Source organism: Dipteris shenzhenensis, chromosome 18, assembly GCF_047967505.1.
Source record: "Dipteris shenzhenensis isolate YYH24624 ecotype China chromosome 18, Dip_SZ_1.0, whole genome shotgun sequence".
Classification (NCBI taxonomy): Eukaryota; Viridiplantae; Streptophyta; class Polypodiopsida; order Gleicheniales; family Dipteridaceae; genus Dipteris; species Dipteris shenzhenensis.
Window position 1 is genome coordinate 16870924 of NC_141613.1, and position 144179 is coordinate 17015102.

Here is a 144179-nt window from a genome sequence, read left to right on the forward strand (position 1 = left end):
TTTCTTCTTAAAGAATAGAGTAGGGGGTGCACGTCTATAGCTATTAATAATTCATTATATATTATTAAACGAGTTAAGGGATGAAGTACTGGAATTTGAAGTCATATACAAGCCGACGATTACAACTCTAAATAAAACATTACAACTCCAAAACATTTTACATCACAAATCATTCATGGATAAAACATTGCACAAGGAAATTGAATGCCAAAAAAATAACAGGAGTGGATATGTCACTTTTCTCCTCTTCAATACCCTCGCCTTTTTCCTCCTCATATCCCGAGGAGCCTCTAAATGAGGGACAACATGTATCAATGTATGAAAAATCAAGACAAATTTACAACATTAACATTTTTTAAGTACTTTTAAATACCTGCATGGGCGTTCCACTTGCCTGGCTATACTGCTCCTCAGTAATCAACCCCTCGTCGTAGAAGTGCCTTCAAGTAGATTGCTTGCCATGTCCACGATGATAGGTTGTCCTGACAAGAGCAGGGTATCTACCCATGATATCAAGCTGTAAGATGACACAATTTGCAGAGGGGTTAGAACAAAGGAACAACCTCCTAATAAACTACATCAATATAATTTGAGATCAATACTTACAAATCGGCCTCCCATGATGCAATCCCCCCTGCTCCGAAATGCGAGGATCTATTTTGTTCCATCTGGATCCATCGTGCCTTGACGTGTTGCAAACTGGGGTCCTCTTTCGCTAGCTTCAAGGCTTTCTTCCACTCGTGCTTATGAGTGGTGTGTGGCTGGGCCTTGGTGGTTTTCCTCCCTCTCTAATCCTGGAAATCTCGGCCAGTGCTTGCCTCTTTAGCAAAGACCTCTAATTGGCAAGGATAGTGGTAATCTTTGTCTTTGACCATGTGTGAGTGAGCTCAAGGTGTTCTACATTGGGATGCCTCCAACATAAACTCTTGATGGCATCCATAGACAAACTTTTTTTCTGGTCTTTGAATTTCGTAAAGCAATCTCTGTAGTTCTTTTGAATTACAAAGCGCATGAAGGACATGACTTCCTTTCCCTGTGAATCCTGCAAGATGCCACCCGTCTTAGTGATAGATTATCATAGTATATCCACTACTACACACGGATCCTATTGTGACATTTACGTATCGACGTTTAGTGCCCGCTTAGCATTAATCGTCGGTATGAAAAGCGGGTTTCGTAAATCGTCGCTATATAGCGACTGTTGGTAAAAGTCGCTATATAGCGACACTGATACAAAATATTATAGCGACATTTTTACAGAGAGGTTTTTTTTTTTAATAGGCCTTAAAAGTTAGTTTTTTCCAATGATAAATTTTTTTAAATTTTCATACATGTTTGAGCTCATAGAGAATAAAAAAATGAGAGCATGTACATCAAGCCTTTGAAGCTCATATATTCATGTCCAAGTTTGAGATGAGAAAAATCAAATTATAAGAGCATTTACATCAACTATTTCATCTTGAGCCAAGTCTAAGCGCCAAGCAAGTCTATCTCCAACTCTATACCGAGTTGATCTCCTATATCATCATCGTACTCTAGCATCGTACGTTCACCTAAAAGTATTTGATCATCTTCTTCAATAAAGCTTAAGTGTGGTGATTGATCTTGATGATTGTTGTCTTCTTCATCAATATCATGATCTCCATCCTCCTCCCGTGCGATGTCATTATGCGCATCTTCCTCTTAGCTCATATGGTGATCTACATCTTCTTCGCTAGATTCATCAATTGGATCCGGCATTGGTAGTGGCATCTCCATATCCACATCTCGATCTTCAAAAACTTGCTTACTTCGTGGTGCAACTTGGATCACGTACCACCATCTTGGATCAGAATGATCCGGATGAAAAACCACCTATATTGAAGATAGGTGCCAAATGTCGTTAATTATATATATATCAATGGACTTTAAAAACAAAAGCTTCGACTAATTAAATCATTAGTATGCACCTGCTCAAAGTGCTCGGGAAGAACAAAAGTCACTTTCATCAGTCCAATGTTTGGTGGAGTCTATTGCAAAGAGACCGCTACTATCTTTTCTCACTGTCGCATGGGGACCGTTGTAAGTAGTTCTAAACCATTTTACATCAAGAATGAAAATAGTAAATCGTCTGAAATCAATTTCATAGATGTCGCGTATGGTTCCACAATAATCCAGCTGTGAGGAGAGAAGATTGGTATCCGAAGCACTTGCTCGGCTATCTTGTGTGAAGTTAGCCATGACTCCACAATCATACGTGACTCTCTTTGAATCGATGCGTTCCACGTGAAAATGTCGTCCATATGACCATAATGCACTGTACTTTTTGTACTATAAAAGAGCATCATTAAAACAATGAAGATGCACCTATTTTATAGCATATATTGCCACAAATAATTACTTAATTACGTCAAGAGATAAGAAACTTACATGCACCATACATCCAGATGATAACTCTCGCTCACGCTCGTTTATTGTCTCTCCATCATGTTCGGCTTTACGTAGAGCCAGTTGTAGCCAATCAAGTGACATGTGAGTAGGGAGAAGAGCCAGATCTCGTGGATATGGTTGTGATCACCTGTACATTACTCTGAATCTCGTCCTTGCATTTATTCTTTCTGCTTTGGCCACTTCATATCTCTCAATCCACTTCTACATCTCAGGGCTATTGAGGATACAAAACTTATTGAATTTCTCCATTTGCTCTTCGCTCATCTTTCTTTCAATCCCTTTTCCTTGGGGAACCTCGCCAACGATGTGATCATCATCCTTGTTGTGCCAAGCTTGCGGCATATCAGGATCCGTGGATGCAAGAAACTCCGTGATATATACTAATGACTCTTGCACAAGCCATCCCTCTGCCATGCTTGCTTCCGATCTTGCTCTTTGTCTTACAAACCCCTTTAAAGTTTTCATAAACTACTCGAGAAAAAACATCCATCGACTATGAACGGTACCTGCTATAGCCACCTCATCAACTATGTGCACAAGCAAGTGGACTTGAGTTGTCATAATGCTTGAGGGAAAGTGCTTCTCAAGCAAGCATACGGCTTCGATGGATTCCACCCTAGCCTTCTCGATGCTCGATATAGAGATCTCTTTTTGAGATATCCACCTATTTCACATGTCCATGCATATGTAAGATATTTGAGATATCCACCTATTTCACATGTCCATTAAGAAAATACATAATGCGATTTGATAGTAAGCATACCTCACAATACCACAGATCTTGAATATAGCATTTCTAACATCTTCTTGTAAGCACCCTTTTATTGTAATTGGGAGGATGAACTATCAAAGCAACAATGAAGTCATGTCAACAATATAACATAATAATAATTACGCTAACGCATCACTATTATCGGTACACTAATTCTACTTAGAATACCTATAAGAGCTTGTGCCAATCATGGGACTTGAGGCCACTAAGCTTATTGTCCTTTGAGAATGCTCCTTTCAAGCAACGCATGTACCCTGTCCACGTTGCTTTCGGGAGGACAACTTTTCCCGAAGCATGCACTTGGGGCCACAAACGAGACATCCTATTCATAGCACACAAGTCTTCTCGCACTCCTCTCGAGTCCTTGGAACCAACCAAGTGTGCCCAAATAGTAGCCCCCACATTCTTGAAGATATGCATGGGATCCAAGAGATGATTGATTTGTAACTGACCCCAATAAGGAAGCTCGTGAAAGATCGATAGCCTCTTCATACCAGGAAGAGGTTCCTCTCCATTCACCCTCAAAGCTTGAATCCAATCACTTGCCTTCAAATATGATGGTGGTGGATCAAGCTCACCTCCACGTGCGAGATGGTTGAGCGGAAGGTATCGAGCATGACCTTCATAAACATTTTTCCTCATATGTTTGGAGTAGCGTGCAAGTGATTTCAGAGCCGGTCCACAAACAGGACAAGCATGGTACCCCCTTATAACAAGTCCTACACACATGCATGAATGTCTTAGTACAAGACATGCATGCAAAAGAGAGTAAAAAAAGCATAATCCCTCATTGTACATGTAAAGACACAACCACGTACCTGCGCACTCTCCATATCCTGGGTAGTCATGCATGGTCCACATCAAGATACCCCTAACCAAAATATCATTGGTATGTCTAGGAGCTTTGGAAATATCAAAGACCTGCACTCCATTCCATAATATCTGTAACTCCTCTATCAAAGGTGTCATGTACACGTCCATGTTTTTTGCCTTGTACTTCCCTGGCACAAGTAGTGCAAGCATGAGGTGTCCCTTTTTTATTGTTAGCCATGGTGGGATATTGTAATTCACCACGACTATGGGCCATGTCGACCAAGATGTCGAGCGTAACCCGAAAGGATTCACGCTGTCCATGGCTAGCCCAAGATGTAAGTTGCGTAGCTCCCTCGCAAAGTCCGGCCACTGATTATCTATGTGCTTCCAAGCTGCACAATCTGCGGGAATCCTCAATGTGTGATCAGTGGACCGATGAGATGCATGCCATGTCATCAACTCCGCTATGGATTTGCATCGAAACATGTGTTGTATTCTTGCAATGATGGGAAAGTGTCTTAAGACCTTTACCGGTATCCACTCACCCCCTGCAAGTCATCTCTATATCGTTGTTCCCCACACTTTGGACAACTAGCCAAATCTCCATGCTCACGATGAAAGAGAATACAATCATTACGGCAAGCATGGATGGTATCATAATCCATACCCACCATTGTTAGCATCTTTTTCGCTTCATTTCATTTGGTGCATGCAACATCTTCTGGAGCAACCTAGTATGACAAAGACACTATCCAAATGATGATTCTCAAAACAAACAATATCCAAATAATGAGTCAAATTAACGCAAGGGCTAACCTCATTAAGGCTGAGACACTTGTATCCGACCACCCATACTATACTTGTAGATTCAAGATTGAGAGACAAGCACGTAGTTTAGACATCCTAGCACCCTCATACAATTGTGTTGATTGCAACTCTCGCATTTTGACCTCAGACTCTGACATCACGTGTACGTGGGATGTAGTGTCCCTAAAAATGGAATCCATCATGTCGACCATACCTTCGTCATTATTCGGGAGACTATAGTCTTGTTGAAAGTGAGAAGGTATATGTGTACCATTGTCACCCTCCTCATCCTGTTTTAAGATTTCGTGTAAATATAAGATCTTCTATTTCCTGGTATACAATAAGATTGCGAACTTAAATAGCTTTGACTTACCAATGATCCATCAACATGTGCAACACCAATAGGGGGTACTGGTTCCGGCTCCTCCCCATACATCCACAAGTGGCGTATGATAATACAATGTTGATGTCGTACTTCTCGCTTGCAATGAGTGCAATGATAGTATAACCTCTACGTAAGCCACTTCGTGCTCCCGGGCGTTGGCGCATCATCGGATGAGCTTCCACTCATCCCTTCCATCTACACTTATAAAATCACAACGTAAGCATGAAGAGGAGATATTGACAATTATAAAATAGCATGTTTGAGCTTCTCTTAAGGCCACATCAGAAAAGTGACAATAAGCATCGCTATATAGCGACGCTTTCCTCTGTTCCATCACTATATAGTGACGTTTTTAATTTAGCGACGAATAAGCATCGCTATATAGCGACGTTGTGGGATAAAACCCGAAACGCTAAACGCGCAGCGTTTTGTTCATACTATTCCCTAATCTCTCAAGTAAGCAACCCAAAATCTCCTCCTACCTATTCCAAGCAACCTCCCACTCTATTTTCCACTCCTCACCCTTCTCCTACCTCTTGTACTCCCTCTCTATCCTTTTCCCTCTTTGGCGTCTTGAAAGGAAGTTCTTCAAGAGGTGAGTTTGTTTCAACAATGTAGGTTGTTTGTTTGTTAGCTTTAGTTTTGTGAGTGTTTCTTCTTGTATTGCTAAACCTGTAAACTAGTTTTCATGCTTGTTTTGAAAGGATTGAAACAAAAAACGAGATTTCAAGAAAGAAAGAAAACTCACCTGTTTTTTTAGTATTTCTCTTCCTTCTCTTTCTCCTTGTCTCCTCAATCTCCTCCTTTCCTTGTCTCCTCAATCATCTCCTTCAAGAAGTTGCTTTTGTAATCTCCTCCTTCCACTAACATCTTATTTGAAGAAATGGGTTGTTTTCTCTCTTTTGTAGGGCCAGTCCACTACACCGAGCGGGACATACTATTTCAAGTAAGTGCTTCCTCTTTTTTTCATTTATTATTTTTGTTATTTGCATTGGCCTGCAGCTAGCGCCTTAAGCGTTAGCTGCAGTGATGGGCGTAGGAACCCTCTCTTCCCCTCCCACTCTTTCCTTCTTCCCCCTTCTCTTATTCTCTTTTTTTCCCCTTCTCCTTTTTCCCCCTTCTCTTTTTTCCCTCTTCTCTTATTCTCTCTTTCCCCCTTCTCTCTTTCCCCCCTCATCTCTTTTCCCTTCTCTCTTTCCTTTCCCTCTTATTCTCTATTTCCTTTCCCTCTTATTCTCTTATGCTTATGCTTCTCTCATTCCCCCTTCTCTCTTTCCCCCTTCTTGTGGGGTTAAAGGTCACTGTGCCTTAACCCCAGTTATGTACAATACTCAAACACATATATAAATGAATGAAAAAGAAGATTAGGGTGGTTCTACACCCAACCAAACTTGTGTGGCTCTCTGTCTCTCTCTCTCGCTCTCTCTCCTTCTTCCGTTCTTGCTTCCGTTGAGAGCAGTGGATGATTTATAGGCCATTTGGATGCATTGCGGTCCTTGTTGGATGCGCTGATAGGCCCAAATTGCCTTGTGGGATGCTATTTTTTACGGACGCTTGCACATGGATGCTATTTTAAGCTGAGGGACAGCTTTGACACATTGCAAGTGATGCACTGATAGTGCTATGCTCTCTTGGATGAGACATTATTGATGCATATGCCAGTGGATAGTGTTTATGCTTGAGTCATTTGGCACTTATTGGCATTTTCTTTTGGGCCAGATTTGCTCATATGGATGCATAGTATATGCACATGAGTCAGATGCATCTTTTGATGCTTTGAGCTTTGAGTTTTGGTGATATTTCACTCTATTGTGGCATACACATTTGGGTGCACCTGGTATTTGGTGTGATTCTCTCTTGTATGCACTAGCATTTGGGATTTTGTTTCATTTGCATCATGGCATCCTCTTCCATGTCTGAAAAGGAGTTTTTCAGCATTAAAAAGTTTGATGGGACAAACTTTTCTTTGTGGAAATAACAAATAAGGGATGTGCTTATTCAAAAGAAGCAGATTAAACCCTTGGTAGGGATTGAAGCTAAGCCTGCAAATATGTCTGAGGATGATTGGAATGAGTTGGATGCATTAGCAAAGTCTACTATTAGACTTCATCTTGCAGAGTCAGTTTATTTCACAGTAGTAAATGAGCAGACTACGGAAGATTTGTGGAAGAAACTGTGTGCCACTTATGAGAAGGAAACTGCCTCTAATAAAGTTTACCTCATGAAGAGGTTGTTTGAGCTGCAGATGAAGGAAGGGGTCTCCATTGCTTCTCACTTGAATGAATTCAATATTATTTTCAGCCAGCTTCAGGCTCAGAAGATGAATTTTGATGCGGAGACTAAGGCAATATTTCTCTTATGTTCATTGCCATCCTCATGGGATACCTTCCGTACAGCTGTCAGTAACTCTGCACCTGGTGGAGTACTGAAATTTGATGATGTTGTGGGTAGCTTGTTGGCCGAGGAGATTAGACGGAAGTCTATGGATGGCAACAAGCAGGATGCAGCCTTAAATGTGCAAAGGGGCAAATCACAGTTCAGGGGGAAGTCCCAAGAAAGAGTGAAGTCACGTAGCAAATCCAGGGCACGGAACATTGAGTGTTACCATTGTGGCAAGAAGGGCCATATGAAAAAGGATTGCTACAAGCTGAAAAGAGAGCAAAAGGATAAGAAAAAGAATGCAAATTGGGGTGCAAATCAAAAGGAAGAGAGTCCAAGGGAGGACAAAGGAAAAGTGAAGATCGAGGAGATCAATGCAGTCACACGTGATAGTGACAATGATGTTCTCTTCATGTCTAGTTTATCTGCAGAGTTGCTTACCACTTCAGATGATGCATATTCCCAGGATTGGATTTTGGATTCTGGTGCTTCATTCCATGTTACTCCCCATAGGGAATGGTTCTCCACTTATGATAGTGGAAAGACAGGTTGTGTGCATCTTGGAAATGACTATGCATGTGACATAGTGGGAGCAGGTGACATAAAGTTTTCTTTTGCAAATGGGTCTGCATTTGTTTTGAAACATGTGAGACATGTGCCTAAGTTGACCAAGAGTCTTATTTCAGTGGGTCAGCTAGATGATGCTGGTTTTCACACCACTTTTGGCTTTCAAAGTTGGAAAATTCAAAAGGGCTCTATGCTTTTGGCTAGGGGTGCCAAGTGTGGGACTTTGTATCCCTTACATGTATCAGGGGTATTTGATCATGTTGTTGCAATAACCGAGCAGCCAAGCACTTCTTTGTGGCATTGCAGGTTGGGGCACATGAGCCAGAATGGAATGAAACTCTTATGCCGTTTGGGTTATGTACCGCATTTGAGTTTCTCTGATTTTGAATTTTGTGAGCATTGTCTCTATGGGAAGCAGACTAAATCAGCCCATAAAAGAAGGGGAAAGAAAGAGTTTGAAATGCTTGATTTGGTGCATTCAGACGTATGTGGTCCCATGCCTACACGGTCATTAGGCGGGGCTGAATACTATGTGACATTCATTGATGATGCAACTAGGAAAGTGTGGGCTTATGCTATAGCTCGGAAGAGTGATGTATTCCAGGTATTTCAGAAATGGCTGGCCTTGGTTGAGAATCAGTCAGGTAGAACGCTTAAATGCCTACGGACTGACAATGGTGGAGAGTATCTCTCTCATGACTTTCAGCATTTCTGTGATACTCGTGGCATTAAGAGGGAGCTTACATCCCCTCGTACTCCAGAGCAAAATCCAGTTGCAGAAAAGATGAACCGTACCATTCAAGAAAGGTTGCAATGCATGCTTTCCAATGCAAGTCTTTCTGGTGGTTTTTGGGCTGAGGCAATGAAGACTGCAGTGCATGTGATCAATAGATCACCTAGTAAGAGTTTGGATGGTGGTATTCCTGAAGAGGCATGGAGTGGAAAGAAGCCCTCTTACTCTCATTTGCGTATATTTGGGTGTGAGGCATATGCACATGTGCCAAAAGAGCTTCGAAAGAAGCTAGATCCTAAGTCTAGGAAATGCATCTTTCTGGGTTATGGTGAAAGTGGAGAGATGGGCTATCGTCTCTGGGATCCAGAAGCAAAGAAGATCATACGCAGCCATGATGTGGTCTTCAATGAGAAGAAGATGCATAAGGCACCCATGAGGGATGTGGAAATGAGGAGAATCACTTTCCAGGATGTGAATCCACCTACATATGTTGATAGATAGCAAGCTGTCCATGCACCAAATGTGCAAGAAATGGTGCCACCAAGTACTCCCACAGGTATACAATCAAGGGTAGATGATGGATCATCTATTGGTGGAAATGATGAGCCAAATGTGGCTGATATGCAAGTGGGACAGCAAGCTGAAATGCCCTTGAGAAGATCATCTAGAGTGTCTAGACCGCCTGATAGGTTTGTTCCAGGGGTAGACTATGTGATGCTTACTGATTGCGGGGAGCCTTCTTGCTACAGAGAGGTTATGATGCATGAGGATCAACGCAAGTGGGAGTATGCTATGCAATCAGAGATGAGTTCACTTATGAAGAATAAGACTTGGGACTTGGTTTCTTTGCCACATGGAAAGAAAGCATTGCCATGTAAATGGGTCTACAAAATGAAGGTCACAGGTGATGATGTGCCTAGGTACAAGGCCCGTTTGGTTGCTAAAGGGTTCAAGCAAGAGAAGGGTGTGGACTTTGATGAGATATTCTCTCCGGTTGTGAAGATGACCACACTTAGATGCATCCTTGGACTAGTGGCAGTAGAGGATATGGAGCTTATGCAAATGGATGTCAAGACAGCTTTCTTGCATGGGGATTTGCATGAAGAAATTTACATGGTGCAGCCGGAAGGCTTTGAAGAAAAGGGCAAAGAGCATTTAGTTTGCAAGCTGAAGAAGAGTCTCTATGGTCTTAAGCAAGCGCCTAGAGAATGGTATCAGAAGTTTGATGCTTTCATTCGGTCCCAGGGTTTCAGAAGGAGTGAAATTGATCACTGCCTCTACACTAAAAGGGCTAAGGATAATAGCCTGATAATCTTGGCACTATATGTGGATGATATGCTATTGGCTAGCAAGAATACTTATGAGCTAGATGCATTAAAGGCCAAGTTGCATGAGGCCTTTGATATGAAGGATTTGGGACTTGCAGGTCATATTCTTGGTATGCGCATCACGTGTGATCGGAGTAGGAAACTCCTTTGGCTTTCACAAAAAGAGTATGTTACAAAAGTATTGCAGCGTTTCAATATGGAGGGGGGGAAGGCAGAGAGTACTCCATTGCCTCCATATGTGAAACTGAGTCATACAGATAGTCCCAAATCAGATGAGGAGAGGGCCATGATGGCCAAGGTTCCTTATGCATCAGCAGTTGGGAGTCTTATGTATGCTATGATAGCTACTAGACCAGACATTGCATTTGCAGTGGGAGTTGTTAGTCGGTATATGGCTAATCCAGGAAAGAGGCATTGGGAGGCAGTTAAGTGCATCATGAGGTACATGAAGGGTACCAAGGAGATGTGCATCTGCTTTGGTAAAGGAGACATGCGTGTACTTGGGTACACAGATTCAGACTATGCAGGGCATGTGGATAGTAGGAGATCCACTTCTGGTTATGTGTTCACCTTTGCAGGTGGTGCAGTGTCGTGGATGTCTCGCGCACAGAAGTGCGTTGCTTTGTCTACCACAGAGGCTGAGTATGTTGCAGCCATAGAGGGTTGCAAGGAAGCTATATGGCTTGATCGGCTAGTGGGAGATTTGGGGATTCATACAGGTGTACCGACATTGCATAGTGATTCCATGAGTGCTATTCAGCTAGCACGGAATCCGGTCTTTCATGCAAAGACCAAACACATTGAGGTTAGGTACCATTTCATCAGGGAGGTACTTGAGGGCAAGCGCATAGAGCTTGTCAAGGTTCATACAGATGATAACCCTGCAGATATGCTGACGAAGAGTCTACCTAGTCAGCGGTTTGAGTATTGTCGTGTATTGATGGGCATTGGATAGTATGCTCACTGGTTGTTCTCCCTTAAAGGCACATTGTCCTTTAAGTGGGAGGTTGTGGGGTTAAAGGTCACTGTGCCTTAACCCCAGTTATGTACAATACTCAAACACATATATAAATAAATGAAAAAGAAGATTAGGGTGGTTCTGCACCCAACCAAACTTGTGTGGCTCTCTGTCTCTCTCTCTCGCTCTCTCTCCTTCTTCCGTTCTTGCTTTCGTTGAGAGCACTCTCACTTCTCTATTTCCCCCTTCTCTCATTCGCATAAGCTCATGCTCATGCATGAGCATAAGCATGAGCTTATGCTTATGCTCATGCTTAAGCATAAGCATAAGCATAAGCTCATGCTTATGCTCATGCATGAGCATGAGCTTATGCTTAAGTTTCCCCCTTCTTTATGCTTCTATTTCCGCATAAGCTTATGCTTATGCATGAGCTTATGCGGAAATAGAGAATGAGAGAAGCTTATGCGGAAACTCATTCTCTATTTCCGCATAAGCTCCTTCTCTTTTTCCACATGAGCATAAGCTCTTGCTTATGCTCATGCATGAGCATGAGCTTATGCTTAAGTTTCCCCCTTCTCTGTTTTCCCTTTCTCTATTTCCCCCTTCTCTCATTCCCCCTTCTCTATTTCCCCCTTCTCTCATTCGCATAAGCATGCTCATGCATGAGCATAAGCTCATGCTTATGCTCATGCATGAGCATGAGCTTATGCTTAAGTTTCCCCCTTCTTTATGCTTCTATTTCCGCATAAGCTTATGTTTATGCATGAGCTTATGCGGAAATAGAGAATGAGAGAAGCATAAGCTCATGCTTATGCGGAAACTCATTCTCTATTTCCGCATAAGCTCATGCTTATGCATGAGCTTATGCGGAAATAGAGAATGAGAGAAGCTTATGCGGAAACTCATTCTCTATTTCCGCATAAGCTCCTTCTCTTTTTCCGCATGAGCTTATGCTTATGCTCATGCATGAGCATGAGCTTATGCTTAAGTTTCCGCATAAGCTCATGCTTATGCATGAGCTTATGCAGAAATAGAGAATGAGAGAAGCTTATGCGGAAACTCATTCTCTATTTCCGCATAAGCTCCTTCTCTTTTTCCGCATGAGCATAAGCATGAGCTTATGCTTATGCTTATGCTTAAGCATAAGCATGCTTAAGTTTCCGCATAAGCTCATGCTTATGCATGAGCTTATGCGGAAATGGAGAATGAGAGAAGCTTATGCGGAAATTCATTCTCTATTTCCGCATAAGCTCCTTCTCTTTTTCCACATGAGCATAAGCTCATGCTTATGCTCATGCATGAGCACGAGCTTATGCTTAAGTTTCCGCATAAGCTCATGCTTATGCATGACCTTATGCGGAAATAGAGAATGAGAGAAGCTTATGCGGAAACTCATTCTCTATTTTCGCATAAGCTCCTTCTCTTTTTCTCCTCTTTTTCCGCATGAGCATAAGCTTATGCTTATGCTCATGCATGAGCATGAGCTTATGCTTAAGTTTCCGCATAAGCTCATGCTTATGCATGAGCTTATGCGAAAATAGAGAATTAGAGAAGCTTATGCGGAAACTGATTCTCTATTTCCGCATAAGCTCCTTCTCTTTTTCCGCATGAGCTTATGCTTATGCTTATGCTTATGCTCATGCATGAGCATGAGCTTATGCTTAAGTTTCCGCATAAGCTCATGCTTATGCATGAGCTTATGCGGAAATAGAGAATGAGAGAAGCTTATGCGGAAACTCATTCTCTATTTTCGCATAAGCTCCTTCTCTTTTTCCGCATGAGCATAAGTATGAGCTTATGCTTATGCTTATGCTTAAGCATAAGCTCATGCTTATGCTCATGCATGAGCATGAGCTTATGCTTAAGTTTTCGCATAAGCTTATGCTTATGCATGAGCTTATGCGGAAACTGATTCTCTATTTCCGCATAAGCTCCTTCTCTTTTTCTGCATGAGCATAAGCTCATGCTTATGCTCATGCATGAGCATGAGCTTATTCTTAAGTTTCCGCATAAGCTCATGCTTATGCATGAGCTTATGCGGAAATAGAGAATGAGAGAAGCTTATGCGGAAACTCATTCTCTATTTCTGCATAAGCTCCTTCTCTATTTCTGATGCTTATGCTTAAGCATAAGCATAAGCTCATGCTTATGCTCATGCATGAGCTTATGCGGAAATAGAGAATGAGAGAAGCTTATGTGGAAACTCATTCTCTATTTTCGCATAAGCTCCTTCTCTTTTTCCACATGAGCATAAGCTCATGCTTATGCTCATGCATGAGCATGAGCTTATGGTTAAGTTTCCGCATAAGCTCATGCTTATGCATGAGCTTATGCGGAAATATAGAGAATGAGAGAAGCTTATGCGGAAACTCATTCTCTATTTCCGCATAAGCTCCTTCTCTATTTCCGATGCTTATGCTTAAGCATAAGCATAAGCATAAGCTCATGCTTATGCTCATGCATGAGCATGAGCTTAGGCTTAAGTTTCTACATAAGCTTATGCTTATGCATGAGCTTATGCGGAAATAGAGAATGAGAGAAGCATAAGCTCATTCTCTATTTCCGCATAAGTTCCTTCTCTATTTCCGCATGAGCATAAGCATGAGCTTATGCTTATGCTTATGCTCATGCATGAGCATGAGTTTATGCTTAAGTTTCCGCATAAGCTTATGCTTATGCATGAGCTTATGTGGAAATAGAGAATGAGAGAAGCTTATGCTTCTCTCATTCTCTATTTCCGCATAAGCTCATTCTCTATTTCCCACTCTATTTCCCCCTTCTCTCATTTCCCCCTTCTCTCCTTCTCTATTTCCGCATAAGCTCATGCTTATGCTTATGCGGAAATAGAGAAGGAGAGAAGCATAATAGAGAATGAGAGAAGCATAAGCATAAGCTTATGCTTCTCTCCTTCTCTATCTCCGCATAAGCTCATTCTCTATTTCCGCATAAGCTTATGCTTATGCTTCTCTCATTCCCCCTCATCTCTTTCCCCTTCTCTATTTCCCCCTTCTCTCATTCTCTATTTCCTCATTCTCATTCTCTTCTTTCCTTTCCATCTTCTTTCCCTCTTTCCTTTCCCTCTTCTTTCCTTTGCCTCTTCTTTCTTCTTGCCTATGCCTATGCTTATGTTTGTTTTTTTTGTTTTCTGTTTTCGTGTTTGTGTCTATGTTAGACATGGGATCACGTCGCTCATCCGACGAGTACGCACAGCCTCGCAGGGGGAGAGCTCACGATCTATATGCTCCAGAGGACTTTGATTCCTCTCAGGCGACTACCCCGAGGACTACCCCTGGTTTGACTCCTCTCGGACCTAGCACTACGACTACCCCTGGTCCGACTCCTCTTCCACGTAGCACTATGACTACCCCTCCAGAAACTCCTTTTCTAGTCGCGCATGGCTTTGTCGGGAGTCCCGACGAGTTTGTAGCGCAGATGAGCGATGAGGAGGCAGCGAGATTCTTCTCTCTACTCTCTCAGAGGACCTCAGCAATTCCTTCCCCTACACCGACGGGTGGACGTATTGCCCAACCATCCCCTCGCGCCCCTTCGACCGCGGGATCATCACCTGCGCATGCCTCTCGCAAGGGAAGGAAGAGTAGGATGGGCGGGTCATGTTGTGCTGACTCGGGAGATGTAGACGAGTCAGCACACTCACGCTCCTTTAGGTCTCCACTTGGTCCGGAGACACAGTATCAGTCTGGTCCCTTTCCCTCTCCTACTCCCACTACTACTCCTCGCTCCGGAAGCGCTCACGCAGCTTCCACTCCTTCAGACTCTGCTATTATCAGTCCCCCTTACTCATCAGGGGATCTCTCCTATCAAATCACATCTGCCGGAGAGATAATAGAAGATAAAAAGGGCAAAGCAGTGATGGCCGCCATGAGGAGGTTGATGAGTCATCACTTCAAGAGCGGCATAAATACCGATTGGCAGTATCAAGATGCCCAAAAGAAGCAGGCGGTGATCGATGAGTTGAAACAAAGATACCCTAATCTGCCAAATATGGAGTTTAATGACGATTATATGCGAGAGCGCATGGGTTTGGTCCTGAAGCATCGTAGATCAACCTTGCGTACTTCCATTACAAAGGGGTTGGCTAAACCCAGCTAGGCAGACAAAGCTGATTGGAAGTACTTCAAGAAGCAACATAGGGACCATCCCGAAATGTTCGAGGGTCAGAGGAGGGCTGCGAAGAGATGGCTGGACATCGTAGGTACTTCGCACTTTGGTGTAGGCAGACGGTATGCATTCGAGGCAACCGTGGTAAGTCTACTTCTTCTCATTTAATGTATTGTTCTATTTGTTTTACTTACATATTACATGCACTTTAGCTAACTCTAACTCTCGTAAATTGGATCCACAGCAAGCTATGATGGGTCGTCTTCCTACAGATGCAGAGACGTGATGCGCATTTCGGATAGGAACAAAGCCGTGGTTCATTGAGCAAGAGGCAATTGGAGCGACGGTCGATTGGACTGAGGTGGCTACTCGCATGGTATAAGTTTACTCCTACTTGTAATCTCACTTTTTAATTTAAGTTCCAATCTAATTTTCGATTTATATGGTTCACTCTTAGGGTCAAAGCTCAAGCGTCCCATCATCGGAGGCGAGCGATCAACAGGGCCAAGGATCGGGCGCAGGTGGCGAGGACGAGGGAGAAGATGCAGGTGTCGAGGACCAAGGAACAGGCCAACAAGATGAAGATGATTCGGATTCGAATGAGTAGTAGTAGTAGCATTTTGTATATCTGCTCGCTTGAGCAATTTTGTATCGCCCTTTCGACAAGGTAATTTTGTTACAAACATTGTTGTATATGTCCGACATGTATATGCATTTGTTACTCATCATTTCACAAGAACAATTTTGTATCACCCTGCAAGCAAGGGAAATTTTGTTATAAAAAACTTTCTTTTGTAATTACAAAAAAAAAAAAAGGATTAGTGGGGCTAAACAAGGCCAAAAGGAAGCCCTGTTTAGCCCCACTAACCCTTTTTTTTTACTTCTGTTAATCGTCGCTATATAGCGACATTTACCAGTGTCGCTATATAGCGACGATTAACAGTGTCGCTATATAGTGACGTTTTTAGTGTCGCTATATAGTGATGTTTGCCAGTGTCGCTATATAGCGATGCTTTATAGCGACGCTCCTTTTTCGATGCTTTTAGTGACACTTATAGCGACGTTTGCGCCCGTGAAAAAAAAAATTTAATGTAAAAAGCGTCGGTATTTCCGTCGGAAAATGGCCTATGCCTTGTAGTGATCCTACCATCACCCTCTGGCATGTATGCATTTGAATCATCCCTGTCACCAAAGCACTGTGCCATGCATCCTATGTGGCCACTCTCACTGCTACTACGCTAGCTGCTACGTCATGATGAGCTACTACGCTGGACACTCGCCTCTAGAGAAGGAGCTCTCGAATGCACGGAAGTAGGCATACGATCTGGAAGAGGCTCCTGACTGCACGGGAGTAGGCCTATGGCTCTGTGATCTAGAAGGGGCTCCCTGACTTCACAAGAGTAGGCTGGCAGCTTTACCTTCTACTAATTTGTCTCGACTCCACAAGGGTGACCACAGGTGGTGTGGGTATAGGGTGGTTTGGAGTCTGTACTCTCAACTCTTGCGGGGTGTTTTTAGTGCTGCTTCTCATGTAGGTATATAACTCCTATGGAGTGGTAAGGTGCCCCAAAATGTTATATAATTGCTGCAAGAAGGCATCTTGAGGATCAGGCGAACCTCTTGAAGAGCTTCTTGGCCACATAATGAGCTACAAATACACAAAGACACAAATGCATATACACAAGTAATGAGTATAGCATTCAGACTAGGAGTAATAAGAGAAAGAAGAAGAGAAAATAAGAGAAAAGAGAAGAGAATAAGAGTAATAAGAGAAAGAAAAAGAAGAGAAAATAATAGAAGAGGAGAAAGAAGAAAATAAAGGAAGAGAAGGGGAGAAGAAGAGAGAAAAGATGAGAAGAGAAGAGAAGAAGAGAAGAAGATAAGAAGGGCATAGAAGAAAAGAGAAGAAAAAAAGAAGAGAAGAAAAAAAGGGAGAAAGAGAATAAGAGGAAGAAGCATGCTTTATCCCAATTTCCCTCATGCTTCCCCTATTTCCCTCATGCAATCCCTTATTTCCATCATGCATGCTCTCTTTCCATAAGCATAAAAAATCATGCTCTACCCCTATACATATACATAAAGCTTTAAAGAGTTATGCATATACATATGCATTAAAGAGTTATGAATATGCATAAAGCTTTAAAGAGTTATGCATATAAAGATTTATGGATATGCATAAAGCTTTATGGATATGCTTCAAGCCTATATCCAAAAAACATATGTATAGAGATTTAAAATGGTATGCATATGCATAGAGGATATGCATAAATTTTTAAAGCTTGGAGCATATGAAACATATGCATCAAATCTTTATTCAAATGAATCAAGCATATGCTTATTTCCTTAGATTTTTAAAGCTCATGCATGAAGATTCAATGCATGCATGACAATCAACTAGAAGGAAAGAACAATGCATACAACCTACCCCATATCATTTGTGAATGCTTAAGGCATTGAAAATTCAACTTAAACATGCATTCATTATGCATGCAAGGGAAAGAACAAGGAAAGGATCGAGAAAGAGAAGCGAAAGAGAAGGAGAAGAAGAAGGAATGAGTATGGGAAAATGAAGAAATGAGAAGTGGGATGAGAGTGAGGAGAAGGAAAAGGGAATGGGAAGGGGAAGGAGAAGGAAAAGGGGGAAACGTAGAAGGGAAAATGGAATGGGAAGGAGAAGGAGAAGACAAAGGGGAAGAGGATAAGGAAAAGAAAATGTTCAAGCTATCTCAATGCGTCTATACACACAGCTAACAGCTCGTCTATATGCACGGGTACACAGTTTAGAAACACTTTGACGCGCTATTAGATGTGCTTCAACACCCAAATCTCGACAAAAATTTGACAGGGATAGACCAACCAAACCTCCAATTAAAACAATGGTTCCTAAAACATTCTTTCTTGCATGAGAAAGAGGACGAATCTAAAGAAAACATCTTTTTACTATAGCATCGACACAAGTCTTTGAGGGGTGTACATTCTTTGTTCTACGTGCCTCCCTTGAGTTAACAAAATTGCACACCATTTTATGGATGTAGCAATGCAAGTTTGAATGCATTACTCAAGTAAGGTTTTTGTTTTGCAAACATGGTGAATTATGCTCATGGATCAACTAGAATACTTTTTCTCATTTATGATCTTCACATGCAGGCTATCGTCTAACATGCTTCCAATGGAGAATAAATTACTGACCTCAAGAGATATGGTGAGACACTATGTGACATCTCTTGGATGGTTGGATTATAAGTGCATCCATGCATGTGTCAATGATTATGTTCTATTTTGTGGAGCACATAAAGAGGTGCAAGAGTGTCCTACTTGTGTCGAGGCAAGATATAGAGCAGATCTCAAAACATTGGATGTGCCTCATTAGGTTTTGTGACATTTCCCCATAATCCTCACATCCAACATATGTTCAAGTGCAGATCCATTGCGGAGCTCATGTCATGGCATTCCTCCCATCGATCAACCGATGGCAACTAGAGAACTCCCACAAACACTCCTACGTGGAAGCATATTGAAGCACATGGTCAAGCTTCAAGGAAGAACCCACGAACTTGAGAATTGGATTGAGTATAGATGGTGTGAACCCATTTGGTCTCAAAAGCACCTCCTTCAGTGTATGGCCAGTGATATTGGTGGTGAATTATAATCTTCCACCCTCTATGGTGATTAAGAAAGCACATGCTATGTTATCCCTTCTAATTCAAGGGAAACATAAAGTCAAAAACGTGGATGTTTATCTGGAGCCTTTGATTGATGAGCTGGAGATACTTTGGAGAGGTATTGAGGTACATGATGTGAGTAGGCCTCCCTCGTTACGAGACTTCATCTGCAAGCTAGGAGTGTTGATGTGGACGATGCATGACTTCCTTGGCTATGGCGAGTGTTCAGGCAAGCATTGAAATTTTAATTATGTTGTTTGTGTGTATGCATGTATATGTACATATGTTTGTATCTTTGTGTGTGTTTGCTCATAAACATAAACATAGACATCCAGAAGTAGAGACACACATGTACAGCAACACCATTTTCACACACATGTACACATACATACTCACAAATGCCTACTAAATCAACATTTCCTCATATATACTCAAATGGAAATTTCCCATTGCACAATTTCACCAAAAAGCAACATGCTAGTTCTTCAGGATTTTATATGACAACGTACTACATTTCCTTGGTTACATACATGTGGATATTTTCATTTGCTCATTTTCATTGAGATCACTACAGTTGAAAGTGGTATTCAAAAGTTTTCTCCTATTCTAGCAATACACCATCCCCTCATTGAAGCTAGAACACCTAGTTGTCAACTATATTTGTTTATTTTAAAAGAAAAGAGCATGAATGAATGGAAGTTAATTTAGATCAAATGTGTATATGTTGAGCAAGACTTGTTCAAAAGTTCAGGTGAAAAATCATGACAAAACCCTTGTTTTCAACTTTATATGTTTCTTAAAGGAAGAGAAAAAGTCATGAATATAGGACCTATTGTCAACATCACTGGGTCATTGTTTTCTTGGGTGTAGCGACTCGTGAAACTATTTTTGGAGCCATTTTGGGGCCATGAAGCATAATCACTCAATAGCCATTGCTTGTTCCAGTAAGCTATCAATGCCTTTCCCCATTGCTCCTACTGCATTGTTATAGTTTCTACTTCGTTGTAATCCTATGCTACTCCCATCTGTGCTTGTATAACCGTCCATTGAGCCTTGATACCACCCCTTGTCCTTATCTCCATGTCCATCTCCCTTCCCTTACCCTTTGATGTCTTTGTCTCTCTCTCTTCCCTCCTATGCTTTGGTAAGCACTAGCAAGGGATTAGATAGGCCAATGATTCCCATGCATGATTAACATACACAAGCTCTCTCTTCCTTTGCACTCTTTTCACATTGATCTGCCAAGGACCTGCAAGGGATTAAATAGGCTAGCTATTCCCACATAGCAGTGACATACACAAGCTCCTTCATATGGAACAACTATGGATTAGAGGTGCCAAAGTCTTGTGCAACTGTTCATACATATTGTAGCCCATAGATGGAAGCTTGAATTGGAAAATAAAAAAATCCTTGATCACAGCGCTATTGATCGCAGAGAGATAAAGGTGAGTTTGATTCTTTTATCACATAATTATCACTCACTCTTTCTTTCAATAACAAATGCATGCTAATAGAGTTGAAAGCCTTTGATGCAATAGGTTGTGCAGATCTTGAAGGTAGAGCTATACATTGAGGTGGGACCTCTTGGAAGTAGCTTTCTCCCCCCTCTCTCTTCTTCCCTCCCTAGTGATGAAGAGGGCAAGGCCAAGGTAGTTTAACTAAAGGAAGGGGGTGCACAACAATGTCACACGTGTGTCTTACAACAAAAGCAAAGTAGACAAATGGTTCATCTTCATTTAAAGAGCTAGTGGGTGAAACCAAGCTATGGTGTATGTAAAAATTACTATATTTGGCAAAAAAAGGTGGAATTCGAGAAACCATTTAGTACTAAATAGTATGGTAGTATTTTGTAAAATGAGGGAACCTTTCCCCGCACATCAACAATTTTATGATATCCAATCAATGTTCCCTTGCACAACGAGGATTTTTGTTTTCTTGATGTCCCTCCAATAGTGCTCTCTCTCTCTCTCTCTCTCTCTCTCTCTCTCTCTCTCTCTCTACCTCCCTCCCCCCGGCCTCTCTCTCTCTCTCTCTCTCTCTCTCTCTCTCTCTCTCAATCTATGTGTGTGTGTGTGTGTGTGTGTGTGTGTGTGTGGGGTGTGTGTGTGTGTGTGTGGTGTGTGTGTGTGTGTAGGTGGAGGGAGAGATGGAACTCGATGTTTCCTCCCCTTCGTTGCCTACGTCCTTTTCATCTTCCTTTGCCTCACGCCAGCCCACCTCCATTCCTTTGCAGCTTTCTGCTTCTACTTCGCAACCTTCAAATGTTCCTTGGCAGCTTTCTGCTTCTACTTTGCAAGCTCCATTTGGTCCCGTAAACCCATCGCCAGCCGTAGCTGCTCCATTTCTTTTTCGGTCAAATCCTGCTTCTGTCGCAAGAAAGAAACGTGTTTCTTTCTCTGTATCGTCTCAACTTGATAAAACTTCTAAGCTTCATAATGGGCACAGTTCTTCTGCTTCCTTGCAATGGGACCTACTTCGACGGCTATGTGAAGACTCAATTTTAGAGACGATCAATTCAGGTCTGTTACTGAATCGGGCTTTATCTCTAGATTCGCTTATTGAGAGTCTCTTTGAAGCGCAGCGATTTGAAATTTGCATCTACTTCATGGGACGTATCCTCTCTCCTTCTCAGTTGCATGCGTGGTCTTCTGCAGCGATTGAATTATTTCTTTTATTTTTTTGGGCAAAGGTTTCTACTTTGCTCGCTATGTTGATGTGGAGACAATGTATAGTTTGGTAAATCAGGCAAGGGTCCATGGTGCAGGCTTTTTTTCTTATGTTATGCCATGGGACCCTCTTTTTGACCCCGCAAAGAACCTCATGCATTACTGCCCAATCTAGGTTACTTTCAAAGCATTGCCGATACCTCTTCTCCCACATATTTCCTCTATCGCAGCCTTGTTGGGGAAGGTTTTGCATCTCCCGAAGTAAGATTTCCTAGTTTTGAGCAGAGATATCCATGTTTGCATACTTTGGGATATGGCGCAACCTATACCTTCCTGCTTGGATATTGATTTTGGTATGGTGCATCCTTTCCGCATTCCTTTGAAGTTTGCCTCTTTCCCAAATGCGTGTTATAAATGTAGGTAGCTCGGTCACTTCGCTCGGTGCTGCCCCTTGCTCTTACCTCAATCTCATAGGAGTTTGCCTTTCCCTCAAGTTTCTCCTCCTCTCCATTGAGTTAAGTTAGACCAACATAAACACAAAAAGGAATGAACCGGGTTGGGGTTTTCGAAAGACTGTCATGGAGGAGGGCGTTCCATTTAGAACCTTTTTGTAAAAAAAGGACCAAATACGACTAAGGAGAAAAAGAAAAAAAAGTTGGAGGATAAGAAGAAGAAGAGAGATGACGGAAGAGAATGTCTTTACAATTTATAAAGTACTCCGAATCTTAGCCTTCAAAAGAGAGGAAAAGAGAGGAGGAAAGAGAGGAAAATAGAGGAGAAAAGAGAGGAGAAGAGAGAGAAAAAGAGAGAAGGAAAGAGAGGAACAGAGAGGAAAAGAGAGAGGGGGAAGAGAGAAGGAAAAGAGAGGGGAAGAGATGATGAAAGAGAGGAAAAGAGAGGAAAAAAGAGAGACTGAAAGAGAGGAAAAGAGAGGGTGAAAGAGAGAAGGAAAAGAGAGGGGAAGAGAGGATGAAAGAGAGGAAAAGAGAGGAAAAAAGAGAGAAGGAAAAGAGAGGGGAAGAGAGGATGAAAGAGAGGAAAAGAGAGGAAAAAAGAAAGGGGAAAAGAAGAGGAAAAGAGAGAATGAAAGAGAGGAAAAGAGAGGGTGAAAGAGAGAAGGAAAAGAGATGGGAAAAGAGAGGAAATGAGAGAAGGAAAGGGAGGAAAAGAGAGAAAAGTAGAGAATGAAAGAGAGAAGGAAAAGAGAGAAGGAAGGAGAGGAGGCAAAGAGAGAAGAAAAGAGAGGAAAAGAGAGAAGGAAAGAGGGGAGGAAAAGAGAGAAGGAAAGAGAGGAAAAGAGAGAAAAAGATAGGAAAAGAGATAAGGAAAGAGAGGAAAAGAGAGGAGAAAAGAGAGGAAAGGAGAGGAGAAAAGAGAGGAAAGGAAAGGAGAAAAGAGAGGAAAAGGGAGAAGGAGAGAGAGGAGGAAACGAGAGGAAAGGAGAGAATGAAAGAGAGAAGGAAAAGAGAGAAGGAAAGAGAGGAAAAGGGAGGAGAAAAGAGAGGAAAAGAGAGGAGGAAAAGAGAGGGAAAGAGAGGGAAAAGAGAGAAGGAAAGAGAGGAGGAAAAGAGAGGAAAAGAGAAGGTAAAGAGAGAAGGAAAGAGAGGAAAATAGACCATGGTGGATCATAAGGGCAAGGGCATTTTTATTAAATCATCAAGCTCGAGTGATCAAGTTGTCATAACATGGGTATCCTCGAGTCATATCATTGTGCGACAAGATTTCATTGCACAAGGCACAAAAGTAGTGATATAGATAGGTAGCTACAATTAGTAAATTGCATACAAAGGATGCCCTAATAGAGATACAAATATTTCAAATTCACTCTCCAATTCTCGAACAAGGAACCTCTCAGATACCTCCTCCTCACTCAACATGTACTCCTACATGAGGGAATTAACCCCTTGTTTTGGCTTGAAGATTTGAGTCCTAGGGCATAATCTCTTCCCAATTGGCAACAATTAAGGGAAACAAGATTAGAAGTAGCACATGGACATTACACCACATTGTTGCACATTGGATTCCTCCTCAAGTTCCAACGTATGAGTTCCAAAAGCACAATAAATATTCCAAGAGCTTAGGGACTTCTTTTATGAGCTGATTAAGCTCTTGGAAGAGCAAGAGAGAAGAACATATACAAAGCTCACTAATTTAAAGCCAATCAATGAGGATATCTAGGCTAAGCATAGATGTACCAAGAGGCTATGGGTCACTTCCAACTACCCATCAAACCCTTTCCTCTCAGTGAAAATTGATGGTGAATCAAGAAGAGAGACTCGGACCTTTTAGTACTATCCATGCCAAGTTATAGCAGAGCAAACAAGAGAATGCCACACTTCACTTGGAGGTGGCAATTTTGAAGTAGACACAAGCACTGATCCATGAGCTTTACTAGCCCTTGGAGCACCCAAGCACCCACTCAAGCTAGAAACACTCTGATGATGATGAGGATGTGAGTAAACAAGGCAGGACAACTCAATTGTTAGAGAAAATGGATCAGTTAAGAATAGTTATGATTTTACTTGTGACAGGTGAAGAGGCCTCAGTTGGAGGAGTAGACACATTAGTTAAAGTGGGAGCTAAACCCCCCACCCCAACACACACACACACACACATAGATCTCACAAGAAACAATCTAATGAGATGAATTAATTATTTATAGATAATTGGTGACTCAGGGTCATTACACCATGTAATAATATATTATTACAACAAAAAACAATATGACTAAATGAAATTAATTCTTTATATATAATTGGTTAAAGGACCATATATTTTATTGCATCAACATTGGCTATTTATGCACTGGTTAAAACAATGGCTCATCTAGTACTTTTATCAGCAAACACTAGTACCATTTAATAGCACCAATACCATGTAAGAACACCAATACATTTATTAGCTCACCATTAATTTTATCAGCAAAGTAACTAGCAAAGTCTGTATTACAAAGTAACTAGTACAAGTTTGTATTTAGAAAGTAACAACATCTGTATTCATCAATGTACAAGTCCTTTACAATCTGGCCTTCAAGGCCTAGTGTATGGTGGGTATTGGTTTACATAAGGATTATGCCTAAGAATCTGTTGGCACATCTCATGTGGAAGGTCTTCTATTCTTTGTTGGATGACAAACCAGTCCATGGGCTTTGGATCTTCAATTAATAGTGAAACGACAGCATCAACACACCCCATGTCAGCATAATCTACAGAAAAGACTTCAACGAATAATTTGGCTGGATCTCACCATGGGCAGCTGCAATGCGCTCAATCACATGGCCTTCATAAGGGTATCTCAGTGTAAAGGTAGGAACACTTTCTCTAGCATTTGCTAAATCCAATAAGTATGGGAGCAATTGATCTGATAGCTCATCAGAAGGATCTCCGTCATAGGTGAAAGGAGTTATGCAAGAACCAGGTGGATTTAATGCTGCTTTCAAAGGAGTGTTGTCAACCAGGAGTGTGTTCATGGGATCATAGTCATTGTCATGCGCAGCCAATGAATGGCATAAGCAGACACATCTCATCCAGCCGTGTTGGGAGGCGGAATTCTTCCCTTGTACAACAATCCTCCTGTGCAAAGTTGAATAGGAACTTGAACTCCCTAAACTCATCATATCCCAATTTGCTTTCTATCAAAGACACTATGGGACTGACATTTCTCCTTGTCATACTACTCCATGTAGCGATCTCAAAATGCTCCCATAAAGATTTCATGAAATTGATCCACTGTGGCCACAAAGAGATGACATGGTTGCCTAATTTGTGAACATCACCACCTTGGGCCATTTCAGTCCGCCACCACCTCTTTAACAATATTCCATTCAAATCAAAGATTAACAACTTTTTTTGAGGCAGAACATCTTCGGAGTCACCTAGAAGCAACAATAACACATATACAAATCCATCATACTTGAGTTGATGAATTACAAAAAGAATTTCATATCAACTTACGAGAAGATAAATTGCAAAAAGAATTTCATTTAAAAAACAAGGAAGATAATTTGCAAAAATAATTTCATTCAAAAAACAAGAAGATAAATTGTAAAAAAAACAAGAAGATAAATTGCAAAAAGAGTTTCATTTAAAACTTGTGAGACTAGCTCTCATACAATGTCATTTCATAGACGATCAGATCCTAACATTTGGGGCTAACATTTGGGGTTGGGCATTTGCTAGGATCAATCAAATATGACTTAGTAACTATTTGACTAAATTTCCTCTTCTTTGTCCCCGCAAGGAGAAGGCTACCTAGTATTGTGTCATCCTCCATTTGCTCTCCATTAGAGCTGTCAAATAGTAGGCTTTATCCTTGATATAATCTCAGTTGCCTCAGTGACCCTCTCACTGCTATCTGTGTCGAGCTTTTCACCACTATCTGTGTGTTCACCCTTGCTGTACTTTTCAGTCAACTCCCCACCGCCACCTATGTCTTCGTCCTTGCTGTGGTTTCCCAACAAGTCCTACATGTCCAATCTTGTTATTGCTTCCTCTATAATCTTGTCCAATTGCTGTAGATTTTCTTCATCCAAGTTCAGTAGATCATCTTCACCCAAGTGTTGATCATCTTTGATGTCTCCAGTTAGATTGTCTACAAAGAAATAAAGTCAGATCAAAAATGTGTTTGAGGTGCTATACATAGAAGATTATAAATGTGCATCTTCACAAAAAAATACATACCCTCCTTTTCCTCTATATTCTTGCTTCTATACAATGACCGCACAGCAGATTTCTTCTTGTGTTGTATGTGGCACTTCATCTTAGTAAGAGCTTCCTTAACTAGCAAACTTTCATCTGCTGAACAATATATAATACATGAATAGATGCAATGTATAAAACAGGAATAAATGGAATAGATAAAACAGGAACTTATAAAAATAAATACCCTCTTTTGGCCACATAGGAAAAAGAAACAGTCCTACCTCTCTCCTCTACAACTTTCAAGTCCCCCTGTGCCACTGCTTGCTGCTTTATTACTTTGTCCAACATTTCATCCTCATCATATTCTTGATCCCCAACATCCTCTAAGGAGTTATCATCTTCCAACCGACTTCCATCGAATAGTTGTTCATTGTCTTCTTTTCCACACGAGGCATGCCCCTCTACCTGTTGTTCTTTCTTGGTGTCTATGAACACATTTGAAATGTTAGGAGTTTTTCATTTCTCATTTTCAATAGCTTCAGCTTGCTTTGTACCAGTCTTCAACTTTTTTGGACATGGTATTTCGGTGTCTTTACCTATTTGTGTAAGGAAAAGAACAATTATTTGAAAGTGATTTCAAAAGGCAAATAGATTATTTAAAGATAGACAATAATCAAAAAAATAGTAGTATTTAAACATGAAGGAAATATGGCCCTTAAGGGGTCCCCTTTAGGGGCAAGGGACATTTTCCAACACAGCCCTTGGCCCTAAAGAGGACCCCTCAAGGGCCATATTTCCATTGGTCATGTTGGAGTCCATATGTGATTGGTACTAAATAGTACTAAGTTCTAAGTGCTATGAAAATGGCCCATGAAGATGTTTTTAAGCAATCTAAGCAGCTTCATACTGAGGGATTCAGATAAAGCTATTGTACAGAGTGAGCAAAAAGTGGAGGAGATGAAGGAGAACATCCGTAGCCTTAGGATGAGGGAGGAAGGAATCAAGAAGCAACTTTGTCATGTATAGAGCAAGACTGTGGTATTGACGGCCGCAATAGTTAAATCAAATGCCTATCTTGCTATGCATTAAAACTAAATAGTACTAAATGCTAGATAGTGCTGAATGGTACTAAATGCTTAGTAGTATTTAGTCTTTTAGGCTATCCATTGAGTACTGAATGATATATAGTACTACATGCTAGGTGGTGCTAATATTACTAAATGTTGAACAGTCCTAAATGCTAAATACTACTAAATACTAAATAGTGTTGAATAGTACTACATGCCAAATACTACTAAATGCCAGATAGTGTTAAATGTTAAATAGTGTTAAAACACACAGTACTAGCAGTGCTAGATATTGCTAAATAGTACTAAATGCTAACTAGTACTAAATGCTTAGTAGTATTTAGCCTTTTTAGCTATCCTTTTAGTACTAAATACACAATACTAGCAATGCTAGATAGTGCTGAAACACAACTGTACTAGTGCTAGATAGTGCCAAATAGTACTAAATGCTTATGCTTTTAGTACTAAATGCTAAATAGTACTAAATGCTAGGTAGTGCTAATATTACTAAATGCTGAACAGTCCTAAATGCTAAATAGTACTTGATGCTAAATAGTGTTGAATATTACTAAATGACAAATACTACTAAATGCCAAATAGTGTTAAATGCTAAATAGTGCTAAAACATACAGTACTAGTAGTGCTAGATAGTGCTAAATAGTACTAACAACTAAATAGTACTACTGAATGCTAAATAGTGCTAAATACTACTAAATGCTAAATAGTGCTAAATAGTACTAAGTTCTAGATAGAGCAAAATGTTAAACATTGCTAGATGCCAAATAGTTCTAAATCCTAAATATTGCTAAATCACATAAATAGTACTATATAGTACTAAATGCCACTAAATACTACTAAACAGTACTATTTAGTGCTAAATACTACTAAATGCTACATAGTACTAAAGTCTAGATAGTGCAAAATGTTAAACATTGCTAAATGCCAAATACTTCTAAATCCTAAATATTGCTAAATCACATCAACAGTACTATTTAGTACTAAATAACTAACTTCAAATGTTCAGCATGCACAATATTATATTACTCTATTGAGTAATAAGTAATAAGAAAAAAAGAGTGAAGAAAATATACCTGCTTTATCAAAGCCCATGGCAGCCAACCACGCATTTAACACCAATACATTGCAGGGCAGATGAATACATTGCAAGTTCTTAGAAAAATGGAATTCTGCACACATGATGTGGTATGTGTGCAAGCATGGTGCAAAAAGCACATCAATAGTTTCTTGAGAAAATCTAAGCCCACAGAAAACACACCTACACATTTATTGAAAGGGTAAGTACACACTACTTGTAAGAGGACCCAACTCTAAAAACTAAAACATCGATTTGTACATGGACGTTAAGAATCTCACCATTCAATATTCACGTTCATAGTCGCTGCTATGTAGAGCCTGTGGGATGGTGAGTTGGTGCTGAAACTCTGGGACTCTGACTTGAGAGCTTCTCAATCAGATGCTACACGTTGCTCAAAAAACTTGAGCTTGCTTTGTAGTGCTCTCCAACACTGATTCGCTGCCTTTTTGCTGATTCAAATATTACTTTTGCTACATCTAGTTCTACCTCAAGTTTTGCTACATCCTTCAAGAACTCGTCTTGCAGTACTCACATTTGTGCTTGATACACATGTTGTCCAAGCTAGCCGAGTGCAGATTCACATATCTATGTTCATTATTCGTGACTATTTTCAAATTGTAAATCCTATAGTAAATCTTCATAAAATCGTTCTGTAATGATTTCTTCAACCGACCTATATGAAAGCCACGTCAGCTCTCTTTGTCGTTGTTTCCCCATATTTCTCGAATCCAAGTGTCCAACTCAAGATATGAGCTCTCAGGAAAAATCTCCATCCAAGACTGACTCCAGTTGGAATTGCTGTTAGTTTGCTGTCCTTAGTCTTTGGCTTCTCTTTGGTTGGTGGAGTTGGAATAGAAGCCGCTTTGCTATCCATAGCCTTTGCCTTCTCTTTGGTTGCAAACTTCCTGGATGGAGTGTTTCTTCTTAGAGAAAGGACATCGGGCTTCTTGGAGGCGGGAGATGTGATGCCTTTGGGCTTCCTTGGAGACATGGCGGTCTTCAGCTACTGCTAAGAGAGTAACATTTTAGTACTAGGACTCACACCAAGGTGAAATGGAGTAAAATAACAAAGAGAGAGAGAGAGAGTGAGAGAGTGAGCAACAACAAAAGCAAAAAGTTTGCATGTCGACAGAAGGAATGGCAAAAGACAATCGCATGCAGGTCCGAATATTGAATTATGGGGGGAAAGCATTTAGAGAATGGAGGAAAAGAAAAGTACGAATAGAGAATGGGGGAAAAGAGAAGAACAAATAGAGAGAGAGAGAGAGAGAGAGAGAGAGAGAGAGAGTACCCACCACAAGAGAGTGACTTGCAACATCCTGCCAGAAAATTCGAGATGGAAATCAGAAGTTCAAAAGTTTGAAAGTGAAAGCTGGAAATCAAAAGTTCAAAAGTTGGAAAGTGGAAGTGTAAGTTCGAAAGTGAAACACCTGAGAGGAGACGCAGTGCATGAAAATGTGTGTATGAGCATGAGAATGCATACGTGAGAATATCTTGTGCATGAGAATCTGTAATCAATAAATATGTTACTGCACATCGATTCAAGAAATCTCTCCATATTGCATACTACTTAGTACTACCTTATTCTTGCTAATAGTACATACATCGTAGCATGCTTTCACCCATCAATCGATGTGTATGATCCATTCCATCGGAGTTTGAGAGTAGTCTTTAGTGGTATTACTTTGCAATGTAAATAGTACCAACATTTCCTTCTTCAATTTCTTTTGAATGATATGTTGATCATGACAAGTCCTCCTTTGTATCACCTTCTATGGCCATGCATCCACCTAGATCATCCAGCCGTTCCAATCATCTCTTGATTGCTTCTAGCTCACCAAGGTGATGATCAGCACAGTGACTCGTAGACTCAAAATGAGAAACTCTACAACAGTGACATCTTCTAATCCAAAATCCATTTGGAATGGAGTAAAATAAATAGTGGCTTTATAAGCTTTTTAGTACGCCAATGATGCGGTAGGATTATTTGTATCCGAGTCCATTTGATGTGTACTCACTATCTTTGTAGGTACTAATTTAAGACTTTTGCTGGTGGACTCGGCTTGCACCCATTGATGGTAATATGTAGTTGCAACTTGGTGTACTACCTAAACTTCTTGGTCTTTAATGCAAATACTTCATTCATAAAATGAGCTCCCTGATCAGTGATAAACTCAATTTGGCAACATAACCATATAATATTTTCAAAGAGAAACGTGGTTGTAGTCTAAGCTGAATTATCCTATAAAGCATTAGAATTGGCACACTTAGTAGCATAATCTATAGCTATTAGGATCATAAATTATTCTCCATATATTTAATTATATTTTTGAATAAACCCATGTAATCTAAATCTCAATGCTAGTACCCTTCCCATGGTTGATTGGACTATAATGGAATATGACCCAAAGGAAGCAGATGACATGTACATTGATAGACATCACACCAAACATTGTGAGCATGGGCATCCTTGAATAGATTACTTCACCACAATCTAGCTTGCAAATTTTTTTGAGCAGTATTTTCACTAGCAAAGTGAGCTCCTATAGGGCATTTGTGCACCTCATTAAGTACCTTTTCTCTCATGTGGCAATATCCGCCTTCTAAGAAGACCATCACCACCTTAGCAATACAGTTGCCCACCAATCAAGATGTACATCCAAGCCTTCAAGAAAACTAGCTATGCTTGTCCTTTGAGAAGTACAAATTTCAAATGCATAAACACGCATCAATATAATCTCTCTACATAAAGTAAGCACCTCACACAAAGATAAAGACAAATTGGACCATCTCATTCCCATAAAGATAAAGACAAGTTGCACTTGCAAAGGAATTGAAAGTGTGTGCATGTGAAATGCATGTCTGTGTGTATGTGTGTTGGTAACCTAAAAACCATGGATATGATGTGATAGGCTCATATACAAGAATTTTAGTGTTCTAATGTTGATGGGACCTTGGTCCCTAGTCTAAATCACTATAGGTGCATTGGGTTTCCACACAAATTATCTTCAAGATGGCATGAAAGATTCATGGCCATCTCAGAGTATAATTCTCATAGGTGGGACCATGCTTTCATTGGCATTTTGAATCCTTAACATATCGTACATGAGCATGTCTCACTGTGCACAAATTTCTTTGCCTTACTGTTGGGTTGACCCTTACCCTAACAAACTAGATATTAGATCAGTCAACCAATTTAGTAACCACCTCTCTCTCTAAGAGCAGTCAACTACCTCACTTCTTTGTGACTCAATTGTGATGCACCTTATCCCAACATGCTACATGTAGGAGCTATGGAATACAATCTTGCCAAATTAAGAGCCCTTATAGCTCTTGTAGGATTTTTATAAGAAACAAATGAGCATGAAATCCAATAAGAAATATCACTGATAAAAGTCCTCATACCATCGATATAATTGCAAGTGCCTTCGGTCCAAGACAATTTACTACTAGTTTTTTTTTTAAATCACCCACATATGGGCTTATACTACGAGTTTCATTGTACTTTTTCCAATCTGTATATGGGCTACTACTACTAGTATATTTATCTCATTCGCTAGTGTATTTCTTAGGTTACCAACATGATCATTATGTTCATAGCTTTTGGGAATTAAATTGATGTTTGTGAATAACGAGCTAAGGCAAATGTGAAAAATGTTAAAAAATCCTTGATCCATACCCACCTTGACCCATAGGTAGTTGAAGGAATTAGCATGATTAATAGATTTGATGAAGATGATGATGATGAACACGTAGAAAATAATCCACATGTCATCAAATTTGTCAAAGTTGATCTCATCCAGATAATGGACAAGTATGTCTTATCTCAAAACAGGGTTGTATTGCAAGAAGGTACCCTTGTTGAGCCGAATTTCAGATCCTTGAAATTGGATGTCCAAGACCTCATCAACATAAAACAAGCCTTTGAAAGGGAACTACATCCCTCTTGGTGTGTTATAGAAGATAAACTGTTTGATCTTCACTTGGGCTTTGAAGATAACCCACAAACTTTTTATGTAAGTTTGAACTTAAAAACACTCAAAATGGTTCTATACAGATTATTGGTATCATTGATCAGCATCGTTGACTAAAGCTCTAGAGTCTACCCACATGAAGGGGATTGACTCCCAATTTTACTAGCATTAGATCAATTTGAAATAGGATGCTATTCAAATTTAACAATAGTGGTATTGGATGAATTTAAACTATTCACTCTAGGTAAAAGAGGAAATCGACAAACTCCTATAAGTCAGAATCATATATCCAAATGACTAGGCGACCTCAATGTCTTTGTTTCCAAGAAGAATAAGAAATTTGGGGTTTTCATTGACTATCACAAGCTTAATGCCACTACTAAAATCAATCCCTTTGCCATTCAATATTCTCTCCTCAATCCAATTGCTGATCACAATATGTATTTTTTAAAAGATAAGCTTAACATATACATTCACGTTTGCATGGCCAAAAAATATGGGGAGAAAACAACCTTCATCACTAAATGGGGCATTTTTTTAGCCAATTTCATGACATTTGGGTTGAATAATGCTCCTGCAACATTTCAGAGAATGGGTCCAAGAAAATATTGAAGAAAACTTGACTTCATTCATGCAAATTTTCCTTGATGATTCTAGTGTTTTTGGTAACCATGACCTACACCTCAACCACATTAGCCTATGCTTGACCAAGTGTTGGGATGCCAGGCTGCCCCTCTGTTAAATTACACAGCGCAACGAAACAGAAATTGAATAAAGAATAGAGAATACACAGCAAACTGGAGATGAACAAAATTTTCCTTCAATACTGATGTAGTCCAGATGATGGCTCCGTCCACCCGTGCACTCCCATAGTGAAGCTTAGATCACAATCTAGACAGATACTAGGTGAAGAGCTACTAGCTAAAAGATCTCTGCTGGAAGATCTGATCTGGTACAATGGATTGGAGAGGTCGCCTCTTTATAGCTATGAGGGCAGTAGTCAGATCAACATAGTTAGTGGAACTGACCAATCAACCTAATCGGTGAAGGTGACCAATCAACCTAGTCGGTGGAACTGACTAGTCGTCCATGGAATATTCAAGGAATATTCCCTATACCGTCGCCTTGGGGACTCTCGCCCCCAAACCCCCACCAAGGGGGCCGCTGGCCCCCCTAGGACCCCCCAGCTGGGGGCTAGCTGGCCCCTAGGCCCCAACAAGAGTAAGGGGCTCCCACACAATCAAGACAATGTGCCTCATTGTGCTACCAGCTTACCTACCCTAGTTAGCCCATAGGCTAGACTCACATAGATCACCTTTCTACCATCAATGATCTCATTGATAGACCTCATCTAACATGCAAGTCAGGATCCATCCAGTGTCCCGGGCTCACACATGGCTTCTCCTCATATGGGGGCCTTACAACTTGAGCACCTTAGACCACTGGTGGTTATCAGGAGGGTGGGGCATTGAACATATCTAACACCCTCAACCCGGCCAATTATGAATTTGTAGTATAAAGTAAAGTGCTCCTAGGACACTTCATCTACAAAGGCAAAATTGCCAAGGATCCAAGCAAGATTGACCTAATCTAGAAATCCAATTGATTGACTACAATAAATAGTTAGCCCAATTTTCAAACTAGGTTTTATGGCACAATCGGATGCTCCAATACATTCCTGATGCAGATACACCACTCAATGAACAACTCGACAAAGTTTCCCTTGTCAGCTCGAAAGCAGGAGAGACCACAGTGTTGGTTCTTGTTGTAATATTGAGACACAATCTATCATTCTAAACACTGCCACAACACAGTCTCTAGCCTGACCACCTGACATTGCACAGCCTTTTGCCACAACTTGGCTACCTATCACTGGGCAACGTGCCCATGCAAATCATAAAAAACCAATGTTGGCTTGGAGAGACCACCACATTGGTTCTTGGCATAATAATGAGACTCAATCTATGATTCTAAACATCACCGCAGTGTAGTCTCTAACCTGACCACCTATCATCGCCCAGAATTCAAGGCTGGCTTGGAGCAAGCACCGCGTTGGTTCTTGGAATTATGGCTCCATTACCTATTTTTATGTATTACAGGAGGAGATCTATGATGAGCACCACACTAGAAAATAGAAGGAGATCTATGACAACCACCATAATAGCTCTTGAAGTTATATATTTATGTACTGATGAAAATTTATTTTCTTATGTAACCAAGGAAAATGCAATTGACGATATGTCCTCTTTCCCCTAGAGGGAACCCCTCAAGGGCCATATTGTTAATTGCATTTTCTAAAAGTTTAATTGCATTTTTCTAGATGTATGGCCATGCAACCATAGCGGTGGGTTTTTTGGAGCTATTTTGGTCCTAAACCAAGGAGATTATAGTCCTACTTTACTAGTATTTTGGTCCTTGTTGTAGTAGATCCTAAATGAGGGGAAAACAAACTAGCAAGGGCAGAGGAGAGCAACGTAGTAAAATGCCAAATGCCACAGATCTTATATATTATAAAGTTTGAACCGCCATGGTGGCTGGAGGCCCAGAGGCTCGGTGTTCCATCCATATTAATTGTAGGCCACTACGATGAAATCTTACGCAGCACCCCAGATGGGCAATGGCAATTAATTACAACATGATTGGTAATCATGAAGCGGATGCCTTATGGTGGTAACTGGAAGGTGAGTGATTGCAAGCCACTACAATGGCTATTAGTTAAATGCCAGCCCAATGGAATCTTAGCCAAGACATACGTGGCCAATGAGAGCCACCACCATTGAGCATTACCATGCACTCTAGTACTCTACTGAGCATGCAAGCGCGGTGACTGGTAAGTTACTACACTCGTAGTAATCAAGCATGCAAGATGAGTGGTGGTAACTAGCATGTGAGTCATTGTGGGCCACTATGGTGGCTAGTAATTAATTGCTTGCTTGGTGGAATCTTAGCCACCACAGACGTGGCTGATGAGAGCCACCACCACTGGGCAGTAATTACCACAAAAGTAAATCATGAAGCCTAATAACCTCTAATCACTCATTACCATGCACTCTAGTACTCTATTGAGCATGCAAGCTCAGTGAGTGCTAATTTATTGCACTCGTAGTAATCATGTATGCATTTTCGGTGGTGGTAATTGGCAGGGTAGTAATTGTGGGCCATTGCGGTGAGTGGTAATTAATTACCAGCCCATTGTGGTGGCTGGCAGGGTAGTAATTAAAAGCCATTGTGATGGCTAGTAATTAAGTGCCAGCCCATTGGAGCCTTAACTACCACCACAGACCTGGCTGGTAATCTTAGATGCCACCACCGATGATTTTATTGCAGCAATAGTAGTGATTCAAAGGAGGAGCGTTAGGTAGCAATAGTAGTGATTTGAAGTAGGAGCGAGTAACCATAGCCATAAGCACTATGGAAGCATCATGCACAGAGAGAGAGAGAGAGACAGAGAGAGAGAGAGAACTTAGGACTTATTTTTTATGTTCTTCAATGTGCAATTTAGCATCAATTCCAATGGAAAGAAAGAAGGCTACTACTAGGAATAAGAACAAGGGTCTAAACCCATAGCGAAATTGCAGCATCAGAAGGACAAGACGCCCATCCAAGAAAAGGAAAGCCAATGCATCTTCTCAAACAAGCAAAAAAAAAAGAGGTTTACATAAAAGGTCAATGTACTAATGGAGATAATAAGGGCTTAGAAAGCTATGGGAATGTGTATTCCCAAGGCTCCTTTTAAAATACTAGTTAAGCAAGTTTGTGACGATATGAACTTTGGGGGCCTTGGATACCGATGGCAAATAATAGCCATTTGGGCATTGCAAGTGAGTGGCAAATAATTTTTCATAGAGTTTTTCTAGGATATATTTCTTCTTGCAGCCCACAGCCAGAGGGTGACAATCATGGTAAAAGATATGACCACTTCAAAGATGGTGAGATGGAGATATGACAAACTCTCAAGGTGATGGATATGACAGACATCAAGATTAGAGACATTTTTCAGTAGCCTTATACATATTGTACTAGTTTCGAACTATATGTACTAATAGTGATGCGCTAGATCTAAATTTGGCACTAATATAGTACTAATATAACTCTATTCTAGTATTGGTATAGTAGACTATAATGCATAAAACATACTAATAACATAGTACTAACAGAGCAAGATTTGTTTCTATTCCAATACTAATATATTAGAGCACTAATGTAGTACTCATATAGAACTATATTAATACTGATATAGTACTATTTGTTTCTATTCAGTACTTATATAGTGGACTATTTGTTTCTATTCTAGTACATATATATTAGAGCAATAATGTAGTACTAATTTAGCACTATTCTAGTATTAATATAGTAAACTACTAATGTCTACTTATATACTACTAACATAGTACTATCATAGTACTAATATCGAACTATTTGGCTCTATTCCAATACTAATATATCATAGCACTAAAGTACTACTCATATCGTACTATATTAATACTAATGTAGTAATATATGTTTCTATTCAATACTAATATAGTAATATTCTATTTCTATATTAGAGTACTAATATAGTACTAATTAATACAGTAATATCTATTTCTCTGTTACAACTAGTCTAACTGTTAGAACTAAGGTGGTATTGTTGGTTTAGTACTACACCATTTCCCTAAAGTACTGAAATGGAATGCAGTCAGGTTTCATGTTACTCAAGCTACGGAGAAGTCTAGGAGTGTACATGTCCAAGATGAAATTTTTGAAACTCCTAGCAATACCACTTTGAATTCCAATGTGAAGAAAGAGCAGCAAGGATCCACACAAGCCTTGTGTGGTAAACCCACCAATGATGTCATGGTAGATGGAAATCTCATGTCTAGTGGGAACCTTATGGAGGACGACCCCATGGAGGATGTAAATATTTCGGGTGCTACCATGGTTGCTACAAGAGGGGTTGAGGAGGACAATGATTATGGGTCTTTAAAAGGGTAAGAAGGAAAAAGGAAGCAATTGAGAGAGATCCTGCAAAGGAGGGTTCGGCCCCAAAAAATGGAGAGGGAGGGGATGAAATTATGATGTGTCTTTGGCATTCTTCCTTTTTTTGTGTTTTTTTTCTATAACATTACATATGGACTAAATGTAATAGAAAATTTTGTAATATGTTATCTATTTCACAAGGTTAAATCACCTTAAAATATGCCACTGCTACTTCAATGAAGCGAGGACTAGAACCAAAAAAAGAAGCGATGTAAGATCACTACTCCACAGGAGGGGCCCAAGGAGCAACCAAGCTTCCCCCCAAAACTACCACAAAATTTGGTGCCCACCTAGTTTGTGAACCGTCCCCTTCACGTGAACAAGCCATAGAGGTCAAGAAGACTCTAAAATGCACCAATGGTGAACTATGGTCTCATTCTTAGGTCAAATTTGACAAGGACAATTTTGGATTTTGTGTGTTAGGTTTACTACGAAGAGTAGGATTGGGTACATTTTGCAAGGTCGTGACCAATTTAAAGTAGGGTTTCTCCACAGTCTTGAGAAGCATGGCAATCGCATCCTCCTCATCAATTCTAGCAAGTTATTGATACCAACTAGGGCATAATCCCTTTGATGCAAGAAATAAAGGTGCCAAGGTCACCTGGAGTAAACTCAAGGCTAAACAACTCAATCTTTAAGGAATTTTAAAATTCTTTCTTTTAGCACCGTACAATTTTTCCATTTCACCTCACTTAAGCTTGTCCTTTGGAATCTCATTAATGTGATGGATGAGACTTTTGCCAATGGTAAGCATGATGATTGATTGTGCTCTCTCATCATCCTTGACCTCATCATCCTTTGTAGCATCATTCTTTCCGTTGACATAAGGCCATAAGCCTTTGCACATAAGAATGAACCCCCTTGCCATTAAACTTCTCAATGGTCAAAATTTCTTTGGTCATTGGGGAATACTCCTTTGTGAAGGAGCCAATAAGTTTATAAAGCCTTGAAAATATAGACCATCCAATGTCAAGGTTGACCAACACAAACAAGAACTTTAAAAAGCAAAATTAAGGCCACAAATCCCTACCATATGTTAGTGAGGCTTTGGGACCCTTAGCAAAACATGACTTTACCCAAATAATCTCATAAACCTTATCACGAATTCTACATCGGCAGCATCGTGGCTTGCTATAAGTAGCTTCAAGTAATCTGTATTTTTCGCTTACTACTAGGAATCCCAATGGTCATCTAGCTTACTACCAAAGAAATATAGAGAGAGATTTTTGTTATTGAGAAATACATCCTTCTTCAATCGAAGTGCCAACATTGTGATATGAGCAGCTTCTAATCCCGCTGTAAAAATGCCAAGACTCTCAAAACTTGAGGGAAGATAAGTGCCCAAAAAGGACTGCAGGTACACGAGATATCAAAACAAGATGCTTCCTTTAGAGACAACAATTAGCAAAAAAAAACGGGTTTATTCTCCCTCTAGCCTTGATGGCGATCAAGTGTCAATAGAACACTAGCTCCAAGCAAGAGATTAAAGACTTAAACACTCACAACAAGAGCCTATGGAAGAATAATTGAGAATGTTGATAACCATTACAACACTTCAAATCAATGCAACGAATACTGACCGGCTTCTTCCTTGGAAAAAGACAATGACTACTACTTGAAAACAAGGTTGTCTCCCCTAGTGACTTGCACAAAAGGTAGTACTACATCATGACTTGTAAAAAAGGTAGTACTATAGCTTATGAGTTGTAGTCGTTGTAAGGAAACTAGTCGATGGCCTGAGCTAGAAACCCACAATGCTTAGTACTTGTTTAACCTCCACGTTGAAAGCTTTAATCTCCACTTACAAAACTGAGGGAAGATTGGCCACAACCTTGCAACAATATCACGAATAACTCTAGAGATATGAAACAACAATACTTCGCAAGAAGAGGCACTCAACAAGGGGATCCAAGAAAAGCAATGAGCTCTAACAAGGCTCTATTGCCATATTCAGATGGAGAAGAAAGAGGAGAAAGACCTAGAACAAGTCATGGGATAAGGAGGCATAAGGAGACCAACACAAACAAGGACAAGCCAAAGCATAAAGGGATTCCATTAGCTATCAACCTTACAACAAATGAAGGCTCCTTGTGCTCCACGCAAACACACAAGGTACCACCTAACGTATAGGCCACCGAGTCATCCAAATCCTATCCAAGGTCCACATCCTCCAATCATTGATATAGATCCACACCCTCCAATCATCCTTATGTACAAGCTCAACAACTTCAACCATGTCAAGTTCACAATTCATTCTTTTGACATGATAATCTCACCAAATATTATGCCTTGTCAAAACACCTCTTGCCCTAATTCAATGTCCAAGCTATGTTTATATTTGCATTACTTGCCATTGTGTGCCTCTTAGTGATCTCAATGGTCCACCACCATTGATCATCATGATGCTTTGTTGCTCCTAAAAAGTTCTATGAATTACTAATGCTTCAATTCTACATAAAAGATGATGGAATATTTTCCTCTACATCCCATCAAACGAATTGGTGTAAAAGTTCTCTCAACTTGCAAACTTGTGTACAAATGCAAACCTTTCAAAACTTCATCTAAATTGTTGGCTCTAATGTAATGCTACTGTTAATATATGGCTCTAATATAGTGCAACTCTTATTAGCTATCTGTAGAAACTCTACCCTTCCTTTGTCTTGTATGTTATTTTGCATTTGATGCCATATGCTATTAAGACATGTTGTGATTGTCCTTGTGGTCATGTTATTATGTTGAGATATGCGCAAGTTGACGAGCATCACTGAATGGGATCACAGCTAACACAATCCATTTACATTATTCTCTACCTTAGCCTCTAGAACTCCTTTTAGCTTATCAATGAGCTTTCACTATTTCTTTATGAAGTATACCAAGAACTCAAGCATGTTGTCACCGATAAGAGTAACAAACCACTTAATGTAAGGCCATGATTGTACACGTGACCATCCACAAGTATTGGCATGTCAAGATTTAGTATTCATACTAATCATTTAACACCATTCTTTTGCTCTTTCACGCATACTTTCATTTGAATCCAAGACATTCATGCCATAAAGTTAATACCATATTCACTAAATACATCTCCCTCGATTCATTGTTGATTCCTTGTCAGATGTGACACTTAAAATGTACTCTTGATTATCATTGTCGAAGTAGGATTTTTTGTATGCTTCAGATTCCACATCAATGAACAAAGTGTCTACTAAACTAGGTAGTTGCCAAAGCTCTCACATACAACTTTGGCTCTTTATTAGCACTGCCTTGCAAGGCAACGCTCTACTGAGAGTTTTGCAAAAAGTGTCCTCCCAATAGATTTTGGACACCCCATGCCTTGGTTAGCCACTTTCTATTCTAGTTTTGCACTCTCTGTCTCTCTGTCTCTCTCTCTCTTCCCCCCTTATCGATGTACTCCAACCGTGCCATAAAAGCCAAAGAGTTTGAAATAATGAAGACAATGTTGTCAAGCACATCATGTGCGCTCTTTTTTCCCCTCAAACACAAATGCGCGTGCACACAGTTTGCAAATCGCTTTGCATTTGCAAGCAATTGCATTGTAGCACTCAAACTTTCAAATGGTTCTAAACACAAGCCTCCATCGCACGAGTTGCAAAGTAATCATACATTTATCTTCACAATCATTTGCATTTAGCAAAACCTAAGGCACTCACACATACTTGTACTCACTTGTTCTAATCGTTTTCCCCATCAAATTACCAAAAAAAAAAATCCAAAAAACATGAATCTTCAAGTTGTAAGCCACAACTTATCTTGAGGAGCTCCTAACGACGACATCCTTGATCATCTTGACCTTCATGAGCTATACCTTCATTTTAGAGTGGCTTACCAAGCCCTTCCTCTAAAAATAGATGCACATTGATCACAGGAAGCATTTTCAAACACAAATTTAATATCTCAACATTCATTGCAAACTTCAATAGAGCCTTTCCTTTTTACATAATTTATCTTCCATTTGAGTCACTTTTATTTTGTGAAATTATATATTACTCTCTCTCTCTCTCTCTCTCACACACACACACACAAAGCTCGATTAAGTCAGTATTCACCACCCCATGTATTTTTTTTATGCTAGTAAATATTACTTCTTGTTGAAGTTATCACAATCCTTGGCATATATTGTGCCATCAAAACCCTTCTCTGAAGTTCTTAGATCTTGATATCAAACTTGTGAGCTTAAAGAGCTTACACATTTCCTCATAACTCTAAGATAGGATTCATAATGTAGTGTAAAAAACGATCCAAAAGGTAGCCAAACTATGGTCTTCTATGGTGTTAAGTACATGCTAATGAGATCAATGTTCAAATCAACAACGAACAATATTTGTATGACCTTAGAAAGTTGTGCGTAAAAATATTTAATGGTTTAATTTTTTTTGTCAAACATGGGTTGACGACAACCTTTTAATCTTTACCTCTTTTTTAAAGTGTCTTACCTCTGCGCTTTGCTTGCCTTGACAGCATCTGGTGATATAATAAGAACTTGCTTCTGATGTGCCTAATTGATCATAGAAGATCTTTCTACTGTCCTCCAAATCATTGAAAACCAACCTTACAGCACACTCATGCTTCACCTTTTTTTGCACGTCTTCCCTTGAAGACTTCTCTTCGGTAATCAAGAAGAACAAAAGAACTAACACCCCCTTCCAAGGAGGACTTTCATCACACAAGCCACTTCACCTCTCAGTAAACACAATATCCCCAAGAACCTACCTCAAGACCGAAAGCAGAGTCCCCCTAAAACAAAATTTTCCAATGAATGGAGATGCACTCAGCCACTAAGCCAAATACTTCTCATTCAATAACCCATGACAGCTATTACCTTGAAATAACAATAAAAGTATCATCACAATCCTATCATAAGTATGAGCATGGGAAACAGCTGGCACTCGTAGAAGATCTTTCTACTGTCCTCCAAATCATTGAAAACCAACCTTACAGCACACTCATGGTTCAACTTTTTTTGCAGGTCTTCCCTTGAAGACTTCTCTTCGGTAATCAAGAAGAACAAAAGAACTAACACCCCCTTCTGAGGAGGACTTTCATCACACAAGTCACTTCACCGAGAAGAACAAAAGAACTAACACCCCCTTCTGAGGAGGACTTTCATCACACAAGTCACTTCACCTCTCGGTAAACACCAATATCCCCAAGAACCTACCTCAAGACCAAAACCCCCTAAAACAAAATTTTCCAATGAATGGAGATGCACTCAGCCACTAAGCCAAATACTTCTCATTCAATAACCCATGACAGCTATTACCTTGAAATAACGATAAAAGTATCATCACAATCCTATCATAAGTATGAGCATGGGAAACAGCTGGCACTCATAGAAGATCTTTCTACTGATCAAGAAGAACAAAAGAACTAACACCCCCTTCCAAGGAGGACTTTCATCACACAAGTCACTTCACCTCTCAGTAAACACCAATATCCCCAAGAACCTACCTCAACACCGAAAGCAGAGTCCCCCTAAAACAAAATTTTCCAATGAATGGAGATGCACTCAGCCACTAAGCCAAATACTTCTCATTCAATAACCCATGACAGCTATTACCTTGAAATAACGATAAAAGTATCATCACAATCCTATCATAAGTATGAGCATGGAAAACAGCTGGCACTCGTGCGTAGCAAGGGAAAGAATGAAACTTCCATTTTTTAACTACCTCTCCCCTCATTATCTTTTTTAACACTTTTTAACTACACACTTTTTAAATGGAAGGGAAAGAATGGAACTTCCAGCTGGTACTCCTGATTGACAACATTGTCTTCATTATTTCACACTTTTCAACTTCATTGTTTAACAGCTGGCCCTCGTGTGTAACAAGGGAAAGAATGTAAGTTGCATGGAAAAAGGAAGAAGAGAAGGATAGTGTGTGTGTGTGTGTGTGTGTGTGTGTGTGTGTGAGAGAGAGAGAGAGAGAGAGAAAGAGAGATCACTTGTGGTGGTGTTACTGTTGGGTTCTTTGGTCATTGTATCGTGCTTGTACCATTCGTATGCATAAGCACTCTTCAATGACTATTCCGAGCTTGTTTGCTTCAGTCTCTTCAGGATGCTCATTCTCTTGGAGACCTTCCTTAGGCCCAGTTGGAAGTCTTCTATTATGTTTTTAGTTTTTAGTAGTAGCTGTCCCACTCTAGGACAGCTAAGAATGTACATTCTTCTTAATGCAAAGCTTCTTTTACACACAAAAAATGTGTGTGTGTGTGTGTGTGTGTGTGTGTGTGTGTGTGTGTAGCTTCAACACACTTTCTTAACAGAGGAACAAGCAACTACTGTCCTATTAGTAAGTGCAACGGCACCTCTATAATACACAACATAGCATGTACACTGTGTGTACTAAATGCATGAATCATCGAGACCATGACGACGACCAACTTGTTTCCAAACCTGCTACTTAAGCTCATCATCATGTCCTTCATACATGTTGCAGTAATTTCTTTCTCGACCAAATGTCTTTCTAAGACACTACTGTCTCAAAATTACTAAGCTTCACCCCCCAGCACAAATCCTCCTGCATACATAACACCTCGTTTTTATCTCAAAGCTAAATCAACTGGGCTACAAGGAATTTTCATGCATTAAATTGTTGGCATATTGGCCCTCGGCCCACATGGCATGGTATTTAGTAGTTGAATATGGTGGAATTGGAGGCTAAATTGCTTCATGCAGGAACTGGCTAACACATGGACTTGGGGGACATTAGTCCCATATACAATGTTGTTAAATGGAGGTCCTTGATTATATTACCTTGAATGAAGACCCTCCTATTTTCGGGGTATGGCGAGGCATAGCACGGTCATAGGGTGAGTTGTGGAAGAGCAGGTGATTCCGGCCTGTGGACTGGACTGTGCTTTGTGGCATGGCAGCTGTTCAGAGCAGGCTGCTGCCTTAAGGCATGGACAGACTACGGATGGGTAGCATGGATCGTGGCTGCACTCGCAGGATGTGACTACCGATGGGTGTCTGGATTTCCGGGCAGTTCAGAGCAGGCTGCTCCAGCAAATTTAAAGGTGTCTCACACAGTTTCGTGGCCCGTGACAGTCTCTGTGTGGTTGTGCTCAATGATTGTCAACCTGGCCCTGTGTCGGTGACTGAATCATGCTTTTGTCAGTCTAGCCCTGTGTGGGTGACTAAATTATCCCTAGGTGCTTGGCCAATGGGAGGAATTATTGGCACATTGGCCTAGTGGTATGGTGTTAACTATTTGATTCGGTGGAGTTGGAGGCTAAATTGCCTCGTGAAAGCACTGCCTTACACATGGACTGGGTCCCATGTACAATGTTGTGACATGGAGGGTCCTTGAATATATGAGGTTGAATGAAGACCCTCCTACTATCCCAGCCTGCTCTTTTGGATATGAACATCGATAGCCTACATAAACTGATAGTAATTGCGTTCAAGACAGCGATTAAGTGAGAAGACTTCTGGTCACACAAATGGTCGACCATTATGGACACTTCTGTCAAGAACGAGTACAACAAGAAGTGGAAGAATGTATAATTTCGCTAAAATGGCACAAAACTTGCGAGGCTTTCTTGAAAATGAACTCGGCTATAACTTTACACTCTGATTACTCATAGTTACAATGCTGCAATGCAGTTCATATACACAGAGTCTATCATATTTACAACAAGAAAGCATACCTACATCGCTTGTACAAATTTAGCAACTTTAAACAACCTTCCAGCAATGGATAGATGCAGTTAGAGGCACTAAGAAAATTTGGCGATGTGCTGCATCAAGTCACCTCTTCAGAGACTCTTCCCCATCAGTTGAGAACATATGTCACAGAGAACAATACCTTGAGTAATTGCTTGCAAACCTGCAAGTTGACAGCAAGAACACAGAACTTTTTAGTTTTATCACGGTGGATGCCAAGGACTACATAAACAATGTCAGGCACACGTAAAAGGCATCTCTGAAAATGAATAATGTGAAAACCGGTTCTGCTGAATATCTATATTTGCAAGCTGAAGAAAAGCTGGCAGCCCTTATAGAGAAGACACTGCAATGGTGCACAAGCAGTCAGCATATAGATCCGAACCTTTGAGATTCTCATTAGCAGCTCTGATGACGTGTGTGTAATTGTGCTGAAGGAAATTCCTCTAACAACTCATAGTTTCACATCAGCCCCATATGACCGTTTCCCGGGTTGTATGAGAGAGAACGAGAGAGTTGTGATCAAGCCCATGTGACACTACCTGCACATGCATGAGACAAAATCAGCTGTGAGCTCAGCCTTACGCCACTATCACCACTTCTTTATCACAAACAATACATCCCTCCAGGTTGCCCTTAAATGGCAAGACTGTGTCTTCTAACTCCATAGATGTTCACAATGTACCAGCAAAATTAACAGAGTATTTGTTTACTAAAAGCGAACATTCAATAAGTAAAAACTGATGGATTGAAATTAGTCTGGGCAAAACCGACTCTTTCTATTCTACATAACAATGACCACAATTTCCCTTGTGAGAAATAAAGCATAGCCTCTCAGTCTCCCCCCCTAGCAGGATGCTAGGGCAGTGTCCACCTATTTCCCACATGATATGGGCAAAAATTTCTGTAGAACTCAACTTAAAAAGCCCAGACAGTTCCACACAAAAGCAAGCTAAAGAGGACAGAATTTAGAAACACCATCAAACTGGCACAAACCCCTAGTGTAAATGCTTGATGTCATAATATCTTATCTAGAATGTCAACAAACATAATTCAAGACATGCTTGTTACATTCTACATGATCAAGGATATATATTAAACAATAGAGAAGTCATGCTGTCTACTAAAGACGCACAAACATGGCCCCCACACCACACAAATGCAAACTTGTGCTATGAATGAGAGAGAGAGAGAGTGAGACTTGCCATTGCAGTGAGAGCTGCATAACGTTCTTCATTGAGGTACAAAGGCTTTCCTCTGATCATATCAATATCCTGCAGTAACAACAGTCAGAATGAGAAGTTAAAGCACAAATGAAGTCCTCGCGTTCTACCGTATCGTCAAGCGACAATAAAACTGTCAATCATGTTGAGAAATAGGATCAACTGCTGAAGCCTCCAAAAACAAGCCATCTTACCTCCTCTCCAAATGCATCCAGATAAGGTGAAGGCCAGCTGGCTTGGCGTGCGTATCTTTGAAGGAGAATGTTTGTTTTCTGAAATGAAGGCAAATTAAGACAGACATGCTTATAACTTTAGTGATTACCATTGCTCTCCTTTGAATTGATATGTGCTCACATTAGATGAACAAGTTAAGGTTTACATATAGAGTCATACATCACGCTACCTCTCAACAAGAATAGACACCTGACTGCATACATGCGCTGTCCTGCAAGAAAGCACACACCTACATCTGCATGCACACACATAGCATGCACATCTAGACATGCATTCACACACATTGTGCTCCATAGAAGTCACTCTTGCACACGTGAAAAAGAAATCAAGGGATGGTGTCAGTGGAGACAATGGGAAGCTTTAACTTTGTGGAAACAAGAGCTCCTATAGATACACAGGGGAAACTGCACCATAGAACTTCCCCCTTTTGCTACTCCTTGCCTTTCCCCTCTTATACACATTAGGTACTTGTCATGCATTCACATCTCTACTCGTTTCTTTTCTTTACTGTCCTATGACGCTAGCCACAGGCTTCAAGGTCTAAATAAAGATAGTCTTCTATTCTATATCATTAATTCAAAGCCAAGTTGCCAGACTGACCTAGACCCAGACCCAGACATGCTATTCAAGATCCAACAAGCACTCATCGATCAGGGTAGCAGGGAGTTTCAAAATGGACCTTGGGGTGCTATCACCTCTATAAATAATCTGAACATCCTCATGAGCAGCTCTAAGCCATTCACCACTCAGCCAATTTCTAGCAGCACCTCAATGTTCCTCTTCCGCAGACCTCTCAGAAGGCTCTACCTGCAGATGGATTGCCCATTGAGGTGCCAACATGAGTAGATCATCAAGCTCTCTATTTACAAACAAGCAATGGATGCTACTACCATACAACCAAATTGTCCATCCCACATTTGGAGGACTGATTCAGAAGAGTACCCAGCATTGGGGATATATATTGATCAATAAGATCTCTTCTCACCAAAGTCGAGTCTCTAAGATGATATTCTCACCAGAAAAGTAGGTATACAATCGCCCCCAAAAGACACTCGGAGATCCAATAAACTATGTAGCAAATGCCACCTTGGGGTTTGCCCCAGTATATATTGCTTAGTAGAGTATTTCCCTGTTTTAAAATGCCTCAATAGAAATCAGTCAAGCTCATTAAGAACCAACTACTAACTGTCAGCAATCAGCAAAATGTCCTAAACAAGACAAACTGCATCCCAAAAGACACACACACAGTCCATACTGCATCCAGAAACATAACACAGCCATGTGTCCTAAACATGAAGGTGCATCCCAAACATACACACAGGCCATACTAACAAACACATACTAAATTTGCCACACTATATCCAATTCTGAACAACATGAGACTAGTAACTTGAAGGGAAAAATGTGGCACTGCAGGCTATCCACACAAGCTTCCATTATATACTGGTCCTAAGCACTAATCTCATTGTTGGTTATTTCATTCAAATTTCAGCATTAAAACCCAATCTCTTCACATAATGCTGTGCTCATCTTCTTAAGGCAAAAGATTTGTACAATCTGGACACCAGGCAGGTGATGAAAAAATAGCTATCCCAAAGAGCAGAGAAGCAGTTTTAAAAGACTTGACTCTTAAGCTTTGAGAATTTCATTAAGTACTCACCCGTATCATGAGAAAAACTCCAATACCACCACCACAAACCATCGCATGTTTGTAGCATTCACTTTGCCTGTTTGTACTGCATAATCACCAAGGAGTTTCTTAGTATCACCACAGAAATAATAAGAAGTCTGGTGATAAATCAATCAATCGTATTCAAATAGCACTTGATGTCAGTTTATCCTGAAAAGCCATGAATGCTGAAATTGGTTTCTCAGCATGCTGCCCAACAAATGCAAAAATAAGAAAAGGACACATCATGCTTGCTGCTTTTGGTGCAGAACCATGCAAATACAAGAAAAGGAGCCATCTTTTTGCTGCTCTTGGTGCATAACCACTCATATCACAACAGTCTGCTACTCCCGATCGATATCTGTACTAGATTAGTCATATAGGAAAAAGATGCTGACATTCGTTTCTCCACCTACCTATGTGCCAGAAAAGAAGCTTTAGTAGGTGTTTGTTAAAGAGAAACATTGTATATGCCTTTGAGATAAACATTGAATTGAATGTTCCTTTCAAAATTATGAGCTACCTTGGAAACTGTCAATTTCCAACATCTTGAAGTCCTGAACGATGTTAAGTGTGAGACAAGATTTGTCAAAGGTGCGATGCTGCAGAACAAGTCAATGGGGTGCACCTTTGACATTGCTTGTTCTAAAATAGCTTAGTCTGGGGAATTTTGTAAGATTCACACACCCTTTATAAGTCAGTCAAAAAGAGAAAGTTGTAAAATTCACATGAATACCTTTGCAGTTTCCAAAGATATTGCCCAGCTATTTAAGTGATAGAATATGTAAACGTGTGAAATCGAACTACATGTAGTGCATGGTTGACACGTACGATCACGTTCGATGCGTACCGTTCGATATTAGTACAGTACTAAACGAACTAAAAAATCTTAGGCTTACGTTCGATACCCAAAAAAAAAGACAAAGATTTCAGAGTTTTGGAGTAGGTACTTGTACAAGCTTTAAAACTTGTACAAAATATGTAATATAGGTGCTTGATGGAGATAGAGGGAGAGAGATGAAGATGCTTGATGCAGCTTGAGCCTCGTGACTTGTTGGAGATGGAGAAGGGAGAGTCGAGACTCAGAGTCGGAGGTAGATGCTTAGTGTGAGATCATAGTGAGGAGAGAGGGAGTTTATATGGAACCTTGCCATTTGGGAGGCCCAAAATCAGTTTGGCAAAACCACCACCAATAACAAAACCAGTCATCCAAAACAAACGAACGCAAAAAACAAAACAAAAACAAACAAACAAAACAAACCGGGGGAGGGATAATTTAAAAATTATTATTTAAAAAAACACATAACGTACGGAACATTCCGTACGTTGAACGAAGGCAACCATGACATTGTAGTGACAAAGGAATTCCTAAATTACCATTGATCATATTTTCCAATGGCGAAACCTTAAGCCAATAAAGAGGCGGATATTTGTGCATCCTCAAAATGATTATCTGAATAGATACAAAATTGAACTGTCGACATCTAACTAAAATCCAACACATAGAAGCCCTGCATGGTTTCCCCACATGTGAGATAAGGATCCATGGTAGCCTAGCCTAAGCAGCAGCTTCACGTATCAAATATACAACAATACAGAGCTCTCATAGCTGGCTAGCCCCTGCCATGCATTAGCAATTCGATTGCTAATAGTGCAGACCCTATAGCCACTGACCTAGTCATACGAGTTCTACTGTTAAGCCACCCTAAATAATGATGCCCTTCATAAAATCTTTTGGGTAATGCTAGATATTGGAGTCTCACATGCCCTGAGGATCGCCATCAGACAGATTCGGGTCTTGTTCTATCAGCTCAGGATTCAGCCAGGGAGAGCCACAAATACGCCTAGACAGCAGCGGATCTCCAAACTATGCACGCTGAAGGAGGTGGAGACGAGGAGCATTTACTATGTACTTGCCCCATTTACTATAAGAGCTGAGGATGATACCATTGCCTATGTCAGGAGGGGCACGCTTTGGGTCTCTCTACCAACTGATTCACTTCTAAGACCAGGTTTATGTTGGTCTCTATTTGATGGACATGTGACGACATAGAGAGAACTTGTTGTGTCACATCATACAATAAGAGAAGCCGGTACCACATGAGACTGAAATGGATTGAGCCTAGCAACATGTCACAGGTTTCTACACATTTGAGTATGCCCTCTAACATGACGGAGTAGAGGAGGAGATAGATGACATGAGGGCTGTGTGGATCAGTGGGATGAGACGAGGAGGAGAGATGAAGCCATAGATGCATGGACCACACATGATGCAGAGATTGACCAGGGCACCACACGATGGAGGTTCGGCCTATCACAGCTCAACTCGGAGTGATCACCCGATCACACGCGAGTGATCACCCGATCACACGCGTCGCTCTTGACGTGGCCCACCAAATACAGAACTGAAGCTTTTGCCACTAAGCATAGAAATAAGGGCAAAGCAAAAGTTTCAGTTGGTAGCCACTTAAAGCACATGCTGGTAATTCAGCTGATGCCTCTTCTTCTGTTGAAAAGAAAAGAAAAAGAGATGTAACTATTACAAGAAACCTGGGCATGACATCACTGAGTGCAAGGAGCGAATTGCATCTGAAAAGGAGGAGTCAGGTCTTGCAGTTTCTGGTGCAGCTAGTGCAAATGACAGACATGAGACAGCCAGTTTTACACATGATAGGCATTGGGCTTTTCTTGTTACTTGTCAGTACAATCCTTCCATTCATGGTGCCTGCATGACAGTTTCTTATGGTTATGATGCATGGTTTTTTTACAGTGGTAATGCAAACACATAAATTCCTGCAGAAAGTTATTCAGCCACATGCAGACGCACCAAAGGGGGGAACAGTTACATGTGCAAATAATGCATCTTATTTAGAAAAAGGCATTGGGCAAGTTGCCAATATCTGGTGGTCTAGTCACTCTAGAAAATGTACTATATGTACCACGCATCCTCAAAAACCTCATATCCCTTTCAGCTATAGCTACTTGTGGATATCAGGTTCTTTTTTACAGTGTTAGTGTGCAATCTATGACGTTACACATGCCTTTACCATGGTGTTGACTGTTACATTGCTTAGAGAACTTTACAGACTTGATGTTTATGACAGATGTCTGGAGTATGCTAGACTTGTTGATGATTCCTACCTTGGCAGACACATATTTATGGCATGTCAGGTTTAGACACCTAAATTATGGAGCACTTGTGAAGTTACATAAGATGTTGTGCTTTGCATTTCCCAAGGATGGGAGAGTTGGCGCATCCCGGGTAAATTGCACTATTATCTTGGCATCTAGTTTGCTCATTTTGGGGAGGCATTATGATGAGGCGGTCTAAGTATATTGGACAGCTCCTGCATCACTTTTAATTTGAGATTTGTAAGCCGGTTTTTTGAGTCTACCTTCCGTCTTTCTCAGAGGATGGCACTGATCCATTTGATGCCACTCTTTATCAACAGACTGTTGGTTGCTTGATTTATTTGTCTCACACTCAGCCTGACCTCTAGTACTTCGTTTCCTAGGTAAGCAGATTTATGCACAAACTATAGACACATCATTGGCAGGCAGTGAAACGTGTCTTTCGTTATTTGAAGGGCACACAACATTTGGGGCTTCCTTATGATGACAAGTCTTCACAGATCATGCATGCATTTACGAACAATGACTAGACTCGTTATTATGAAACAAGGGTGTCCCACAATGGCAAACTGTTTTGTGCTTGGGAATTCAGGCATATCATGGTTCAGTAAGAAGCAGCCCATAGTTGCTACTTCTAGTTGTGAGGCTGAGTACAGGGCAGCCTTTCCAGCTACTATGGAGTGTGTCTGGCTTTGTATGATACTTGTAGCTTTTGATCTCAACCGTACATCTTCTACTATAACTACATTGACAGCTAGATTGCCTTGGCTATGGTGTGTAAGTTAGTACACTTAGTCCTAAGTTAGGCCTATATGGTTAGACTTGTACTTTCGTTCACTATCGTTCTTGCAAGTACACTTGGGCTTGTTTTCCTCCATTGCATTCTACTTAACAAGAAAATTGCGCATTAGGATTGCAAAACACCAATTAGATCAAGGGTTAACGCCTATTTGAAAGAGCATGGGAAACTTGGAGCTCACACAACGCTAGATGATAAATAAGAGACTAGGCATTAGGCTGATTTCCTAACAAATCAATAGGAGCATCCTCGCCAATTTGAATCTTCATGGACTAGTGTAATACCATGAGAAAAGTAGCAGACAAGGGAGCAACTGTAGTATACCATGTGGGAAACGAATAAGGGATCACATGCGTGTCCTTAGCAAAGAGATGATTTGTATTGCTGGAGTACAATCTTTATCCAACCCTCAAGGAAATCACGTAGTGCCCTGCTGAAGGAAGGCCTAGATCTCTTTGTCATAAGCCTTCTTGAAATCCAAAAGAAAGAGCATGAGAGGTTTGAGAAAGATGTTCCGTTTTTGTACTAAACTTGTTTGCATGTGGTGAATGAAAACGAGGAAGCAATGGTAGGAGATTCGTGCTCCAGGCCTAGGTTAAGATCTGTAGATTCCGTCTAAAAGGGTGAGTGATAAACACGCCGCAAATCCATTGTTGTCATATTAGAAAAAAAAAATTGATGAGAGCAACAATCATGTTTCTATGGAAGCTATCCATCAAGATCAAAAGCAAGCCAAGAGCAGTTAATTCGAAGTTGTTAGGGCCCTATGCTTTAAAATTTAGGGAATTTAATCAAGCTCAATCATAGAATGGATCAAAGGCTGCAAAATCTATGAACAAAGGGTTTGACGGAAGAGACCCATAGAGATAGTATTCGAAGCAGCCCTGATTCAGATGATGAGCTTGACCATGTCACTAATCCTAAGGGATTTATGCTATTTGCTAGGAGGGCTCACTATATGTATGGAGAGAGAATTAATAAAGAAAAAGATCTTCCACATGAAGCAGTTCAGACAAGTGCTAGTCCTGAAATAAAGTTCTATGTGAGATTTAATGAGTACAAAGGGCTTCCTACGGATGTCAGATTAGTTATCACATTCCCACAATTTTCCCAAAAATATAATAGTTATCACCTTCCAACAATATGTCCAAGCTGTAAGACCCTTAGGTTCCAAAAGGGGAGGGGGGGGGTACATCTCCTCTGGCATGACATCAATATATTTGCAGATGGTATGACTTGTCTCAACAAGGAACAATGAAGAATTATATGAGACAGTTTTGAAAATTAGCTTTGTTGATCCATGGCATTGATGACAGAAGTAGAATGCTCAGATTTATTCATGGACTACATCCTAGTATTGTGTTAGATTTTGCAGCAAGGAGGTTATGCAATTGTATGAGCCTAAGTGCAATTTGAAGGAGGAGAATATTGGAATTGGCCACTTTTGGCACCAAGCCTTCAACCAAAGTTAGCACTATAGATAATAACATGCCACTTGTATTTTCTACAACATCTTCTATTCCTAGGTATCCTATTGTTTTAAGCAATAATATGGGGCATACAAAGACCTATAAGGCTGAGGATGCAAAGGTATCATTTAAGTCTCCTTCTAGAAAGAGAAGATGGTTAAACAATTATCTTGGGCCAGAGAAAAAGAAACAATTTGTGCTATTTAAAAAGTGGGCTCCAAAGCATCGCGGTGTATGCAAGACCAAATTAGGGATAAAGGTCAGCATGATACTAGAGATTGGTGATGAACCAGCCTCAGATGATCCAGTAACAGATTTGGAATTTCATGATCATGAGAATCATGACAAAGACAATAATGAGGGTCCTCGTGGGTCCCAAAAAGAGACTTCTTTTCCATTCGACCTAGTGGTTCTACATTGGGAAAGTCCATGATTAATGGTGATTAACAATCAAAGTGCCAAATAGCATGCCAATAACGGACTGTTGAAGTTGTGGATGATTATGTGTGTGTTGGCAAAGATTCTGAGGGAATCTCATGTGTTGAGGGTGATGAGATATTTGGGACACTCAATTAGTTATGTATTGTATCTCTCCAAAGGCTGTAATGGGCTTTAAAGGTGCACAAATTCTCACATTCAAGGGGGTTTTAAATAGAATACTTGTCCATAAATTGGTTGATAGTGGGAGTTATTAATAGCAAACCAGTCCATGTATTGGTTGATAGTGGGAGTTACCCATAACCTCATCAACTCCAAGACTATCCAAGCAGTGAGATAGCACCCATCAACATTGGATCATGGACTTTAAAGTTAAGGTGGCTAATGGTGAGCACTCCTTCAGGAAACAATGTTGTCAAGCCACTCAAATACAACTCTCTAGAGTCTATTCACTTCATATCCTTTTGTCCTTGATATGGAGCTTATTCAAATAGTGTTGGGTTGTAAATGGTCTAGGGCTTTGGGCGTGTTCACTATGAATTTGGATAACATGATTATCAAGTTCTTGTATTTTGGCAAACAGATCACAGTGATGGGCTTCAAATCTCCTAACTTGACAGTTATATCATCAAGAAAATTGGCAAGGGACCTAAAGGGTGTTGGGGGGAGGGCTGAGGGGTTGGGGAAGGTGAGGGATGAGCTCGTGGGAAGGGATCACAATTAGCAAAGTTTTTTTTCCCCCCTTCTTTCTTTTTCTTTTTTTTTTTTTTTGGGGGGGGGGGCAAAGGGGTAATCCACTCCGCATCTCTGATCTGGACAGGACAAGAAACTAGATAGAGGTCCAAAACCATCCCTAAAGATACAACGATAGTAACCTCAGATCTCATAGCATACAAGGCATTTGAAAGTTAAGTGCTTCTCCAACTCGATCTCCTGTCAATCACAGTGTATGCACTCAGCCCGCCTACTCATGTTAAGTCGGTGGTGATGAGACACTAAACTTCTCGATCGATACCCTCAAGGAAAGGGGGAGCTGGATGCATGTATATCCTGGTGGGCCAATAAAACCCTCCTTTGAAATCCGCAAGCAGTTGTCCTTGTAGAAGTTGAGCTTCAAAGGAAACTCGCCGACGTCAGGAATGTGTGTAGTTGTAAGAGACCGTCTCGAATAACCTGGTTCACCTCGTGACATGTGAACAAGACAGAGGGGCCCTCAATGCTATACAAAAACGGGGGCTAATATGTCAATGTGAAGCCCCAAACTCTCAAACCATCCGCGTGTGCATACATACCAACACCTTTCATCGCCCTCAGCTACCAAAGCCATGGATGAATATAGCCTACGTTAAAGACGGATGGCTCTATGAGACTGTGAGAAACTAGATACGAGCAAGCTGAAAGGTGGAGCTCCTAAGAGAGCATCAACACCCATACTACACGCTACATGCTATATAGTCATAAGAAGCTCAATACAAAGCCAACACATAATGTCCACGTCAGTGTGGCCCTCATATTATTCACTATCATCATAGGTCATGAGAAATAAAAAAGAAATATTAACGTCCTCGAGAAACCACACGAGTCACTAGGACAAAGAACACACCAAAAAAAGATGACTTACAACATTTGGATACACCAGAGGTCGAGGAGTGTGCATGGCATCTCAGCTCTGTTAGGTATGGCAAGCAATGAAAGCTCAAAAAATGGAGGAGAGAAGGAGAAAAACGACATGCTATAATAGCTTGCTGCAAAATTGAGAGTAGAGGCTCAAGAGGGAGCCAACATAACAAAACCCTAGGGCTAACTGTCCTAACTGGACTAGGTGTCCTAACTGACCTAGGTGGTATATGTACTAGCTGTACTAATAGTCCTAACTGACTATAACTAGGCCTACAAAGCACATACCAAGGAATAAGTGGTCCCTTTGGATAGCCCATAGAATGGCCAACAAACCCTCCTCTATGGTATGGGCTGAAGTATCCTGGACATGGCTCTGGATACCTGAATATCTAATGTCATGGTTGCACATGTTCGTCTTGTAGGCAACTATGACTGTACAGAGTACAACAAATCAAGTTACAAAAGGTACTAAGTTTAAAGCTTACCAAAAAGCCTCAAACTTAGGTCAAGGTAGAGCCTTCGTAAACAGATCTGCCAAGTTGTCTTCGATGGGAACATAAGACAATTCAATATCACCTGCTGATATTCAATGGGAACATAGGACAATTGAATATCACTTGCTGATAATCGCTCTCTAACATAGTGATAGTGAACCTCAATATGCTTTGTGTGAGCATGGAAAATAGGATTCCGTGCAACAGCCAAAGCATTCTGACTATCAGTGAAGATGACGGTAGGAGCAGTCTGACATGCATAAAGATCTGCAAGTAGCTTCCGAAGCCAAATACACTCCACTGTAGCTGTAAAGGCTGCTCTGTACTCAGCTTCACAACTAGAAGTAGCAATTGTACTCTGCTTCTTGCTGAACCAAGAAACGCATGAAGTACCAAGCATGAAACAGTTGGCACTATGTGACACATGAGTATCCGAACAACCAGCCCAATTACTATCAGTGAATCCATGCATGGCACGTGAAGTATCAGCCCATAAAGAAGGCCTAAATGTTAAGTGCCTTTGAGATATCTGAAAACACGCTTCACGGCATGCCAATGGTGCATAGATGGGCTGTGCATATATCTGCTTAACTGTGAGACAGCATACTATAAATCAAGTTTCGTATGGCATAAGTAAATCAAACAACCAACTGCTTGCTGATAGAGAGCGACATCACATGTACCACTGCCATCCTCAGAAGAGAAGTGAAAACCAAGCTCTAATGAAGTGGATACTGACTTGCAATCCTCACACTGAAAACGCTGCAAAACTTGTCCAATGTACTTGAATTGTGACATCAAAATGCCCCCGTCACTGCTAGCAAATTGGATGCCTAGGTAGTAGTGCAAAAGACCAAGATCAGACATAGCAAATGTCTTTTGCAAATCAAGCTTAAAATCTACAATTTGCTGAGCATGTGTCCCAGTAACAAGCATGTCATCCACATAAAGGACTAAAATCAGCAAATATGTCCCACGCTCATGGATGTAAAGGGTAGCCACTGTAGGGCTGTTCTGAAAGCCAAGTGTGAGCAAATGAGTGAATCCTGGAATACCAAGCCCGATGTGCCTGCTTCAATCCAATAAGGGCTTTCTTCAAACGGCATACCTTGCTTTTAGAACCTTCAACCTCAAAGCCAAGAGGTTGGGAAACATAAACCTCTTCCTGCAAATGCCCATGAAGGAAAGTTGTCTTGAAAACAAGCTAATGTACCTCCCAATGAAAGTAGGCAGCAAAGGCAATAACAATGCGAATAGTAGTGATCCTAGAAGTGGGAGCAAAAGTTTCCTCAAAGTCGATGTCATGCTGCTGAGCATATGGGTCCACAAAAATCACTATGAACCAGATAAAGCTTGCGTGAAGCACCAACTCTCCCATCCTTGGGAAACGCAACACGATGCATTTTACCAAGCAAGCATGGTTCACAAACATGCTTTGAAGGCAATTGCATTTTGGGAAGATCAACAACCATACCATCCTTAGATAACTTCACCAAGGCTCGAAAATTGAGGTGTCCAAACCTCTCATGCCACAAATGGGTATCTACCATGGTAGAATCAAGAGCAAAGGCATGTGCATGTGCATGTGCACGTGCATGTGCAAGTGCAGCATCATCATCCAAGCATCCGTCATAAGCATCAAGTCTATAAAAGACCTCTAGTCAATGTGCCAATCAACACCATGGTAAAGGCATGTGTAGCATCATACACTGCACATCGAACACCATCAAAAAGAACCTGAAAGCCAAGGTTCTTGCGAATGCTTGAACATAAAGCACATTCTCTAGAGTGACAACACCACCAGAGACGGAAGTAAGAGCAACTTGCCTAATACCTTTCACGGTATATGATGCATTACTGGCACATGTGACGCTACCCCCCTTAGATGTATGCTCTAATGAGCTGAATAACTTCCTGCAGGAAGTGATGTGCTTGCTAGCACCACTACCAAAGAACCAGGCATCATGCAAGCATCATGAATATCAGGATTATACTGACATGTAACCAAGAAAGCACAATGCTATTCTTGTGCAAAATTAGCAGACTCATGTCGATCTTCTGCACTAGAAGAACCAGATACTGCAAGACCAGACTCTTTCTTCTTTTCAGATGCAATCCACTTCCTGCATTCAGAAATATCATGCCCAGGTTTCCTGAAATGGTTACATCTCTTCTTCTTTTTGTTATTCCCCAAAGAAGAGGCACCATGAGAATGACCAGCATGTGTAGGAGAGGGTTTACCAGCTGAAACCTTGCCTTTGCCTTTGTTTTTGTGATGGGCAGCAAAGGCTTAATCACTAGCCATAGAAGCATTGCGATTCGCACGACTTTGCTTCTCCCAAAGAAGAAGAGCAACCAGGTAATCAAATGAGAAATGAATGGCATTACCCCCTGCAACCAACCTCAATGTAGTAGCAAAGCCTTGATAAGAATCAGGCAATCCATCAAGGGTATTAGAAACAAGCTGAGAATTAGGCATAATCTCATCAATGTTGGCCAATTGCTCTTTCAAATCCTTCACATTTGTGAGATAGGCATCCATGTTACCACCCTCGTCAAGCTTCGAATCTTTCAACTGCTTGCGAAGATAGGCAACCCTCACCTCATTCCGCACTTGATACAAAGATGCAAGCTGATCCCATGCTTACTTAGCTGTCTTGCAAGATCGGATATGAGGGATAATAACCCGTTTCATTGAAAGAGCAATCAAGGCATGTGCTTTGGCATCACAACCATCCCATTGAATCTGCTCCTCTGTAGGAGGCAAGGTACCTGTAACAGTAGCTGAGATGTTCTAGAAGTAGCATTAGAACCATCCCTTGAAGACCCATCACCTGAAGTAGAACCAGAGGCAATAGGTACAGTACCAGAAGCGGCATTGCGTGTAGGCCTGGCCTCGGATCCTGAAACAATATGCCATAAATTCTTGGCAACAAAAACATGTCCCATCATGTATGACCACATGGGATAATTGGTGCCATCAAGCTTGTCATCAGCCCCAAGCATCCCAAACAAATCATCCTTATTGCCAGCCATAGTTGCATCCATACGCGTACGGATGGTTTTTCCGTACATCATCCGTACGTCCGTACGTACGGCTTTCCGTCTTGGTTTTTTTTTTTTTGGGGGGGGGGTTTTGCAGGGTTTTGTTTTGTGAGGTGTGTTTTTTCTGTGTGGTTTGGTTTTTTTGTTGTGTGCATGTGGGGGAGGGGGTTGTTTTGTTTGGGAGGAGAGATCGATTTTGTGCCTAGCCAAAACCTTGGAAAACGCATTTTTAGCACTATTCTAATCCGTACGCTGCTAATCCGTACTCCGTACACTATTGGCCGACTTTGGCTATGGTTGGCCTCAAGGATGGTCTCAAGGAGGAGGAGGAGGAGGATGGCACTAATGCAAATGATGATGAGGATGAGGATGAGCAAGAGAATGAGGATGAGGATGGGACTAATGCAGATGATGGTGAGGATGAGGATGAGCAAGAGAATGAGGATGAGGATGCAGGCTGCAGCTTGAGGTTTGAGCCTCATCGATTGTGAATCGTGATGCATTTCAATTTTCAGCTTTATTTCCGGGCTGTGGCAGCCTTTTCTTCTATGATTTGCCTTTGATGTTTTGATGTAGTACCTACTTCCAAATTTCTACTACCTACTATCTTTATTCCTGATGTTTGGTGTAGTATTGATCTATCATTGACACTATGTACCAGAATCCAGATTCTAGAGGACTCTGGTCTCTGGAGGGCCGAGGCTAGACTCTCATGACTTTAATATTAATACAAGTTTGAAGTCTGAAGTTTCAATTTGAAAGTTTGTAGCTCTATGTCGATGTAATGTGTACAATGTATATCTTTCTAAATGTTTTTGAGTAAAATTAGGGTCACGTATGTTTCAGCCCTAGGGACTGAACTATACTCCAATCATACTTCCATACTCATATGACGTATGCGTATGGTAACGTATGGAAAAAACTATGTTGCTAGCCATTGTGCCAAAAATGCAAGGCAAAAGCACCAATCTAACAACGTAAATGAGAGGAAGGAAACCTCTCAAAATCAAGTGGTAAAATTCTGCACAAGCTTCAAAGCTTATTCCTGCAAAAGACCCTGTTGTCCCAAGGTGTACCTGTTGCAAGAAAAATCTCCGAAAGGCAACACGAGGCCTTCCAAGGCAACACGGGGCCTTTCCAAAATGCAAATAAAGCAAAAATTGGAAAGAACCAATGCAACAACAGCTTACCCAATGATGTAGCCCGAACGGACAACAGTGAAAAAGCTCTGAATGCAAGCAGAGAGATTCACCATTGAAGGAGAGGAGATGAGAGGAGAGTGATTCAATGGAGTGGTACTAGCAGCCCGAGGCAAAGGGAAGCCAAAAGAGAAGGAATGGGCTCAAGGAGAGACCTCCGGATCACTTCAACAATCTCCAAAAGCCTTCAAACTCCGATACGCAGCACGAGAAAGCTCCAAAATACTTGCACGCTTCACGAGGCAGCTCCAAAGTGCTGGAAAGCTTCAAATTGGCTGGCACAAACCCCGAGACAGACCCGTACAGCATTAAAATGCTGGAAGAACAGGTCCGTCCAGACAATAGATGCAGCTGCCAGGTCCGTACAAAGGCTGTACTGCTTTAAATGCAGTAATAAATCCTGTTGTCAATCCGTACAAGGCCGTACTGCAATAAATGCTCCACCAGCAGGTCCGCACAGTGCCAAAACAGAAATAAATGCAATACATGCTGTATGGAATTCCATACATGTAATAAATGGAGTGTACGGCCACACGTGCAGGGCGGAATGGCTGCAGCAAACTGAAAATAAGTCGAAAAAGCTCCTCCTTTGCAGCAACAGCTCTAGAATGCAAGTTTCCCGCGATGAAAATGCCTGGAGAGGCCTCAAACACTCACAGGAGTGTGAAAACCAGCAAGACGAGCAAGGAAAGGAGACGAAATGAGGCTGGAACAGGTCACCAACAGCTTGGAGAAGCTGGAAATGGCAAAACAACGGAACCCTGACCTGCTCTGATACCACTGTTGGCTATGGCAAGCAATGGAAGCTCAAAAAATGGAAGAGAGAAGGAGAAAACGAGATGCTGAAACAGATTGCTGCAAAACTGAGAGTAGAGGCTCAAGAGGGAGCCAACATAACAAAACCCTAGGGCTAACTGCCCTAACTCAACTAAGTGGCCGAACTGACCTAGGTGGTACATGTACTAACTGTACCAATAGTCCTAACTCACTATAACTAGGCCTACAAGGCACATACCAAGGAATAAGTGGCACCTATGGATAGCCCATTGAATGGCCTCCAAGCTCGAAGTTATTATAGCACACGTCTAGATTCTAGTACTATGATAGAAAAAATGGCCTTCATTACATCCCTTTGGCTAATTTTGTTGAATTCATCTTGAGCTGAGTCGAGGTGAGCCTTTGATAATTTAAATCATAAGGAGAGGGAGTCTAAGCAAAGCCAATAATGGCAACAAAGGAGAGTTTCTTCATTGTAGGTGTCGAGGCAAGAGTTTAGATAGGAGATACCAAGCAGGCCTGTGAGTGTTTTGGAGGCCCCTTTGCTGTCTCTGTACACATGCTTGAATATGCGAGATTAACGGAATCCTTGGTATGCCCTGATTTTGCTCTTGAAGGTTCGCCAACACTTCTTGAGCACTTGGCAAGCAGATCTTATTGGTAATCTTTCTCCTCTTCAAAGTCCTTAAGGGTGAATCCTTTTCATGACCCTTCCATGGTGCTTGATTGTGTGTCCTTTTCAGATCTCAACACAACCATACACTCATGGTAGTCAAGCTGGATACAGACCGAAGCTCTAATACCAATGTAGCATACAATGGTAATCTGATCGTGTAATTAACAGCAAGACCTTCTTTAAACCTTTAGCGAGGAATTAGTGTTGTACACCATAGAGAGAGAAAGGAGATGAGGATAGAGAGAGAGTACAATCGACAGCGGATTGTCCTTGTACCTACTAAGGGCCGCCTCCCCCAATCAGGGGAGAATCTGCTTAATACTTGGAGAACTGGGAGATACAAAGAACACTCTTCCAAAGAGCACGGAACACGCTTCTGAAGAGCTCAATGTGCACACGTAGAGCAGACCCAAAGATCTGAGAGGCAACACTGACCAATACCGAGACCTTGATGATGTCCACACTGACGATGTAGGACGCTTCTGCAAGGCAAGGGAGAGGCTTGTGCTGTCCACCGGAATGTAGGGTTATTGCGTGAGTGAGAGAGTGAAAGCTAAGGAGTGATAGATCCTATAAGAGAGCTGAGACATGACTGAAATAAAGAGCTCAAAATGAGCTGTGTAAAACTGTAAAAGATAACTAAAAAGAGCTGCTGAAACAGACCCCAAAACTTACTCCGTTCGCTGTCCTGACTCCCCGTCTGATGCGCTGCGTAGCACCTTCCCATAGGGCTGAACTGATGGCAAAGGCTGAGGCTGGTTAGAGGGCCACTAGGGTTGAGTTCAAAGGGGGCTGAGGAGGAGCTGTAGGAGACTGAAGTGCTGGGAGAACTGAATGAGGAAAGAGGACCTGGAGGCCCCCTATTATAGGGCTTTTGGGGCTCGTTGGCTGGTCCCTTGGCCTCATAAAGGCAGCCCTAGGCCCCATAAATGGCAGCCTAGGGAGGGGTGTAGGGTAGCCTATAAAGGCAGCCCTTCCCTTGCCATTCTCTTCACTTGTTCCAGCCCTGAGGGGGCTCAAAAGGGCTCCTATCCTAGGCTGGACCTAAACCTAAGACGGAAACACTACCCTACGGTTCTCCAGTGGGTACTAGTGAATAAGGACTGGTCTTCTAGCTTGACCTAAGACTAAGAGACAGACTAACGTAGCTTGTGCCTGACTGCCCCTAGACAAGGGCTCACAAAGTGGTCATAGCATACGACAAAATCTCCTATTAGGGAACTATTACGCACTTGTCGATGTAGCCAGTGTGTCACTTTGCACATAAGTGCAAAGGTGCATGTGACAAGGAGAGAGCTAGGCAGGGAGAGCAGGGAGGGACAGAGACCTAGGGGGGAGGGGGAGGGGGGGGGGGGGGGGGGGGGAGAGAGAGAGAGAGAGAGAGAGAGGTATTAGTGCCTTCGGTAGGCCTTGTGGGCCTCTGAGAGAAAGCACATGTAGACAAGTGCAAGTGATGGAAGTGGAGAAGGTGCAAGCTAACGAGCTGAAACTGAAGGGATGTTGTAATAATGAAAGAAAGGTACAAAGTACACATAGTAAAGAAACCCTATGACAGGGTGTCCTAGTAGTACCTAGTGTACTGAGTGGCACATGTCATAAGTGCCCTAACTATCCTAACTGGGCACATACAAGGGAACCGAAGGTACCAATGGATAGCCCATGGGAAGGCCTACAAACCCCCCTCCATGGTATGGGCTGAAGTATCCTCGATACATCTCAGAATACTTGAAGACTAATGTCATGGTTGCACATGTTCATCCTATATGGATATAGCAACCTATGAATGTACAGAGCATAACAAATCAAGTTTCAAAAGGTACCAAGTTCAAAGCTTGCCGGAAAGCTTCAAACTTGGTCGAGAAAGAGCTTTCGTAAAGAGATATGCCAAGTTGTCTTCCGTGGGAACATAAGACAATTGTATATCACGTGTTGACAATCTCTCTTTGACATAGTGATATATGCTTTGTGCGGGCATGGAACACTGGATTCCGTGCAACAGCCAAAGCACTCTAACTGTTAGTAAAGATGACGGTGGGAGCTGTCCGACATACATGAATATCTGCACGTAACTTTTGGAGCCAACATACTCCACTGTAGCTGTGAAAGCTACTCTATACTCAGCCTCACAGCTGGCAGTAGAGCTGTAGTCTACTTCTGGCTGAACCAAGAGATTCATGAAGTACCAAGTATAAAAAAGTTGCCACTGTGTGACGCACGGGTGTCAGAACAGCCAGCCCAATCACTATTAGTGAATCCATTCATGATAAGTGAAGAATTGACCTTGTAGAGAAGGGCATACTAAAGATCTATCCTGGTATGGCATAAATATATCAAACAGCCAACTGCTTGTTGATAGAGAGTGATATCACATGCACCACTGTCATTATCAAAACTAGGCTCTAATGGTGTGGATACTGGCTCGCAATCCCCAGACTGAAAACGTTGCAAAAGCTGTCCAATGTACTTGGATTGAGACATCAAAATAATACCCCCTCACTGCTAGCAAATCGAATGCCTAGATAATAATGCAAAGGACCAAGATCTGACATAGCAAATGACTTCTGCAAGTCACGCTTATAGATTAGTAATTGAATCAAAGAGAGAATTACAACTTAAACTCAGCTTAGTAGACACAATCAAAGGATCCGGCACAATCTCATCGAAATTAATGAGCTACTCTGTATAGTCCTTGATCTTGGTCAAGTAGCCATCCATGCTGTCCCCTTCTGCCATCTTAACATTGTCCAACTGCTTACACAAAAAGGCAACTCTAGTCTCATTCCTTATCCAATATAGAAATGCCAATTGGTCCCATACTACCTTTGTTGTCCTACAAGGCCTGATACAAGGAACAATAAATCTCATAATTGATGGATATGGTGACAGCAAATGCCTAAGACACATGCCTCACATCTGTTCTTGCAACATAATTGGCAAACAACTAGTAGGCCCACCACGGCCACATAGGATATTTGGTGGCATCAAGCTTATCCTCTACATAGATCATCCCAAGCAAATAATTGCTTGCCATTGCGTTTTCCCCAAAATAAACAAATGTGACTTTGTACAAATGCAACTGCCCAAGCCTCAAGGCTTCCACTACAAATGAGCTTGCTGCTCACAAAAAACTAACTGCAAATTTCTGCAAATGTTAGCCAAAATATGACAATAAATATTTGCAAATGTGACTACAATGTCCACAAAAATCTGAGCCAAATGCATGAATCTGCCCACTAAGTGGTTCTAGGTACCTGAAAAGAAAAATCACTAGGGCACAAAGGCCAATGCAAAGCAACGGGAGTAAAAGCGCTCATTTCTGACAAGCCAAATGTGTAAAAAAAGACAACAAGACCTTATCAATGTCATGACGAGAGAAATCACTAATCCGTGATTAGTAGACATCAAAGCATTATTAGATATTATACGCCAATGGTGTAGCATGTATTTGTATTTATGATGGACACCGACCGATTTATTATGGCAGTGGATCATCTAAGTAGGTAGAACTAGTTGAGCAAGAGCCACTGCTTCAGACGGCATCGAATTTGGACATGTGATATTTATTCTATTAATAAAAATGTGCACACACGTGTCTAGGTCCTCGGGGCAATAGGAAGGGCATTAAGGTGCATTGAATGGTAGATGCATGGGTCATAGGATAAGGGTAGGTGTAAGTGGGAAGATGGAACTTGAGTGATTATTAATGAAAGGGTATCACCCTTCATTGTGAATATCACATAGCATTCTCTCTACCACCTTGCATTCATCCGCCATCTCTCTTCCACCTTGCATGTAGGTCAAAAAGAGAAACAAGTACTCTCACGAGGGCACTCTTCCCCATTGGAGGGCCAATTGGCATTCAAATTCTGCATGCATTGCACACATTCGCATTCTCAAAGAATCCGGTTCTTCACAATCAGGCACTCCCAACGCAATAGACAGAAAATTTGTCAAAAGCCCCAAATTTGAAGAGGGCAACTATGCCAAAATGCAGGAAAATGCCAAATGTTCACTGTACCAGTCCAATCTTATTGCAATGTGCTGTGAATAGACACAAAAGCCCCAAATGTTGACTGTTCTAGCAATGCCAGTACATTAGTTGCAGCTGACTGGTATTGGACATGGGACTTGAGCAGATGGCGGGCTGAGTTGACTAGAGCAGGGGTAATCAAAATGTATGAAATCCAGGTTGACAAAGCTTGTTTTTTAAACATTCTCCACATATCTATGTAGGTTGTTTTTTCACAAATTCTAGGACAAAGAACGTATAAAGTCGGGTTTCAAAGCTTTTACAATTTTAGTCGAAGCTCCAAAATGTTTCAGTCTACTAGCTGTACAGGAAAAGCCCATTCTATCCCAGCAACAAGTATCTTTAAAACAAAACAAAGAGATCCTTTTTCAAAGTTTTAAAAGTAAACTTGGTTGTGAAATAGAATCTCGTGCATCAAACCAACAAGCCTTGAAGTATTAGCATTCAACACAAAAAGCCGTATAGGATTACAGCCTAGAAATTTTAATCAATGTGGTAAGCAACCTTTACTATCTTAAGGCCCGATGTTCAACAAAAAATGTTCACCATGAAATCGAATATCATAGTCACTTGAGTAGACTCAAAGAACATGTTGGATTTTACCTTTTTCTCATACAGGATTGAAGTGAAGGTAACAAAAGTAATACCTGCAGCATGAACGCCGACTAAGAGCACAACAAAGCATTCCACAAAGAAGGCATAGGGCAGGTTGTTCGGGTACACTTGAGCAAACAGGACAACACTCTTTTATGTACCTGCAATGAAGAAAAGAATTTTGCCAAACTTCAGAAAAATCCCCATGACACCCTGTGCAAAGCCAAAAGCTGTTCTTTCCTTGTGTGTTCCTAAAGAAGCGAAAATCAGGCCACTTAGCAATATCATGAAGTTGACTTTCTTTGATCTAAAAGAGCTTCTTAAAGTAAGGCTATATTTTTTCCTTCAATGTTAGGGAATTTGATCCTTGAATAAGCTATCATCTGTGGTAAAGGGAAGCAACAAGATATGCATCAGAAAGGAACTAGGGAAGGGTCGTTTGTTTATAATCCTCTTAACGTGTCTAAATACCTCTCCAGATGGTATTATTTATGTTTGGTCATCTGAACCCTCTATTGACAAGAAAGCAAACATTCTATGTAATCACTTTCTACATAAATCTAAATAGAATCCACATGATAGTGTCACACAAGATTAAAACCATCAACTCCATCACAAACAGCACAAACTAGCTACTATGACATGCCCATCTTCTAATGGTGCTCAACCTTTTGTGTGTAGACCATGGTATAAACACACACTCACATGTGCATAAAAATCCACAAAATATACATACATGTGCGAGAAGTGCGGCGGAAAAGAACGGGAGAGAGAGAGAGAGAGAGAGAGAGAGAGAGAGAGAGAGAGAAAGAGAGCACGCCTCACACCCCCCACAATGAGAAGGAGAGAAAGGAGAGAGAGGCACAAGAGAAACGCAAGTGATCTCTGCGAAAACCCCGCTACAACGGGGGGAAAACCTCTGAACAAACAGGCCGCAGGAGAGCTCAACAACCACCACAACCGGAGGCACAAGGAATGGATGGACTGCTCCACAACCCTGCTCCTGAGGTGCTACATTGGGCTGGCTATGCTCCTCCACTAGGCACCAAAATGAGATAAGCAAACACAAGTGGGGGGGCCTATATATAGCCCCCCATCCTCCTAGTCGGCCAGCAAGGAGAAGGATCGACCAGCCTGCTAATTTGGGCCGACCCCTACAGCCCTCTATATAGGGCAACACAAGGCCCCAAAGCATGGGCCTGCAAACCGACAGGCAAGGATGTAGGGGCGACTGACCCTAGCCTTCCAAAAGGAGCTGCACCAGCCTATATGAGGAGTTGTGCCCTCTAACCTCCCGCCGACCTGCAAATACTGTGCCACATGGGCCGACTGACACGCCTCCCTCTAGCCTCTAGGCCTCCACAATGTGCAGCAAAGTATGCCTACACAAGGGCTGCCATGGGAGAGCATGTGAACCAGCATGGGTCCAAGGAGGACCACGCAATACCTACCCTAGTCTATCCTCATGGGGGGTGGACACACCCACAACATAGGCCCTCACTCATCTACCCTAGCCTCACTCACTAGGCGGGCACACCCACAAGCAAGGCCATCTCTCTCTAGGTGACATTAGGAGATGTTAGACCTCTAACACCCCCTCTCAGCTCCAAGATGGAACAGAGATGCCAGGGAGCTGGAATGAATGGAGGAATCCATTGTGTGATACTCCACCGCTGAAGACCGCCACAGGTACTTTGGAAGAAGGCCCCTCTTGGCTCAGCACAATCACTGGAAACTGAGAACTTTTGCTATCATGCCACAAATGCTAGGAACACTCCTCCGCTTTGATAATGGTACACTGGATCATCTGGTACAACAATCCTACTACTAGTACTAAAACATGACTCCAACAGACGGTACTGGAACAATAATCCAACTGATACTCCCACCGGTGCAAGGTCCACTTCCCTGCATGAGCACATGTATCACAGAGCTAGATAGCCTCCTCTCAAGCCCCCTCTCAAGTCCAAACTGGTACACGATCGCTAGATCGACAAACTTCACTGCTCCAATGACAACAGGCATATAATAGCTCACAAGGATCAATCAACTATGCCTGGGTTCCCCCACTAGCAATTTAATGACCCATCTAGATATCAGACAATAGCTACAACGGAACACTAGGAGACCCCCTTTTGATCTGCTAGGTCATAAGGTCCAAACAGAGTACAAATTGGTAGCTGCCACCTGAGTCAACGGGAACAACTCCTCCTTGCAACTCCTTGCTCCAGTTCCTACTTGCAAACTTGCCTCGATAAATGACTCCCTGCTTGATGCACCTGATCGGCAAGTCATGCTCCCACAAACAAGCAAGCAATCCTCCATCTGAATCCAAAAAGCTAGCTGGCAGGGCCTGCCTTGTGCTACGGAAGACCGATGGGTCTATGAGACTGTGAAAATCCTAGTACAAACAAGTTGTGAGAATGGAGCTACTAAATGAGCATCCACACCAATGCAAAAGGCAAAAAAATGCAAAATGATAGTACTAAGTATAACATAGTCATGTCAGTAGTGAACTACATATCAATCTCATCATCATCATCATCATCACGACATCACTTTATTATCGATTTCATGCCTCCATTGCCTCACCCACCTTGATGTCGACTGCTCACGGGTGTGGCCCTATGACATCTCCTGGTCACATCTCTACGCCTAACAAGGGCTACAGTAACCCCTGTCGTCCGAGCTCCACTTTGAACAGACCAAGTGTAATATGTGCGTCAACCCTCTGTCTGAGTTGTCGAGTCACTGACTCTGGGTCACGATCATGTCCAGGCCTCGTATCGAGGGGGTCCGTGTGATCTAGCAGGAAGAACTCCGTGATAGAGCTCTGAGATGGATCTGCCAAGGAAGAAGTCTGCTCCTATCTCCGTGATCGAAGTAGCCTCTCGCGGTGCCTGACTGCCTCATGGATGAAGGCCGCCAAGCATCTCTGGTCTAGATAGGAGAGGAATCGGGACAAAACCCGAGAGCTATCTCTGAAGAGGCAGTAGAAACGCCCTCGTATCTCATAGTAAACTAGACACCTGAAGATGAAGTGCTCCTCCATCTCAACCTCCTGTATGTCACATAATGTGCATATGCGCCTCTCCTTGGGTAGGCCCTCCGCTCTGCCGCTCTCGATACGAAGTCTATGTGAAGAGACCCGATACAGAGATTCTCACTGACTGGGGTAAGCGGATCTGCGTGTATCCTGATGGGTCAATGAAACCCTCCTTTGCGATATGCAAGCAGTGATCTCTGTAGAAGTTGAGCTTCACTGGAAGCTCGCTCGGTCCCAACCAAGTCCGGAATGTGTGTAGCTATAAGAGATCCTCACGGATGACCTGGTTGACCTCGTGTGATAGGAAGGGGGAGAACAGAGCGTCCATAGTGTACGGGAAGGGAGGGAGTCTACCTATGTGGAGCCCCAGTCGCTCAAACCATCTCTATGTGCGTGACCAGAATCTCTGGTCACCTCCTGCTCAAAGCGCCATAAAGGAGGACAATGCTAGCCATGATAGTCTGCTGCGTCCAAAAGTGTAATCCTCGTACTCCCTGACTCGATACAGATACGTGATGACCTGAAATGCCGCATCTAGCTGTAATGGGAACGATGCAAACTCAACCTAAATGACCTAGGGAGGAATGGATGGCTTACCGCAAATCATCCGTGATAGCATGAGAACCTGTAGCCGCTCCACACAAGCCCACTCCATATCCAACAAGTCTGGCCCCTAGCAAGGGCTGCCATACATCCTCGCCGGGCGAAACAAGGAGTCAAAAAGCAGCCCCTTAGTCCGTGGATCCTGAAAGTGCGAGCAGAAGCACTGCCTCTCTAGTCTGGCCAATGAAGAGTATCCCTTGATCAAGCGGGCCTGCGTCGCGGGTCTCGGTGTGAAGATGGGTCCGGAGAAGACAACCCCAAGATACGTGTATGACGAAACTATCTCAACAGGTGACCCATTAAACGTGAACTGCTCCTAGTGCATGACGGCTCGAGATGTATTGAAGATCATAACAACTCACAAGGATCAATCAATTGTGTCTGGGTTCCCGCACTGGCAATCTACTAACCCATCCGGATCTCCAACAACATCAGACAATAGCTGCAGCAAAACACTAGGAGACCCCCTCTAAATCTGGCAGGTCACAATGTCCAAACAAAATACATACAGATAACAAATTGCCACCTGAGTTAGTGGGAACAACTCCGTGTGGCTCGAGGTCATACCTGAAAGCCTGCCTCGATAAATGACCCCTCCCGTTGCACCTGCTCGGCAGGTCATGCTGCCACAAACAAGAAAGCAATCCTCCATCTGGAGCCGGAAAGCTTGCTAGCAACGCCTAGCCCGTTCTCCTAGAAGGCAATGAGTAACGTCGTTGCAGCAATAACACTATTGGCCAATTGGTTACTGGACCCCTCAGCGTTCCGTTGGGGACACTGACGCCAATAATGACCTTTTTCGTCGCATCGGTTACATGTGCGGGATGCCTTCAGAGCTTCTCGTTCCTCAGTTGTCAACTGCATTCTGCCCTCAGGCTGACTGTCATAGGTACAATCAACGAAGCACTCCTCCTGGTCAAGCACCATGGGGACCAATTCCTCCCAAGTCAACTCATTCACCCTACCACTGGTGATCAAGGATGAATAGAAGACCCCGTACTGAAAGGATAACTGGGACAGGAGAGTAATGGCCATGTGCTCGGTTGAAATCTGTTTCCCCGCCTAGAGGATCTTCTGCTGAAGTTTCTGTAACTTGTTGCTGTGGTCCCGCATTGATGACGACTTCTTGGGATCCAACAACTGCATCTAGACCTCCAGTGAGACCCTTTTTATGGGAGAGGTTCGATTATATATGGACGCCAAATGCTCCCATATACTTTTGGCCACTGTCATGTGCTTCACGTGATTAATCACTTGAGGAGTACAGTTAAGAGATATAAATTATCTGAACCTGGCATTGACACGGTCCCATGACACAGTCCCTGAGTTGGGATAGGGTCTCAGCCTGCTTCTGCTCCAGGATGCCAAAGTCTTTCTTAAGGGGATGTGGTTGGGCAACACCTATCAGGATGAAATCTGCCAGATTGTATGACTATAACACAGACTCCATCATCACCCGCCAGACACTGTAATTGAGCCCATCCAACTGCCGGTCAACCAGGAACGTGGGCAACACTGGAATTCTCGTCTTGTTCTCTGCCATCTCTTCTAGGGTAGCCATGTGGGAGAGAATACAGAGAGTGGATGGGAGGAATACTGAGAGAAAGAGATAGAGGCAAGAAGAGAAGTGAAGGGGCTGTCAAGGTCATTGGAGAAGGAAATCTGCAGCAACTCCACCCTCTTGTCCCACCTCTAGATCTGCTCAGGCTGAGAGCCTCTGATTTACTAGGCGCCTCAATCTCGACACTCCCCAACAGTCCACTGCTCCATCAGTCTCGCCTCGAGCACCACACACTGCTGGTCTGCATAGATCTATACAAGGAAGGAGGAGACGGTGGAAAAAAAAGAGGTTTCCGACTGAAAACAGCAGCCTCTGTACCACGCCCTCTTGACCTAAAAGAGGTCGTGTCTCCCTCGCAAATCCTCCACGCAGGTATCACACTCCTGGCCTATAGCTTCGCACAGCTTGCTGGCTCTACGTCCTCTCCACCCCTCTAGGATCTTGAGCCAATCTGTGCTCTGATACCATGTGAGAGTGCGCAGCGGAATAGACACACACTATGGGTGAGAGAGAGCACTCAGCAAAGAAATACACACAGGGAGTACGAGGGAGAGAAAGGGAGAGAGACTGCACAAGTGATCTCCTAGAAAAAGCGCTCTATATCACTGGGCAAAAACCACATGGAAAGATGAAAACAAATGAGGGGAGGGGGCCCTATATATAGGGTCAGCCCCAGCCTCAACCGACCGACCAGCAGGGGGGCATATAGCCGACCCCCTGCCCTAGAAAACCGACCCAGCACTAGGGGGGCCGACCCCAATCTGCTGCATGACCGCCTGCTCCTTCTGGCCCCTATATCAAGCCCTCTAGGGTCTGGCCTCCATCTGCCCTATAAGGGGCTGGCCTCCAGCCTAGGTGGACGACCTCCACCTCTACTAGATAGCCGACCAGGAGGTCGGACTATCTGCCACAAAGGGTGGCCATAACTGGCCCCCACAAGAGCCTCTCCAGGGCACCTCAGAAGGGGCTGCCATGCGGCAGCAAAGCAGGCCTCAGGAAGGCCCTGAACAGCCCCGCACGTGGGCAGTAACCCCTCCAGCATGGGCTATCCTGCCAACAGACCCAGAAGGCCCCAACCCATGCCATGAACCGTACTCTACCCAACCTCACAAGAGGGGCAGGCACACCCACAACACTGGCCCTCACTCATCTAACCTAGCCTCTCACTGGGCGGGCACACCCACAAGCAAGGCCCTCTCTCTTTAGGTGACATCAGGAGATGTTGACCTCCAACATGATGGGGATTTAATGCTCAAGGACTAGAGATGGTCTACTGAACCCATAACTGGTAAAAACTCATCCGAAAACATCCAAAAGGGACGTTGTGCAATTGAGAAGCTTCCCCTGTCTCATGGAGAGTAGTGGTGGGCCATGGATTAAGTGGCAGTGGAGATTTGATGGGCAGATCCAGATGTATGAAATGGAGAATGTGGAAACCTGCAAACTTAGTTTTCTGAGTAGCAACACACAACGATAAAATAGTGGTGATGTCCCATTCACTGAACATCAAAATACAAATAAACTTGCCATTCCAACATGAAAATTTATGTGATTGATTTTTTTTCTCCGCAAGGTGATATGCCTTTTCCCATTGCTTCTTGAGCCTTGTAGCTACTTTATCTGAGAGAAACACATCAGTTTAGTCTTTAATTGGGAACACAAAACGTATCTGAATGACAAAAGCCGGCAGAAAAGGGCACTGATGCCACACTATTCTCCAATTTTATAACAACTAAACAGAGGATGCTCATGGCTTAATAAAATGAAAGAACCGGGGAAAAGACTAGTTTTAAAAGAAATTGAGCATAGAACTCACCGCAATAATAAATCTTGATACAAATTGGGTAGCTCCATTAACTTGAAAGGGGTGGCTGTCACTGGTCTGGGTATGGGTGAAAGATTTCTGGGTCCAAACTCCTTTGAGAGGTGTCGACACCATCGTACCACAGTTTCTTGACTGTTTTCATCTTCTAGGATAGTTTGCAGCGAAGGAAGAGAGAAGTTTTGCTCTAACTCTTCAAGTTCTTTTAAATCTTCAAAAGCATCTGATATCGCTTGCCTACTCTCATTGCTAATCCAATCACCATTTTTTCTCACAGTTACAGAATCATAAGCCTTTCTCTTCTCATTTTTAATGCCCTCTTCAAGTGATAAGTCAGGAGAAATGTCAAAAAGTAGCTTCTGTAACAATGCACAACGGCGCAGGTATGGCAATGTGAGCCTGCGTATGAGTACCAGAACTGGTCCTGATCGGATTGTCCAATTGTGTTCATCAGATACCTGAAAGAGTGATACTCCTGCCAGTTTTGTGATCACAGCCTGCACAAAATCTTGTGCCGAAGATGATAACTGCAAGTCTACAAGTAGAGATTTTCCCATGAAAGCGATAATCTGCATGTAATCACACAAAATGCCATTTTTCAATGCACAGAATCATGGAAAGTATCAAGAACAACAATTCCACCGTGGTAAACGGCTACAGCTACCAAGTCATTTGGATGAACAAAGGACGAAGAACAGATAGATTTTGTTATTGTATAAACTTGACAGGTAGTCAAGAATCATCACTTCTCATGTGTGGTATGCCAGGGCTCTGGCTCATTTTTAGATCAATAAATCCATTCATTCTCAACTTTGCAATTGGGTGTTTTCAAACCAACATGATGATGTCCTCTGTCCTGCACCTCATGAGCCACAAATGTCTCAATCCAAGGAAATCTAAAACCTGTTCTAGAGTCAGAGGGGTTTGGGTTACGTGCATACATGAGCTGTATTGAGAGGAGACGGTGTGCTGCTAGTGGTGTGCGGGGCGCTTTTGCAGAGTCTGTGATGCAAAGAAGGTGAAAGACGAAGTGCACGCTCTTCTCAATTATAGCAACTATAACCATATCTTAGAGCTTCAGAACTCGCATGAATTTGATACAACATATCCACAGGATGTTGGCAATGCAAGCAAACCAAGTAGAATCTTTGTGGAAAGACACAGGAAGAAGTTTGTAGCTGATCTAGGAAATAACAAAAATGAATTTTTCGAGCATATATACATGAAACCATGAACAAGAAGCTATCATTAGCCACAACGGAGACAGAAGTACAAATATCTCATGTTTCCCTATCCTGCTATATATCCTCAAGTGTCTCCAAAATATGTAAATAAATCATCAAATCTCAACAACAAACTCTCAGCAGATTAGTCCACAAGTGCTGCCAGTAGGGATCATGACATACTTGGCAGCAGCAGTCAAGCAAAAAGAAAAAAGACGTCAATACCATTTAAGAATAATGAGCATACTCTAGCCACTTTTTAACATTTGGTAGTGCACATACATGGACGCCTTTGAATGCTCAGCCTACTTCTAACAACAACAACATCACAATTTTATCTTTAAAGAAAGCTTCCTGAGACAAAAAAAAAGTGTGAGCCACAAAGCATACCTGAGTCAAACAGACAAGGTATAGAAGATGAACCAAAGAAATGAAGGGCTCCAATGAAGAGGGAAAAGAAAGAGGGAGGCAGTAAACAAGCCACAAAAGAGAAGAAAATGGATCGTGGGCTAGAACAGGATCAGCTGTGCGCCTCCAAAATTGTATATCTGGCGCCTCACGGCCATTGTCTATTAACTGCAAAATCTTAGCAATACTACCTGTTGTCACATAAAGGCTGTGTCAGCACCTATTCAAAACAAGATCATCTGTCCTTTATTATTTGAAACATGCAACCACAACGCCAAGCATTGCCAACAACTTGTGTTTATTAACAGTGTATCTGTTGCAATCAAGTATATCTCACCAAAGTAGTTTCTAAAGAAACCAAAGCATGTCTTCTCAACACCCAATCCATCCGCCCACGAGTACCAATCTCATCCATTAATACAACAAGGATCAGCTACAACCCCACCAACATCATCAACATCTATCTATGAATTCGAACTATTGTGCAAACAACTGCGTCAACAACAAATCCTTCCATACAAGATTCCTCTTCATCACAATTTGCTATTTCTCTCCTGAGACTTCACATCTTGTCAAGGACTAGAGTAGAGGAGATTTGAGCGGCTACAGCTGACTATGGGGTCTAGGATGATTCGAAGTAAGCCCTCAATCCCACATGAGATTGTACAGGCAGAGTTCACCATGACGCCTCTCCAGGTTGATGCCATCTTTCAGACAGTGACATTCGTCCACAAAGTTAGGGCCTTACCTCACTAGAGAACTGGAGACTACAGAGGCTGGCCTTAGAGTCATCTAGACGACTAGCACAGAGCGGGGTAAACACATGGTATGCATGTATATCCACATGGTTTTCCACGCATGATATTCATATGGACATGCTTCCCCCCTTTCAGAAGAGCCTAGATGTGTCACCTGAGTCGATCCCACAAGACGAGATTAACTTAGGATATGTTGTAAGAAGGGAGGCATAGAAATCTGTAGCTACTTGCAAGACGGTATCTGAATGTGTCTGTAAAACTCTGTCTGAGTCAACAAGCTGTGAAACGCTCTCCCTACTATGTCTGGGACCAAGAGCAGAGAAGAACTGCTTGTTGACCCTACCTCCCATCTGAGTCCAAAATGACTTCTTGGATGAAAGACATACTCTGCTCTCTCATCCAACAATGACTGCTGATGAGCCCTTCCTGTAGCAAGGCGCTCCTGAACCCAAGCATCTGTAGGCCTCTTCTTCTCTTTCTTCTGACGAGCAACAACCAAGATTGAGGCTGAAAATGCCACCTCAACCTTGATGTAGTCTCTGAGAAACAAAGGGGAGTCCCTCTATTCCGTAAGGAATATAACCCTCCTCGAAGAGCTTGCCCTAGAGGACCCTTGCATGCTCACCCAACGGGCCATCAAAGTGTGAATGGTATCAGCCCAAATACTAGCCAAGGTATTAAAAGGGTGGACCTGAGATCCATCAATGGCCTCTGTGCATCTGGCCCACTAGGTCTGCCAAGCAGTAATACTACCCAGTATCTCCCAAGCAGAATCCACATCAGCATGCACTATCTATATCAGAAGATAGGCACGTCCTCTAGAGAGCAAGGCTCAACTAGGTGCCGTCGACGAATAGAAATGGCCCAGGAAGCATCCTGCCACTTGTAGAATATCTTAGGACCTACTAAAGAGAGCCAAGCCACTAATCCCCACGTGATGAAGAAAGAAGAGGGGGAAAAAGTGCTAAAAATCCTAGCAGCCCCCATCCAAATGGCTCTCGCATGTTTGAGTCCCATAAGCAATGATGAACCGACTCATTTGCGAACGAGCACCTCTAACAAGTGGAATCTGCGCCAAATCTAGACCCCCACCTGTTCATTGCAATCCCTCTATGTATAGAAAGCCAAAAAAATAAAGTAATCTTTCTATTTCTTCATGATTTCCAGATCCTTCTCCAAAAACATCTCTGCAAGTCAACTGAAACCTGATAGCCCTCCCAATGAGGGTCTCTCGAAGATCTACAACCTCTACAACCGATCTGGAACCTTCTGGCATTACTGACCATGTAACCAAAGAAAGAAAGACTCCTAATCCATTCCCACTCTCCGAGGTCCCATTGAACATACTTTATGGGGACTCCTCCATAGAGCCACAACCTCCATGAGCCCAAAATATAAAGACGGGGGCTCGGATCTATATGCCAAGCAGAGTCCTTGCCCTGTTCCACATAGCCTATGATCCTGATGATGATCTTCTTGAAGCCTTTTGAAGGCTTTCCAAGAGCCGACAGAAGCAACTGGGCCACTCCCACTTGGACCACTGCATATAATGAGATAAACCAAGTTGCATACCATGCTCATCTAGTATGCAATCATTCCACATAATAGGTTTCCTGTCGATCTCTTCCAGAGAGGAGGGAGTAACTCTCTGAAGGGTACTTCTAAAGCTTTCAAAATAGCAACCAAAAGCGGGGAGGACGGAGATCTGAGACGGGCTGAGGTGAAAATCCATCTAGTGCTATCAATCCAAACTCCACCTGAGGAGGGTCTACAAGTCTGAATGCCCTAAACGAATAAATTTTTCCAAGGCTCCTTCCCTGGAAACTCTAATTATAAACTTGCAAAGCAGGGCCTTGCATTGCAAATCTGGGTCTATGATGTTGAGACCCCCTTCCTGCATGAAAAGAATCAAGGTCTCCCAAGCCACCTTGGCAATAGTGTCTGTTGTGCCATCTAGCCCACTCCATAAAAAATTCCTTTTAGGCCTTATGAGTTGAGTGATGCAATCCTTGGAGCTACACCAACAAGAGCAAACATACCAAGCCGTGGCCAACAGAACCTGGTTGACAACCACAACCTTGGATGCAAGGTCTAATCTGGCTGAATTCCATAAAGAAGTTTTCTCCTGATACTATCCAACACCAGAGCAAACTAATACGAAAAAGAGATACCCAAACCGACCTGGCACCTTGAGTACCTGACTGACACACCCCTCTAGGTCCAAGTGAAGCCCAAATCAGCCCCCGAGACTGGAGTGTCATCATCACTAATCCAAAAGCCATTAGATTTGTTCCAATTAATGTGAGCACCTGCTGCCAAACAAAATAAGTCCAAGGCTGGCCTGAAAGAGGTGAGGGTCTAATGGAGGCCTTCCAGAAAATAGCAGTGGCATCTGCTAGCTCGTAATCGATGAGGTATTCTTCCTGTCTAAGCGGTAATCTGAGCCCAAGAATGTAAGCTCGAGAACTGAGAAAAATGCTCATAGCCTCATGTCCTGAAAGAGGTGAGGGTCTAATGGGAGGCCTTCCAGAAAATAGCCGTGGCATCTGCTAGTTCGTAATCGATGAAGTATTCTTCCTGTTGTTAGAATTATAGATATAATTCAGCAGTGACCAATGTAATATAATAAGCTAGTTAGGGGCACTTTTGCCTCTTTAAGAGGTTTTTCCCCCTAACCGCAGTTAGTTTACTAACTATGGTTAGTGACTACTAAGGTTTTGTCACTAGGACAAAACCTTATCTTTCTCTCATTGTGTTGTACTCTCACACTCTTCTATTGCAACTAAGCTTTCAGCTTCCAAGCTTCTAGTTCACTCTCTCTTGCTCTCTCTCACTCACCATCTCCTCACATTTGGTATCAGAGCGCTACCTTCAGCTCCTACTCTTTGCCTCCAGCTCCAACCTTTCCGTTCAGCTCTAGCTACAGCCTGCGACCTCTCGTCCGTACAGTCCGTACGACTGTACGGAATCCTGCCATACAGTTGCGCCGTACAGATCAACTCGCCGTACAGCTCTGCTCCCGTACAGTTCCGTACTCCATCGTCGTCCGTACAACGCCTTGCAGACCTGCTCACCGTACATCGTTGCCAGACTGTACGGTTAGCTGTACAGTTCCGTACAGCTCCCGTACAGTTCCACCGTACAGCTCGCTGTAGTTGACCGTACCTGCACGTACATTCTGTCCAACAGGTATCCGTACCTGTTTTCGTATAGGTTATTTTCCTGTACTGTGTACTACTTCGCCGTCGTACAGTACCTGCCTACGTACCTGCTTGCCGTACAGTACATGTCGTCGTACCTGCTCGCCGTACCAACCGTACCATCCGTATAGTGCCGTACCAACTGTACGGCACTTCCGTACTGTTTTCAGTACAGTGATTCCGTATTGAATCTGCTTTCGTACAGCAGGTAGCCCCTTGGTTTCGTACAAGAGAACTAGCAGGTGATCTTTGGCAGGCAAATTTTGCAGACAGCCATTGTTTGGCTCAGTATTCTGGGAGTACATTTGGGGCATTTTGTATGTTGCAGACATTGCAATCATTGTGTAGTTTCGGAGCAACATCTGGAGCCAAAAAAAAAAATTTGCAGATTTTGTCTAAAATTTGGGGCTTTTGCAGACAGATCTGCAAATCTAGTCTGAAATTTGGGGCTTTTGTTCAGAAATTGCGGATTTGGGGCTTTTAGCAATTTTGCTCCTTTCTGGTTGCAATTTCAAGCCACAAATTGGGGCTTTTGTGTTGGGAGAGCAATTTTTGGAGTATTTAGTTCATACTGCCTTTCTTGGAGTGTTTGAAACACTTTTGGCAGATTTTGGAGAGTTTTTGATGCTTGGACAGATTTCTAACAGTGCAAGTACAGAAATCTAAGCTGCATTTACAGCCCGTACTTGGCTGTGTTTTTTGGGAGTTGTGCATTTCATTCCCAGTAAGGGAATTCAGCTTTGTATCTGCTTCAATCTTTTTCTCAGATATGACCCATCAAAATCAGAATGAGTTCCAGTTCGGTAGTCTTTCACAAGAAGACAAGTTGGATGGTACCAACTACTCCCTCTGGAGTTTCATGGTACGTAATATTCTGATTTCTCGCAATTTGTGGGATTATGTCAATGGGAATGAGATCCGACCAGCAGATATTGCACCTGCTACCCCTCCCCAGCAAGGAGGTGGAAGAGGTCGTGCACAGGGTGCAGCGGCAGGACAAGTTGGTGGTGCAGCTACAGTCACTACTCCAGAGCAGAAGAGATGGGATTCACGGGATGCCTTAGCTTTGTCATGCATCTCTCTTTCAGTAAAAAGATTTGTCATTCCGCATATCCAGTCGTGTAAGACCTCCAGGGCAGTGTGGGATATTTTGGAAAGCATGTATGCAGCTCGGAATGATGCAAGGGTATCTTTCTTGAAAAGAGAGTTGAGTAATACACATATGGAAGAAGGTGACTCCATGTCAGTCCACCTCACAAAGCTACAAGATCTCAGAGAGCAATTGTTAAACATAGATGAAATTATTCCTGATTCAGAGATGATTACAACCACTCTGAATTCTCTTCCTGAGTCTTATCTCAGCTTTCATACCTCGCTGAACTTATCATTGAGGGGGGGTGCAAATCCTCTCACTTTTCATGAGTTGATAGGACTTTTGCTTCAGGAAGAGCAGACCAGGAAAAATTTGGCTTCACGTGCAGGTGAACAAGCCATGCTCTCAAAATTTAAATCAAAAACAAAGGGACAGGCAAAGACATCAGTAAATCAGCCTTCCAGTGGGTCAGGACAGCCTTCACAAAAGGCTAAAAATGATGCAAGTAAGCCCAAGAAGAAGGGTTTTTGTCACTATTGCAAAAAGCCATGTCATCACATAGCAGAATGCAAGAAAAGGCTTGCAAAAGAAAAGAAAAACAGCTCAGGTATGGCTGTTTCAGATTCAGCTCCTCATGCATCTGACAGTGGGGATGCTGCAGCCAACTTTGTTGGACAGGATTATGCCTTTTTATCTTGCATTTCAGATTCTAGGTTGGCTGTTCCAGATGCTCGGGATAGTACAGCCACTTGCAGTGATGATACATATGCATTTTTTACTTGCAGTTATGACTCTTCTACAGATGCATCTGCTTTCAGTGTTAATGAAACACTGAACACATGGTATTTTGACAGCGGTGCATCCAAGCACATCACTTCTAGGAAGTGTCCTTTTACTTCCTTGCATCCACCTCCCGTTGGTAAGAAAGTCAGTTGTGCCAACAACTCATCATATTCAGTACGTGGCATAGGAGAGGTTGAGCTCACTGCCATTGATGGCTCAATTTTCAGACTTGCAGATGTCTTATATGTGCCTGGCATAACCAAAAATCTCCTTTCAGTGTCCACTCTTAACAGAGGGGGATTTCAGGTCATCTTTGAGGATGACAAATGTGCTGTCCGAGACAGGGAAGCTGACTATGCCTTAAGGTTATCTGGTACTCTGCTGCGTGGGCTTTTTCAGCTTGATATTTTTGAGAAAAGAGCAGCCCATGCTCTTGCAGTTTCTACCCCTACAGCTGCCATGCAGAATGCAGAATTATGGCATGCCAGATATGACCACATGCATTACAACAGCTTGATGACACTTCAGAAGTTTTCCATGGTTGATGCATTGCCACCTCTTGAGATACCTCCTCCACATGCCTGTGAAGGGTGCATTTTAGGTAAGATGCATAGATTCCCCTTCACAGTGATGTCTGTGGTCCCATGAGGACTCCATCGTTGGGTGGTCATCTCTACTTCGTTACATTTATTGATGATTACTCCAATTTTACTTGGGTTTATGGGCTGAAACAGAAATCTGAAGTGTTCACGGTGTTTAAACACTTTTCAGCCATGGTTGAAAATGAGACCGGACTCAAGATACAGACATTACGCACAGATAGAGGTGGGGAATACTTGTCTGCAAAATTTGATGCTTTTCTGAAAGGCAAGGGTATTGTGCATCAGCTCACAGTCAGGCTGACCCCTCAACAAAATGGCAAAGCTGAGAGGAAAAATAGAACCCTCATGGAGATGGACAGATGTATGCTGAAAAGCAAACACATGCCTCATAAATTCTGGCTAAAGGGTTTGATGTGTGCCAATTACATTTTGAATCGGGCTCCCACTAAGGCTTTAAAAACAAAAACTCCTTATGAGGTCTGGAATGACAAGAAGCCTTCAGTGGATCACTTCCGAGTCTTTGGATGCCTTGCTTATGCACATGTGCCAATTGAATTTAGGCACAAGTTGTCAGATAAAGACATCAAATGCATATTTGTTGGATACAGTGCAGAAAGCAAGGGGTACCGTCTCTACAATCCTGCTACACGCAAGATCATAGTAAGTAGAGATGTGATATTTTCTGAAAATTCAGCTCACACTCAGGCTGAATTTCAAATGCCTTCGTCTTCAGAGGATGTCTTTGAGGGGTTGCTACCCATTGCCTTGGGTTCCCCTGCTGATTTTTCTGATGCAAATCAGAATTTACAGCAACCTCTAGATGCTTCAGTTCCGCCACAGGATGTCTTGCCCCCTCCACAGGCAGTAGAACAGGTGGTGCAGCAAGAAATTGCAGACATACATGCAGCAAAAACAGTCCCAAACTGGCTGTTACAGACTCTCAGAGAGAGTAAAATTGATGCTCTGTTATCTGGCAGGACTCGCAGTGCAACAAGGCACATGGAAGGTGCTAATTCAGTGGAATCAGCATATGCAGGTACTCTCCTTGATGAGGAGGAGCCTGCCACATTCGAAGAGGCAAAGGATAATGTGCATTGGATGAATGCCATGCACGATGAGTTGCAGTCCATTGCAAAAAATCAGACTTGGGATGTTGTAGACTTGCCACAGGGTAAACATGCCATTGGCACACGATGGGTTTTCAAGGTCAAACGGAAGCCAGATGGCTCCATTGACAGATATAAGGCAAGGCTGGTTGCTAAAGGCTATGCTCAGAAAAAGGGCATAGATTATGAGGAGACATTCGCTCCTACATCCCAGATGACCACCATCCGATCAGTTATTGCAATGGCTGCACATTTTGAGTGGAATGTTCATCAGTTGGACATAAAAACAGCCTTCTTAAATGGGGACTTGCTGGAAGAGGTGTATGTCAAACAACCTCCGGGCTTTGAAATTACAGCAAATGCACTTCAAGTATGCAGGCTCAACAAAGCTTTATACGGGCTGAAACAGGCCCCTCGTGCATGGTATGCCAAGATACGTGCCTTTTTGACCAGCAAGGGGCTGCACAATAGTCCTACTGAGAGCACCCTTTACATCAAGATGCATGGGGGGGAAATTTAAGTCATCCTTCTTTATGTCGATGACTTACTACTCACAGGGTCCAATGAAGAAAAAATTGCAGATTTCAAAGCTGATTTGCAGACCAACTTTGACATGTCAGATTTGGGGCTGCTTCACTTTTATTTGGGGATCCAGTTCTCTCATGAGAGACGTGGCACTGTTATGTCTCAGTCCAAGTATGTTCAGAAACTCTTGGACAGATTTAACATGCATGAGTGTAAGCCCATAGCCACTCCCATGGAGCCGGGGCTTTGCATTTCTTGGCTGAGCAAGAAACAATCTACAGTGGCTACCTCATCATGTGAAGCTGAGTACAGGGCAGCTTTCACAGCAACAGTTGAATGTGTCTGGCTGCGACGTCTATTTGCTGATCTTCATCTGTCTTTGGAGGGTCCTTCTCCAATTCTCACTGATAGTCAGAGTGCCATTGCAGTGGCAAAGAATCCAGTGTTTCATGCTCGCACGAAGCACATTGAGGTTCACTATCACTACGCAGAGAGAAGTTGCATGCAGGAGAGATCAGTATGATCTTTGTGTCCACACATGACAACATTGCAGATATTTTCACCAAAGCACTACCACGTGAAAAGTTTGAGGCATTTCGCAGTGCCCTGAACTTATATCCGTTTGGTGATTGATCAGCCTTGTACATGACATTGGCACTGCAGGGGGGTGTTAGAATTATAGATATAATTCAGCAGTGACCAATGTAATATAATAAGCTAGTTAGGGGCACTTTTCCCTCTTTAAGAGGTTTTTCCCCCTAACCGCAGTTAGTTCACTAACTATGGTTAGTGACTACTAAGGTTTTGTCACTAGGACAAAACCTTATCTTTCTCTCATTGTGTTGTACTCTCACACTCTTCTATTGCAACTAAGCTTTCAGCTTCCAGCTCTCACTCTCTCTTACTCTCTCACTCACCATCTCCTCACACCTGTCTGAGCGGTAATCTGATCCCAAGAATGTCAACTCGAGAACTGAGAAAAATGCTCATAGCCTCAACCACAAAAAGAAAAAGAAAGGAGGCAAGAGTGCACCCCTAGTGGACTGACCTAGAAATCTGAAATCTATCTCCCCTGACCCCTCCTATAAGTACTTGGCCATGGGCTGATCTGTACAAAGATGAAACCCCTCTGATCCATACATCTGAAAACCAAAAATGAAGAAGGGTTCCATCCAAGAAATCCCAATCTACCTTGTCATATGCTTTTTCAAAGTCCAGGAGAAGAATGGCTATCGTTTGTCCACTATGCATGGTCCACTCCGAAGCTTCCCAAAAAGAGAATATATTATCAAAATGCTTCTACAATGAACAAATCCTACCTGCGTATCATGAATAAGATCACGAAGTATGGGATGCAAACGCAAGCTGGTTGCTTTCGCCAGGAGTTTATAGCAAGTGCCCAATAAAGTGATAGGCCTCCACTCTAACACTAAATTTCTACACCCTGCTTTTGGGATTAGATGCATGAGACCCTCTATAAGTGAGTCAGGCATCTCACCGGAGTCCCAAACATCCTGCAGGGCTGAGGTAATGTGATCCACAATCATATCTCAAAAGGTCAAGAAAAACGAGGATGTAAGTCCATCTGGACTTCGGCACTTTCCCTTGTAAAGAGTAAGAAGCGCAGACTTAAACTCTAGGCTGGTGAAAGGTGCATCAAGAGAGAGCCTCACATCAGGTTTCACCAACATAGGAATACACTGCCATATGACCTGCCTGGCATCATCGGTGTCCTCTGCTACAAGGATGTGCTCAAAGAAGGGATGATGCATAGAAATCTGTAGCTATGCACATGACTGCATCGGGATCTGACTAAAAAACTCCATCTGAGTCAACAAGCTGAGAAACACTCTCTCTACTATGTATGGGGCCATGAGCAGAGAGCAAATGCTCATTGACCCTACCTCCCATCTGGATCCAGTAGGACTCTCGTGCATGAAAGACATACTCTGCTCTCTGATCTATCAAAATCTGCTGGTGAGCCCCTCCTGCAGCACGGTGCTCCTGAATCCAAGCATCGTGTGGCCTCTTCTGCTCTTTCCCTCTGCAAGGCTGTCAACTGCTGGCGAACACCAATCTCTTGTCTAAAAATCTCACGTCTCCTGGTAATCGCAACCACATGGTAGAAGTACTAATATTGGAGAGGACATGTACCAAGTGTGATGGAGAATGGAGACTCTGGTTATATGGTGGTTCCCCTATTAGGTTCTTGAAGTGGGATCCAGGGGAGTAGGAATGGATTGATGAGGGGCACCGAGAGAAGAGCATCCCCTTCGTTATGCAGTCAGGAATACCCGGAGATTTCAGCTCGGTGGTAGAGGTTGGAGGCCCTCCACATACCCTCATTGGGATAGTTTTCACATTTCCGCAATTGTGTGGAAAAAACTTTTGGCGTAGACTCTGGAAAACCCTCAAGAATAGAAAGATCACTCTTTTCTTTTCGCTTTCTATTCATGGAAGGATTGCAGTGAACCTGTGGAGATCCAAGTTCGGGGCTGACCCTCGTTGCCACATTGTAGTTGAGTCAGTACACAATTGCCTTTGGGAGAGCAAACAGGCGAGGACAATATGGAAAGATATTGCTAGGATTTTCAGTATCTTTCATACAGCACCTTTCTACATGACTTGGGGTTCAGTAGCATGCTTATCTCTTACTGGCCCTCAGGTCTTCTTCGAGGGACATGATCCAGATCTAGCTCTCATCACCGGCTATGCACCAACCAGGGCGACATGACATACGGAGGATTCTGCTCCGCTCCAGTCTTTTTTCTTTTCATTGTCACACCCAAAATGTATTTGATTATGTATGATCAGACATAGGATTCAGCACGGGTAATGATGCTCGTTTTAGTAGCTCCACCCTTACTGTGATTTGTATCAGGTTTTCTTTCAGTCTCATAGACCCATCGGTCTTCCGAAGACTCTAATAAAATTTATTTCTTTCTTTCTTTCTATTGTACAACGACATGTCTTGTTTCCTCTAGGATGTTCCCTTCACTCCTTTCAGAGCTGCTCATGCCTCAGTAGATGCATCATGGGAGATTTTGGCTAGCATTGTAGCTTGGCATATTTGGAGAGCCAGGTATATAGAGGCAATGGAGGGTACCCAGGTTCACCCTTCCCAGGCTATGGCCAGTATTTCGACCGACAATATATACACTCTAATGGCCATCTGGGCGAGCATGCAGGGATTCTCCAAAGCAGCCACTGCCAGGAGAGTTACTTTTTTCAGAGTTTGGAGAAGATCTCCTTTCTTCTATGAGTCTCCCTCAAGGTTGAGGTGGCATTTTCAGCCTCCACCTTGGGTTTTTTATTAGCTCCTTTAGAGCTGTTTTTTTCCCCTGTTTAGCATGATGTATTCCCGCATTTGAGCTTGCTCTCGCGGTTTTCATTCATACTTAATGAAGTAATTTTCTTGAAATAGAAAATGTGACAGAGAAGGCACTCCACCCTGTTAAGTGAGAAACCTAGATCTGCAAAGCCGCCTCTGTGAGATCCTCCTCTGCATAAAGGGCATCATGAATCCTAATACTAGCAGATCGACCTCTCAAGTGCGGCTCCGAAATCATCAGCACCACCGAAAAATGATCCAAAGTAGAAACCCCAGGGGCATTGCAAACTGCACCTCCTTTATCCAAGGCCCAATTGTCAACATAGAAACGGTCAATCTGTACACGGATAGGCATATGCGGCCTCCTGTTCGACCAAGAAAACAAAAGTGATTGTAACTAAGTGTGAAAGCGATCATCAAACTAAGCATCTCTGCCACTAAAACTAAAGAGGAATGCGTCCCAAGCTGTCCTCTCCAAGGAGTGGAGGCCACACTCTCTGCTTCCTTTTATGTCTCAAGGCAACTCCACCATGTTGAAGTCTCCTCCAATGACCCACGAATCAGCAATGGAGGCCTAGGATAGCAACTCCTTCCAGAACAAGACACGATCCCCTCTATTCTTAGGGGTGTAGAGGTTGAGAAATCCAACCTTACGTTCCCAATCAAAAGAAGAATCCAATGGGCTCTAGAGGGGATAACTCTATGTCCAACAACCAGGGGGAGAAAAGAGTTCAACATTGAAATGCATGTGCCTCCCATGGTGCCCAAAGCAGGTGACCAAAAAGTGTGCTCTGAAAGCAATTTACCTGACTTTGTGCAATCTCTGTCATCCAGCTTATGCTACTGGCTGAATAAGACATCAATGGAGCACCTGGATGAAGCTGATTCCTGATCAGCTGTCTACTGCAGCGATGAGGAACGCCACCAAGTCCATGTATGTTTCAACTAACAATCCTCATCGACGGGTGTAGCATGGAACAGCTTACCTAACTTAGTGGCGGAAACAGACCCCTCAATGGAAGAGGACCTCCTGCTCAATGAGCAAGCGAGGGAGCCAAGTGGAGGAAAATCCACAGGGGAAAGGACTCACCCACCTGGGGAAGTAGAAGGCACAAAATCCTTCTCCAGTAAGTCCGTGAGATCTGCCAGGGCTGCGAAAGAGTTCCAATGAACCAAACTTGTCACAGGGTGTGAAGAATCCCTTCAGAGGGAAGCGGATCAGTAGTGTAAATAGCCCCTTTCCCTCTGTCCAAGAGGAGAGCTAAAGGGAAGAGTGCTCTGAAATGCCAAGATCCCGGAAAGCTGCGGGGGCCTCTATAGCCGAAGAGATATCATCAAGAGCCTGGCCAAGAAGAAGGACTGAAGCTGACGCTGAGTCAATGGGAGAAGCTACAACCAAGGTTGCATCTGGAGCACTAGCGCCCTGAACCGAGTGATGTGCAACATAACCAGAACGGGAATATCAAAGGTTCCAAAGGAGATGGCATCCTACATGGCGACCTCCTTATCTAAAGGGTGTGAGGGCCGCACACAAACTGGAACCCATCGCTCGCAACCTCCGGTGAATCAAAAACAACCTAGAAAAAATCTCAGCCTAATAAGCGAACATCTTTGAGTCAAGGGTGAGGTCTGAAGGTAGCGCCACCAGCATCTAGTCTCTGGCTTGTGAACTGGAAGAGTGAGACCCGTATGCGTGCAACCAACATGGTAGTCTTCTGAAAATGTAATTGCTTTCGCGGCCGGTGGAAGTGGAGTAGGATTGGCTGAATGGAAATCCATCACCAACAAGGTGAATAGGCCGACTCGAACAAAAAATATGTTCCATCCGACCCCAAAGTGCTGTGGGAAGAAGAGGCTAGGCGAAGAAGGCCAGGAGGAAGGGAAAGGAGGACAGAGTAGGGGCTGAGAGACGGGGGGGCAGCAAGGGTCGGGGAGGAGCAGCAGCTCGAAAGGCTCATCTGCGATTTATCTTATGTCTTTTGATAGGAAGGAAATCCTGGGCATGTGCTGTTGGTTTATCTTTCATGCGAGGGTTGAATTAGAGGAGCACTACATTTGAAGGTGCCCAGCATTTTATAAGATCCAAGGGAAGTTCACTGCCCCTTATTGATGCTGAAAGACAAGCTCGACGGAGGAGTACAACCCCCACAATATCACCTATGAGTGTAAACAAAACTGGCAACAGCACATTTGCTTTCTTTTCAACCAGAACACTCTCAGACATTTTTCCAGACAAGGAAATGACTAGCACTAAGTTCATCAAGGTACATTTTACAATCAAGACAAGATTTTAAAACACTGCACACGCAGACTTCTTTTCCAGTACTCGGAACATCACCTGGCATGGATGGCTCAGAGAGTGAATCCTTGGACACACCATAACAGATGGAACCCACCAACAACTGCATACCCCTTACCCTTAACAATACAGACTGACGATTTTGACTCTGTATCGCTTTCGCAGTTCGAAGCAGTAATGGTAGAACAGATTCCTTTGACCCTGCTGCTTTCCAAAGGACATCCAAATGACTCTCTGCACTGGAAGAAAATTGACCTTTCCTTGTTCGGACAGCCAGCTCAACAGAAATAACTGTATAGCGGAGAACATCCCATAAAAGTAAGCCCTGGCTCACACGACAATTACTTGACTTGTTACTGCTTTCTCTCTGGGGAAAGTATAACCCACAGAGCCTTGAAAAAAGGCAGTCAAATACTGCTTTCAAAGCCTTTGGCAGTGGCTTTGAGACAGCTTTCTTAAAACCCAACTTCCAGACCAGCTCCTCCGCATTACAAAGCAAAGCAATTGCTTGGGGCACCTGCAAGATATTTGAAACTCGGAGTTCATGAGACGCAGCTGAAACAGATAACTCAGGGTATGCTGGCGTCCCAGTCGCACCTGCAGCAGCTTGCCCCTTCTCAACACTGGATACAAAACTTCTCCCAAAAATCGGAAGAACAGAATTTGCCAATCGCCGGCACACGGGGCACAGAAATTCACCCTAGCCACCCAAAAAAAAAGCAAGGAAGCTATGTCAGACAGGGTTTAAGAATCAATATCAACTGCCAGACCAGAATGTGCACCTAAATATGCTGTAGTTGTTTTTTTTACCCTTTTACAAAAACTGAGAAGGAAAGAAGAAGGGGTAGTAAATAGAAAACAAGAAAAAGCAGAAAGTGGGTGGATTGGGTTGAGTGGTGTGGTTTGAGAGGTGGGAGGTTTGTGTTGTTACTCTTCAAAGAATCAACCTTCCAGAAACAGAAAACCGAAAAGAAAACGAACAAGTATTGTTGATGTTGACGAATTCAGACAACAAGAATGTATAGATTCCAAACAAGCTTCTCTTCCCAGGCATGCATTCTCCGTATTGTCTCCTATCAGTGTGGATCATATGCAGAACGACCTAAGTTTGTGCAATAGAGATTGCTCTAGAGCTTCTGTCATATTTCATTGGCATTTAACAAAGGTTTCTTTCAAATCTGTTACTATCTATCTCAGGCACATGGGTCAGGCATTGTTTCTTTTCAAGCGTTGGTGTGTGCACGTGCATGTGCGTTTCTTGTGTGTGTCTGTGTGTACGCACGCGCATGCGCCCTGCCAGTCATGACTTCTTGTTATTTCTTAAACAGCGCCTCCAAGCCCTGTTTCCTACTGCTTGCTTTGGCAAGCTTTTTTGGCTCTTCGGCACCCACAGAGGCCTAAGTTTGATCTTTTTTTCACAAGGGTTCGAATTGGCACTCTGGACACTATGAAAATAAAGGAACCAAAAAAAATTCGTTTCACCAAAAAAAAAAATGTGCGCGCGTGTGTGTGTGTGAGAGAGAGTGAGAGAGAGAGATCCTCATATGTCAAACTAGATGCAAGCACGCACTCACATAACAGCATACCTGGTCTGGATCGCATTACTTAACCGAAATCAAGGATCCATGGAATGTCAGCCAGCTTGCTGAAAGTATAGAAAGCTCTGAGGAAGGTGGCAGATCACAACTCAGTTGTGGCATACATCTTCAGCTCAAAGAATCTTTGCCGAACACGTGCCAAGTCAACTCAATTTCTTCGGTATCGTATGCAAGCATATATATGGCCTTGGAGGTAGCTAAGTCAATTTGTAAGATTAATGATTTCTTGTTGGGTAGCCAGTGGCTATGATAGTCATGAGCCTACGTATGCTCACTGCTCAGCAGTCGATTGGTCATTCCAGTCTAGTATTGGCAATATATATAGTCTCAATGTCCACAGACAGACTTGGTCAGCTTCTCTACAGTAGTGGGTGATATTCTCAGTCGGCATCACTATGTCTGCATGCCATTATATGATATTATTTCCGACTTTGGTTAGTTTTAAGTCTAATGTTAATTTGCCAATTAGGGTGATGTTATAGATGAATGGTCGTTGAACCATGCTGGCACCGTTTCAAGGCTTTTAAGCATGTATCCATTGTGTTGGATATGCATGACTATTCTAGTCATTTTAGTTACAATAGTACGTAACTACCTCACCATATGGACCAATCCAAGTGATTGAATCATGCTAATCTTGTCTTATTTCAACCAGCTCTCCAATTTTAGGTCGAAAGTAGCATGAATCTTTGCATTCAATGGTCTCTTCGATGTATGTGAGTATGTATCCCTTTTATAAGGGCCAATGTACTAATCGCTTTAAAAATATTCATTATAGTCTCCCCATGAGCATGATGATTTACACATGTCATTCTACAGAAATGTTTCATCACGGTCATATTATGTCATCCATGGAACAAGTACAGTTCCTAACATAAATCTCAAACAAGTTTCTAGCACACTCACGGAACACATTGTATTAGCGTCTTTGACACATTTCTAGGATCATATCCATACAAAGATCAACTTGGCATCAAGCTTATTTATGCTTTCATGAAACATTATATGCACTTGTTATTGAGCATGAACCTCATTTTCACAATAAAACACACACGTGTGTGTGTGTGTGTGTGTGAGAGAGAGAGAGAGAGAGAAAGAAAGAAAGATGTATTAACGTCCGTGAGAGGCCTCGCAGGCCTATGGGACAAAAGTGCGGAAACAAAGTAAACTCATACAAGCCACACTAGGCTGGAGCGAAGGGCTTGCTAAGGCCCTTGCTAAGTACTAGAAAACACACAAACTAAAATACTAATGTAGTACATCATATCAAGTCAGGCCAGAAAAGCCAAATAGTGTGTAACATGAGTGGGGCATGTCAGGCGCTCAAGACTAATGCTCCAAGAACATGATCTAGCTCCATGTATCCAAGCTCCGTGATAGCTCTCTGGTGTGACACAAAGAGCTCACGTATCTACATCTGTTGAGCTGTCTAGCGCCGAGGTGGGGGGCGTGTTCTCCTCAATCTCTAGATCCGATGGGCTATGTCAAGTGTAATGCCACGTCTCTGTCGGTCGCCTCTGAGAAGAGCTGAGATAGGTCGAACCTCAATCGTGTGTGCTCTGGTCTCTTGTCGCATGTGAGATCCCCGTGACCCTCGTCCAGTAGTGGTGTCGTGTCGACTCCCTCTACTGTCACATCTATCTCTCATGTTAGCTAGCTCCTCCTCTACTCCCAAGTGCCTTGGAGCTTACTCAAATGCATAGAAGTCGGTGACCTGCCTTAGTGCTCGGTCCACCTCAGTGTCCTGTGACGTGGTCGCATCTTGCTGCTTTCTGATCCGTCGCAGTAGTGTCACTCTGTGTCTCCGCGTCTCCATCAAGTAGAGCCCAATACAGACCTGTTCCTAGAAGTAGCGTCCTCGGATCTCGTAGTAGGCGGAACATATACAAAGAAAGTGCTCCTCGGTCTTGACCTGACCCATCGTGCATATCATACAAGTCCACTGCTCTCTCGGTATGCCTACAACTCTTCCTGCCTCAATCCTCAGCTGATAGGAGGAGGCTCGCATCTGTCCAATGGCAATCCTCAGTGCATGTGAGACTCCTCTGTCCTCAAGATACTAGGGTCTGATGATGAGGCCATCCTCCGATACTCTCAAGAAATGGTCTCCGATAGTAGAGCTGGGTCTTGGTGGGGAAATCCTGGTCCCCCCCCCCAAGTCCGAAGTATGTGAAGCTGGAGGAGGTCTAACCGTATGATGCGGTTAATCTCATCTCGCGGAATCAGCTCGGGGGTGCATCCATGCTATACTGAAAAGGAGGGAGCATGTCCATCTAAATGCCATGACTCGTGAACCAAGCAGAGAAGCGTGCATACCATGCTGTATCAAACCCACTCTTTGCCAGTCGGATAGAGGATTCCAATGCCAGTCTCGGTAGCCTCTCACGAGGTAGATCCTAGACTCTATAGAGGAAGGTCACTGTCCGAAAGGTGGCATCAATCTGAAGAGGGGTCATAGAAAACTCTACCTGTACTATCTCATGGGGGACTGAGAGCTTACTACGAATCATCCTGGATCCCATGATTATCTGTAGCCACTCAAATATCTTCCACCCTGCTGCTGAAATATCACCCCCCCGAAACGGTACTGCATATATGGCAGTTGGTCTCACTAGGGTGTCGAAAAGCCAGCACTTGTCGGTGGGTCCTGGAAGTGCGCCTGGAAACATTGTCGCTCTAGCCGGGCCAAAGCACCATATCCTCGTGTGAGGCGTGCTCGGGCTGCATGGATCATTGTGAAAGCTGGCCCATTGAAAACTACCCAAGTATGTGTATGACTGCACAATCTCTAGTGGCTGACCTCGATAAGTGAAGCTATGTCGATGGAGCACTCGGTATGAGGTGTTGAAGATCATAACCTTGGTCTTCCCAAGGTTAACTGTCAGATCTCTCTCTGTGCAGAACTCCTCGAGGGTCTCCAGATGTCTCTGTAAACCCTCTGCTGAGGACGACAAGAGAACTATGTCATCCGCATATAGTAGTATCGGTACCAACAAATCAGCCAGCGGTGACCCCTCGCCTCCTAGGCGGTCTATGAAGGATGTGATCTCATCAATGTAGAGGCCGAAGAGAGTCGGTGAGAGAGGGCATCCATGTTTCACCCTAATCATGCTCTCCACCCAGCCTTATAGGCCTCTTGGGGTGTGAACTCGTCCCCTAATGGACTCATATAGGCTCATCACCCCCTAAATCAGAATCTCTGGGATCTGCATCTCCTAGAGTCTCCTGATCATACGGGATTGTGGGACAATATCGAAAGCCTTCCGAAAGTCTACAAAGTAGGCATAGACTTTCTGACGCCTCCACCTCGCCTCCTCAATGACAGCCCTCAATGTGAAGATGTGGTCCAGGGTGGCATGCTGTCTCCGAAATCTTGCCTGTCCTAGGGCACACTGCCCATGTGCCTCTGTGTGACTGATGATCTCTCTCTCTAGTACAGATCCATAGATATTGGCCAGAGTGTGGCCAATCATGAGAGTGCGATAATTCCCACTGTCCATGGGGTCACCTGCCTTGTGTATTGGGACAATGGTGGTAGTGCTCCTGGAGTGTGGAAAGCCGTGGCATATGGTGTGGTTGAACATTTGTGCTAGGATCGGGACCAAAATCTCGTGCCCGTGTGCGAAATGCTCCATCCATAGCCCCTCAAGATCTTGTGCTCTTCGGTTATGTGGCCGATGGAGTGCCGCCCGCACATTCTGTGCAGTGAACAAGTGACAAGTGGCGGCTCTAGGCATAGCGGACATATCAAGTAGTGCCTGCATTGGAACATCATAGAGAGAGCATGCGTATGTGTGCCAAACACCCGCGTCTGTGATGGGGATAGGCGGCTTTCTCTCCGAGAGGAGCCCCCATCCAATTGTAGGATCCCCTCCTCTAAACAAACTAATCACCTCGTCCATCCTATGGGTGAGGAAAGCTCGTCGCTTGCGGTATGTCAGCCGTCGTGAGATCCTATGTGCCTCAGGTGGTGTTAAGTGGCTAAGGGCTTGCTCACGTGTGGAGAAATTGAAGGATAGGTATGAGTGGTCAGCACCTAGCGGGGGAGGGAGCACAACGAAGTCATGTACCCGTGAGGTGAAGGATAGGGGACTGAGTATGTAATCCACTGTACTAGTACCTCCGCCATGCGGGAAACAAGTGAACCCACCAAATAATGGCCATCTCTGTAGGCCATTATATATGATTAGGTCATGGATAGCCCCCAGGTCAAGTAGATGCTACCGCAGGCCGCAGGCCTCTAGGCTTGGCCATACAGCAGCTGAGCTGCTGCCCTAGGCCACGAGCAGCTGCGCCAGCTGTCCCAGCAGTGGCAAGCAGATGCACCTGCTGCTCAGCTGCCCTCAAGCCTGCTGCTAGACTTAGGCTAGTACTGGGTATCCCTGCAGTCCATTGGCCCTACTCGAGGCTCCATCCGCTGAGTGTCTCACTGTCCCAAGCTCTGCAGTGTCTAGTTCTGGTACTATGAGAGAGTCTGATGTAAAGCTCATTGAGTTCTCCAGACTAGGAGACGGCCTCCTTCTTGCTGACGTCAACACCTTATGCACACGCAGTCACTACGAAGGGACACAGCCCATATGAGACGATACATGAGAAGGCCAAGTATCTCCTGCATTCATCTGCATTTTTCTTATGTTTGGCTTGGGCATCCTGCATATTCTTTTTAGCCAATTGCACAAGGGCCTCCATCCATGCTTGCTGATTTTTCACAACACTGTCGATAATCGAAAGGCATTCCCACTTTACACCCATACATGTCCTCAAATGGGCTCACGCCAATAGAGAGATGCTTGGTATTGTTGTAGCAGAAATCAGCAAGTGCCACCCATCTATCTCAAGACTTCTTAGTATGATGATAAAAGTGACTCAAGTATTCCTCCACTCATTTATCAAATCTGAAAATATGGGAGCTGTGTTACAATTCTGCATATACTCTTCCTGAATGTCATGAATCCACTTTTGATATATGTTGCAATATGGGAGCTACGTTATAATTCTGCATATACTCTTCCTGAATGCCATGAATCCACTTTTGATATATGGTAGAGATAGCAGACAAATTGCAAGCCACATCATGGACAAGCAGTAGTAGTGTATATACCACCAATATAATGATATCTACTGGCGATATTATGGAATGTACTGGTGAGAGAGAGAGATCCTCCTATGTCAAACTAGATGCAAGCAGACAAATTGCAAGCCACATCATGGACAAGCAGTAGTAGTGTATATACCACCAATATAATGATATCTACTGGCGATATTATGGAATGTACTGGTGAGAGAGAGAGATCCTCCTATGTCAAACTAGATGCAAGCACGCACTCACATAACAGCATACCTGGTCTGGATCAACGATTTGTAGTCCTTCAAAAAGCGTTCTGCTGTGATATCTGCAAAATTCACAATGGTTCGAAAGATCAATGCTTTTGCCTATTAATCTGCAAGAGTTTGCAATTTTTTTTTTTTTAAGCTTTCAACTAGAAGCCTCAAAACTGCATATTAAAACAACTCACTACCCTCCATCCCCCTCCCTTCACACAAAAACCAAAGTTATTCCACTTCACTTTGCCAGCAGCATAAAGAACAACAGTCTTGATGAAAACATACAAACCAAGAAGTTCAGATGAAAACATACAAGCCAAGTATCCCTCTCAAACAGGTGTAGCATAGTAAGATCATCCAATGCAAAAGATGAATTGAGGCTATGAATTGAAGCTTCCCCGCTATCGATGGCTAGTAAGAGCTACAATATAGCAATTCTTGTCATGGCAATAGGCAAGGTATTTCTACCATCAGTAGATCATAGCGGATGAAAACATACAAACCAAGGATCCCTCTCAACAGGCATAGCATAATAAGATCATCCATTGCAAAAGATGATTTAAGGCTATATATTGAAGCTCCCACACTACTGATGGCTAGTAAGGGATACAATATAGCAATTCGTGTCATGGCAATAGGCAAGATATTTCTACAACCAATAAATCATAGCATTTGTGTGAGCAATCTTTAGACATGCTTTGACCTTTATGGACCCTGGAGTTAGAACTTCATATACTAGCAAAGTTGTGACCTGGCTCCATTTGTCACCAATTTTGAGTGAATCTTTTACAAGAAGATCAGATGTGTGTACTTCTCTGGTTAATTGAAACAGCCAGCAAAGTTTGTATTCGTGCATTACTAATTGGAACCAGAACCTTTCCACCAAAAGGTCTCATTGATACACCCTAAAGGTAGGCGCTAAGGGTACCTCATTGTCAACAAAAAAGAGCCATATCTTAAGGGGTAGGCCCCTCCCATCACTAAGTACACATTTTTTCTAGTATAAGTGTATTTCGGCATCTTCTCTCAACTCGCAGTTTCATTTCATCATCTGCACTGCATGATACAAGACTACAGAAATTGTTCCTGCTCAAGGCTCATGGAACCAACAGACAAGGTCTGTGCACTTTTGTTAAACAGAAAGGCAAAGTAGGCAGAGCTTATAAGCCTTTCTGATTTTGTCTTGTGACCATCTATCTTGTCAACAGCAACTGAGAGCTATAAGCTTTTCTTCGCATAAGATAATTCGATGAACAACCCACACCAACCGAATTTCCATGCTTTGACTTCAAACAGCCCAACTGGAAACAAACAAAAACAGAGAAACAGAAATAAGATAAAAGAGATCAGAACTACAGAAACTTCTTTGATGTGTATTACCTCTGCAATAAAGATGAAAGATAACGATCAAGACATTCCTGATGTACTGCATGACCACAAGAAGACATATGCACCCCGATACTATCATCTGATCCAACAATATCAAGCAGCAATCCTTCCACAGTGCTTGTAGGAGATGATGTCAATGATCGTTGTCTTTGCGGCCCCAGCAAAGCAGTGGAGCTTTCATTCTCTGTGTGTTCTTGTTGTTCTTTGTGATTTCTAGAAAGTATACTGACATATTCAAGAAGAACAGTCACGATGTAGCTCTCTCTAGTTTTATCATTTTCCTCCTTGTCAATAGTTTTTGCCTGTTTGTCCAAGTCACTAAGAAGAATGTTTGCAGAATCACTGCTACTGTCATTGGTTTCTTCTTCAGCCAAATCATCACTTCCCATTTCTGAGCTTGAAGATTCTGACATCCTTACATCCGTGATCCCAATGCTAGATTGTCTATCAAAGAGATTGACAGAACCATCATCCCTAAGAAGCTCTAACAAGGCTTCTACTTCTATAGGTCCTTCTCGGTCCATTTCCCCACTCAAGACCATTTGTATCAAATTCAATAACTCATTGCGCATTTGTGATTCATGGACTACACTGTCACCCGATACAGTGCCAGAATCCACTCCTCTGTCAAGAGACAAGATTTCAGCACTGCCCCGTCCATCCCCTCTCTCCCACGATGGTATCCCTTTTTGGGCAATGGCAAGAAGCCTTGATCTCTGCAAAACAAATAGCAGCAAGCCTATAATAACCATGAAAAAATGGCACCTTCCTTCCGAAATTGAGCGACCACCAAAAAATTTTGCGAACATGAGCAGCCAAGTGCAGGGTGAACTAAAACAAATACCTGAACAAATGTCAAGAATGATGTGGGACTATCAGAACAAGAATCCCGGCAGAGAGCGCACACCACCGTCATGGAGTCCTGATGGCTATGCCCATATTTCAAGATAGACTCTTTGCTTTTTTTCCTATCTTGATCCTTGCTTTCTGACCTGCCTTTGTCCACATCACTGCCTGCATGTGAAGGCTGCAAACTGGCTGCAAACTTTTCTTGTGCAGCTTTCATTTTGGCCTGTAAAATCCAAAAATTGATCCTTAAATAGTATTCAAATTTTAAAAACCAATAAAAGTCTGGTGTGAGCATAGAAAACCAAAAACTGGTATCTTTCATTAAGCCAAATTTGTTCGTGTATCTTTAAGGATCATGCAAGATGTATTTTACATGTCCCAGAAAACTACTCATCTACTATCTTTCATTTTCATAGTAACCTTTAACACTAGTTTGGTAGCATAACATGACATAAAAGTGTCCTTTTGAGGTTTTGGCAAAAAAATCACAACTTGATGTACATGTGTTTTTTGGTGATTTCCTCTTTTGAGCTTAGGGTAGATTCATAGGACTATTCTCTAAAAATATGAGGAGCACAAAAAACTATTACATGTGATTACAAAATTCTCACAAATGTATGGTAACACAACGTTTCACCCAGACAGTACTCATATTTGAAACTTTATCTAGCATGCTTGATAATAAAAATGATTTCAAAAAGAGAGAATTTTTTAGAGTGTTTATCAATATATATAAGACCTAAGAGTGACAAAACTTTATTAAAAAATCATTTTGACAAGGCTGATTAGCAATTAACAAGAGTGGTTAGCCTAGCCGGTTGCATCGAACGTTGCATTTCATAAAAAAGCATCTTTATATACTACACATAATGGCCACAAAGTGTCATATCTTGATGATGACAATATTATATCATAAGGGAACGTCACCACATTACAACGAAGGATAAAACTTAAAGCAATTAAGTGCTCCTAATCTCAACTACCAAAACAGGTTCCGCATTCAACCTCACTTTTGTAGTTTTGAATTATCCCGCATATAAGTGTTATGCATATAACTTTTTTTAATTGGTATCACACATTCATCATTAGAGGCACTCTATAAGTGTAATTTATGATATCCTTCAACTCTTGCATCTTGAATTTAGCATGAATTACAACATAATGAACAATCTAAATACGGTTTGAATTTGGTTGTATGGGCAATAAGGAGTTCTGTGGCAACATTGATATCACTATGACCCCATAGAACTCCTTATTGCCCAAACCATGACCACTCTACGGACTAGAATGGTCTCCCCTCCACTTTCCAAAGAGATCTGAAAAAGCATGTCAAACCGGACATACCAATGTGCAATATCAAAAAATATCTTTGCTTGGAAATTCAGACCTAATTCTCCACTGCCTCCAGTGAAACATCCTTCCTTACCAACAATTAAAATTGGCACTCCATGCTGGTCACCTGTCAAATAGTCCCCTCCAACCAAAGAAAAGGGAGAGCTCCATAATCTCTGCACAGCAATTATGTGATCCCTTATGAAATCCAAGTTGCTGCGCAAAATATCTTGATTGATAATAAGCACCAATATATCGATTGAGAGATACCATGCCACTCTCTCAATCAAGCGAGCTGATGTAGAGGTCTAAAATCCCGTATCCAATTGGATCTCTATAATATCTATAATCCTCTCATATAAAGAGGACTAATCAGTGTTGCAGTTCATCCCAGCTTTGATGTTAAGATCCTGAAGAAGTGCTTATAAATTAGTCAATAGTACCTCTCAACCACTAAGAAGTGCATGCACACCATTTTACAGTACCTAAGGACCTATAAGAAGTAATTCTATAAGGAGTTTAGAATTATTTGAAGTGCTTATACCTACTCCTCGAGTTATTTACCTTGGCCTCAAAGTCCTTTTAAAAGACCTGAAGCACTTTTAGGTGACCTTCAAAAATATAAATTGGCACAAAAGTACTTTTAAGTATTTTCAAGTGTTTCCCATGAGCCTTGAAGTATTTTCAAGTGACATTGAAGCTATTCCAACTGGTACTAAAGTATATGGAAGTACTTCAGTACCACTTTAAAAACTATTGGAAGTTATTTTGTGCCATTGAAAGGTGCTTCAAAGCTATTAAAAATACCACCTAAAAGTGGTTCAAAGCTTTTAAAGGAACCACGAGAAAGTGCTTCAAAGCTATTAAAAGTACCACCTGAAACTGCTTTTGAACATCTGAAAGTGCTCTAGGACTGTTGTTATTTTCAGGTGACATTAAAGTTCTTCCAAGTGGTACTAAAGTACATGGAAGTACTTTAATATAACTTTAAAATCATTAGAAGTTATTTTGTGCCATTGAAAATCCACCTATAAGTGTTGTAGAGCTATTAATAGTACCACTTGAAAGTGGTTCAATGTTCAAAAATTGATCTTCTCCCATTGCATGACCAAACATACTCTACAAGTTCCTTTAACCTAAAAACATGCAATGAGAAAAGTGGAGGGAACACACTTTTTGTATGTGTCGAGAGAGAGAGAGAGAGAGAGAGAGAATGACGTACCACAATTGGTTGCTAGCCACAACAAACAGAGATGAAGAACCTAGAGCAGAGATGTGAAAGAATGAGGATAACACATTCTCTAAAGTTTGGGAAACTCTAGTTCTCATGTACTCCTCTTGCCTTCGAAATCCTCCAACTCCTCTTTGTCTTTAGAATCCTCCTTAGAGAGGGCAGTAAAAATGGAGAGGTTGACAATAAAAGATGGCAAAAAAGGAGAATCCTTAAAGATAACAATGTAACGCTTGATAGAAGGAAGAATGACAACCTAAGTGAGGAGCTATTAAATACAAGAAAGTGCAAGAACAATAGAAGGCATCATCGAACGTGACAAAAATGGAGAAGAAGATGGAAAAAACTTTGTTTCGGCTCCACAATGTGCAATACTAGCGCGTGCACACACACACACACACACACACACACAGACCCATGACACAACATGGATGAAAGAAACCAAAATAATGGTTCACCATAAATCCATATTCTTTACTCATTCTTTCCATTGACAAAGCACTACGCATTCTTTCTTACTTGCGCGTTCTTACCTTTAGCCACACTAGTTGTTAGCACTTGACAAAGTAATGACACTACTTTGTGAGCCACCTATCCATGCTTTCACCCGCCACAACTCCATCCATGCCCACCCCATGGCCGTTTGACTGTTTGACTTAAAATTTGAAGAGGACCAAGATATTCAACACCTACCCTTGCACCTAATAGTCCTCAATTTCCATAGTTGGTGCAGGTGCCTCCAAGAGTCCTTGTGGTTTTTCCTGCCAATCTAGAAATACTAGAAAGATCTAATCCAAGCAACCTTCCTACATGGGCGTGCACACCACATTTCGCCGTCGAAGGCCTCAGATGATTGCGCGAACATGGTTGGGAGGAAGCCCAATGAGCATATAATTATCTTGTGGCCCACGAAGTTGTACAATACCCTCCAGTCAGTATCATCCACTTTTACAAAAAAATTCTAGACACCACGCAGTGCATGCTTGATGAAGGCTTTAGCCATTTTGAAACTAAGCATGTCTCTTACCCTTGCAGACTCTCAGAAGAGGAAACTCATCTTGCCATTGCCGTCTTTAACTCCACTTCCCACCCCAATACTTCTCAACTAGTTGGATTTTGAAAAATGCATCAAAAATAAGAGAAGAGATAGTCGGACTATCATCGGACTACAGTTGGACTGTGGGACTATTTGTCCACATGATGCCAACCATCTGATCCCCACATGCTGAATTAAATATCACAACAAATGCCGTAATACTTTCAGAACTTCCCTTTACTGAAATTGGATTGAAAATCCAACTTTCAGACTGTTTCCAACCTTTGGAATGCATCCGACTTCTATCAGACTGCCCAAAATTATCGGACTGCTTCTTGATTACTTGCTCAATTTCTGAATTCTGTTTTTCAACATTTTCACCGCTCACAGGCGAGCCACCAGGGTGCTGGGTCATGGTGCTGGGCTTTGGCTTCTCAGCCTGAGCCTCAGATCTCAGCATGCTACAGCTCTCAGATAGTTGCTAGTCTTCGGGTTATACCCGATTTTGCTTGAGCCATTGAGCTCTATAGAGCTATTAGTTTTTTAGTTTTTCAGTTTAACAGCCTTAGCAATCAGCAAGGGCCTTAGTGCGCCCTTTGCTCCAGCCCACTGAGGCTTGTATGAGATCATCATTTGGTGTACTTTGTACCTTGTCCCATAGGCCAGTGAGGTCTTCCGCGGACGTTAATAACTTAACACATCTCTCTCTCTCTCTCTCTCTCTCTCTCTCTCTCTCTCTCTCTCTCTCCCGTACCAGCCGGTAACTCCGTACGAGCCTGTAACCTCTCTGTATCCTCTCTTTACCAGCCCGTAACCTCTCCGTACCAATCCGTCGTACCCTCTCCACACAGCCTGTACTAGTCGTCGTACAGCCCGTACTAGTCCATCTTACCAGTTCTGTACCTCTACTGTACTCTATCTGTACAAACATCATACCCTCTCCTCTTTAGCCTGTCGTACCTTTTTGTACAATTAGCTCTTAAACCCCAGGCTAGGCTAAGCCCTTGGCCTAGCCCTGGAGGTAGATATAGTCAAAGGGAAAGTCTGATGGAATTCCCCAAGACGAAGCTGCCCCTCGACTCCAGCCAGCAAGAAGCCATCCTACGCTGATATGGCTTCAACAGCCTCCCCCAATGCCTTAACATACCACAGATTTCAAAGCCAAGGAGACCCACATGAGAAGATTTTCTTACAATGAGAACTCAAGGATGCAAAGCTTCGCATTGCTTCTCTGTAGAAGGCAATCTCAGAAATGAAGAGCAATGGCAAACAAGAGGTAATCCAAGAAGTTTTACAGCAATGTAGTATTGCAGCTCCTGCACCACAGCTTGTGACCAAGGTACAAGAAATTGTCAATACTTAACTCAAATCTATGGGACAAGAAATTACAGCAACAATGCATAACAAGATTGACAAATGTGATGTTTATGGAGAGGTACAAGAGCAGGGAGCCATAGCAAGAAACAAGAAGATCTTACGCATTGGGGGATTGCAAGATAGTTGCATTAACTGTTTTGCTGAGGAAGGTGAATACACTGAGGAAGAGAAGAATACCCAACTCAAGAAGGCAATACCACAAATCGAATGGGATGAGGACATAGGCCTTATCACCCAAAAAGGGAATCAAGTACAGGTCTACTTCAAAGAAAAGATTTCAAGAATCAAGATTCTCAAACAAACCAACAAGCTGAAGGGCACTAGAGTTTGGATGTCTAAAGAGCTCACTCTGAATCATATACCTAGATGAGTCCAAGAACATGCCCAAACTCATCATGCTAAAACACAACAGAGTTTAAATATTTGAAGAGCTCACTCCGAATCAGCTCAAACAAAGAGCAAATGAACTTACCAAAGTGAAGGAAGCTTGCAAAGAGGGGGGCAGTTTATCGAGATGAGGAGGCACTCATTCGAGACTCATGTCTTAAACTGATGTTATTCATACAGATTTCAGAGTAGTATTTGGAATGTAGTTATGCTATAATAATTTTGAGCTGAGATGCCATGTGCACTGCTTGACTCTCTGGTCTATGTAGATGTTGTAAGTCATTTTGACATTTTGCACTTTGTCCAATAGGCCCGTGAGGCCTCCCAAGGACGTTAATATGACTCTGTGTGTGTGTGTGTGTGTAGCCGATCGGATACAAAGATCCAAGAGAGCGCACCCTCCACCACCGCAGGAGACAACCCGACAGACACAGATACGTGATCTCATTGCATCACATCAAAGGACCATCGGGGAGCCGGGTTATATAGAGCCTCCACATGTACTTGGAGCTCTGGTTTTGAGCAGTTGATTGCTCTTTTTTCCTACTATATTTTGTGCTAGCTTTTTGCATTTTTAGCACTTAGCACTCAGCAAGGGCCTTAGTGAGCCCTTTGCTTCAGCCCACAGTGGCTTGTATGGGTTACATATATCTTGTATCTTGTCTCATAGACCCGTGAGGTCTCCTGAAGACGTTAATACACCTTTCTTTCTTTCTCTCTCTAAGGAGACCCTACCACTGCATGGGATTTGCATCAGAGGAGAAGCCACCTATCCCCATCATTGACCCAGATGTGTGGCACACGTATGCATGCTCCCTTTATGATGCCCAGATGCAGACAACGCCGGATATGTCCTCCATGCCTTGGCCTAACACTACACAGAATGTACGGTCTACACTTTGCCGATTACACAACCACAGAGCGCAGGACCAGGAGGGCCTACGGACTGAGCACTTTGCACATGGACAGAAGGTCCTAGCCCCGATCCTAGCACAAATGTTCAACCAAGCTGTCACGGCTTTCCACCTGCTTGGAGTACCAACACTATTGTGCTCATACACAAAGCCAGGGACCCCATGGAGACTAGGAACTATCGCACCCTTATGATTGTGGCCAAGATTTACAGATCAGTCTTAGAGAGGGAACTCAGCAGTCATACAAAGGCTCGGGAGCAACAGGCACTAGAACAGGCAAGATTTCGGAGACAACACTCTACCCTAGATCACATCTTCACTCCCAGGGCTACCATTGAGGAGGCGAGGTCTAGACACCAAAAAGTCTACACATGCTTTGTAGACTTTCGGAAGGCGTTTGACACTCCCACGATCCTGCATGATCAGGAGGTTACAGGAACTGCAAATTCCAGAGACACTAATATGGGGGAGTGATGAGCCTAAATGAGGCAAAGTTCGTGCCCCACGTGGCCTATCGGATTGGGTCGAGAGTACGATCATAGTTTAGCAAGGCTCCCCCTCTCACCGACTCTCTTCGGGCTATACATTGATGAGATCACCTCTTTCATAGACCGCCTAGGAGGATCACCACTGACCGATCTCATGATACACATATTGCTATACACTGATGACATAGTCCTTATCTCATCCTAGCGGAGGGGCTGCAGAGAGGCCCTAGAGGTATTCTGTAGAGAGCGAGACCTAACAGTCAACCTTGGGAAGACCAAGGTTATGATCTTCAACACCTCACATGCAGTGATCCGTCGACTCACCTTCAGTGCAATCATACACATATTTGGGAGCAGTCTTCACAGGACCTTTTCACTACGACACATACAGCCCAGGAAAGACTCACGAGGGCGAGGTGCTCTAGCCTAATTAGAGAGACAGTGCTTCCAGGCACACTTTCAGGATCCACCGACGAAGTGATGGCTCTTCGATACACTAGTGCGACCGACTGTCATGTATGCAGCAACCCTTTGGGGATGTGATCTACCGATAGCAATGTGGAGGAGATTTAATTGGCTACAGGTGACCATGGGATCTATGATCATTCGGAGCAAGCCCTCCGTCCCACATGAGATAGTACACGCATAGTTCGCCATGACACCACTACAGATTGATGCCATCTTTCAAACACTGGCTTTCATTCATAGAGTCTGGACTTACCTCACTAGAGACTCTACCGAGGCTGGCTCTGGAGTCGTCCAGACAACTATCTGAGGTTGGGGCGGACACATGGTATCCACGTATATCCACATGGTTTGCCAGACACCCTCCCTTTCAGTATAGTATGGATGCACCCCCTGAGTCGATCCCGCAAGATGAGATTAACCGTATCATACGGTTAGATTTTCTCCAACTCCACACGTCTCGAGCTTGAAGGGGAGATCAACAGCTCCCCAACAAGACCCAATTCTACCGCGACCATTTTTTGAACGTCTCGGAGGAGGGATTCATCATCACGCCCCCTATATCTCGAGGACAAAAGAGTCTCACATGCACTAAGGATCGCCATTGGGCACATGCGGGTTTCATCCCATCAGCTGAGAATTGAGACAAGGAGAGCAGCACGTATACCCAAAGAGCAGCAGACCTACACGCTATGCACACCGGGAGTGGTTGAGACAGAGGAACACTTTCTTTGCACCTGCCCAGTCTACTACGAGATCCTGGGGCGATACCACAGTCTCTATCAAGACGGGAGTCGTTTTGGCCCACTATCACGATTGATCCACTTCCACGACCAGGTCTGAATTGGGCTCTACCTGCTTGAGATGCGCAGACACAGAGAGACCCTACTACGACAGATCAGAGAGTAGCAAGAGGTGATCAGACCACAGAATACATAGGCTGACCACACAACGGCATACAGATTCTATGCATTTGAGTCAGCTCCAAGACACAGTGGAGTGGAGGAGGAGGAGGCAGCTGCTATGCGAGCAGTCTGGATACTGAGAGAGGATTGCAGAGACCATCCACGACACGGAGAGCGACCAGAGTACACTTGATTGAGGTCCGCCCTATCACAGCTTTCCGCGGGTCACTCTGAACATAGCTTAGCGGGTTCAAAGATTGAGGACACCACGCCCCCCTCCAACACCATAGCATGAGATAGTCAGACAAACTTAGATCCAAGACATTTTCACCACTCATAGACAAGCCATCACTGTGCCGGGTTTCAGTTTCTGAGTTCCAACTCCTACTCTCAGCTTGCTCCAAATAGCAGATAACACATGATATGATATGATATGATATGTGTTGTATTTGACTTTGCTTGAGCTACGGAGCTCTCTTTATTTCAGCATAGTACTCAGCAAGGACCTTAGCGCGCCCTTTGCTCCAGCCTTTTGTGGCTTGTATGAGTTTTTTCCCTAATGGTGTCACTTTGTCCCATAGGCCCGTGAGGCTGTTGGAAAAGTCACCTCCCCATCTGTAAGCCCTCATATGAGCAGATTGTGGTGGAGGGAGACCTAGGGCAGAAGATGCCCAGAGAAGAGAGAGGGGGGGCTGCCACATGGGCAGCACCTCACAAGAGAAGATACCTAGAGCTTCAGAAGCTGTCACAGATGGCGACCATGTGCAGGAAAGGTGGCGAGGGCAAAAGTCCTTGGATCTGGCCTGGAAGGAGGAGGGAGTCTCTAGGCAGTAGGCATCTAGGTGGCGAGCCAGATGGCAAGGGTTGTGGGCAGGAGAGCCACCTCCAGCAAGCCCTAGAAGTGGCACACACTTGACGGAAGGAGCCAGCACCTGGTCGGCTGTTTGGAAGGATGATAGGGCTGGTCACAGCCAGCCTATCAGGCCTGGAACATGGCTGCACACAAGGGGGGCTGGACCCTGAATATATAGGAGGGCATGTGCCCTAGTTTTGTGGGCCAACAGGCCCTTGTTTTGAGCCCCAAAAGGGGCACATTTGATGGGCCAGAGGGGGCAGGTTGACCAACCAGCAGGTCGGCCATTTTTGCCCTGCTGGGTTGGTTGGTTGGCCAGCCCTCTAGGCCTATAAAAGGGAGGGCCTTGTGCCCTCATAATTCATTCTCTGGAGCAGCCTTCACACAAGCAGCAGGAGCAGTCTTCTACCCATCTTGGAGCCTATACTTTGGAGGACCAAGAGACCTAGAGAAGCTGCAGACGGAGCTTGAAGGGTTGCCCACCTAGGCTGATCTATAGGCAGCAAGGTGGAGAGGATCATTCGAGAGAGAAAGTCTACAGACGCTCGAGGTGGAGCACGCGGGCTCAAGTCTAGAGATAGCCAGCAAATAGGAGGCCCTTGTGGTTAGAGGACCATGCCATTGGTGGGACTCTGGATCTATCTCTTTTGTATGTGTCCATAGCTTTGGACGGAAATATATTATTTTGGTGGTTTCTTTATCTCGCTGGTTCATTGTCTATTGATGAGTCTGCACATCTATCCTATGCACATAAGTTTAAGAAGTTTGTGATTCCACACCCCACACCACACTGTGTGAGCTCCTGGGCTATTTTATCAGTCTTCCGCTGTGCGTACCCTCTCTGTTGGTCGATTTCTAACAGAGGCCTCCCGTGGACATTAATCTCTCTCTCTCTCTCTCTCTCTCTCTCTCTCTCTCTCTCTCTCTCCATCACGGACTCGGGGATAGGGGACTAGGAGTTCCCTACCAACATCCACTTCTACCGCGATCACTTCTTGGGGGTATCGGAGGATGGTCGATTTCTAACAGAGGCCTCCTGTGGACGTTAATCTCTCTCTCTCTCTCTCTCTCTCTCTCTCTCTCTCTCTCTCCCCATCAGGGACTCGGGGATAGGGGACTAGGAGTTCCCCACCAAGATCCAGTTCTACCGCGATCACTTCTTGGGGGTATCGTAGGATGGAGTGATTATCAGACCCCAACGTCTAGAGGACCGAAGAGTTTCACGCACATTGAGGATTGCTATCAGATAGATATGGGTCTCGTCCCATCAGCTGGAGATTGAAGAGCCACACGCATGCCTAGAGAGCAGCAGATCTGCAAAAACCATAGCATGCACTTATACAAAGGTCTTTGGGCTGAGTTTCTGTCAGAGATTCAGTCATGAAGGGTAGATTTGCAATGGTAAAGTCTAGCACTTAGGTACAAGCTAATCAATATTTTATCTGCTACATGGTGTCTGCTAGGCATCTTTCCTTGCTGATCGTGTCATGTTTGAGATATCTTTCTTCTTGAAGATACAATCTGACTAACGGAAGTTAGAACTCTGATATTTTATTGCAGACAAACTGGGACGGGGAAGGGGGGGAAGGGGGGGGATAATCCTAAGCTGCAGATGTCTGTGTACGGAAGAAATGTCACATTCACAAGGATAGTCTGCGATGAACAAAATTGGTCAGCTTTGATCAAAAGAGAGAAGCACTTCACAACATTCAACTGATTACCCATGCTGCATGAAATTTGGAAGTCAGAAGGCTTGCACTCACCATGATTGCTGCTTGACGTTCACGTGCATGCATTTTTCTCTTTTCAGCCTCAGAAAGGTGGGGTAACTCTTCTTTCATCAATGAGTTAGATGCTTTGTCACTCGCAGCATTAGAGACCCTATGTAATATCTCTGGAGCAAGTGACTCGATCTCATACATGCAACCCCGATGAAGATGAGCAAACTTTCCCAATAGACTCTTTATTAAATCCCCAATGCTGCAATAATGAGATCCTGCAGTAGTTTCATGAGCCTGCCCAGTACCCTGCCTTTGCATTAGAATCACCAATAGTGAAAGAAGGCTCTGTCTCGTAGATATCTCTGTCCCATCAGCACCCCCAATATACACCCTCTCTGTGGCTTTTGCTAACAAAGGAGGTGGCTCCTGTGCATCATGCATCGGGCTGACTGCTGATGATCCCATGCCAGAATCCCCATGCACGTCAGTGCGGCTGTAATCCACATCTTGTTTGTATGCAAACAACGAGCATACATCAAGACCAAGTGCAAGCAGATGCAAAGCAGTGATTAATACACCCTCAGGTGCACGTGACTCAGAAATTTTTTCTGAAAACGCAGCATGAAAGAAAACTGAACGCAAAATGTCGTGTACTTTTCCACAAGTAGCTATTCTAGAAAGTGATCGCAGAGGAGAAAGAGGTGTTTGCCATCGAGGCAGTTGATTAATCACTGCAGAAACTTTGCACATACGCAGATAACGATCCTCTGCAGACTGTAGTTCTCTTGCACTCCATCGTGGATGGTAGAGATCAAGCTCTTGCCAGCATTCTTTTCGTAAACTATATCTGCCCTGTTTCACATCAGCCAATATACATTTATGTCCATCTAATTCCGTTACCAAGCCACTGAGATTGTACAAAGCATAGACTCACAAATCTTTCAGTCCATCCCTTCGAAAGAAAGCTTTATACAAAACTCACTTACTTGTTGCATGCCAGATGGCTTGCAATAAGTTGATATTGAATGTAATGATTCTTGCCATTGCTTGTTCTCAAGCAGACGAGATGGTAAGGACTTCATTAACAGACTATGTGTGGCATCACTAATTGCAAGTCTCCTGACTAGGTCCCTTCGTGATGACTGAGCAGCAGTCAAGCCACAAAAACCACGCTCAGAAACTATTCGAATAAGAAGTGATAGCATTTGCTGGGCCAACGTGGCCTCATACCTGCTCCATCACACATCAACACCATAAGACCCCAATATACTCCTTGAAGAAACTTAAGCATGAAATCATAACATCTAAACAAGATTACACTAATAAGCTAAGAAGGGCATACACATACTCATTTGGTCTCAGAAGAAATAAGGAAAAGTAGTCTGCTAGACCAAAGCGAGAGACTATTCTCTCCACAAACTCCTCTGAAGGAGCCATGACCCCACAACATTGCAAGAGAAACAAGTCAAGATCTGAACTCTCCTCACACCTGCAGGATTGAAAACCAAATAAGAAGACTTACATAATCTTAACTTGGAATAAAAGCTACACATATTTCTTAGCACTTTTGTTAAACAACAATCTGCGATAAACAAGGACGCAGAAAAAAAACTTACCTAGATCAGCAAGAGTTCACCAAACAAAAATCACATTATACATCACGATTATAGGGAGTGCATTTAGGCTCTCATTTCATGTGTTAGCTCTTATATTCCATTTTGATCTCATTGACAATTTGTCACTTCTTCACTCTAGTATTGACAGATGGAGCTAAAGATCTACAGTCCAATATGCATGTTGAATTGCAGGACGAATGTATGTACAAAGCAGAACAAAGCTACAATAGGTCTCGGAAGAATACAGTATACCTTCACAAGACAAAAGGTGTCTGAGGGTTTGAAAAATGAAGATAATAAGCAAAACAACAAAGCAACAGTTTAAGAAACAAAGAAAAAGGTTCAGGTACGTATCCACACACCCACACATGTATAGTCTAAGAATCATTGATTCGACTCTCCTATCTTGATTTATGCTAGCATAAATCTCTTTTTAAGGGAAGGAGAATTTCAACGTCCATGACTGGGCTAACTAGGGTATACGCTTACCAAAGTCTAGGCCTAGCTAACTTGGGATCTAGGGTTAGATCCAAGGTTGGAGCATGGTCTAATCCGAGGTTAGGAATAACCTTGGGTTGGGACTAGAGCTAGCAAAGGTGAGATCTAGATCCTGTGGATAAAGCCGGCCCACTGAATGCGTGGCATGGCTGAGCTATACTTGGCAAAGACAAAGTAAAGTAAGATTACTTTATTCATGCATGCTAAACTATATGCTCACAGCTAAAGATAGCTGGGGCTAGTCCGAGGAGTGCGCTCCTCTGGACAAAGACCTGCTGGCCTGGTAGCAGCAACTAGAGGAAAGGGTGTGTGGTATGAGATGCATGTCTAGACTTCGAGGCTGGCTGGCTCAAGGCAGTGGTCTAGATCTCTAGCTCAGGGGTGGCTCTAAGTTGTACCTTGCCTTTTGGCCTGGTAGGCATTGGGCTTCCAAGGCAAATTCAGGCATGGGGCATGGTGTCCTAGCTTGGTGGTCAAAATGGGTGCATGTGGTGTGCGAGAGTTTGACCCCCGTATGCCCACCGGCCAGGGCAGTGTGCCCCTCAATAGGACCACATGTGGGGGAGTGCGGGGTGGGTGCATACAAACCCAAAAAAAAAAAGAGAGTTGTACCTTACCAGGTCTGGGGTTTACTAGACCTGGTTAGGGGTTGCTTCATCGTGTTAGCACATCTTGTATGGACCTGCCCCTCCTTGTATTCCATCTCAATCTTTTACCTAAGCATTCATCTAAACATTCCCCACTTGCTGCTGCTAGCAGGTTACTCGAGCCCCTGCCTGCACCTCACAGGCAGCTTTTTGCTGGTGCATTAAGACAAACCCTCATTTGGCAACCTCATGTCCTGCAGGAAAGTTCCCTTCTCCTCAGGTTACGCTGCACACAGGTTGCAGCCTGCAATCCATGCTGTGGAAGAGCCGGACAGTAGTGTGGCATATGTGTACAGCTGAGCTCTAGCGTCACACTGATGAAGAGGTGAAGCAGAGGTGAAGCTGAAGGTTGAGACACTATTTGCAAGAAAAGAGATAGGATCCACCTTGGAAATCTGTCCAAAGAGAGCTCTGACAACAAACAAATTAAGGAAAAAGTTCACATGCAAGGAAAGGGACAAAGAGGAGTAGATGTGAATAGAATGTCAGAGAGAGGGAAGGGAAGGAATAGAAGGTGTATAACAGCAAAGGGAATGAGAGGCGAAGCATAATCAAGGAGTAGCAAGAAGGAGCAAGCAGTCATGTAAGTGGAACTAAATCCATAGGATTGTGAAAGAGGAGGGGGATGGTTCTATATCTGTCCCAATATAGTATCCCAGACCTCAGACCCCGGGATAATCTAGCTCTCCCTCTTCAATAGTGCAAGCAGGCAGAACCATGACCAGAAAGAAATTTTGATTTATAGGAAAAAATCAAAAAGTTGCTTACCATTTGACGGAACGATAGTAATCACAGAGACTTTGCACAGAATGCCCATTCCTACGCCACATGCCAGCACAAACTTGAGCACAACAAACTTGAAGCCGAAGAGGATGCTCCATGAGGAACGAAACAAAACTCGGCACCCGATAAGCTGCTGGAAATAACTGAATCAAAAACCCCTGACCACCAACGCTTTGATAATCACAGTGCCAGGTCCTCTTGCAGGCTTCCTGCCGATCAATGTGTGGACTGGTGGAGCAGACCTCCAAACTCTTTTGTAATGTCAAAGCCAAAAAACGATGCAATGGAATATGAAAAGACACCTCTTGCCGGCTGACATCAAAATCAATTTCCAGCCACTCCCTTTCACTCCAAATGAATCCCAAACTGGCATCTGGAACTGGCAATCGTGATCCCATCCACCAATCTGCAGACCCACTCTCATCCCTGCCATTCCCTTCCACTCCACTTGATTCCCCTTCTAGGGGTACAAGGGATGGATCACCATCTCTCTCATGTAATTCTGCACCATTCCAAGGGAATGGATTTGACTCTCTTCTGCCAGCTCGCTCAGCAATCGTATTCTGAGCTATCCTATAATCTGCAGCTGTTCGTCTATTGCATCGTAACCCCTCCCTGATGATCCCTGCACGTGCAGAGCTTACATCTGCATCAAGCATGCCACCAGCTGGTTCATCCGATGGAAGACCATGAGAGTTCCTTGTGACCCCCCTTCCTCTCCAATGCAAACTCCTCCGCTGCAGGATTCCTCCGCCCTTTTGGACACTTGGCCACTTGGATTTAGCTGCCTCCCAAGATGCATCCAGTAGAAGCCATGTATCAAGAATCTGCAGACACTCCGAAATCAACCACAAAAGCGCAGCAGGGCTGTTGGAGATTGAGCTGGCATTTCTTCTACTAGAACCAGCCACAAAATTGGTCCGTTCAAAAGCCTGGCTACCATATAACGGACCTGCAACACCTCTGCTATCCATTTCCATGTCGATTGATCCACCACTGCTCCCCACGTGTCCAAACATGTCGCTTTCCTTGGAGCTGCGTCCAATCTTTGCATGTCTGCCTATAATAACATCATCCTCCAGCTCCTCCCGGTTATAAATGTCAGTCCATGAGGATGATTTACCTTCCATCCAAAACGTGTGATCGGTTTTAGCTGCTCCATCAATATATAATCGATGGATACAGGCCATCTGCAGTTCTAAACAAAAAGCAGAAACCCAATTTTCTGTCTCTTCTTCAACATGGATGTTAGTCTGCCGCCGTTGCGGATCCATGCCTTGGGTATAGGCTACCACGTGAAGCCAAGCTTTTGAAAGATCTGGCCGTTCCCGGGCAACATACTGTGCTACATCCAAGTGCCTCATCACAAACTTGATGTCGTCCAAGATACGATAATAAAGATTGAGGGATTGCGGACCCTTACTTACCTACACATGCAAAAAACAATAGACGGCCATTGACTCAGACAGACAGACACGTACTTGTGAAATGAAGCAAACATGATATCTAAATATCAAAAGATTAGGACATCCTAGAATCAAGTCTTGTCTTCCCAGTGTCTTCTCACAATTCTTCAGAAATCAAAGTCAAAAGGTGCAAGTGACATATTAAAAGCGCGCAAGGTCTATGTAAGCATCCCTTATTTGAAACAGCCAGCACACTAAATTCAAATGGCTCCTACCAGCCAAGAAAAACAGAAAGTGCTGGATTTGTTTCAAGAAAGTAAATGGGGCTCAAGTTTGAACAATGCAATACATACCATTAAGCGACCATCATCTCCAGCACAAAAAAGAGAAACCTCCTTTAAACTTTCAAGCAGCATGTCCAAGAGCCTTAAATCAAAAACAAGTCGAGGAGTAAGAGTTGGCACAGTGAAGATCTGTACAGAAAAGCTACTCAGGGTGGAATTATCCTTGGATCGACTTCCAGTTGTTGATTCTGACTCTTCAATCATGGCATTGCGTATCAAATGGGGGTAGTAATGGATGAATGCCTTTGCAAATTGATATTTGAAATTAGGGTCACCCATCAGTTTGAAAAGAAGTTCATGCAACTTTCCCACGACCTTTTTTGGAAGCAAGCATTCACTCCTGAGCAAAACTTCAAGCAAGCCTACTTTGTCAGATGTCATCAAACTACCTGTAAACGTCAACATGCTCTCACTGCAATTACAGAAGTTGAGCAACATCTCAACCATCGCTGCTGATGTTTGAGAAGCAACCCTTTCCTCAGCCGCCTGATCGTCCCACTTTTTGGGCTTTCTTTCTGTTACCATTTCAGCAGCTTGAAGCCTTGCTGCCCATTCGAGGAAAACAGCCTCCAACACAGGTTCCAAAGTACACAGCAAAGCCTCAGAAAGAGAAGATACATGCCCTGGACCCTTATGCTGAGAACAAAACCCAGAGTCCTTCCATGCAGTTACATCACCACAATCACAGCATCCCCCTCCAGTGTGAATCATTGAGTAATCATGATTGACATGGTTGCCTGCTTCAAAGCAAGGCACACAAATAGCACATGTCGGATCATTTTCACATGTGCGGCATCTGTAAGCAATATCATTCATTCCCCAGACAGCTCCACATACTCCTCTGATATAACCCGTTTTTTGTTGCAACTCCCTCAATTTTTCCTCTGGCTCTCCCTCAAACATGAGCCACTGGGCCCACCTGACCCCTTCCTTGCAACCTTGCTTATGCTCATGCCCTGGTCCTTTGGCCTCCTCCGAAGGTGGCAGCTGGGCTTCTTCGACCCCTGGCAGAAGAGCTGATACAACCTCCTGCAACATCGTCTTGTTGTCTTTTACAAATTGCACTAATCCCATCTGTCCCTTCTCAATATATTCCATCGGCACCCTCTTCATGCGAAGTCTCTGCAATCAAAGGGAGTTTGTCACATAAACCTGAACTTTAATTGTCAAGAGATTACCCGTTAACAAAAGACTTGAATGCCAAACTTAAGCAACTTATTATGTATGTACCAAGTCTTGAATATGTTCATACAGCCGACTCTCTATCAAATAATCCACAACAGTGCGACTTCCTACATCCTGGACAGCACGCTAAATAACATCTTTGCTGGAATCAGAGCTGCACGGCATTACAAACATAAAATAGCAAAAGCGACAGTCGCGCGATAGCAACGATTATGAATTCGACTTCACCCACGAATTGTGACCACGTAGGGGCCGCAAGCATGGTCTAAACCTTTACGAAATGGACGTCTCTGCAAACGTCGATTAGAGAAACAAAGAAACTAACCTGATGAACCAAGTCTGTTTGGGATGGAGACGGCTGATCCGCACAAGAAGGCTGCGCCTGCGTCGGCTGATCCAACTCCATAGCTGCAGATCGATTACGATCACGACGACGGAACATACGTCTTCACCGTGCTATGAAAGGGCGGGGCGGTGCCCGCCCTGTGTAATAAAAGGAACTACAAATTCAGTCCTTGCCTTAGGAAAGCAAAAGTTGCGCTCCCACAGACAGCAGCCCGGACTGAGAATGGCCGAGTTTGTACATTTACACAGGCCAATTGCAATGCCTAAAGTTGTGTGATATTTGACAATGGAGGAGGGCGATGGGAAAACGGAACTCTAAACGGAAAAAGTGCTGGGAACGAAGAGCAATGCGGCCTAAGAGCAAGAAAGGGGGGAGATGGGGGAATCTGGAAGGCGAAAGGAGGGAGGGGAAGCAGAGATTGAGCAAAAGTGCGATGGATTGAAGGAAGTGAAGAGAAGATCAACAAGATTCCGACCTAAATTGCGCAGGAAAAACGAGACACCCAGAAAGAGAAACAGAGCAACAGAGAAAATGAGAGAGATGGCTCAAATCATCATCATTTCATTACACACTCCTTAATTACTTCTTTATAATTACCTTTCTTCCATTAAAGTCTCTTTTACCTTTACGTCACCCTAGGCCACCTCTTGCCACGTCACCACCGTCCTACCACCACTTGTTTCTCCATCCCTGGCTGCACCTCGACTTCTCCCAGCAGCCCTCCCTCCTCGCCTTCTACACCTGTTTTGTTATACCTCGCTCTGCAGACGACAACGGGGAGCATGGGCTTCTTTACGTATAGCCTGTTCCGTGAGTCGATACACACCTCTTGAGTACTTTGTGGATGCCCCGTTTGCTTAGCTAGCCTAAGATGACCTCCAGTAGCCTCCCCCAACCTCCGAACTCGCACGTCCACAGTCCCTCCCTTGCAAACATGCTCATAAGTAGCATTGATCACTTATCATCGAGGGCCCACAATCCTTTCCTTGCCCTTTACACGCACACAATTTCTCCTCAGCAACCCTTCTAAGTAGAAAACTCACATGCCATAATGCATGACTACCCACCCTTAGGCCTCCTTGCTCCAAGCATTCAAAGAGCTGGCCCACTATTAACATGCATGCTTGCTAGTTGCCTACGAAACGCACAATTCGACACCATAGAGACATCAAGGTCCCCCCCTTTTTTGGCCTGCCGTCTGGGTAGCCTTAGCAACGTTTCAAATTGGGCAAAGCAGAAATTAGGCATTTTTAGAATTTTTGGAAGTGCATTTTTCCTATTGGACAATATGTTGATTCTTGGCTTCTCTTCGTTAGCTCCACATGGACTTGAATTAGACTTTAAAGTGGTTGACTCTCTCTCTCTCTCTCTCTCTCTCCCCCCTTTATCTCAGCAGTCTTCATCTCCAATGGATTCTTTTTTGTTTGCTTTTTTTATATTGGCCAGGCCTTCTGAATGATTAAATATCATTCACCTTGTTTTTGGGTGCGCATAGTATCTGCTCCTCAAAAAGCTATCACATAAGTTGCCTTTACTCCAATGGACCACGGTGCAATAAAAGGTGATTATACCCCACAACCATATGTCCAACCATCCTCTAAGCCTTTATCTCTCCATACCTCTCCTACCTTCCTTTCAATACCCATGCACCATGCCATGAGCTATGCAATCCTCCTCCTTTTGTCCTCCTCCCTACCCACCATCATTATCTATCTCCATCACACATAAGGCATCCATCCATCCTAGATGCTTGACATAATTATAGTTGTTGTGAGGCCTACAATGGGCCAGTGTAAAGTCCTTGCTTGTCGAATGCTCCAAAATGAAAACAATGGAAGGCCATTCCAACAATTGATGACAGGTAGGTTGGCACTTTAGGCGAGGGGACTCCTTGGTTATATAATTAATCTCCTTACATGGTAGATGTATAGAGGGATACTTTGATGTTCTACCTACGTATAATCTTTCAAATATACCCAAATTGTATCATTGTTTTCATGCCCTGACTTGCTTGTGGGTCCCTATATAGTATCCCTCTTTCTGGATTAGCAAACACGGGGCAAGGGGAATGGAGATAACTTACTAGTTCCCACTAGCACACATGTACATTAGTTAGTTATAAGCCCCCAAGAGTGGACAACTTCTTTCAAGAGCACATGTGCCCCCATGCCCCTCGAGATGCTTATGGGCTTTTACTAATACTACCAAGGAGACCCTTATTGCTAGGGGTGCACATAGAAATTTAAAGATCCAAGCATGTACAAGACAAAAACTTGGGTCCGTTGGTTTTTAATCTTTCCAAAACCATGCCACTAGTAGCTGATAGGTACTTTTCCATCTCTAATAATGAATGTGGTTTGCTTTACTTTCTTCACGAAATTGTTTTTTCCATTTGTTTGCATCGAGCACTTTGTCCAATTTGGGAAATTTTATAATGCTGATGTGACTGGGTGTGCTTTATGTATATGAGAAAATAATTTTAATCTTATCATATGCACTAATTCACCCAATCCTTTCTATATGAATTTGTAAAATCGTCGAAAAGAGCTATATTGTTGTTATTTGAAGACCTCACTTTGAGCATAATATATGAAATTAACAACTCTTAAAGGATAATAATAGATGAAAAGGTAGATGATTGGAAAGAGTAAAGATAATGCTTCTACAAACATAATAATAGCCCACATATTAATGTTTCATGAAAAGGCAAGATGGGGAAAAAATAAACGAGTGATATAGAATAAGTTAAGACCATCAACTAATAAGGGATGTAAAAGAAATCTAGCAAGTTAAGACCATCAACTAATAAGCGACGTAAAAAAAGATAACTTAGCAAACAAAATGCAAAATGCATGGGGCATATAACCAACCTTATTGTGCCCCTACCTAAAGATTCACGCTATCACCTCTATTAAAACATGAAATCAAAAGTATAATTCCTTTAACTTACCTTGAAAGCAAGGGAATCCATGATTGCCATTGTTTCAAGATTCTATGGATGTTACAATTTTGAGCCTTGTATGCATGGAGTACCTAGATTTCATATAGCATAAGACTATGTTCAAATCAAGAAAAAAGTTTGACAGTGTTGGTTCATGTCTAATTGTGAAATTGCAAAGAGATCAAGTATGAAAAAATAAGATTCTTAAGACTCTTGAATAAAGAGGTCTGCTACGGACTACTCGTCACTCGTACATGGAGATTCGACTCACTTGAAACATGGAGCTTAGCATGGAAATTAAATAATTAACAATCATCTATAAAGATTTAGTACAATGTTAACTACCGGTTACCTCCTAGGTTGAAATTTGTTAGACATGTGTGGATAAGAATCACGAGCAAGCACACCTACCAAATTGCAATAGTTCTACAAGCTTGTACAACCCTTTGCCACCCTAGATCCATTCCCCAGGTCCTCTTTGGCAACTTGCCAACTCCAATGTGCCAAGTGTATGCTAACTAGTCACCTTAGACTTTAATGAATGAATCTTTGGCCATTGGTTAGAATCATTTTATACCATTCTATGGCCTCTCTAAATATCTTTGTCATCTAATATATTTGATGGCACATTACATTCTAACTTAACATTCTTCTCTCTTCAAAAGTGTGCATCCTTGGATTCAAATGCAGCCCAAGTAGAGGAAGTCCATCCTAATTCCATTCCATGCAAGTCACATCATGCATACCATGTAATTTCAAGCTTGCCCAAAACTATTGTTCTTTTGCACTCTACATCATCCTCTATTTTTTGCAAGATACTTTCTTCAAAGTACCACCCGATTGAATTTAATTGAAAGACATGAAACATTGGATGTATCTTGTAACCCAATGGTGGTTCCACATGATAGGTTGTCTTGCCTATTTTTCTTAGACTTAACGATGTCCCACAATGTGTAGGTGATAGCTTTTTAACACACTTTCCTACAATCAAGGAGATTCTATGAGGAGTAATTTTTTAGAAAACCATTTCCCTCTCCTTGAATTCTCAACAAATTTCTTAACATCCACGTAACATTATAAAAAAATATGAAGAGGGGAGAGGAGAAGAGTGGAGATGAGGAGAGCACACCACAAATGACTAACTGTACAATAGATTTAGTTGAAAATGTAGCATATATACAAACCCATTTAGGGTTAGGGTTAGGGCATCTAACCCTTTCCTTTATAGCATTCTATATGTGTTAGTGCTATGCACATGTAATCACAAGATGCTAAGCATGGTCTCTCAACACCTTCCCTCAAGATCAACATCATGAAGTAGGCCTTCCCTCAAGATCATGATTCTGGGGAATTGAAGAAGGATTGAACATTACATTTCATCACACCCCTAATGGGAATGTCCTTCCTCTGCGTCAAACCAAGAGCTTGTCGGTGTTTCTCGAAAAGCTCTTTACCAAGTGGTTTGGTAAAGATGTTTGCAACATTGTCTTTGCTATCACAATGCTGCCGTGTGATGTCACCAAGTAACACTCTCTCTGATGAAGTGCTCTCAGACATCAATGTGCTTTGTCTTGGAGTGATATACTAGATTCTTGGCCAATGCTTGAGCCAATTGATAATCACAGTATATTGTTGTTGGCTTTGACTCATCAAAGTAATCTATTTCAGACAATAGTCTTCTGAGCCAAATAGCCTCACATGCACGTGTAGTGAGTGCCCTATATTCTGCTTCAATCGAAAACAAAGAAACAGTTGGCTATTTGTTTGACAACCATGATATAGCACCTTGACCAAGGAAAAAAGCATATCCCTGTGTCGATTTCCTGGTCTCATGATCTCCAGCATAGTCACTCTCATAGTATCCATGCAACCGTGGATGACTTCCTCTGTATTCTATCCCAAACTATCTTGTACCTCTTATGTATCTCAAGACTCTTTTGGTTGCATTCCAGTGAGACTGTTTTGGATTTGCCATAAACTGTGCAAGTGAACTTACTGCATAACAAATATATGGCCGTGTGATAGTCAGATATAGAAGAGATTCGATGAGCTGCTTGTAGTACCTGTCATTGACTATAGGCTTTTTTGAATCTTTTGGCAATCTGCCATATGAAACTTCTTCAGGAGACTGTCAACATATTTGAGCTAACTCATAAAGGTGTCGTCTGAATCTCTCCAGAACTCAATACCAAGGCATTAGTGCATAAGTCCAAGATCTTTCATGTCGAACTCTACAGATAAGTCTTGTTTTACCTTTTTGATGAAGCTATCCTCGCTTCCGGTCACAATCAGATCACCTACGTACAAAAGTGTAATAGTAATGTCTTTCCCTTGAACATTGTAGTAGAGAGTATGATCTGCATTGGATTTTATGTATTCCAAATCAACAAAATACTTGTCTATTGTACCAACTTATGGGTGCTTGCTTTAAACCGTAGAGACTTTTCTTGAGATGGCAAACCTGAAATCGGTGCGTCTATCTCCTATGTATTTGAGGTTTTCCATTCTGATTCCTCATTGAAGATTACATCTCTGGAGATAATGACCTTGCAGTTGATGGGATCATACAACTTGTATGCTTTGCTTTCTTCACTGTAGCCAACCATGATGCATTTACATGATTTTGCATCCAATTTCCTGCGATGGTCGTCATGTATGTGGGCATATGCTATACAACCAAATATGCGGAGATGCCCAATGCATGGATTATGTCCAATGAATGCTTCACAAGGTGTCATACCATGAATTAGTTCGGTCGAAAGCCGATTAAGCAAGTGGTTTGCAGTGGCTATTCCTTCTGCCAATACTGATTTAAAAGATGCTTCTCACTAAGCATTGCTCTAGCACTGTCTGCTAAAGTACCATTCTTCCTTTCAGCTCTTGCACTCTGCTGAGGAGTATCTGCACATATGAATTGTCTTCGAATGCCGTGACTTCTGCAAAAGTTCATGAATGCTGAAGACATGTATTCACCTCCTCTATCTGATCTCATGACTTTGATCTTTCTGCTTGTCTGGTTTTCTACCATGGCTTTGAATTCTTGAAATCTGGAAAAGACCTTAGATTTCTCTTTCAAAAAGTAGACCTAACAATATCTGCTGTAGTCATCGATGAAAGTCAAGTAGTAATGTGAACTGTTGATGTTGTGGGTCCGGGCATAACCCCATGCATATGTATGTATCAAATCAAGAATACCTCTTGCTCGAGAGGTGCTTCTGCCAAAGTTGGTTCGCTTTTGTTTGTCAGAGCAGCATGCTTCGTAAACTTTTCCAAGAAACTATAGCTTAGGAATCCCAATTGCCATATTCTGATTCCTAGGATTTATCAAGCTCTTCAAATTGACGTGACCATATCTCTTGTGCCATTTTGTGGATAGTGGCATATGTTGTAGTTGAGATGACATGGCATTCAAATATGGTACTATAGCTAGCATTATGTACAAGCGTCCTTCCTTGACTCCTTTTCCTACTAGTTGAAATCCTCTAGATTTGTCTCTGATAGTACATTCATCTCCATCGAAGATGACTCGGTAGTTGTGTTGCGTCACTTGACCTATTGTGACAAGAGGTTCTTGCTGTGAGCTTCGAAACATAGAGTACATCTTTCACCAATCCTTTCATACTAGTAAAATTGTTCATAAGGATAATGCATGTCCCTTGAAGTAGATTCGGTGTATTATCTACTGTGTAGATGACATTTTTCTTACCTTTTAATGGTTTCATCTCTGTGAACCATTCCTGATGATTTGTCATATGAGATGATGCACTGCTGTTGATGTACCAAGGATCTTGATCTGCTTGGTCGACTTGATAACTGAAATCCTCTTTTGAATTGCAATCAGTGTAGGTACATTGTATCAGTCTTTTGCATTTCCTTGTTTGCAAGAAACATATTTCCATGTTCATTTGCATAATGACTGTGACTAGAATGTCCACCATGATGATTTCCTTTTCCATGAAAATTCCCTCGATTGCTACAAAATTTACCACCTTGTTCGTACTGCTTCTTGCAGCAATCTCTTTCATAGTGTCCAAACTTATGATAGTCGTTGCACTGAATGTTTGACATGTTGGTGGATGCATTCCCTCATCCTTGGAATCTTCCTTGGTTGGAATGATTTCCTCTTTGTTGATGCTGATGTTGTTGAGGATGATGCTGATGCTAAATTTGACTTTACTAATGATTTTGTTTTGTTGATGATGACCACTTCCCCAGAATGATCTACCTCTGCCTCCGCCTCTTCCTCTACTTCCATCTGAAGCTATGTATGCCTGATCATTGGAATGACCTTTGCGTTCATGAATGGCTTGCGTCTTGAGCTCTTCACAAAGTAAGACTAACTGAAGTTCTTCCAGTGTAGGAATTTTCTTTTGGATGGCAATATGCTAGACTAGATTCTCGTATCCCTCTCCTAGTCCATTCAGGATGACTTGAACCATTTCTGTTGGATTCATGGTCTCTCTTGCTGCTGCGAGTTGATTGTAGTAGTCTTTGATCCTAAGTATGTAAGCATGACCGGTTTCATTGCTATTGCGAAAACTCTATAGCCTATTTGGTTTCTCAGTGTGAGAATCCTGGAAGTGTTCTTGGATTCGTAGAGAGCTGCGAACAAATCCCATGCTTCTTTCGATGTCTTGATAGTATTGAGCTATCCTAGCATGACATCTTGCACATTCTGCTTGATCCGATGATATGCATACTTATCTTTCTTATCCCATTCTGCCTGTGCTCGGGAAATGGCAGGATCTGCTATAGGTGCGAAAACTGTTGGTGTAGCAGGAGATCCTGCTGTGGATCCTGTTGCTGGTGTTGTGACAACAGGTGGAGTAGAGCTACTACTGTTTGGATCGTCCAATGGTCTAGGTGTAGATCCATTGATATACTCCCATTTATCCTGAACCCATCATGAAGTACAAGAATGGTTTCCATTCGATATTTCCATGTGCCGTAATTGGAGTTGTCTAGCTTAGCAGATGCCTCCCAATTGAGGTTGCTAGTCGTAGACATGGTGCAAGAAGTGTACTCAAAGTGTCGTGAAAATCATTGTTTGAATTAACTGCAAAACACAAACTGGATCGTCTAAAATCTGAATTGTCGTTGAAGATAGAACTGCAATATATAATCCAATTTGAATTACAAGGCTTGTGGCAAATGATGCTGGAAATAGCCAAGAGGCTTTACAAGGCTAGAATAAAGTGCACAATGCCGTGAAATAGCCAAATAGGCTTTGCAATGATGGCATGTGTGTGTGAAATCAAATCATGTGCTATCTGCCCACTGATCAATTGGTCAATGCCTCTAAACACTCTAAAGTCTACTCATTGAACTAATGAATGTCAGGTTTCAGGGAATGTGATGATGTGAAAATAGTATGTGAGCGTAGGGATTGACTCCAAGTAGGAACTAGTTGGGAATTTTGGGCATGGCTTAGATTGGCAACTTGGAGAAATTCAAACTGTCTCCTCTATGGCGATCTAGTCTACTCTGATCTAGATCTAGACCAACTGCCGATGATCGATAAAAGAACAACAAATAATTTCTTTTCTTTGGTTCTTTTTATGTGCTGGTTCAGATTCATCGATGTAGAGGCTGATGTGTGTGTAGGAAGTGGATTTATCGGCGGTGAGGCTCAAAAGTGAGTGATACCTACATCTAAATGTACGCATGATGTGACAAGCGTGTAGAGCACAAAAAATCGAGCGATTTTCCTTTTCGGAGTGCCCTCAAATTCTTCATGGATCAAGAGATACGACTTGATCTAGGTGGAGGGGCAAAAAGGGTGCAAATGTGCTTAGTGATGATGTGGTAGTTAGGGGGTCACATGTAGTGATTGTGCTTGTGAAGGGGTGTGCCTCTGAGGCACTATGTGATGAGGTGGCATAGGGATTCACATGCAATGTTCCTGGCAAGGGTACACTGTGCCTACAGGGGGCAGTGCTGACTGGATAGCTGAGGTGGCAATTGATTGACCTAACACAAGGTCAGATTGATCCAACCATGGTCAAGTTAGCTAACCTAGGATCAAGTTGACTAACACAGGGTTAGATTGACTAGGGTCTCAGTTGATGATGTGGCAATGATAGGTGGTAGGTGACGTGTCAGTGGTGATGTGGCATTGACAGTTGGACTGCTAACGTGGTAGGCGGTTAATGTTAGTAATGATGATGTGGCATGCCACCGTGGCAAATGATGTGGTAGATAGGATGGTGATGTGGTGCTTATGTGGCCACTGATGATGTGGCACACTTATCTAATCTGCCACGTGGTAGATTCTAAGCCAAGCTTATGGTGTGTGGTGACCCTAGAGGATAGGGTAAGGTGCCCACCATGTGTCGATTGTAGGTCTACCGAAATCTTCAAGATTTTGATGGAATCTTTGAGATTCCATCGTCTTCTCTGTTGAGGTAATGGGGCTCATTGGATCCCGTTTGGAGAGGTTGGTTGGGCGGAGCTTGGCTCTGTGGTCATATGCCATCGGACATGCTAGGAGATGGAGATCTGCGAGTGTTGTGGCCCGTTGGAGGAAGCCGACACTACCTTGAGTCGAGAGCTTTACATGAGGTCCTTAGATGTAGTCAATGGTGGCGATTTGGGTGGCGACGCTGAGCTTAGGTTGTGGTGTGCTCTCTAGTTGTGCCCTCTCTCCTCATATCCACTCTTTTGCTCTCCCCTCGTCATATTTTGTCATGGTATCAGAGCTCCCTTAACTTCTACTGAGGCATTGTGATCCGTATGAGAGAGTGTGATAGATCGAGAGAGATTGAGAGTTCTCTTGAGTGATCGTGTGTTCCATTCACTTGTGTAGAGAGAATTTCATCCATGAGAGTTGAAGATTTCCGTTCACTTGTTTTGTGAGAGATCTAATGATTGAGAGAGAGAGATTTGTAAGAGTCCGTTCAGAGAAAGATAGGGACAGTTCCCTGAGATTAAGATTTCAAAGAGAAAACCCTACCTTTGAGAGAAAAAGAGATAGACATGTTTCATTGTGAGAGAGACTGCTCTTGAGAGAAGAATTTCTAAGTCCTACCCTACTCTACATGCCTCATCCTACAAGCAGTTGCAAATAGTTCAGACTATGAGCCATCTCAGCCAAAGTTCAAAAGTGATAGCCGAAAGCATTGCATCAAAGACTCTCCATTAAAAGCTCTCCATCAAAGACTCCTTAGTCTTTGCCAATGGCATCTGCAAATAGCTTCAGCAAAACATTGCCCCGCATGGGCTCAACATAGCAATGAAGAAAATGTGCCATCTCCAACCACTCATCCAAGGTCTACCCTTGTTCACGACTCTAGCTATAAGAAACCACGGGCACCTACAACCTCTGCTTTGATACCATGACAAATATGAAGAGGGGAGATGAGGAGAGAAGGCACAGCTAGAGAGCACACCACAAATGACTAACTGTACACTAGATTTAGTTGAAAATGTAGAATATATACAAACCCATTTAGGGTTAGGGCATCTAACCCTTTCCTTTATAGCACTCTATGTGTGTTAGTGCTATGCACATGTAATCACATGATGTTGAGCGTGGTCTCTCAACACATTAAACCCTATCCATAGCCCAATCTTTGTTGATGGTGATAATGGTAGCATCTCTCACACCTAGATTAAATAGACACGACGCTCGGTGCTTTTTGTGTTATGCCCATAGAAATTATATTAGATAACCATAGTGTAACTCAAAAGGACTAATCCCCATGGATGAGCATGTATTATTTTGGTGTGCATAACAGCTTTAGAAGGAGGGATATTGCCCTGTGAGCTTGGTCGTCATCACATCGGGCCTTGTCATCTCCTTGGGGAATAATCATGAATTAATCCAGATCTTATACCCCTTGAGGCTTTATAGGTCCTCTTGTGTTGATGTATTCTTGGAAATTTTCCACCATGAATCATTGATGCATTCTTCAATCTGAATGGCATCACCACCTTGCTTGAGTATCGTCCCCATTTAGGGGCAATGAATGTTCCATTTATTTGATATTCTTTGGCTAGAGTCATATAATTGCACCTACTATATTCATCCAAGATCGATCAATGAATGAATACCTCTTATGCCTCACCACTTTGTCCAAAATGCCATCCATGAAATGCAATGCTGGGATTGGGTCTTTGATCACCTATTTGTTGAGCTTTATATAGTCGATACGGACTCTCATCTTGTCATTTTTCATTGGCATGATCATAATTATAAGCAAACAATTGTTTTTATCTACTTGGTAGATGAATCATGCCCTTAATAGTTGATCTATCTCAACCTTTACCAACTTGGCATATTTGGGTTCATTTGGTACCTCAATTGTCAATTGGCTTCTGGTGTTGAATAAAATTGGATAGTATTCCCTTAAGATCTAAGTATTCCCACACAAAATATATCCTTGAACTCTCAAAAGAGTTTTTGGGCTTGGTCAAGGAATTCATTTGGAAGTTATTCTTTGACTTAGATTAATTGTGATTCTTCCCGTAGTGAACCCATATTGATCTCCGCGATGGTTCGATGGCTTACCCTTTTGTGATTTAGTATCTACTATTGATTCAGTTCATCCAATAGGCTTATTCTTCTTGGACTGCCCTTTGCCCCTCTTTGTTCTTGATGAAGTCCTTAGAGAAGGCTATCTTCTCTCTTTGTCTTCCATAGACATCTTTATGGATACCTGCATTTTGTATGGGCACAATGTTATGCCAAGTAGCCTATCTCAATGTCCAAGGTATATGCCTCCTCCATCTCCAAGAATTTGAGCTTGCATTCCTTTTGGATTTGTCTCTTGCATCACTATTCACATGTCTTGCTTGTCATGTGTGATGGTCCACGTGTCACCTCTCCAATCCTGTAGTAGCTTGGCTCTAGCCATGGTCATCCCAACAACATCAGGTATTCCTCCATCTTAACCACAATGGATGTGACCTTTAAGTATGCTCCATTGATCTTGATACATATGTCTCTAAACAAACCTTTTGGCATCACCAACCTTTGGTTCATCATGCAATAGACGACTTCATGATTTGCCACTTGAGCCTCTTTTGGACTTCTTCAAAGATGATGTCTACTCTAGAGCCTCCATCAATGAGAACTCCCTTTAATATGTGTTTTTGAATTTTGAAATCAATCATGGGTACCTCTTCGTCCCAAGTTTTGACACCGATTATGGGTAACTCTTTGTCCCAATCAATGGTTAATGGCTCCACAATAGGTCGTTTGTTGGCTATAGGGTTTTAAAAATTCAAAGAAGGGAGAAAGTTTGAATAGGTTCCCATTGTCTGTGCTAGTAAGGCTGAAGGATGGCAAGTTTAGGTCTCATTGCAAAGGTGCTTTAGAGTTTGTCTTGGGAATGTGCAACTCTAGAATGGATCAAAGTGGAGTGTCTATCCCTTTGGATTCTGTAGAAATTCAGAGGTTACAGGATGTGATCGACGCATTTGCTCGGGAAGCTCTTCGCACTTTATATTTTGCCTATATTAACTTAGAAAGTGTGCTCAAAGAGGAGAGCTTCCACAGACAGGTCTTACTTTTATGCCATTGTTGGAATCAAGAATCCAGTATGACCTGGAGTAAAGGATGCAGTAAACCTTTGCTTCCAAGCTAGAATAAAGGTGTGAATGCTTATAGATGATAATAAACAAATGGCAAAGGCCATAGTTTGTGAGTTGAACATCTTGACAGGAGATGGTTTTGTCTGTAGAGGCACCTGATTTTTGCCAATGAAGCCCAACATAAAATATGGAAAGAGTCCCCAAAGTACAAGTGGGTTAATCTTTTTGATCAATGTTTGTTTTTGTTCATCTATTCTTTTCAGGTGAAATAAAGTAACATGTATGGGTAGGCAAGCCTTATAAGTAGTAATTTTGGTTTTGGGTGTCAAATTGATTAAAAAAGAATGGATGGTGGATTTGACCAAGTTTAGTGGTTTATTGTTGGTTTGCTATTGTGATTGGCCACCTCTTTGAACTATGACTTAAACCTCATGACAGCTCAATTTCATCACATTAAGCTGCCTCATTTCTCCCTAGCCATTGTTACCCTTGTGGCGAAAAGGGTCAAAAGCACAATTAAGAGCAACCAACCTGAGATCATTATGTTTAGAGTAGAGACACAAATCTGGTTGTAAGAACTTGAGCTTGGAGTGCATTTGTTGGATTTCATACGATAGGGATAGGGATAGACAAGAAACTCTCTATAAAAAAATATGAACATACTTGCAAAAACATGATCTAGAGAGAAATACTAAAACCAACGAGAGAAGAAATAAAATCATATACTTTTGTGAAGTGTCATACACTTTGTGTAGTAAGGTGTGGGGTGAGAGCATGCACACACATAAACACATGCATGAGCATACACAACACACATAGGTGAGGGCTATGTATAGCCATGGATGATCATCAAGACTTGATGAGGTAATATAAATTATGTAGAACCAAGTACCAACATAGGTTATAAAACATAGCTCCAATCAAAGTGTATGATGTAGCCTTCTTTACCAATTTCTTACATCAGATTGGAATAAATACTTCATGGAATTATACCTATTAACTTAAATATATTTGCAATCTCAAAGCCATTGGCATTTCTTTGTTATGGTGTAAATCTTTGTCATTGGGTATACAAAGTTTGCTAAAGGCTCCAGTGATCATGGAGGATGGTTTGTGCAACCAAACATGTGGTTTGTGAAAGATCATGAAGAATCTACTTCTTCCTAGATTCTCTTCTACTCTCTAAGTAGTTGTCAAGCCTGGCTACATGAGAGTCGAGAATCACTACTTGGAACCATCTCTTAGCTAGTGTCAACTATATAGTGGCAACCTTAGCATGTATTTATGAAGGCTTGTTTCCTCTCTATAAGAAAAAATGGCTATGATAGGTTCTTGTTGGCTGATTATGAGTCTAGCATTGAGTATTTTTATCATCCTCTATGCCTTGTAAAGTTGCAACAAGGCTGGTGAGGATGAGGAGTAGTCTAGCCTTTGTCTAAGTCACATAATATATTAATATACCAAAATTTGGAGTCTTTTCTTTGTGTCAAAGGCTGCGAGATACTTCATTTTTTGTAGTATCTAGTACAACGTCTTCTATGAGGTATTAAGAGTGAAAAGTAGTGGACATCCAACTTTGGTATCAAAGTAACTTTGAGGTATTTGTGTGAACCTCTGACGGGTAGAGTCATCATGAATTAGAATGGAAACTTGGTTGAAATCTAATAAGTCAGCGTTAGGAGATTCTACCATCGTAAAATTTGATGGGAAGAACTTTCACTCATGACAACTCTTTGTCAGATTGATTCTCATGCAAAATGGGCTTTGGGGCATGTAACAAATAAAGGGCTAGTGAGGATTACCTACATTCAAAATTGGGTGGCCATGTAGAATGTGTGCACCTGCAAGGTGCTTCTATGGATGTCCTCTTATGCTTGAGGGCCAAGTGTTATGAAAGGATATGAGAGGAACTCGAGACGAAGGAGCCACGAGGAGTTGGTAAGTGCATTGGTTGGCTGGACAAAACCTAAGGACCAATGGGTCCTTGGCACCTAGTGTCATCAGTGGAGGCCAGGTATAGTGGGCATTGATACCCAAGGAGCACTTCATCTAGGTGCAAGCACCAAGCCTCCTTCTACTACTTGATTACGAGAATGACATCTAGGCCCACAATGCTAAGGTGCACAAACTTGTATTTGTACCTTTTGTGTTGTGCTTAATTCTCTATCCACTTTGTCATAGGGCTCTTGCAAACTTCAAGTGGGTTTTGCCACATAGTGGTGGCCTCAATAATAGCAACTACAAGCAATTTTTCTACTCGGTGGAATTGTGTATAATAGATGCGCAACATTTTAATTGTGAGCCTAGAAAGCTTATCCACTCTAAACATAATGGCTTGCCACTCAAACTTAGAGGTTTCTCATTTTCGTCTAGCTTTCTCCCTAATCAATAATTCAAACCCGTGGTTGGTGTGGTCATCGATAAATAATCAAAGAATAGAACGTTAGCCGAGGGGTGATACATGGGTGGTCATGTTGCATCTTTGAGGTGTTGGTCTGACATGCAATATGTCATGTGGAAATTCTTCTTGCCTAGACTATTTCATAAATATCAATCGAGAAATGGAGAGGTGTGGGAAAAACTTTTGTGACTAGGGGTAATGGCTCAATTTTAGAGGTTTGTGTGGCTGCATTAGCCAAAAGTCCCAAAGAAGGGGAACTAGAAGGGCAAAATGGGGGGCTAGACCAAATGGGTGGGGAGCAATGAGCCTCAAAATCCAATAATAACAATGCTTGGGTCATAGACCTATCATTAAGCAAAGGTGTCATCGATACCATCGGTCTAGTACTTGCTTACGTGGTACCTATTATCATCACACTTTTTTTTATCCAATGCCCTTAGCATATGTAGTTGGTGTGTAAGACTTAGATGCATGTAGCTATGACAAAGAGCAAGGGCCAATTGAGCCAGCAGGGCCTCATCATCTGATCCTTGTCCTCATGGTAGCTTAGTTGGGAGTTCCTCTTTCATGAGCAATCCAATTTTAGAATCTACTAGAGTGTACTTACATATAGCCTTAGGGATACATTCTCAACACAAAGATTTTCGAGCTTGGTGGAGGAGGGTTGTGCAGATGTGGCACCTTGTGCTACTCCAAAGTGACAAATGAGCTTGTTTTATGAAATGATGCACTTTTGTGTAGTCTTGAGCTTAGCCTTTGAGGTTTCTAGGGCAATCTAGGTCTCCTAGAGTTGAACGGTGACAGCTATGCAATTAGTTAATAGCTTCTTATAGGACTCTATCATTGTAATGAAGGCAATACAAAGCATGTCAAGCTCCACTATTAGCTCGGTAGCCTGTCCCTAATTGAAAGACTCCAAAGGGAGATCAAATGTTGTGCATGTGCTTGTTCCTTATGATATAACAGAGAACTTGATGAGGCACCCAATTTTAGACTATGTGGTGGAGGGTTCCAAGAGCAACAACTCCTTCATCCTTAAGTGTTCACCAATCATAGTGCACAAGGTCCATTACTAGATCCATCTCTTCAAAAAAGAATGGTGTGTCCACCCCATCACGAATTGGAGTGGGCTGCAAGTCTTGCTCAGTTGGAGGTTGTTGAGGCTAAGGCTGAGGTGTCTTAATAGCCTTAGAAACCATAGAATTAGAGTGGGAAGCCCCACCTAGCCCCGCTGCTTGCTTGGATTTTTCTTGGTAGTGTGCCTACGCAGAGGCACGCTGGCTTGCTTCAAACTCAAAATCATGCTACTCTTCATCTAGATGAGAGTCCATCAGCATGTGAGGCCATATTACCAATGTACTTCCCATAGGCTTGGTGGTGACATCTGGTTCCTTGTTGGCTGCTTCTTCCTTGGGCAATCAGACGATGTATTTGAAGAGGAAGGAATCAAAAGAGGATAGGGTAGAGGAAGGGGAGCTGGGGGGAGGCACTGGTATGCAATGGGAGGTAAGCCAGTACACTTGTGTGCTTAGTCATGCTAGTCAAGAAACCTAACTTGAGAAGAGTTGGTACTTAATCATACATAAATTCTGCTTGGACTTATAATGAGCTTGGCCTTTGGTGATTGCCTATAGCTAAGATTCAAAGTTCTTGGTGAAGAAACCAAGACGATTGATCCCTATCTTTTCCTCGTAACTCATTAGTACCTTCGTCGCCTGCCACTAGAATTTGTGGCACATGATCGGCACTTTTCTTCAATTTGTTATACTTGGAGAGAAATCCAAATAATAGGAGAATACCTTTGTCATTCATCTTATTATCAAGCAACCCTAGGATGCTGTGTAGCTTCCCTCCTATAATTACATATTGCAATGCTTGTTACTAGGGATTGCAGGTGTCTTGGGCCCGCCGACAGGAGACAAAAACACTTGTTGGAGCAGTTGTATTCTCGAGGCTCTCAAAAAAAAAGGATATGATCACTCATGAAGTAGGTAGTTAGTAGAGCTTCAATGATGAAAACATCCAAAGCATCCTCCCATGGCAACCTACAAAGGGTCGAAGTTGATTGCACTTGATCGTAAAGTGTGTTGCTGGTGTCATCTTCATTGGGTGTAGAGGGGCAATTCGTGAAGAAGCTCTCTTGCACTGAGTTTGAATGAGTGGATTCTTAGAACTAGACAAAGTTGAGTCCATGGCAACGATGAAAAAAATGAAGGCAAAAGGTTGAAAGCTAGGGTAAGGACTTAGAGGTCATAAGGAGGCTAAACGAAGATGGGAATGTATCAACCAATGCTGATTGAACTCCCTTAACACTTTGCATGAAGAAATGGCTTATTTGAACTGATCCACTATTGCATTCAATGATGCATCAAAATGGGCAAGCTTGATGTCATGACCATGATGATCTTAGTCATTGCTTGATTTAGACTACACGGTTGAAGAAGGGCCTTGATAGTGAAACTAGATAGTGTACTGCCTAGTATGGCTTGATTCAACTTCTATTGAAGAGCTCGGGTGTCATCCTACCCTTTAATGAAAAATTTGCACCGTTTTGTTGATCAATACCTTGATGAACTGATGGGGTCCATTCCATCTTAGTTTGAAATTAATCTTGACAGGGCTGAGCTTTGCATTATATAATAGAACAAGCATCCCCTTTGTCAAATTCTTCTTCACAATGTGCCTGTTTTACTAGGATTTTTGCCTTAGAGTTCATCCAACTCTGCTAGTTGGTGTAGGAGCTTGTCGATAGCTTCCATCTCTCTAAGCGAATGCTTGGAAACTACTTCAAGTATCGAGACAAGGAGCTCCAAAGTTACTATAGCTTCTAGTCCATAAGCAATTTGGAATGTAGTCAAATTTATAGTCACCTTGTAAGTTGTCCCATATTCCCACAGTGCCACATGCAATTTGATATCCCAATCTTGATGATGTATGCTAACTATCTTTGTGATAATTGAGTTGAGAACCTTGTTAATTGGCTTGGCTTTGTAGCAAGGACAATACATGGTTGTCAGCAGCTGGTGAATGACCATCTACTTGAGAAGCGAAAATTTCATTCAAGAAAATGGGTTTCTAACAAATTCAATTGGACAAACATACCTACAAATGATATACTCTCTTAGATGAACTTGGTTGTGATCCAAGCCGAGTTGTCCCTTAGGGCCTTGGCTTATGCCCACTTAGTGGCATAATCTATGGTGGTGATAAGAATGTACTTGTTTTGAGTGTATTAAGCCAAGTTTTTGAACGTCCTATGTAATCCAAGGCCTAATGTTGAAATCCTTCCGAAGGATGACTTGGTTGGATAGGCAGGTGATGTTTGGAAGCATGTGACACGTTCTTTGACAAAAATCGCATTCCATGCAACAAGCATAAGCATCTCAAAACAGGGTGCTGCATCACAATCTTTTTATTTATTTTTTTTGAGCTAATATTTTTCCACTAAATGTCCTCCTACTAGCCTAGTGCGTGTTCTATTGAGCGCAATTACTAGTTCACAAGAAGAAACCATCAATGAAAGACCCAATTTTCTCCTTAAAGATAGAATTGGCCTCTGATTAAGCTATATTTCCAAGCTTTTAGAGCAAGCTATTTATGCTTGCTGTCTTGGGGCATTTGCTTGGGAAACATTGCCTACAAGACAAGTATTGGAGCATCTCACCATACTCAGTTTCAAAAATATAAAAAATTACAAATATTTTTGCATCTAGATCCTTGAGATTGGTCCAAGGCAAGTAGACATGAAAAATGGTTTGTGCTTGCAGGCACCTTTCCCACAGTTTGTGAGTAATGTTGAAATTGAATTCCTATAATAGCAACATCCAATGCACCAATGGTCCTTGGATGATTGTTCCGTTAATCAACTACAATAGAGCTTCATGTGATCAACATGGAAAATGAAATTGTTTCCAAGCAAATACTTTGGTATCATGATTAGTCATACAGAATATTGTGCATATCCTTTCATTACTAGACTTTACCATAGCCTAAGCATTTCATTCATCTACTTCATGAGGGCACTCAACACCTGCTCTTTTGGATTCTTAGTAGGCAATACTTTAGGAGCATTTTGCTTGTGCATTTTGAACTCCAATTGCTAGCAAGAATGTTTGACTAGGAATATTTGATACTCCTACTTAAGCTTGAGCCATAGGTTGGCTTGATGATGATATTACTTATAGCATATATGGCATAACTCGCAATTGAGGCATACAATTTGTTGTTTGGGGAGTTGGGGTTGATATTTCTCTACTTCTTGGGTAAGAATTGGACTAATTACCACAAAGGGATTAAGGTTATACCCTGGTTATACACACTTATCATAGTAGGTAAGATTGTCCCACTTATTGGCATTAAGAATTGCTACTCCAAAACCATAAGGATCTATTTGCAATATGGTAAATGGCAACTTTGTAGGCATCCAATGATTCCATTCCTAGATGATACTGTGTCCTTATTAGTTGTTTCATCAACAATTAGGGCATATTTGGATTATTAAATTGGGTGCCCATCTTGGCAATCTCCCAATTTCCTAAAATCAGCATGATAACACATCTAATGTCACTGATTGATACGTCCTTACATTATGAAAACCTAGATGCATAGTCAAACCTCTAATAAATCATATTACTTGGTCATCTTGTATAGGACATACTGGTCCTTCAACTATTAGCCTTTTAACTCTATTAGCATAGGTTTGAATGGACTCATAAGGCAATGTAACTATACTTGTGAGCTCTTCCTTAACTTTTTTTGCATGTCCTTTCAGGATAAATGCATTAAAAAATATTATTTTTAGGTCATTCCATAGGGCAAAATGTCTTGCTTAAAATTGGGCATATCCATTGGTAGCAAAGCCATCAAGAGTCGCTAGAAATATTCTTAACTTTTTAACATCTACCCCTTGGTTATTTTCCAATGTTTCTATGCTAATCTATATGTGTGGACATCAAGGTCTTCCTCCACCCCTTTGAAAATTGTATATCTTATATTTTAATGTGTATTAGCCATGGTTTGGTCTTGGATTTTGACTAGTTATAAAAGCTATAGGTTGGTATTTAATTTGACTAGTGAGAATAGTAGCTAATACTACTACCCCTTAATCATCACTATCTATTATTGATGTGTATATCCTTGGAATACTTGGATAAAATGTGTTAAATGGCCCCCTTGCATGAACTCCTAGTTCTACGGATGGTACTTGTACTTCTTTGAATGGGATCTACTTTCTTAAGGAGGGCATCCCTACTATCTCCCTACCTCTAGTCTTTCTCAATTTTTTCTTCTAGATCTATCCTCTCATGCCTTGATTTGGTCCTCAAAATATTCATGGGGACATGAACTTCAAGGTTCTGGGTTGGCATGCTCTTTCTTTCTAGAAATTTACTCAACCTTGCAACTCATGATAGACATTCCTTGTGGAATTATGGGTCATTGTAATCCATGTACATATGGTGGGCATATGTAGATATTGCATACATGGTTAGATGGCTAAGAACATGGTGAACTCTAGATGGGACCTAAGTTCAAGTCAATAGCCCTCATGGACTTAGGGTGAACCAAATTAGGGTTCTGTATATTTTGTATCGTGTTCAAAATTCTATGGAGGAAGAGAACAATGTACATTTGTATTTGTCAAAAGATAATGTCTTCTCCCTCATCACTATGCATCTTGACTATGTGAGTTATGTGTTCACTTTAACATGCTATCAATCTATTTTCTACATGGTCTTAGATCTTATGGTTTAGCCTAGTGGGTGAGACTATTGAGAAGAGATCTTATTTTAGCCCCCAGGGAGAAGGGTCCGTATCTCCTTTTTTATGTCAACTGTTAAGTTCATTAGTTGTGCATCCATACCTCCCTCTTTTCATTGTGTGTCAATTCCCTATGTGGGTTCTCCAATTTCCTTCAATTGCACGACTTTGCTACATTTGTGCTGAAGTCTTAAGTGTATTAGGATTTCAAAACTTTTGACTTTTAGTGTGTGATATTGGACTCTCCTAGAAGTGCATTTCCATTTCCTTACTTTAGTTTCCAAGTCCTTAGTGAAAATTGCCTTCAGGTATTTGTTTTCCCAAGTTTTCCAAGTGACTATAGTCTATAAAGGTTGGAAAGGAGGTTTACTAGGGTGTGCCCCTAGTGAGTCACCAATTATATATAAAGAATTAATTTATCTAGTCATATTGTTTCTTGTGAGATCTCTATGTTGTGTGTGTGATGTGGTAGGAAGATTTGTATCCCAGTCCATTTGATGTATACTCACTATCTTTGTAGGTACTAATTTAAGACTTTTGTTGGTGGACTTGGCTTGCCCATTGATGGTAGTAGGTAGTTGCAACTCGTTGTACTACCATAAACTTCTTGGTCATTAATGCAAATAATTCTTTCATAAAAAAGAGCTCCCTAATCACTGACAAACTCAATTTGGCAACATAGCAATAGATAATATTTTCAAAGAGAAACGTGGTTATAGTTTGAGCTGAGTTATACTGTAGGGCATTAGAATTGACCCACTTAGTAGCACAATCTATAGCTATTAGGATTATAAATTATTCTCCATATATTTAGTTATATTCTTGAATATACCCATGTAATCTAAATCTCAATGCTAGTACCCTTCCCATGGTTGATTGGATTGTAATGGCATATGACCGAATGGAGGAGACGATGGAGAGGCCAAAGAGCGTGCACACTACCAAGACTCAGATTATAGCCCCACCAACAAGACAAGAGTACTCTTTTATGAAAATGCTAAGGCCTTCATTGACATCTAGGGGGAACCCATTCAACACACCTATTGGACAACACCGTGTCCCTTGCCACTAAGAGTGTCATACCCTATTTTGGAGTGGTTGATAGAAGATCCTAAGGCTTGACAAAAAACTTCAAGATAGTCCATTACACATCTAACATCCTGACTAGTGTTTCTAGGAGTCAAGTGGTGTCATCAATAAATTATTGGCATACCAATTGTTTACCATTAATCAACTCTATGCCTTTCAGGCTTCCCTCTTGTATTTGACTTCTAAGAAGACAACCTAGAGAGTTTGCAGCTATAGCAAAAGAAGAGGAGCTAAAGGGTAGCCTTGTCTGATTGATCTCTTAAGAAAAAATGGGTCACTCATCATACCATTGATATTCATCTTAGCTATAGCATTAGTGAGCAAAAGTTTAACACTTGACACAAAAGAGGGTCCCATTCCCATGTCCTGCAAACATTGAATTATAAAGTCCCATTCTAGCCTGGCATCACAAGTTTGATCAAAATCAATTTCCCCATTCTCAAGTTGAAAAGCCTCCCGCTATCTTGTAGCCTTTCTTTAAACTACTAAATCAAAAGTGCTAGTGGCCCATTCATATTCTAACACTATTTGGTCAAATTATCATTTTCTTTTAAAAAGGCTTCCTCAAACCAAATGGCTCTTGTGGGTTGAGTATACAAATCTTTTCCTTAGGGTGGTTTATATATAGAGCGTTGGGGGGAGTGACTCTCATAAGTGCCTTAGATGTTCTAGAGAGGGCCGTGCCGAGTCATCCTGCTCATCCACACTATAAATTCCCAAAATTGGTCTACAATACCAACATGGAGAGGGGGTGACGCCCCGGCTCGATGCCACGCCCACTTTCGCCCGGCTCCGACGGGGAGCGTGGCACCGGCGGCCGTGCCTCCGAGCGCGGCCCCTCGACGTTACGTCCACGGTTCACGGTGTTTCTCACGGATGTGTGTCAATGATCCTTCCGCAGGTTCACCTACGGAAACCTTGTTACGACTTCTCCTTCCTCTAAATGATAAGGCTTAATGAACTTCTCACAACGTCACCGGCGGCGAACCACCGGCGTCGCCGCAATCCGAAAACTTCACCGGACCAGAAGTCTGTGTACTTTTGTAAAAAAAGCATACCCACATAAAGGATGCGTCAATTTTACGAGCAAAAACCTATGAGCAGGTTTATACGAGCGTGTTTTTTAAGAGATTTTAAAAATAGTATTTCTTTAGGAAACATGGTTTTTACACTTTTATATTCATTAAAACTAGATCCCTTTATCATAAAATTATACAAACTAGTTACTCATTCATTTTTACATAACATAAATCTTCTTATTCATAGACATCCCTTTGTACCCTTGTTATTATCTTAAAAAAGTATTGAAAAATAATTCATCTAAGAAACATCCCTCATAATCACTCTCAATATAATAATATTATACATAAATAATTACTTATTGAACACAATTATATCATATGGCAATATCTTTCAAGTGTTTTTATAGTATTAATAACAAGATATTTATGGACATGTTTCTACAGAAGTTTAAATTACTATAAATAAGTATTAACTTGGGCTTATATATCACTCTCATAAAATACATGTAATATTTAATACTATATATGCAAGGTTTTCCAAAATATAACCCCATAGATGTGCTCAAATAGGGTTTTTCGATCAATTTGAGTGGTTGAATGACTATATTTGGACATTGGATGTGAAAGTTATGTCACTTTTAAAAGTGCTGTCCAAGGTAGTTTCGCCAGTGAAACTACCTTGAAAGACCTTGTTCAAAGGGGTTTCGCTGGCGAAACTACCTTGATGGCTTGCTTCAATGAGTTTTCTTTGGAGAAACCCTTTCATGAAGATAGGTTGAGAGAGCTTTTTCAATGTCACCCCCTATTAAGTAAAAAGTTGTAAGAAGGATCATAAGGGAATTTTCATAGAGAAGTCTACTCTACATGTGGGTTTCTTCAAAAACCATCCCATTATGTTCTCACCATTCCCAAAGATTCACATAAATATTCGTGTATAAAATAGGCATTCCTATAATACTTTTCATATTTCTAAGTGAAACTATGTTTTCTTCTGATCGATTTTTGTATAGTTGGAAGCTTTTTTTTTCCTTCGCTCGAACGCTCGAAAGATTTCGCTCAAAAAATGCTCGTCCCCCCACATAGAGAGATTACCTTTATGTGAATAGGGATTTAAATCCAAGAGGAGAAAAATGTGGGCTGTAGGATTGTCTTTTCAGAACTGTCCTTTTTTGCCAAAAAGAGTACTTTTTACATATTGTAGCATGCTCACCCCTTTTTCAAAAGTGGTTGTCAAGAGATATGGCCAATCATTTGATAATGATGACCAGAGTATAGAGCATCATTAAATACATCTATAGTTAACTATACTAAGCAACACAAGAGTGTCTCCTAATGTAGATTCTACTTTCTCTCAATTATCAAAAATCTTCTCTTTATAGCTTGATAGTTGCGGGGGTTCAAACAGAAATAAATATGCATTTGCGTTTCTTTGCTTGCAACTAAGTATATATTTGTGACAATATAGATTCTTGTAGTTGTTATGGTTGGCCACAGACACATGAAGATATTGATGCAATGCATAGTAGTTTCTCAAAGAGGTTATGAACTTTAGAAGTAGGAACTTAAAGTATTATCTACATTAATCTCTTACATTTCTCCCATGCCAAAATTGATGGAGAAGTGGCAAAGGATTCATTGATTGTTACTTATGTGATGGCTCAAAGACACTAATCGGGCTAGTACAAGGCAAACCAAAGGGTAATTTTAGACATCAAATTGATGTGAAGCAAGATTTCTTTGTGTTGGTGTGACCCAATGAGTAAGAAACATACCCAATTTGTCTAGGTTTTGCAATTTTTGTTGTTGATTATAACCAAAAATCAAAAGAAAGTCCTAGTTCAATATTGGGTGCCTGTTTGTAGAGCAAGAATTGGAGATGCAACCCTTATCATTCGAAATAGTGGGAGCCACCGTATCTTCTCATCTAGATTTAAAAAATCAAGGAAGAATTCAAATGAATTAAATAGCATAAAGATTCCTTCAAAATCTATTGAGAAAGAAAAAAGAAAACCTAGCTTAAGCATGTGACTTGAGTGTAGAGTTTGTGATGAATAATGAAAATGCATCGCATTTGTATTCAAATCTACAATGTATCCAATTGATGATCAAATTAGTTTTTACTCAAAAAATTGTGTTATTCTACTTGAATTTGTATTCTTATCTAGAATGCATCTCATTGATGATCAAATCAAATCACTCTAAATAATGTAGCATTTTTTTTGCTTGTCTATAAATTTTGTTTAGCGTATCGAAGTGTCTAGACCTCTTATTCCAAGAAAGACCATAGCATATTCTATATTTCACAATTTTAAATTGAATATGAATGAACTATTGACTTTCATTGGACTTAGTTATGTATTTTACCTTTATCTGAATATTTCTTTACGATGAGTTGTTGGAATTACATGTTTCTTGCATGCACATAATGGGTTCAATGGAGCAAATAAATATAATCAGTGCTAGTATATCAATAAACCATCAAGAAGATCGTAAGTGAATTTTAATCTAATAGCAAATGCAATAATCAACAACTGTAATAAGTTGAAGAGACTTTATTAAATATTTGAAATAGTAAAAGAACATGATAGGTACTTTATCATTTTATAGCCTTAAAATTTTAAGAAGCCTAGCACTTCTAAAGATATAATTGCATCAAGGAGGAAAGAAAAATGTTATTGCAACATAGCTACATTTCTTAATATACGGCCTTTAAATAACATAATGCAATAAGATGCAATCTAGCTTCTAGAAGAATATGGCACAGTGCAAAGCTAGACTAGCAAGAGAAAGTGCAATAAATAATGTAAAAGATAGGTAATGGAGAGAATTTGAAAATTATGAAACCAACAAGATGGGTAGGATGATACCTTGGCCTAGGACAATGGTCTCCATATATAGTGCTGAGATAGTGCTGTGAGTGGTTTGGAAGGCAAGTCTAAGGCATGGTCATTTATGGTGCATTGACACAGACCATTGCATGTGTATCCACCATAACACATCTACCTCTCCCTTATGAAGACTTGTACATGTGGAGTATGTATGCAAGGCAAAATAAAGTAAATTCTAAAGAATATTCATTAGGCTCCCCTATGGCACCCCTAACCATCTCCTTAACCATCAATGGTCACAAAAATGACTCCTTCTAGTGTCTAATAACACCCTAATAACAAAGATACATGCACTAATGGCTTCTAATCATAATGGGGCCTTACAAATATGCACCATACGTTAGTGTTGTCACATACAAGTTGAAGTATACTTATAGCTTTACTAATTAATTTGTTGGTCCTTCAATAAAACATATTTGGTCAATCCCTTCTTGCACAATGGAAACTAACAAAGGCAATGAAAATTTTGTTTACCAACTTAAGAGCAATATGTCTCAAAATATTAAAAATATCTCACATATTTCATCCGTATTTGTAATACATTTGGTATTGTTCCCTTATATTTGTCACATTGTGTCCTCTTAACAAGAAACACAGTGATTAATACCAAAATAAATATGTTTTTTTCATAGATCGCATAACAAGTCCTAACAAGTGACATTCTAACTCAAGTTTCTAAAGGAGACATGCCATAAATTTTTGTTTTATATAAAGAAATGAATCTTAAATCATGAAATTTGCAATAACTCAAAGTTTTACATAACCTCAAGGTTCTATAACCTCAAGTTTCTAAAGGACATGTACTCCATATATTTCTTTTTTATATAAAGAAATGACAACTCAATCATTCGTTTTCCAAAGTTTTGTACACTCAAAAGTCATAATTTAGAAATAACATATAAAACAAATGACAACTCAATCATGCGTTTCCCACAATTCCATAGTTCTCTACACTCAAAAGTCATAATTTAGAAATAACGAATGTGTTTTTCCATCAATGTCAAAAGCATGCTCTAAATGGCTATGAGGACATGTTCCTTGTGTTTGTCCCTTAAGGGCTTGATGGTATGATGTGACAATGAGGTAAGCTTTGCAAGTTTAGATTGTGCATGTGGTTTGGATTGCCGATTGAGAATTGAAAATGAGCATCACAAAAGGCCTTTTCATGCAAATGTAGTCCCAGTTGATGACACACACGTCTTCCATCTTCCTCTATGATACTTGCCCATTGAAAGTTATTCTTTATGGTAACCATTATCTGTTTTGGAGTCATGTTTTTGTAAGCACTTCCCTAAAAGCGGCAGGCTATAGCATCAATTTGATGGCCCTTTGAATTTGGGTTGATGGTCATGTGGTAGCCATGGCATTGGTGGCAACAAGAGTCTTCTCGTACTTGCATGCCAGCATGCACTCCCTCTTCTCTTTGCCTCATCTTCTTTATGAGAAACTTGTAGTTTCTTTCATCTTCTTGTGAGGTACTAGCTATCAAGCTCTTGGTTCTTGGCAGCAAAGCTAGAGAAGACGATCTTTGTAGAAACATGGTTCATCTTTTTGATAGGCGAAAATCTTTGCTTAAGGTAAAAAATTCTCGTGCATTCGTGGGTGTTCCTAGGATGAAGGTAGCATGGAGCGTCAGGAATGCAAGCTACAATTAGATGTTCTACTTGCATGCATGCATGAGAATTTAACAACTGAGCTCTGAGCTTTGATCGAATTAGACAAGGGGGTTGACGATGTGGGTTGGGGGAGGAAGCTCGTAGCATGGTAATTTTCACTGATCACTCTTTGGAAAATTTTGAGCATTTTGGCTAGGATGGCCTTTGTTCAATCATCATCTGCATACGAGTATGAAATCTGCTTTGTGAGCAAGCTAGAACTAGCTTTTCACAGTTCGTTATATAGCTATGGTATTCGAGAGTTCATCGAATTCTCAACTTTTGTGCCCTTGGTTTGCAGCCTTGCTCTAATTAACTTCCTAGAAAGAAAAAACAAAATAAGATGCATCTCGAAGGTGCTTCAATGCTACAATTTAACAAGTTAAAACCTATATCGAGAGTCCAATGATCACATATCCTTTTAACTCTTAGCTAGTTTGACTCTTTAGAAGTAGGAAACCCATGTAATCCTAAGACCTTGTACTCAACAATTTGAGTTACTTGCTTTTAACTACAAATGTAATGCCAGGCATATCTGCACCAAGAATCATAAGATGTCAAAATCGATTACACCTTACAATATATAACAAGGAATATTTACCATCAATGGGGCAACCATGCATACAGGTGTGCTCATTTCTCATGGCTATGCAAGCCTATTGGAATCAAGGAGTTTTCGTGTGGAGCATATTATGTGTGTCGCAGTATATCTCACGAGCCAGTGTGACTATGTCTCTACCTATCTCTAACATTTTATGCAGCATAGGGGCTGTGTCCTTGGTTGAGAGAGCCTTTGTGGCTAGCTTTATTTACTTGTGAACCTCTACCTAGAGTTCAGACAGTCCCTTATCAGTAGAAGCTGATCTTTTGGGTGTGGTAATAACTATTTCGGTTTTCTTCTTGCAAAGTGTTATATTTTATGTTAAATTCCTTTAAATGGAGAACTACTGCGTGCTTTTCAAGTCTATGAATCCTAACAAGTGGTATGAGAGTAGGGGTGTGTTCTCTATTAGGTCGTACATAAACAAGTTCTGTGGAACTGCCATAGGAAATTGGTCAAAGCCCGTGTCCAAAATGTGTGATTGTCGAGCAATGTGCTCACTAAAATCATTGATTCCACCAAGTAGAACTAGTTGTGTAAGATCACGGTGTTGATTAATTGTCACGGTGGACCTGGGAAGAACAAGGTAAAGCAGAGTATGAGGTGAAGCTTCGGTGAGGTTTGAAAATGACTTCAAGCTCTCAAGTTGTGATTGTAGCCAGCAGTTCCTTGGCTTTCTCCCAAGCTTCCACCATACGTTATCTTTTTCTTTCTTAAGGAGAGCTTTGGGGGAGG

At 42.2% G+C, this 144179-nt stretch overlaps 1 protein-coding gene across 2 annotated transcripts; it reads right to left on the reverse strand.

Annotated features, from left to right (window-relative positions):
* Window positions 1-44973: 44973 nt before the first annotated feature.
* On the reverse strand, window positions 44974-116060 carry PRT6 (proteolysis 6). Of its 2 annotated transcripts, none has more exons than XM_087389575.1 (18): window positions 115536-116060; window positions 114035-115147; window positions 112261-113702; window positions 110080-110220; window positions 109718-109961; window positions 108774-109583; window positions 98018-98245; window positions 97165-97889; window positions 95801-95852; window positions 88901-89561; window positions 75147-75355; window positions 73528-74102; window positions 66555-66662; window positions 48220-48295; window positions 46520-46597; window positions 46308-46376; window positions 45488-45644; window positions 44974-45265 (listed from the first exon to the last, which is right to left on the reverse strand). In XM_087389575.1, exons 1-17 carry the CDS (start codon window positions 115650-115652, stop codon window positions 45570-45572), a joined length of 6723 nt encoding a protein of 2240 aa, XP_087245701.1. In that variant the 5' UTR covers window positions 115653-116060; the 3' UTR covers window positions 44974-45265; window positions 45488-45569. The 2 variants fall into 2 exon arrangements, with proteins under 2 accessions (XP_087245701.1, XP_087245702.1); XM_087389576.1 differs by having other exon boundaries at window positions 45488-45640; window positions 46304-46376.
* Between the last annotated feature and the right edge of the window lie 28119 nt (window positions 116061-144179).

Excerpts from the sequence above, each read along its gene's own strand:
- PRT6 (XM_087389575.1), bottom strand. The coding sequence starts at position 115,652 with ATGTTCCGTCGTCGTGATCGTAATCGATCTGCAGCTATGGAGTTGGAT. Across the intron at positions 110,221-112,260 it reads TACTATCGTTCCGTCAAATG|GTGTGAGGAGAGTTCAGATC; the intron begins GTAAGCAACTTT and ends TCAATCCTGCAG. Across the intron at positions 95,853-97,164 it reads CTTTCATCTTTATTGCAGAG|ATATCACAGCAGAACGCTTT; the intron begins GTAATACACATC and ends TGAATTTTGCAG.